The sequence below is a fragment of the Aulonocara stuartgranti genome, assembly GCF_965226115.1.
Source record: "Aulonocara stuartgranti genome assembly, chromosome: 13".
Classification (NCBI taxonomy): Eukaryota; Metazoa; Chordata; class Actinopteri; order Cichliformes; family Cichlidae; genus Aulonocara; species Aulonocara stuartgranti.
The window spans coordinates 13,214,699-13,355,082 of NC_138949.1; the positions used below are offsets into that span (position 1 = coordinate 13,214,699).

Genomic DNA, 140,384 nt, shown 5'->3' on the forward strand with positions numbered 1-140,384 from the left:
ACACTGAGATATTCAAAGCAGTGGCATCAGCAAAGGGTGTACCCTGTAAAAGAGTGGCAAAATGTTACTTGATGACATTGGAAGATGTGAGCAGGCTTCCTCCTGTTGACAGGTATTATTTACACATACGCATAATTATAACTTTTACGTCCTGATAATAATACAAGCTTTGCTCTGTTCCATGTCAGTTCAGGGATCTCAGTCAGCTCTCTTGATGAATCGCACATTGGCTTGGTGAGCCAAACGTGGAAGTTTGGAAAGGACGATGTGGCCGTTGGTCTGATCCGCAACATGATTGCAAACTTCCCCTCCTGCTGCGTGCTGGATGCTGAAGGAAAGCCTGTATCCTGGATTCTGACCTATGCATCAGGCGCTATAGGAATGCTTTACACGCTGCCAGAGCACAGAGGGAAAGGCTATGCCAAAATCCTGGTCAGCAGCTTGGCCAAGAGGAATCATGCACTGGGCTACCCAGTTTACAGCTTCATAGAAGAGGAGAACGCTGTGTCCTACAGGCTCTTTGCAAACCTGGGCTTCACTGAAGATCCCTCTTACAGGGAAGCCTGGTTTAGAGTAAATGAATTTCAAATATTTCAATGAGGGACAGAGTAGAAGTAAAACAAAATTATGCTACACCTTTTTCTGTTAATAAGTTACAGTCACAACGTGAGCAAATTCTGTTAGAAAATAGTTGGAATAAATATAGTAGCTAGATTTATGGGTTAATAGCTCTTTTTTTTGGCCCTCTTATTGCTCTGGAATATGCTTGATTTTTTTTGTCTCTACAGCTTATCTCTTTTCTGCACTGGATCTGAAATGAAGAAGGAAAAAACATGAAATTATTTGCACTACAAATGAGCATAAGAATGTAATTCAGTGCTTAACGTCCAGCATCCAGACACAAACTCAATCTTTTGGTGGCATTTGTGATTTTTGTAACTGTAATTACTTCATATACATATATTGTAAAATTTATATACAATGTGACAAAATGTAGTAAAATGAGAAACTGCTCTTGACTGCTTTACCTTTGTTCTGTGAATTCTTCGAGTCGTAGCAGCCATGTTTTCCAGTACTCCAACATCAGCTCTGAGTTGAGCTGGTGAGCATGGGCAGGAGAGCCATCCTTGTATGCCACAACAATGAGTCCATTTTCAACCTGCAGCAGGAACAGATCAGCAGCACACAGTAATCACAAAGATATATTTTGAACAGTGCAACCTTTGTAAAAAAAAATACAAGCTAATCACATCATTTATCTTAGTAGATCACCTGGTACTTGTAGTTGGCATCACTGTTCAAAGCCCCAGCATAGGCCGCCACTTGAAGAGGGTTATCGTACGTGTTGCTTAGGAACGGTTTGGGTTTATCAGAAGTTTTCCAGTCAATAACACATAGTACACCCCTGCAGGAAAAAGTTTGAATGAGTCAAGTTAAGGAAATTAGTTTAAAAAAAGATAAATAACTCAAGCCTGGTGTGGAAAAGAGGTCTGGAAATCAGTTTTTTCACCTGTAGCGAGCAACGCAATCCACAACTCCCAGGTAGTTCAGTGTTTCATGCTGTACGGTGCTTTCTATAGCTCTCACCGCTCGGATGTCCTCCAGGATGTCAGAGACACTCTGCATGTATCCCTGTACCTCAGGTGGATACTCTGAAGGACTTCTAGCCTTCCATGTTGCATGTGAAGTAAGAACATCCTCCAAGGCTGAATGGAAAAGCTTCCCTTGCCTAAATAAATCTGTTTTTAAGTACAACAAAAAGACAGAGTCACTTTTTCATTTGATCTCACCACATTCACACTAAGATAACTCAAGTCTTTCATATCTTACTTTGGCTGTATGCTTTGAAGCCTTCCTCTCCAAGCTCCGCAATCATTTTCTTCCTCCACCTCTCCAGGTAGAAGAGCTGGTCTGGGGAGAGGGTCTGCTGAAGGATGCGGGTCACGCTTGGTACCAGAGACCTGCCTTGCCCTCTGTTTAACAAAATCCGAGCTGGAGGTCCTGACTCTGGCTCTTCTGTTTCTATAGGTTCTTGACAGTCTAAGAATGGATGAAGGACTTTAGGTACCCTCGTCTTTGCGATTGTAGGAGTCTGGGCTTTGACAACAGGTCCATACATTTGGTCATCTTCCGCTTGGAGGGTCTCCGGAGTTTGAGAACTTACCCTGGTCGACATGACGGACTTCACGAGAGAAGAGTAGCGCTCTGTGTCCACTGAACTGTACGGACTGCGTCTTTTTGACGATCGTAAACAATGATAAGCAGAAAAGTGGCTCACGGGGAGGGAGGTGCTTTGAGGTACAATGATGCCTCTGACGCATAAAACTCGTTTAAAAGTGAACATTCTGGAGACTTTCACACAATTGGCCAACAAGGCGATATCTTATTGGCTAAATTACTACAGGCGACTACAGCGGGCCTGAAGCTTCAAAGTATATTTAAGGATTTTGTATTTATTTTCACCACCGGTGGTACTTGCCCCAACATGTTCTCATGTGACTCCAAACAAATCGGACAGTTTCTGAACGACGCGCCTTTTCGTTACACAATATCCTGTAGCTGGGAAATGGAGTTCCGAGCGGTGCTTTCAACGAATAAACTCACGACCTTATAAACTACGTTACCCATAATGTGCGGTGTAACATCAAAATACATCCGTCGAATTATTTACTCTGCCGCACAGTTGACTGAGCTGTCCTTTTACTTTTTTTGTTCGTTAGTACGCAACTGTCCGTTACTTAAAAAGGTGTGACACTGCTGTTTATAAAAAAAATAAGTTATCACAATGCCCGTGCTTTATGAAAACTTTTTACAGGAGTGTGATGCGATTGAGTAAGCGAAGAGCCAATCGTAGCGTTTGTAAATTCCTACACTGTCCAGTCATATTCATGTGAGGCGGGATTGAATTTGTCGTCACTGGGATGTGGGCGAAAAAACGTTTTGACAGTTCGTTTTGGTAGCTAACTAGCCACCAGAGAGTTCGCTTCCTGCAAATAGTTGTGTTATTCTAGTGATCGTCTTCCTGGCATTCTTTCGATTTGAGTGCCATTATGACATCAATAGATGAAAACAGTAAAGAAAAGGTAGGTTAAACCTTTCGTAGCAATAAAAATTGCATTAATAGTCAGCACCAAGATAGCTAACGTTAACGATTGCTTTCTGGCTAAGTTATTGAGTTCTTTTCGTTCTACATAACGATAGCCTCCGGCTAACGCTAGCCAACAGTTTATTGACGAGACTGTCAGGAACGGTATTTTAAAACTCCTGGTTGGGGTGGGGATTTTGTTTTCTAATAAAATTTGTTGCAGCGAACGCGTCTAAACATGCAACACATTGCGACAGAAAAGTCGCTTAGCCGGTGCTAAATTCTGACTCCCCCACCTCCTCCGCGTAATTCAACGCTTATAATAAAAAGACGGTAATTTTCGGCTAGGCACCAATGTCATGAATGTGGCGCTTCTGCTGTTTTTTGTGTCCAACAAACTGGTGTATTCAGCTGCTGTGCAGCACAAAGCTCAGTGGCATCGCAGTGTGGTCTGTATGTGAAGTTTTTTTTTCTGCTGTTTTGACAGATGCTAATTAAACCTCACAGTAACTTTGACAGATGTAGCTTGTGGTGCTGCTGAATCATACCATTTATGTCAGTCGAGTTAGACTGCTAAAAAATAAATAAAAATAAAAAATACCAAAGTAGCATTAAAACCTCATCACAAGTTGCAACAAAACCTGAGGAAATGCAGGAATTTTAGATGGCTATATCTTATAAACTGTCAGTAAAGTGTAACACGTCGCTTCGTCCAGCAAGACTGTAAATGATGAGATATGTTTACTCTTTATTTACCAAGGGTGTGGGCCTAGTTTTTAAGCTCAAGCAGGACTAGCGCATCTGGAGGCACAGTTCTGTACACTTGTCTTGAATCCCTGTGCATTTTAGATAAAATGTTTAGTTCTTTTTTAAAATTGATAATGTCTATAGATTGAGCTCAGTAGATTTCATAGTTGCTTTCATTCGGTTTGTATCTTAATTCCATGTTGGGTGTTGAATCAGGATGAATGCTTTGGGCTCAGCACTGTATCTGCTTACAATATGCCTCAGAGATGTTTGTATATTGTGAAGTTGCAGCCACTGAGGATTTGTAGAAGTGCTTTAGTGGCAAGTTTTTACTGGTACTGTTGCAGTTGGGAAATATGAAACATGAGCAAATGAGATTGTTTGTGCCCGTTGCATAAAATATTTATATCCAATACAAAGAAATAGTCAGCGAAGTGACCCTAGAGTTATTGAGGTCTGTTGATTACCAAATCGAGCTGAAAGAATGTGTATTGGTAGACACATACGATTCTCTGTGGACACTTCTCGTTTTCCAAATGCAAAATCTCAGTCTTTTGATGAGTATTATTAAGCCATCTTTTAAAAATACAGGATTCAATAAGCTCTGCCTGTCTTATTGTCGAGCTACACAAACCAAACATCAGGGGTAATAAGTCAAAAATGGCAAGAACTGTTGAATATGTCCTAAAAGCAATGTTTAAAAACCAAATGACTTCACACACAAAAGCAATGTGTTTATGTTTTTTGGTCTGTTATTTCTCCTCAGTTGCGCTCTGTGTCTGTGGACCTAAACCATGATGCCTCTCTTCTTATTGACATTCCCGATGCACTCTGTGAAAGAGACAAAGTCAAGTTTACAGTTCATACAAAGGTAAAAAGGAAAAGAATGTTTGTGTCTCAACAGTGAGAAAGAACAACGTTTAAACTTAATCCTAGCCTTTAATCCCTTCTATAATAGTGTTTGCTGATATGTTGTCAGTAATATTTACAAAGTGCTATTAACTGTTTTCCCAGACCACACTGAGCTCTTTCCAGAAGCCGGATTTCTCTGTTCCCAGGCAGCATGAAGATTTCATCTGGTTACATGACACTCTGGTGGAGACGGAGGATTATGCTGGCCTAATAGTGCGTAGAACTATTTACAGAGATGGCTCACACCCAGAGACAGAAGCTGTTGATTTCACAGTTCAACTTAACTTTTAAATCGTTTGCACTCAGAAACCAACAGAAACCATAAACGCAAACTTAAATTCCAAAAGTATAAAATAGACTTTTTTTCTCTTTTTTTGAAGCCTCACAACCATTTAACTATCAGTGAAAATTTATTTGTTTCCTGATTCATTATTCACAGATTCCACCAGCACCCCCGAAGCCTGACTTTGACAGCCCAAGAGACAAGATGCACAAGCTGGGGGAAGGTGAAGCCACTATGACCAAAGAGGAGTACACTAAAATGAAACAGGAGCTGGAGGCGTGAGTGCGACACTCAAATCAAAAAACTGGATTTTTCTTTGTATCCTTTTATCTTCATGGCATGCTAGATTTCTATTAGCAAGCTACGTATGTAAAATATTGTCCACTTCACCAAAAATGTCCATGTAATATATTCTGTTTTGTATTTTTTTAGTGAATACCTGGCCGTCTTTAAGAAAACTGTCCAAGTGCATGAAATCTTCCTGCAGAGACTGTCTTCTCACCCTGTTTTAAGCAAAGACAGAAACTTCCAGATTTTCTTGGAGTATGACCAGGATGTGAGTTCCTCTTAGTGCTGACTTCCTTTCACGGGTTATTCGTTGGAAAGAGAGGAAGTAGAGTTTATGACACATGGTTTGCATCCTGCTGTGATCAGCACACTTATCTGTGTGGTCTGTCAGTAGCAGCAGCCATAGAGTTCAGATAAGTGTTAAATATTCTGTATACAATTTTTAGAAATGTCTATGCAAAGTAATGAAATGTTGGTAGATTCACAAATAATACTAAAGTCTTGGGCTTGAACTATTGATTATTTAAGTAAACATGTAGTTTGTCCCATCAATTAATTGGATAAAAATACTTCTGTCATTATTAATGAGGAATAACAAATAATCAAAAAAGAAATATCACAATATCACTGCTCATTGGTTTTTATTTTAGAAATTGTAATTTTAATAGCACTTAATACAATTGAATTCATAAATAATTTTTTATATTTATGGTAATCTAAGTCTGTAGAATAATGTCATTTAAGCCCTGAAACAAATATTGTCTAGTACACCCCATGCTCCCCCTTAGACACACCCCTGCTTGCTGCAGGTATCGCTGTGATAGAAAGTAGGACAGCTGCCATCAGCCTTCAGCAGCTGCATAATTTAAACATCATGTCACACTAAGCTAACGGTTCACCTGCACACATACACTTTTATTTTAACTTCTGTAGCTTTACTGTAAATAAATCCTGTGTAAAACAAATGGCGGTGAATGGGGGCAGCTACAGAGTTCTCTTTTCTTTACACTGGAGCTTTGTTGAACAAGCAGTTTGATGAGGGACTCCCGCCAGCTTTTTCCTAATAAAGGTTTTAATGGGGAGTGCAGTGGTCGCTAACGATAACAGCTCCGCTTCTGTTCTTCAACGTGTGTAGACGCTCCATGTCAAACTACTTACATGGTACTCAATGAATCATTGCAGCCTTATTTCAGTCCTTATTTTTCAAAGCATCATATATAAAGTTCTCATTAATAAATTACAGAATTATTGATTACTGTGTTCAAATTCTGTCATTTTAGCTCAGTGTGAGGCGAAAAAATGCAAAGGAAATGTTTGGAGGATTCTTTAAAAACATGGTAAAGTCAGCTGATGAAGTCCTTATCTCAGGAGTAAAGGTGAGACTTATGCACAGTCTGCTTGCAGTTAATGTTGGATAGTGTCCCACGTGAAGCATTATAGCCACTTCTTTAATGACTTTTGTGTCTTTCTGTTTCGCCTGCAGGAAGTTGATGACTTTTTTGAGCAGGAAAAAACCTTCTTGCTTGACTATTACAGCAAGATCAAAGATTCCACTGCCAAAGCAGAGAAAATGACCCGTGCACACAAAAGTATGTCATGTTTATCTTAGAGCATTTACTCGGTTTGGATGATTTAATTTATGTGTGCAATTTTCTACATTTTGATATTTCTCTTGTTACAGATATTGCAGATGATTATATTCACATTTCTGCCACTCTGAACAGTCTCGCAGCTGATGATATGACAGCAAATAAGAAGTGAGTGCAACACGTGAAATATGTGTTATTACACAGATGTAGAGCATGGCTCTGTGTGACATTGTAGTGATTTCTTTTCTTTTTTCCTGCAGAAATCTTGAGAAGCTGTCAGACTTGTTTGAGAAGTTTAGAGTAAGTAGAGCTTTAACTAATAACAAGCAGTGACACTTACTCTGCTCTGGTTTAGTTTGAACATAATATTGTCTCTGCAGAAAGTGGAGGGAAGAGTGGCGTCTGACCAGGACCTAAAACTCACAGAGCTGCTGAGATACTACATGAGAGACATCCAAGCTGCTAAGGTGAGACATGTTCATCTTCTGTCTTCACACAGCTTGGACAGATTTATAACCATTGTGCCCAGTCGCTGTATCTCTCACTCTATATACATTTAATGGCCACTTTATAAGGTGCAGCTGTTCAACTGCTCATTAATATTAACAAATAACCATCTTGGCATTTACCGAAAACTGTGCTAAAAAGAGAAAATATCCCACGAGTGGGAATTCCCCCGGTGAATATGGCTTGGTAACCCAGAGAGTTACTCAAACAGTCACTCCTTACAATTAAGATGCGCAGAAGAGCATCTCTGAATGCACAGCACATCAAACCTTAAAGCAAATGGGCAACAGCAGCAGAAAGCTCCAGTGGGTGCCACTCATGTCACCTCAGAACAGGAAATTGAGGCTGCAGTTCACACAGGCTCACCGAATCGGTCAATAGATGACTGGAAAGTAGGCTGGTCTGATGAGTCACAATTTCTGCCGCGACCATCAGATGGTAGGGTCAGAATTTGGTGTAAACTACATAAAGGCAAGGATCCGTCCTGCCTTGAATCAGCGGTTCAGGCTGTTGGTGGTGTAATGGTGCGAGGGATATTTTCTTGGTACTCTTTGGGAACCCATCCTCTGATGGCCACTTTCAGCAGGAGAGCACACCATGTCACTAAGCACAAGTAATCGCAAACTACTTTCCTCAGTATGTGAAAGAGTTGAAAGAAACTATAGATGAGGAATGCACTTCCTGCTTTCTGTGAATTAAACTCAATATTGTCCATGCCTTTTTATAACAGTAACAATTTGAATATTGTAAAATGTTGCATGTTGAAGGGCTTCTTTAGGTCTACTGCCAAACTTTTATTCATCTCGTAAAACTATTTCTAACATGGTTTTTAGGACCTTCTGTACAGACGAGCCCGGGCGTTGGCTGACTACGAGAACTCTAACAAAGCTTTGGATAAGGCCCGACTGAAGAGCAAGGATATTCCCCAGGCGGAGGAACACCAGCGGCAGTGCCTGCAGAAATTTGACAAGCTCTCAGAATCTGGGAAGAAAGGTGTGTGTGTTCATGCGTAACCAATGCAGACTGCCTCTGTACTCGTTTCTTTGTGTCTAAAGTGACATTTTCTTTTTAAACTCCGCAATCTTATCCTGACAGAACTCACCAGTTTCAAGGGCAGACGAGTCGTGGCCTTCAGAAAGAACTTCATAGAGATGGCTGAGCTTGAGATAAAGCACGCCAAGGTGAGCAGCAAAGTAAAGGAAGATGCATATGTACTATCATCTTTTCCCTTCAACGCTCCAAGAGACAAATGGCAAAATTTTAATAAAGACAAATATTTAAGTAAAAAAAAAAAGTTATAAATAGCTTACATGTCATTACAAGCATGTGATACAAAGCTTTGCTCAAGCCCAATGAATGTTCTGTTGCTTTTGTGTCCACAGAACAGCGTGGCTCTATTGCAGGGTTGCATCGAGCTGCTCAAGAGCAACTGATGCGCTGAAGTATTCCTGTGCTGCCATCACAAAGTGACCAGTCAAAGAACGGAAACTGGGCGTCCCCGGGGGAGGGGGCCTTGCATGGACATGAATCTCAGCTCTGTGCCCGCTCTCGCCTGGATCTGATGCCACTTTTAAACCCTGCACAAGATTAAGTGTCTTGTATGCACAGTGTCTTCATGTTTACAGAGTCCCTGTCCTCTGGTCTGTGGTCCAACCTTTTCCATTAATTTAAGGAAGTCTAGCTCAATGTGAATGGCTCCAGAAGAGAATGTGGCGGCCCAACATCAAGGTCTTCCATATTTTTTTGCAGCATCAAATCATTTTGGGGTTTTTTTGTTTTGATTTTTTACCTTAAACACATATTATATTTCTTGCCTTTCGATCATGTTTCTGCCTTCATTTCCTCCACTCTAACCTCTTTCTTTATATATACTTTTACACAACTTTAAAATACTTAGATAATCATTTCCACATAATTGATTGATTTATAATTTATGTGTTTTCTCTTTTGGGGCTTTTATTTTTTGTTAATTAAACAGTTTTACAGAAACAAAACCGATGCCTGGAAAAAAACATCCTCATGCTCTGCATTCCTGGGCTCTGAGATTAGTGAACAGCCAAACCAACCCTCTAGTAAGAAAACTCATGACTCACATAGAAGATAATACAGAAAATCGTAGTGTACGAAAATAGCTGAACTTCTCCTCAGGAATTGGATTGGTTTCCCGCATTCTGGTTTGTAAGACGTGGCCTGAAATCTCACAGTTATCAAAGATGTGGGATGGAGTCAAATAGTAGGCTGTTTGAGCATAGAGCATAGAAAAGTATACATTTATAGTTTTGGTTTCATTTAAAGACACTCATTGTCGCTGCACCTGCCTGTTTACTCCCGCTGTGTCCATTGCTTATTCCTTTTCAGTTTGCGGTTATTTTATCTTTATTTACTTTTTCCGATTTGTTACTGATAGTTTCACGGAGACCTCCTATATTTTCCTGATCCCCTCAACAGTTTGTTTGGAAAAAAATAAAATGGAATAATAATGAAAGATGCACTAAGCTGAAAACTACTTTACAATCACGACCAGGCTTGGTGAAGTGTTAAAAATGCATTATAGTTTTTTAAGAAATTGAATGTATTTCTAATGGATTCCAGCTGTGTGAATTCCTTCACATGATGTTTTTTCATACAGAACATTAGCATTTTATAAAATTCTTATTAAGGCTGTTTAATAAACCCTACTTTCCCAAATTTCATCTTGGTTTTTTGTTTTTATGCCACACATGCAGTCTCTTACTTCGATCCTTACTATTCTCCACTCACGTACCAAGAGCCTGAAGCTCTTCCACTACTACCTCTAGGTGGCACTGTCAGCATTTCTACGGTGTCCTTGAAGTTACACACAGCTGTATGCACGTTTGTGTTAAATCCATCGACCACAGTGGATCCTGCAATTGGACGGTATCGTGTATTAGGTAACCTTTGAGGAAATGCCAGGGGGCTTATGGGAATTACCATGACCAACGTGCTCACTGTGTGACCTACTTTAGCAGTTGCACAAAGCAACGTACAGCTCAGGTAGAACTACCAACATTTTGTGTAACAGGTCAAGGACTTATTGCTAGTATGCAATGCACTCAGTAAATTTTTTTTTTTTTTTAAACCCAAAAAATTTAAAGCCATTATTATGATGAACATCCTAATGGATAATACAGATTCTTTAACGAAGCTTTTGCTGTTGGAGTTGTAGAAAAGCAGAATTGCAATGATAATGCACGTAGAGTCTACTCATACATCCGTGGGGGATCTGTCAATATTAGACAGCCCCAGTCTTTCAGTCACAGTGACCTGTAAGGTTCGCGCTAGTCACTGATTGGTTAAAACAGCTGACTGTAGCCAATGACATTATAACAAATAATCAGTACAAACAAAGGAGCCTGCCAGCTGTGGTAAGAGCAAACAGGATTTAGAAGTGCAGCATCAAAGAGTTAAAGCAAGACCTGCCTTTGGAACAAGATGAGATTAAAAAAAAAAAGGCATAGATGTTAACCGTAGACGTGTGTTTAAGGTTGCCAAAGAAGAGACATTTGCTTATGTGGGGTTAAAGTCCCTTCACCACAGCTACAGAGCTACATGAAACAGAAAAGTATCAGTCCTAAATTTAGTCTATTCATGTTCTCTTTGTGCAGCTCCACTGATCTGATAAGTCACCTCAGAAACAAAACCGTTGGAGAAAAGGACGCACTGTGTGAAATTTGGCTGCGTAAACCGGTGTAAAAAAGATAAATGGTGTTTGCTTCAAAGATAGACTGTAGTTAGATGATTTTGTGAATTTCTGTATCTCCTCCTAGGCAAACTTAGATCATTTACAGGCTGTGATAAGAAATGGGTTTTGTGCATTCTTAGAACTTCTGGATAGATTGTTAGTGATTTGCCAGTAATAATTTATTCAGTACCATCTTTATATTCCACTTTTAATCCTCAGTGGCATGCAAAGCACTATTACATAATCAGGCCCAGGATTTTTTAAGAAAGCACAATAGAGCGCGAGAAAAAAGGGACACTGCTTCAGGTGTACGTTTGTCTGCTGTGTCATATAGTCTTTTTTCACTTTGGTTTTGTTCATGGTTGAGTGAGCCTGTGAAAGCACCTGCCTCATGGCTCAGAGCTCAGCAGTGGTCACCAGAAAATCATCATAAATGCTGATATAAGCCTTACAGTAGGACTCAGAGCCATGACGCATGAAAACCTCCCCATAAAGAGAATGTACTCTCTGAATGTTTTTTTTTTTTAACCGCACCTGCAGGGCTTATTGACGTAACTGGATCATCTGTGCTTCCTTATTGAAACGGGTTAGGATGCTTCTTCCTGGTCCTGCAAAGATTTCTGAAATTCTTCTCAGCTTCTGAGAGTAAGAAGAGAAAGCAGCACTTCGATTTTGGCCCTCAGCAATATAAATATCTAACATTGCCTCCTTGCCTGCCCCCTGACACAGAAGCACAGGGGACTGGCACATCTTGGGTGTGAAAGTGTGAAGGAATGTCTGGAGGACAGTGCATGTTCGTCCTTCAGTAATGGAATTCCATCATTAACAAAACATCAAAAGGACTCAAAGCAAGGTGCGTGTTATGACCAAACCTTTTCTGGGTTCATCCACCCTGCCCTGCTCAGGGAATCGTTTGCTTTTATGCTCGCATTAGTAACACACCGTCATCTCAAAGTCAAAACAATTGCTGAAGAATGACAAGGACAATCTGCGAGCTTACCTGAACAAACAAGTGCCACCACTTCTCAAACTGCTTTTTAAAGGACTTTGAGAAGTGGTTGTGTCAAGGATTTCGGAAAGGCTTATTATGGGATGTGAAAAGACCCTGATGTGCACTTGTGTATCTGTGTATTGGAAAAATCTGAAACTCTCTTGACACAAAATTGTGAAAGTGTAGAAAAATATAAATGGAAGTGGTGAAAAGCAGAAGTCCTGCTCACAGCAAAAATACTTTGACAAAAGAAGAGGTCAGTAGGTTACACTGTACTTTGCATTAAAGAAAAGATACCTCCCATAGACCTACTCCTTTCAAAGTTGCTGTGGCCTTACAAATAAGAGCACTTTGTTTAAATATGTGGATATTTTGAATACTTCCTTTTGCCAGAACAGGGCAGTCCTCAAAAACGAAAAAAGGCGCTTTTAAGTGTAAAAAAGTGTTTCTTCTCAACTTTACAAAGCATACCCTCCTCCAGAGTGAGCGCAGTTAAAAGACATAGTAACAGGAAACTTACTTACTTACTCTCCGTTTCAAACAAATCGCTTTTGTTTGACTGAAAAACCATCTCACTGTGCGAACTTTTTCCATGACCGCAGTAAACTACAACTCCCAGCAGCCTCATTTCCGTCTTGAGAACATTCCAGCCAATCAGAAACCTTGTGGATTTATGGTAGCTATCTGGGGCATGGGGCCAGCGCGTCTAGCCAGCTCAAAGTGCCACGACTTCACAGCAGACCGAGGATTCTCCAGCGGAGTCAGGAGGAGAGCACTGGAAAAAAAGACAAGTTAGCCAGATAGCTGGAAATATAGGTAGCTTTGCTCAAAAGCCACTTCATCTATAACTCGACCTCAGTATATTCCCTTTGAAGCGAGCAGACGTAGCGTTATCAGCGCCGGGGTAAGCGTGGGATTCTTGGAATTTTTTTATTCATTGAACCATCTTTAGCTAGCTTGGAAAGCTGTTAACTGTTAGCCCCTAAGAAAACTACTGCCATAGAAACAGACCAGACGGAAGTTATTTAAAATGATTTTAGACCTTTTTCTCGCTAACTGTTTAGTCTGCATTTTTATTACAGCTTGTGTTGTCCATTTTTGTTGCGTAAGCGACGCTTATTGTGCAGGACGTTAGCCAATTTCATTGATTCATAGTGTTAGCTGCAGTGCTAGCTGGTAAGTATTGATTAAAACCATATAAAATTTAAAATAAATAAATAAATGAAATACTTGGAGCATTTGCACATCACTGTGCTTTAATGCGCGGCACGAGAAATAGGGTGCTCATAACGGTTTGTAAACTTTGAATAATCCCTTTCACTTGTGGTTTTGGGATAATTTTAGGATTAGCTTGAATAAACTATCTTTGAAGTTATTGAAGTCGATGTGTGTGTATTAGATTATGGGGAACAAGTAAGCTGTTATTATATACATCTTTTTAAAACCTTCACGACTTATTCAATTTCACGCCTTTTATCTGAAGACAGTTTAAATATCTTCAGTACACCCTCTATGAGAACCACTATAGCCATGAATTAAAGTCAGATATCTTAGGCTCTGTCTGAGGGATGTGTTTTTCGTAACAAAGGTGCACTTCTATATAACAGTTGGGGCCGAGTTGGCTTTCTTTCAGTCCTCTTCTTCAGTTCAGCCTGAGTAAAGATGCGCTGGTGTGTGACATCACAGATAGGAGGCAGGGCCGTACCTTCCCCTTTGAGTCTAGCTTATAGACCCTGCAATGAACAGGGACTCTGGACTCTTATTCTGCACTTTTCCTTTCCGTGTCACGTTGCTTTGTTTTAAAACAATAAACCTCTACATGTGTTGGCTTCTTGTGTTTATGCATTTTCTGTTAAGATAACATATCTGTTCCAGATATAAATGATAATTCTGCTAGAATAAATCAAGGTGTTTTAGTGACCCGCAAAAAACAGTCAGCCAACATTTCACCCTGCAGGTGAAATGTTCTGGTCTGTGAGAAGAACTTTTAAGAGCCTTGAAGAAAAAGCTGAATACTCTTGAAGGCATTTACTTTAACCACAAGTCAGCTTATGGAAATCTCTGCATTTTCTGTGTGTATTACATTGGTTTGTAACCATTTTTGATATGATCGATCAATTTTTTGAGCATCTGTTTCAAAAAAGTTTTTGATTTTGCTTCAGAAGATATCGTGCCCAAAAGTATGGACCTGTTCTGTTATAAAAATGCAGTAATCAAAATGATAATTCTAATGTTAAAAAAGTGAATGGCTTTAAATGACACTTTGTCTGAGGTTATCGCTCTTGCATTCAGTGTTAAACTGACTGTATGAGATGCAAATAAATGTGAGAAAAACGCATTCAACCCGAAAGTAAGCAACTATTTGGTTTCAGAGTTCAAGATTTATTGTTCTGCTTTCTGTGGCCACAAGTTATTGGACTTGACAGTGACACCTTGAGGCCGTTTGATGTAAAAGCTAGGATTGTTTCTCCTAAGAGCATTAATGGTAATTCTGTCTGATCAGTTGCTTTGCTAAAGCAGCTAATGTTACTTACATTTTTTTTCTTTGGTAATATTACAATTTTGTCTGAGTATGAATGACAAAGTGAATCCCCCCCCCCCCCCCCCCCCTTTTATTTTTATTTTCCAGGTTTACTAAAATTTAGCCATGGATATCTATGACCCCCAGACCCTTGGGATTATGGTTTTTGGTGGATTCATGGTGATCTCTGCTGTTGGGATTGCCCTCGTCTCCACCTTCTCCATGAAGGAGACCTCTTATGAAGAGGCCCTGGCTAAACAGCGCAGAGAACTGGGTAAGACACAGTCTGTTCGCACTGAGAAAAAGAAAAAGGACAAAGTGTCTGAGAAGAAGAACCGTGGAAAGAAGAAAGATGAAAAGCCCAATGGGAAGATCCCAGAGCAGGAGAAAGCTGAAGACGTTTCTGAAGGCGATGCCGACACTGACGCTGACATAGTCAGTGAGGGTGTAACTGCGCCAACTGTAGCTCCTTCTGTTTCTGTGCCTGTCTCCACTTTTGAAGTTGCAGCAGAGATGCAGCCCAAGTCTGCTGCTGAACCAAACCCAGCTCCTGAGCCCTCACCTGCACCTTCACCTAAAGAGAAGAAGAAGAAGCAGAAAGTGGCAAAGGTTGAGCCAGCTTCAACCCAGTCATCTGTAGTTGTGTCTGAACCGATCAAGTCCTCTGCAGCTTCTGCCGTAACCCAGGCTCCAGTCTCTGCCCCAACGAAGGTAACTGCTCCATCCTCTGCACCTGCTTCAGCCAAGGCCGCTCCTCCACCTGCTTCAGCCAAGTCTACTCCTCCACCTGCTTCAGCCAAGGCCGCTCCTCCACCTGCTTCAGCCAAGGCCGCTCCTTCACCTGCTTCAACCAAGTCCGCTCCTCCACCTGCTTCAACGAAGTCTGCTCCTGCTCCAACTTCTACAACAGCCAAGTCCTCTTCAACCAAATCTTCCACTTCTGCTGCTCCTGCATCAGCTAAGCCTGCCCCTGTCACATCCAAATCTGCTCCAGCACCAACCAAGTCTGTACCAGCTCCATCTAAAACTGCTCCGGTGCTGGAGGCTGTCACTAAAGATGTCCCAGTGATGGCTGTGCCCCCGGTGGGATCCCAGCAGGCTCCCTCTGTTGCAGCAAAAGCACAAGAACCCAAGAAAAAGGCATCAAAGAAGAAGACTGAGCCTGGTAAGCATTTATATTTTAGAGATCTCTGATTACTGTGTACTAGATGTTGCAAAATGTAGTATTATTAATCTTATTTTAATATTTATATAGTTTAATTTTAAAGTTATTAAAGAAAGAGGAATGGCTCCGAAACAGGCAGTCTACACACGGTAGATGACAATGCACATAGCTCTACAGAAACCGCAGCTTTAGTTTCAGATATGACCACAGTGCTGCACTGGCTGCTTTTTATTATGCTAATATGTCCCTTCATTTCCCTCACATATGTCTTTCTGGCATCTTTTACCTCTTCCAAAGAGATGTGAGGGAGAGATGAATGGGAATCCTTGGTTCCAGTGCTGGTGATTTTCTGTGTGTGCATACAGAATACTTTTTAGGATGCACGTGTTTCCTTGCTCTAAGCTCCTCTCGAAGCCTCCTCCCTGCTCTTTTTGAGGCACATTTAAGGGACTGGTCCATCTCCAGTGGTGGAGGAGGAATGAGTTCACATCAGTGTAAAACAGAAGATCTAATGTTGTACATGTTCCAAAATGAGAAGTACTCACTGTCTTTACTTCCTTGGTAACCCTTCATATGTTTTAGATATCGACACTTTTTTCTGGGAAGCTGGTTGTTTGCTCTTTGATTAACTCTACAAGCAGCTATTCTTTAATGTAAACAAGACATTGTTTGCTCAACGCAAAGGCCTGCTATTATGCTATGCAGCTATCTGCTGTTACTGTTACAGTTTCTATAATAGAGCTTCTCATTTAAATCAATGGAAATGGCAGGAACTACATTAGCCATAACACTGGTTGTTGTAGTGAGAGTTTAATGTTTAAGAGTTGGCTTGCATACACATACTTACAATCTAAGTCAGGAATAACTTGTCAGTACTGATGAACTTGAGCTGTGGACTTGTGGAAATAGTGCCAATGGCAGTGGTGGGTAACGTCTGGCACTCAGCTCTGGAGGGCAGAGAGCACACCAGCTTGTCCAAACACTGTTGCTCTGTTTTGTTAACTTACAAAGCCTCTCAGTGCTGCTGACAATGAGAAGAGAGGTGGGGTCGGCTTTCTCACTTGCCTGAGGCTTGTCTCCGCCTGGTGCCACAATGCCCCATTATTTTGCCATCTGAAAATGCCCAGGGCCCCAGACCCAAAGGACATGTTGTAGCATTGTCCTTTTCCTAAGGCGGTGTGAGAGAATTCAGTCACCTTTGTCTAGACCACCTTATTTTAGATATTAATTAATTCTGAGTTTATTTAATTCTTCTGCATTATTCTGTGTTTGCCTTTGCAGTTGCAGCAGTGGATTCTGCCGATGCTCCGCTGTACCTGCCTTATAAGGCCCTGGTATCAACCATCAGCAGCATGGTGTTCAGTGAGGGAGAGGCACACAGGCTCATCGAGATTCTGTCTGAGAAAGTTGGCATCATCCAGGACACCTGGCACAAGGTATGGAACAGCAGAGTCAGTGAAGGAAAAGCCTCACAAAAGAACATAGTTCACTGAATACATTTGAGAGTTGAAGAAAGATTCATTCTTTTGCATCTCTCTGTGTGTTTGTTTGTGTGTTTAGGCCACTCAGAAAGGAGACCCAGTGGCCATGCTGAAGAAGCAGCTGGACGAGCGAGAGAAACAGCTGGCAGCAGAGCAAGAGGATGCTTCTGCAGTAAAGAATCGTCTTCGAGAGCTCACCAAGGTCAGACATAGAAGAGTCTCAAAAACAGCAGGTCTGCCCAGTGAGACTATTATTACTCATAATATGGACGAGAATCATAGCTGCATTTAAATCCTTATTATAACTAAGCCTGAAAGTGTGGTTTGGCATTGTGGCAGCAGATAAAGAAACTAAATTAAAAGGACTAATATCCTGTTGCCATGACTGTGCACTGACAGCTGCACTAGTCTTCTTTTGTCCTGAGGGTGGCACTATTGGGAAGCTAACTTTATCAGGTTACAATAGAGAAAAAAATCTTTAAGATGCAGGGGCAGTAGTTTCACTTTGATTTGGTAGCCACTGCTCTGTTTTACACCGTATTATGATATATTTTTTAAAAACCTGATTGGTAGGTGCTAAGTGAGAGGTAAAGCCAATAATATGTTCCAAAATTTATAATCCTCTCCTCTCTCGTGAGATTGATGGACAGTTGGTGAGATTTCATTCTTAAGTGACTTGTTGTAACACAATGAACGTGAATCCTTTCTCTGATTGTGCCGTCCATTTATCAGGAGTTGTCTGCTGAGAAGGCCAAGGTGGCCAGCGTAGAGACGAGGCTGAGTTCTCAGCTGAGTAAGAGAGAGCAAGAAATGGTTGCTCTGCAGGCTCGCATGCAGGCCAGCTACCAGGACCACGTAGCCCAAACGCAGAGACTCAATGCAAAGGTCAGTTTAATACACATTACATTGAATTTAAAAATCAAACAGGTATATTTGTGTTTGCGTTGTATTATTTTATGGTTCTCTGAGTAATCTGACTCCTGTTAGAAAGGAAGATTTAGTTTACTCTTGAAACACATTAAACATTACTCTTGTGAAAGAGCAGTAGCACCAGGCTTAATGGTTTCTTTAGCAACATTAAAAAAAATCTTAAAAATGACTGCAGATCCTAAGCCTTCAGGACCAGCTGGAAAAAGGCCCCAATGCCCAACTTGCTCGCCTACAGCAGGAGAACTCCATCCTGCGTGATGCGCTCAACCAGGCTACGAGTCAAGCCGAGAGCAAGTGAGTTTTTACCAAACGCTGACACGGTAACTGGACTAGTATGGGGCATTAAGAGATTTTTACCTCTTTATAAATACATTAAGTTTTAACTTCAGTACAGTGTGTACTGATTCAGATTCTTTTTATAACAGGTCTGAAGGTTGACTCAGGCTTGAAAGGCATGTGTCTTTACTCTTGAGCTGATGTCTGTCTCCCCTCTGCCCTCAGACAAAATGCAGAGCTGGCCAAGCTGCGACAGGAATGTGCAAAGTTAACCAAGGAACTCGGAGAGAAGACGGAGAGTGTGCTTGCAGATGAGAACATAAGGAAAGGGCTGGAGGCCAAGGTCTCTGCTGCTGAGAAGGAGCTCTCACAGTTTCAGGTTGGCTGCATTATCTTTATTATCACTACATAAGACCTGATTTTTTTTTTTCCCTGTCTGTTTTGCTATGGGACCACATTTATTCTAGCTTTTTTTATATAATCTTGTTTCTGCAGCGAGTTGGTGTCTGAGCATCTACAAAATGCAAGCCTAGGCCTTTCCCCACCAATCTCTAGACTCTCTAATGTTAAGGGACGTCTAATTGCCTTGTAATCATAGAGCCTAGGGCCGAGAATGGAATGCAGCTGTAACAATGACGGGGGCTGTAGGTGCCAGCTGGAATGCGTTCATGTCCGAGCATCGCTCCTCCCCAGCCTGTTGTAATCGGCCATAAAAACGTGACACCATTTCCAGTTTTCAGGCAGGAAGTACAACAGTGTGTTTTGGTCTGTTAATTTCCTTGTTTTATGCACTATCAGCCCACACAGTCCCACTCATGGAATGCTGCTGCTCTGAGCTATTACTGGTAATGTGGAACAAGTGAGTCAGCACTTCTCACAAGTCAAGTGTGCCTTTTGTTTAATCATTTACTTACTGCCCTCCCAGCAGTCTAAAGTCTTTGTACATATTATGCAACAAATCACGCTCACATGATGAAAGTTATATTTTTTTGGACTGTGACTATCAACAACATGGAGACAAAGGAAATTCTGTCATTTCCAAATCAAATCTCCTCCTGTGATGCTCGTAGAAAGAACTGCTTAGCTTAGAAATAAGATGTCTGTTTAATGTAATTGTTAATATTTTTTCTTTTTGTGACATTTTCTGTTGGCTCTTTCTTTTTGTGGAACTTTTAAGGATGCATATGACTCAATGCTGTCAGTTACAAGAAAAGTTTTAGTGATACTTTGCTGCCCTCTGCTGTTTGTAACAACTTAATTTCTTCTTCAGACCAGCCACGCAGAGAAAGAACAGGCATTGCAGAGGAAATTGGAGGAGGTGTGTGAGGAACTCAGAACAACACAGAGTAGAAATGGCAGCCTGCAGGCAACTTTGGACAAGGCCCAACAGGACAGTGGCACACTCTCAGGTCAGTGAGCAAAGGCTATCATATTTAAGTGTTGGCATTTTTTTATGTCAGTAGTTTAAATAGAAAAATTAATCTTAGACAAGTCTTAGTCAAAGTATTTAAAGCTAAAGATTAACTTGCAAGTTTTTATTTCTACAGAGTTTCAAGTACGTGTTAAGAAGTTGGAGGCTGAGCTCAAGGAGCGTTCTGCTCAGGTGGATGCCTTCACTGTCCAGCTGGAGGAGACAAAGAAAGAGAAAAGACAGCTTGAACAGCAGGTGGCGTCAATCAACTCCCTGTTGGAGGCCAGTCAGAATAAAAAGGAGGAGGATAACAAACAGGTAAAAGTATTTTAAGTTTGACCTCTATGAAAGAGATGACTAATACGTAACCACACCTAAAATTGCTGACTAGTATGTAGTCACACCTAAAGATGTTTGTTATTTTTACATTTTCCAGGTGAACTCTGAAGATGTGGAACGTCTAAAGATCAGGTAGGTGTTTACTCTTCCTCTCTCATAAATCAATATCACATCCAATGCTGGTTTATTCACTTTCTAAATATCACGCCCTTATGTACAGCTTGCAAGAGAGAGAGAGCCAGTTAAATGTGCTTCACGAGGAACTGAAGCAACTGCAGATAAAGAAGGAAGCTGCTGTAAGCACTGCATGCATTTGACATTTAATTTGTTACCAAAAAGTATCACTTCTCAGTTTCTCAGGATAAATATAGATCGCAAAAAATGGGCTAATGGCAAATAATGTTCCCTTTCAATAGGAGAACACTATTGCTGAGCTTGAGCAAAGAAATAAGAGGTAAGGTGCTTTATAATTATCTTGGGCTAATAGAAAGTGCAGGTTGGTTTTGTTATGATTTATACCTCTGTGTAAATTGTGTAACCTTTTAGTGAAGATGCCAGTCAGGTCACAGCACTTCAGGATGAACTCAAAAACCTCAAAGAAGAAATGGTGACACTGAAGAACACACAAGTAAGCGTTCCTGTCGATGTGCATGATTCTGCTTTTAGAGCTGCCCAGAAAGGAAAAAAATTGATTTGCATGTTGTTCCTGTTTCAGCAGTCAGATGGCTCTGCAGAGCTTGCACTACTACAGAACAGGTAATGCACTTAAATGTTGCTGTTCTGCCTTAACAGGCAAATCGTACACACAGGTTAATAAGTCTGCCACATCAGCCTCGCATAAAATTAGGTCAGTTATTTACATCTGTTTTGTCTTTTGTTTGCTTTAATAGTTTGACTGAAAAGGATGCTCTGGTCACGTCATTACAAGATGAACTGAGGGTAGCAAAAGAGAAGGTTGCCACTCACGCGGTAAGTCTTTTCACCTGCTGGTGGCTTATCAGCGGAAACCAGTTTGCTGCCAGTCACCTTACTGATAATGTCGTTCACTGCTTAAACAGAACACTGCGGCAGAACTGGCAGCTTTTCAAAATGAAACCAAAGAAGCTCTCCAGACACTTTTCCCACAGATACCTGTAGAGACAGAGCAGGTAAGAAAGGGGGATTTCACTGGGAGAGTTGCTGAATGAGCTTTTTATTCCAAAACAGGTGATAATGTGCCTGTGACTCATTTATGCCTACTTTTTCTCCTCTTAGTTAAACTGGTTAAAAGTGTTTACACAGAACGCTCAGGGAGCTCTGAGCCAGGAGTCTCAGTCAAACACAGCACATTCAGTAAGCCACTTTACACTGTTTCCACATACTGGTTTAAAGTAACCTGGCAGAAGAGGTTGTGAATGTTTGTGGTTTGTTATAGGAGTTGCTTGAGAAACTGAAGGAGGGGGAGGAAAGCCATGGTTCCCTGCAGGCTGAATGTGAACAGTACAGGACAGTACTGGCTGAAACTGTACGTTTCTAAAATCCAGTGGTGAATTACGGATTACAAAGTTGATATGGTCCATCTATAGATCTCTCCATTTTCTCCTTTAGGAAGGAATGCTGAAACATCTTCAGAAGAGTGTGGAGGAGGAAGAGCTCGTATGGAAATCCAAGATGGCTAACTCAGAGGAACAGCTGAAAGAGGTGACTAATAATACCTACTAAAAATTTTATCTTTATCTTGACTTTAAAAACAATGTCACTTTCAGGGGTTTTCAAAACTAATTTACGGTATCTTGTTACATTGCCAGGCTTTGCAGAAAGTCAGTAAGCTGGAAGCAGAAAACCAAAGTATAGAACAGGTGAGGATTTCTCCACTCTATTTAAATCACCTCCTGGGGGTAAGTTGGCATGTTTTAAGTTGTCTTTTTTTTTTCTCTACAGTTGAAGGAGCAGATGATGCTTCTGGAAGCCCAGCTGGAAAAGCAGACAGACAGTCATCTAATCTCAGAGGAGATGGAGCAGGTACACAAGCAGCTAAGATCTTTAGCAGGCTTACTAGAATTGTATTATATTTATATTAAATGACAGAAACTTGTATATTACTGGCATAGTTTCACCTTTATTCTTGCATTCAGGCTATACACCTGGTTTCTTGACTAGTTAAAAAACAACTTCCATGCATTTATTAAAGTGCAAATGTAACACACTGATGTAGAAGTCTCAAAAACGTACAAAAGCTTCCTTTATCAAATATGATACACAAGAGTTAAGGGGTTAAGCTGGAGAATATCTAATAATAAATTTGCTGAGTTATCTGTTCATATTTAAAATGATGTGTTCATTTACATATTTTGTTCCACTTAAAACAACAACACTAACATTGGCTCCTGCCTGTGCTCTGCTCTGCGTTCAGCTGAAGCTGCAGCTGTCGGAGTGTCAGAGCCAGCTGGATTTGGCCCGGAAGGAGGCCAAGGCACACAAGGAGGAGCTCGCACAGGTGACTACACCGCCGTGACTCACTTTCCCATCGTCTAGCCAATAATATGTAAAGCATTCTTATGAAAGTGTACTTGAGTTGAGAGGAGGGAATTTTCGTTAAGGAATCCATGCGACTCATGACTTCACATGCAGAACCAGCTCAGTAAGCTGTCACTGACTTATGAGTGCCAAGCGAGAGATTCATGGATGGAGGTTACGTAAACAGTGACGAGCGGCGGCTTCCTTTTTCAGGTCAGAGAGCAGCTGAGCGAGATCACGCTGCGGGCCCAGCAAGAACAGAATGGCCCGGCTGAGGCTCAACCCACTCAGGTCAGGGTGCAAATGTCACCCTTCACTTCCTGTTAGAGAGTACTGGACAGTGACATGAACGGCTTAAATAAATCTCCTTTGTTTTTTGTTTTTTTTAACATTTCCTTCACAATTGGGTTTGGTTCCATTTAATAGGACATCGAATTAAATTTGCAAGGATCCAGATGTGTGTTGTCATGTGAATTAGAAACACATTTGGTCATTTCCTTCTCCTAAATGACGGATCTTCCATGAAAAACAAGTCCTGATGACTCCGATATAGTAGGGCTGTAATTCCGGTCCGTCCAGTACTCCTCCAGCAGGGCAGCTGTTTATGCTAACCACTGCTTGCACTAACAGAGTGAGCCTAACTCTTAACTGCTGCTGATTCTCCACTTGCATGCTCACCTCTGTTTTGTTTCCTGATATTTGTTTATATGTTTAAAAGCCCAGAAACCTCGTGTTTGATTTTAGTCTTTCACCTAGAAACAGCGAGAGAAAGTACTAACTCGGTCCACAGGTTGAGCAGCTTTTGATTTATGTATGTTGGTGTGTGCACAGTGCTGGCAATTTAACAAAAGAATGTTTGTTTACGCATCACTGTGCTGCTTATTAGTGTGTGTGTGTGTATGTGTGTATTTATAGTGTGCCTCTGTCTGCCGCCAGGTCCAGAACGAGTTGAGCCAGACGGCAGAGAAGCTGCACGGGGAGGCGACCCACAGGCAGCAGCTCTCAGAAGAGTATGAGAAGGTATCAGCTACAGTCTGTGCAGTATTTATGTTCTTCTTACACCTTTACGTTTCTCTTAAGTTTGCAGTGGATAACAGAGATGTGTGCTGTCAACTTTCAGGCCCAAAAAACTGTAGCAGAACTTCAGGCTCAACTGGATCTTTTAAAGGATTCCTCAGAGTCGCCACAATCCGACACTGAAGACGTAGCTCAGCTGAAGGTGCGCAATGGCTACAATAGCGTTTTGTTAGAAAATAGCAACCACTGTTTGTTTGTTTTGTTTAAATTAAACAAAGTGCGACCGTGGTTCAAGGCATTGGGAAGCTCATCCTGTAACCGGAAGATTGCCGGTTCGATCTCCAGCTCTGTCTGTCTTGGTCTACCGCCTACTGGTGATGGCGCGATATAGCAGCCTCGCTTCTGTCAGCCTGCCCCAGGGCAGCTGTGGCTACAACTGTAGCTTGCCTCCACCAGTGTGTGAATGTGAGAGTGAATGAATAGTGGAATCGTAAAGTGCTTTGAGGGTCTCAAAAGCGCTATATAAATGCAATCTATTATTATTATTATTATTATTATTATTATTATTATAAAAACTACTGATATGGTTGAAACTGTGCATAAACATACAGATATAGCGAGCATAGTGTGAGCATATTACATGAATAGGGTTGTAGTATTTCATAGGTGAGTGTGTGGCAGGGTTACAGTATAGGATGGATGAGTGCTGGTCTATTATAAATCTTTAACCCTGCAAAGTATGTCAGGATGACAGTGGCCCTGCTTCTAACAAAAGAAACTTGATTGTCATGCAGTCTACACACCAAACAGTGCAGAATGAAAATACATCACCTGGCTCAGAATAGTGCAGCAAAAGAGAGTATAAAGAGGTCATGAGTCAAGTCACTTGACTTGATATAGAACATGGAATGAATAAGCAAGAACAAGATGTGCAAATATGTATAATATATAATAAAAAAAGAATACATCTGTTTATAAAAACATGTAAAGCTCTTTCAAAGTGTTTTTTTTTTTTACCTTAGTTCATTGGTGTCACGTTTGCTCCTGGTTGTTTGAACAGGAGCGCTTGGCGAAGGAGAAGAAACTGTCCAAAGACCTGGGCCAGGCAGCCACTAAGCTCCAGCAGCTTCTTAAAGCTACTCGGGAGCAGCTGACCAAAGAGCGGGAGACGGTGAGAACACTACAGGAGCACCTGGAGAACAAGGTGAGTAAATGCACTCCCAGTGTGTACGCTCATAACCTTTTGTTCTTACATATCTTCATGCTACCATTTCTCATATTTCTTTTCAAGGGAGAATACGTGGAACTGAAGGAAGGAACGTCTGTGTGAGAGGAAGTTCACTGCAGACACTACAAAACTGCCAAATATGCCTTATAATTACCATAGTTATGCATTCCAAAAATTTCTTTTCTTGTACTGTAGTTGATTGCATTTATTGCAGCTGTAGGAATCAAGTATTTGATATTTTTAAAAACATTTCAAACTAAGATTAGAGGAGATAATCCTGCTGCAATCTTTATTAAAACCCACATTCCCTCAACAACTCTGGCTATGTCAGAAGTTATTTATCCCCCTGCCTTCTATTTCTGACATTCCCCCATAGTTCAGTGTTAAAAGGGAAACCGAATGTACGTCAAACGTGCATCAACCTGTGCAATTACTTTGTATGTCTTTTCTATGTGGTTGAATGATGGGAACATAATGTGGTTCATCAGTGCAGGGCCTGCTTTTCCTCTGTAGCTGGTTGCCATTAACACACATTGAATCTGAATTTGTATGAATGAATAAACTACAGTGTTGGCACTCTGTAATGGTGTTCAGTGCGTGTGTGTTGTTGCTGCAATGCAGTCAATGTTGGCAGGAAGCGAAGCATAATGGCACATTTTTAGTTCCGGTGTGATTAAAAACCACACATCTTCAGTCATGTGTCCTGCACAGTACATTTACCTTAAGGCATTCAATAGTTTTTATTTATGTTGCACCGATTCTCACAACAGTAGTCCCTGGCATTGCACTACTGTAAAGGACCTTATGGTTTTATAGAGGAAAACTCCAATTCTTTGTTTTTCCTCTAATTATCTTTAAGGAAAGATTGGTAAGAAAGAAGAATGTGATAAGTTTTGACATTTGGCTTAGGACCACTACACTCTAAATCATTGTGTCAGGCTTAAAAGCTGTTTGCCAAACCATTGCTATGTGGAGAAAGGCTACTGCTATCTACCAGGAAGTCCTGTTAGACAGCAACATGCTCCGTGTACATTTGTCATACAACTGAATGCAGATGTGAAATCCAGCCATAGTGCTCAGACTAAAGACACCTTTAAGGGGGGAAAAAGGTGCCACTGTATTTTCTTAAAGCTTTAATTTCAATAAAACTGTTAGAATTCCCCCAAGAGTGTTTGGCTGTTTCCTTTATGACCACTTCAAGGACTTTACGGAGAGTAGAGTCTCTGAAAAAGAGACTAATTTCATTTTTAGTTCAAGTAAAGTGAGAAAGCTCAAAGTGCGACTTCTTTATAAATAAAAAAGAAAAATATAAATCTAAATGTAGTCAAAGCCTCACTAATTGCGCTTTCAATAAGAGATGTCAAAGTTCCGAGGACTGTTAAACTACTCAACTGCCGTAAATCACTTAGAGGAAAAGAAAAAAAAGGCGTCGCTGCCGCGCGACTTTTTCTAAATCGCCGTGCGTCATTAGTTCCCTGAAAGCAAAACAGCCAATCACGAACCGACCAGAGCGCCCCTCTTGTTCATCCAGTGTCGTATCAAACCCCGCCAAATTCTAGTGCGATGGTTTCTTTTAGCCTCAATACTCGAAGAGCCACCTGCCTGTGTTTCAGGTCCACTGTGGTGCATGCATTTTTTGGTAAGTAGACAGGGAGGGGAACAGGCGGTGCTCCCACACGGCTTTAAAAACTGCTTCCTGTTTTCACAAATCAAGTGCCGGAACTGGATTATATTTTGTAATCGAGATCCCCGAAAGTCTCATGACGTTCAGAAACATTCACATGTTTCTGTGGGAAATCTCGACAATTTAAAGTCGAAGACGACTCATTTTTGAATTACGAGGACGTGACATAATATGCAAGGAGCAGTTCTTCGGGATGTGATGCTACAACTAGTAATCAGCAAATAATATCGCTCGGTTTGCTATACATCCAGGCTCCAGCTCTCTTGATTATACATTTTAAGTTACTCCCACCTCTTAAAAGCACCCACTTTTCTACCTGTAATATTTATAAGTCATATCCTGAACACTGAAATATGATAGTTGATACCAAATCATAATTGCACCGGTAAATCAAAACAAGAGGCAAAGAAGATCACACAAACATTGCATTGAGTTTATTTGACAACACATCAACAGTGCAGCAATTCCAGTGATTTGTTTTTCCCTGTACTATAACTCTAGGTGTCCGTCAAAGAAACACCCCTAGGAATATTTCTGTCAAACTTAAATCCCAGCCATTTTGGCACTACAGTAGGTTGTTAATGTTGTTTTACAGCACACGTTTGCTTTCTTGTTGTGGAGAAATATTAAAAAAGGAAGACAAGTGGCATATACTGACAAATGCAGGGATTCATGAAGTTTGTATTTACACAGGGGGAAAAAGGAGAAATTTCAAGGTACCAAGAGTCCCAAAAAAAAAAAAAAAAAAAAAAAAAAAAAAATCCCCCCTACAAAACCAAAAATGAGTAAAATACCATCTGAACAAGGTTGATTTCACAGTCCGACTGTGTGCCCAGATCGTTTTGTGTCCCTGTGTTAACACTATTAAAATCCCATTCAGAGCCCAAGCCTCCCCCCTACTTTAAGCTTTGTCAACCATCTCCCAACCCCACCCCCAAAAATCACCTTTGACGTACCATTTCAAATCTGTTTAATTGACCTCATTCTGAAACAAGGAAACAAAGCAAAAAATATATATTTTTCATTCATTTATTTATTCCTTATTGCTTAATTCAGTGATCTCACACAGCGTGGCCCTCAAGCTTGACTACACCTTTTCCCATTCTTTCTGCAAAACTTTCCCTGGTTCCATAATCTGAAAGGTCATTCATCTCCAGCATGTGTTTGACTCCTGTTAGAAAAGATAAATAAAACAAAAAGGGAAAGACCAGCTTGTGTTAACAATATCATAGAATTTCAAAGTAAATACACGTAAATAAGAACGTGGCATGTTAAAACATTTTCTAAAAAATTAAAACAAAACACAAAAAACCAACACAAACCTGTTTGGATCTTCTTCAGGGAATCTTTGGAGCTAGCGTATTTCATTTTTTCTTTGATTGGTGCCGTATCAGGAGCCCTAATGAAGAGAAGCCATTATCCGTGTGTCCAAAACAGACTGCTTAAACATTTTTCCTATTCGTGCAAACGTCTCCTTGGAACGACAGACTCTCAAAAGCATCAGAATCCAGACATCATGCTTAGTTCTTTTATTACTTCCTGCAGATCAGTTGGGTGCAGGCAAAAAAAATAAAAAATAAAAAAATAAAAAGAAATAAATAACATGTAAAAGTGGAGGGAACACTCAGCAGAAATTTGAGGACTTACCACATCACAGCGACCAGTTCTTCTTTTCTACTTGATTCCTTTGTTTCAAAGTGGCAGTCATACATCAAGTAGCGACAGACTTTAGAATCCAGGAGGCTGATGAAGAACTTGAAGACATCGTCCTTGTCTGCCAGGTCTTTCTGACGGTAGATTTTATCGACGACGATGGCGCCCTCGCTGTCATCGATTTTGAATATCACCAATCTTACGCGTTCATTCTGGTCAGCATCATTTTTCACTACTTTCATTTCATTGATGAGGTCCTTAACGGCGTCAGTGACTTTAACTCCAGATGCCTGGTAAAAAGACAAGATATTATAAAAAGGAAAAAACACCTCCCACACACACACACACCTGCTCCTACTACAGACATGTAGATTTGTGACACGCCTCTCATTTAAACAATGGGATTTATAAAGTTAAGCATTGGGAGTAATTGTATTAAATACCAAGATGCAAAATGAGCACTTTAAAATAAATTGGGCTTTGGGTCGTACATCTGCAGATATTCTCAACTTCGACAGTTTGTTCCGAGAGAAAAAGCAGAAATGAAAGATGAAGAAACAGGAAGCTCTTCAAAAAGAGTTCAGCTTTGGCGAGACGTGCTGTTCAGGCAATTAAAATGTGCAAACATTTAACCAACTTTCTTTAAGCAGCAATGTGCCAAAGGGTGTTGCTATTCTTTCCCCAGTTTAAGGCCTTGAATCTGTCACATTCCAGTCATTGTGGAACAAGTTAGCACAAGAAACACCGCCCCAAGGGATTCTCTCTCAACAAGTTTGAAGCACGAACGGAGCTTCCTCCATTTTGGAGGCAAAGCCACACCATGAATGAACAAACCTTCTGCACCAAGAGCAAGCCATCTTCTTATTTCCTTCCACTCCACAGTAATCACATGTAAGCCTTACACCGTTGCTCTACCGACAACCAATTTCACACAGTTTTCACTTTTTTCCTCCTTTTTCCCTCCAAATTTGGTTTTAAAAGGAGGCTTAAAGCTGTCATCACTTCTAAGGCTGCATTGTTTAGCAGAGCGCACAAATCACACAAGAGTGGCAGCTCAAGCAAAAAAAAAAAAAAAAAAAAAATCCTAGCATAATTCTTTGTGAGAGGTACTCACCATTTTGCTTCTGATGTGTGACGGAAACAGGCAGCAGAGAAAAATGGCAGCAGCAGTTAAAAAGCTGAGGGGTCATAAGGAAGGAGAGCAGGTTGACTCATAGAGGAGGAGCCCTGTTGAATTGAGCACACCTCCAGAAGGCGGCCCAGCCCTCCGTTCCCAGGTGTGACACAGTTTCATCTGCAACCTCAGCATTTGCATTTAATCACAATTATAATTTGAAGCTTAAATCACAAAAAAGGTGTGCGTGTGCTTAAGTGCCTCACACAACGTGAGTGTTTTTTGTTTTCTTTGTTACTTTTACTTCTATGCGCTTTAGTCTTGTTAAGCTTGATATCTTTTATCTTTCTCAGGTGAGGCTCCCAGGTGTTATAGACGGGAGCGGCACATGACGTCCATATATGGAGAACAACCGCGTCTACACTTTTTAAGCCATCTGCAGCTCAGATGGATTTCTATGGCCTTATATGGTAATAGGTAGGATGAGCAAAGAGATGTGTCAAAAGAACTTATTTAGCTACCTGTGGAAACCAGACTGTTTCTGCACAGTGAGCTGTGAGATACACAAATGACTGTTTCAGGCCAAAACCACACTTATATCTGCATGCATATTTGCAACTCGTGAGGGCCGGTTTAGAAGAGCATGTTAGTGTAAATGTTGAGTTGCCGGCTTCGTTTCTTAAAGGTTTTTTTTTTGTGTGTGACTCGGTGATGACTCAGTTTTGTTTTTATAGCTCAGAAAAGTTGCACCGCTGCTCTTAAAGTCATAGCACCACAAGCCCTGTGTTTCTCTCTGTCGCATTGACCTACATGTAAAAGAAGTGTAATCATATGCACATGACATACAAGTGTAAAAGGAAGGAGGGGCCTGACTGGCCCCTACGAGGCCTGCGCCATGACTCTTTGAGCAAGTAATGTGCTAAAACGACAGGTCCAGGCTACAGGGTGTACTTCACTGAGTATCTCTCTACTTTTCTTTGCCCTACTGCCTTACATGCCCACTGCAATTCAGAGACAAATGTAATGTTCACATTTATTTTTTATTTTTTATACTTTTTTTTTTTAGATTAGGATAAGTAGTATTCTTGATCTAGATAGGACAATTGATTCCAGGGGGAAGTTCAAGTACACAAGCTCCTCTCCAGAGCGAGGTATTTAAGATTAATTTAGATTACAATGAATAAATTCATCCCAGTAGTGTTTAATCACAAATAACAGGACAAAATCCAAATGAGATTCATGCAAATTTGAAAAGGCTTCCAGTCCTGTCAGAATAACTTTACTGAAAGTTTTTGTTTTTGTGTACTTTAAAATCATACCCGTGCCAGAAGAAAACTGAGTCTCCAATCAATACATTCAGTAACTCATGTAGTAAATCATACTTTCTCTGTCAGCATCTTATCGTATCAGTAGATAACTTTTTCATTCTTTTCTTTTCTAATCCTTTTTAGATAAAGGGCACGGTGCTTTTGTCAGGCCTGTCCTTTTAATGGCACCTCAGACACTATTTTTAAATGCAGATACTCTGCTTCAGCAGCACAGTGGCCTCTCTTCCTCTCTGTGGATTCGTGGTTTACAGAGTCAAGAGTCCCGCCCCACATCCGGACTAACGTCTGTTCCAAAAAGCCAGGGTGTGCAATAAGTACAACGCCTAACATCAGAATTTGTGTCTCGAACAAGACTTATATTTATCCCACAGTTGGGAAGCTGTTTAGCAAAAGGTGTGATCGAACTGAGCACAGAAAACTCTTTCATCAGTGTTCCTGAGATTTTTCTTTTGGTTTTAATTTTTTTGCAAGGCCTGTCTGCCAGAGCTGAAGGCAGCCAGCAGCAGCCACTCTCAAAGTTTTAAAAGAGGAAATACAACCCTGAACCACACAGGGCAGGAAATGGCTGCTGCATAGCTCTCTGTGAGTTGAATATTTCATGCTGCTGCAAGCATATTTGGAGTTTTGCCACAACCCACGTCAGAACAGCCGGTAACCAAATCTGTGAGAACTGTGACATCTGCTGGTAAATCATGGGTACTAACATGGTTGACACTGCTGGGCTTTTCTGTTGTATGTATGGCATTTGTCAGTATCCTCTTCTTCTTTCGGCCGTTCCCTTTAGGGGTCACCACACTCGATCATCTGCCTGTTTTTCACTCTATCCTTAGCATTACATTTTATCACACCAACCTTCTGCATGTCCTCCTTCACTATATCTATGAATCTTCTCTGTGTTCTTCATCTTGTTCCTTCGGCCTGGCAGCTCCATCCTCAACCTCCACGGTCCAAATGTAGTCGAGTGGTTAAAATGTAATTTAATAATTGAGATATATAGGTTTTCTCTTGGGATGTTAGAGTGCCCGTAAACATTTTCTCTCATCATGTTCTTTTGAATCTGTTTTTGGTTTTTAAAAATGGTTTTAATTTGGGGTTTGTTAGGCACATTTACTTGATGTTACAAACCTCCGCCATGAGGTGGCAGAATTGCCAAGAACAGTAGTTTCTACGAGGGTTGGGTTTCAATAATCGATTTTCCAATTCAAATCGATTTTACAACCACCAAACAGCTAAAACAGCAAATCAGAGCAGGTAAACTGATTCCACACAAAGACGTGAACACAAAGCGCGGACCCAATGCATCAGAATCTGCGAGATGTCGGCTTTCTCTCCCAACGACACGGACAGAGTTCCTAGTAAATGTGCTTGGAATGTGTTGAGACTTTGTTGTGTCAATAAAAAAAGTTATAAAGCAACATTTTAATGAGATGGTTTATATGTTTGTAGTTGTTATTAGTGATCGGCACCTGCAGGTGCTAGAGACCGCCATGTCCTTACATGTGTAGAAAGACATAGTCTGCAATCTCCAGTGTGTCGCGTGATCGCGTGGTTTTGGTTTGGCATTAGTTTGATTATGTGTGTAGCCACAGGCATATTTTTTCATTGGATGTTTTGTGTTTTTTGTTTTCGTATCTTATCTGTATGCCATTAAATCACTTCAAGAACTCCTGCTATTGTGTCCTGTGTGGCAACTAGTTTCCCAGGCTACACACGCTATACTCTCCACGGCACATGTCCAAAACATCTCAGCCTTTCTCTCCAAACCGCTCAACTGAAGCTGTCCTTGAGATATACTCAGTTCCAGTCTTGTCCATCCTGATCGCTAGCTCTGCCACCTCTGGCTAGGCCTCTGGTCTTTTTGTCACTGCCACGGTCTCCAAACCATACTTGTAACCCAGAGATTTATTTTGTGTGCACTGACCTCGTAATTTGTGATTTTGCTCAAGTTTAATTCTAGCACCCATGGTTGTAACGGTGCTGAAAGTAAGCAAAAGTGTAACAGGTCCACTTTATATGAAAATCTATAAGTGTTATTATTTACAACATATTGAAGAACATATGATATATACAGTGACTATACAGCTCTAAAGCTGCAGTCGCAGTTGTCTGGGCCTTATTTGATGCATGTATGCAGGCCCACTGCACGGTGCGGTTTAGAATTACATTTCCAAATTTTTACATTTGTTTTTCAGGAGAGTTTGTTTTCATCTGGGTGGATTTGGTTTGATCTCTAAACAGTAATTCCACACTTGCATGGTCAAAAACCATTGTTCTTCTGACCTTGGTTTAAGTTTCTAGTCTATTCAAGTGTGCTGTACTGTTGCTGTCGGGTGTGGTCAGCACTTTTCCAAGGTGAATCCAATTTCTTTTTTTTGCAGATGAGAATGGTTTTACTTTGCGTAACGACTTTGTGAATGCTGAAAAGGAATTGGCATCAAAACCAAACTGTCAAAGTAAACGGAAAGAATGTCATATAGACCTGAGACATAATTTCCAGGCAAAAGTAACAGTGAAAGAATGATTTACATCAAAAATGAATTTGCCTAATTCTGATCAACAAAAAGCAAAAGTGTGAAATTGAAAAGTTATTTCAAGCATATTCCTCGAAACATCACATTTATTTCATGCTAGTTTTTAAAGGACAAAAAGTGGAAAAAGAAACAACTGACTGTTGTTGTTGTTTTTACCCGAATAAAGATTCTTTGAGCAAATGCACTGTGCTATGTTTGCAGATTTAAAATCTTCAGATTCTCACACAAAGTTTCCATCAACTAATTGAGTTGCATGAAACACAAACAAACAAATGTGTAGATATATATATATGACTTTTTAGCACAAGCTTGAATTCTTCAGCTGAGGTCCTCTACAACATTTATGCACTGTGGATTAAAAAACAAAAACAGGCACAAGTTACTATCTATCCATCCATTCACTTCAGTTCAGTTGAGTTTAATTCAGTTTTATTTATATGGCATCAAATTACAACGATGGTTGGTATTTTATTTTGCAGTGTAGAGACTCATGATTAAATCTGTAGCAGATGAGTTCTTACTTCTGAAAAATTCACCTCTATTTGACCTGTCCCATCCTTGTCCAAAGTTTTAAAGGAGTCTGTTGAAGTTAAGTGAACATTGAAATATTTTGTCTCATGTCAGTGAGACAAAAATATGATCATGAGGACAGAAACTCCCTGAAGAGAGACTCCAAGCGAACCAGGCAGCACAGGAAGTTGTCAAAGTCAATGGTGGGATTTGCTTCAGTGTAGTGGCCACAATTATGTAATTCAGAGGTTTTTTGATTGTAAAACCTGAGGAAAAAAACAAAGGCAAAACATACCTGACTGCTTCAGTCTTTACTCTTTCAGACCTTTCCAATCTCTGAAAGCCTCTTAAATGTTAGGGCAACGGTAGAGAAACAAAAAGGGTGAAATCTTGCACTTCTCGACAGCATTTCGCATCTCAGAGGAGCTCGTGCAGCCACTTTGTTCTGCATCTCTCTTGTTGTGAGAGAGTGTCATATGTGCAGTTCACCTGTCACCACACCCTTTATTTTGCATGCCAGAAAACTTGTTCCAGCTCAGCAGTTTCAGTCACAGACCACCTTCTGAATTTTGCTGAGTAATTTAAACATTTGACTTGTAACAAAAAAGAGTGCAGATGCCATAGTTTCTTAGTTTGTTTTATTTTTTATTTTTAACATGTTTTTATAGCTTGACAGAAGTTGTAAGAAATGAAAAGCAAAATACCCACCAAGACTACCAAGTTTTTCCCTACTGAACAGAAATATTTGCAGAAAAACCAACTAACATGGCATGTTATACATGTCAGTCATAGTATAGCCCAAAGGGACTTTAGCATTTGGAATATACTGTGTGAAAAGTAAATCAGAAATAAAGGAACTCTCTGTTGATCAGCTGATCTTTCTCTGTGCTCACATCTGAAAGGGGTCCTTGTTGTGTCGCTGTCAGGGCTAGTAGATTGCCAGGCACAGCCACTGCAATAAAAAACAACATTATGCAGCTAGCGGCCCGAATGAGAAGTGCTGAAAAACCAGCAGCCTTTGTTATATTCCTACACACCTGCTGCATGTTCAGCTCAATCTTGCCCGAGTCATCCCTTTCCAGGGTCTTAAACACTTCTGGTAAAGCAGCAAAGACAAAAATAAATTTCAGACAGCGATAAAACATGTAGAAGTGATGTTGCTGTGTTTAGTGACACTTACTAAAGAGCATTTCCAGTTTAAAGAGACAGCCTACAAAGCTGTCAAAGTGTATGGCATACTGAGCATCAGCGTAACGATTCACAACAGCTCTCAGCACAGCACTGTTGATCTGGAACCCTGGGAAACAAAAACATTTCCATCTTATCTACGGTGACCATATTTTGATTTCCAAAAAAGAGGACACTTGGCCCAGTCATGAAGAACTTTAATAATACTGTTTGCTTAAAGAAAAATTTTAAAAACATATTTAAACGATGCCTTCTGTGTGCTGTTAATGAATGGTGAAATAAAAAATGTCATATAGGCATTTACAAGTCAACAAGTGCAAAAAAATAACTTAAAAACCTCTGGAATTAAATAATGGTACAGAAATAAGGCCTTATCTGTATAAGAAAAATTACCAGTATTGGGTCGGGACAAGGGAAATTTCTTTTGCAGTTCGTCTGAAAAGCTGCACTTGCGCTTTGGCATCTTTTAAACTTTTAAAGAGGCGCACTCTGTCCCGTCTGTGAGGCAGAACAACCACTCACAAAGCAGCAGCTCGTCGATGACGTCACACATATGGGTCCTCTGTAGGCCCATAGAAAAACCGGGACATTTTCATTAATCTCAAAAATCCACTCGGATGCCCCGGACAGAACTTTAAAAGTGGACATATCCAGGGAACCGTAATCTTATCTCCATATATTTGAGGAAGATCTGATGCTGGGGAAGTACAGTGTTGAAAAGATTTCATATATACGTAAACTCTACAATAGCTTAGGAGTCGTGTTACACAGCCTCAGCCATGCATGTTTAGTTCCTGTGGAACAGTACACCTGAATAGTACATACAAGGCGGCAGTCCCCTAACTGGCTAATATAGTTCTATCACTTCTTTTCCATGTCACACAAATTAAAACACAGATAAACATTAATATGCACACACATGCTTTTGTCTGTTTGTGTAAGTCTCAGTAGTCAAATACAATATAATCCCAGAAAAATCAACTTTTGAAATGTGAATTTCTTGGTTTTTCACAAGCGTATCAGACCTGGCAGTTTCTAATATGTATATCATCCTATAGCCACAATGCCACAAGGAGTGACAGTGTAGTCACACCCTAAAGCATTCTCTTTATGCTCTTTTTGACTGTTGGGACCATTAAATAAGACTTGAATCCACAAACTTCTGTAAGGTCAGACTTAATGCAGTCAAAAGGTGATGCACCTGTTGGCCACTAAAATGAATCTATGTTCATAAGTGTTAATTATTAATTATTAAACATCATGCCATTGTCAAAAGAAACCCAAGAACAGATGAGAAACAAAGTAATTGACATCTATCAGTCTGGAAAGGGTGTCAAAGCCACTGCTAAGGCTTTGGGACTCCAGTGAACCACAGTGAGAGCCATTATTCACAAATGAAGAAGACTTGGAACAGCGGTGACATTTCCCAGGAGTGACCACGGACTCATCCAGGAGGTCACAAAAGCACCCAGAACAACAAAACTACAGGTGTGACTTGTCTCAGTTAAGGTCAGCCTTCATGATCCAACAATAAGAAAGAGACTGTGCAAAAATAGCATCGATGAGAGAGTACCAAGGAGAAAACCACTGCCGACCAAAAAGAGCACAAAGGCTCGTTTCACTTTTGCCAAAAACATCTTGATGATCCCCGAGACTTTAGGAAAACATTCTGTGGACTGACGGGACAAAAGCGGGACTTTTTGGATGGTTAAAGTTACCTGCTTTACTGGCAGCATCTCTCATCTCATGGGAGCTCATGGTACCAGATTTGTCTGTGTCATGACTCTTGAAGATCTCCTGTATGAGCCAAGAAGCCATGCCTTGCGTTAACATATACACAGATGTGTTCAAGGATAAGCAGCATGGATTTGAAACTATTTAAATCTCACCAAGTATTTTTGGATTTTCTTCCAAATCAACTGGAATTCCATCAGTCCCAACTTCCCACTTTCATCTTTCTGGACAATGTCAAGGTTACTATGAAGCTCACCATCAGTTATTTATGTACTTTAACTTCCAGATTATACGATTACTTAAACCTAAAAAAAATTGCAGTCGACTCCTTAATAGGATACATCCAGCAGACTGACCATAAGGCGACCTGTCTCAAGGCTGAATCCATCAGTTTTAATGTCAGACCCTGCAGGAAAATGACAACATATTTCTCACTCCAACTATTAATTCATAAAAAAAAAAGAGTGCTTTAAACTTTTGTTGTACTCACGCTGAGAAACTGCATTGTTTAAAATTTTGATCAGTTCAAAGGCGGACACCTCCGTGTTCTGTTTGAAAAGTGGCAGTCATTAACTTCAGAGCCAAATAACAGTAATAAAAGGTTCTTATGTCCCTCAACATACATTTCCAGCCAGCTGCTTGAAGAGTTGCTTCAATTGAGGATCTACATCCTTTTCAGATACCTTGTCCTGTGAGAGAAAAACAGAGAAGATAAAAACAACGAACTGATCAATTTGGACCATGAATGTTAAGCATTTAAGTTTCAGGATGGCATATATGCTTCAGTTTCAGATGTAACGAAGAAAGAAAAGTAAGTCTCAAAAAAGCAGTTTTATTTTATGCACGAACAGCTGTCAGGTGTCACATTATTACCTCCTTTATCTTAGCATCAATTTTCTGCTCCAGTCGTCTGAGGAAAGAGAAACACACCTTTAGCACAGTCTTTCTGATTAAAAAGCTTACTTTTTTAGCTTTAGCTTTGCTTTTCAACTTCAGTGGCAGTAGAAAGTAAAGTGCTGAAATCTGAGGAATTATTCTGCTTGTCACATTACAGATACCTGGTTGCAGCCTCTTTTTCTGTGAACACCCTGAGAATGAAGCTGCCGTTCTTGTGGGGATGGAAGGTTGAGGGAATTATGGCATATTCTCCCGGTGGGAGATTGAAGCGGCCACACACTTCCCGTGTGTTGATGAAATTGGGGCTCATGGCTACATGTTTCTGACGCAGCAGGACGTCAGGCCCAAGGCGGACATTTTTGCAACCTTTGTACTGAACAGATACAGAAAGTCAGGCTCCTCTCAATGCAATCAGTCGAGCTATGTTTGTGATTCTTGTGATTTCCACTTTCTTTTTCAAATTTCAGCTTAAAAAAGAAGGAAAGAGTTAAAGGAAAGTAGACATACAAACCTCATCTGGAACCTGCAAGAAAGGAAACAAATATATCTTAGAAAATTTGTCAGCTGTCAAAAAAAGTATGTGATTTTATGAGCAATATGAAATGAAGCTAAGGTACCTTATAAATGGCAAAACCGATTGTCTCGAGGTTGGGGTCAACCTTCATCAGCCGTCGTCCATCCTTTTGCATCAACCCCACCAGAAAGGTGCATCCGTGCTTCCCATCCAAAGGATTATCATCCACATCCTCTAGACGCAACAGGAACTGAGGATTGGATGGGAATGTGGCTGGACAGCAAGTCAAAATAATAATAATTTTTATAATCTGGACCATGAAAGGAGTTCTTATTCAGACATACAAGGTTTTTGATTTCATTCTAACCTGTGTGATTCCGGCAGCCGCCAGCAGTGGAGCCGACCCTCCACATCCCTTCAAACTGGCAGTAGTTCCAGTGACCCACATCATCACTAGTGAGTGTATCTGGGGTCAAATTACAGATCTCCAGCTTGGAGAAATTCCTGATGAAGTCTGAGTAGGACATCCTGAGAAGAACAATTTCTCCTTAAGATAATATTCGGATCATTTTTTAAAGCATGTGTCTTAATGTTAAAGGTACTTTTTGTCCAAAACCTCTGCACGATTTAAGGAAACCACAAGGTGGCAGCATTTTATCGGAAAGTAGTTGACCAGCTTGAACAGGATTACAGTTTTAAAATATTTTTCTTTCTATGTTGTTGTTCAAAGTGGTATTACATACAGTCCAGCTTTAACTCAACTTGAGATGATGTCTTTTGCAACATAATACCTGGATGGTTTGTCATTCTTTTGATCGTTTTGGCTTGTTTTAGAAACTTTTACACGATTCTTCAATGAAGGCTTTTTTAAAGCAGTTTTGATCATAAAGAGCTTTTTGATATTATTCTATTATCATAAAATTGTAATTTTCAGTCAGTATAATGTAGAAGCATGTAGAATTACCAGAACTCTCCATCTTCAGCCACATTGTTTAACTTCAACTTCTCATCTTCAGTGACATGGCTCCATTCACTGGATCTAATTTTGATATTAGGAAGAATCCTAGTATTAATAAATAGTAGCTAATGATCCATCCATCCATCCAACCAAGCATCCATCCATGCCACTTATCCAGCTCTAACTTATTCCTGGTGCACAGAGGTGTTCCCAGGCCAACTGAGAGATATAATATCTCAAGGTTGCCTTGTGTCTGCCAGAAACATCTCACCTAAGAAGCATCTAGGTGGGATCCAAATCACATGTCCCGAACCACCGCCACTGACTTCCATCAATGTAGAGAACCAGTGGCTATATTCTGAGCTCCTCACACAACCTTTATATGTACAAAATATAAATATTCACCCATCACTCCAAGGGCCTGTCCATTCCACCTCACCCCACGGGTTCCTGATGCGAACCAACTGCACTTGTTGCCCTTTAAAATTAGCCTTGAAGAATAAAGCACATTTAATAGGAATCCAATGTAGTGCACGCTTTTTTTTTTGTTTTCTTTTTTAATTTGAATACCAGTTCACAGTCTATATAATCCGCGTACCTCCTCTGCACCGGTGAGAGAGTATGCATGTCCTTTTACAAGCTTTAGAGATGTAACTGCCTCTGACTCATAGGCACTGGTGATCTGAAAACAGCGAAATTTAAATCCAGTGTGATAATGTCTATCAGACTGATGTCATGCTTATGTGCAAACTGTAATGCAAATCATGATGCAAATAAGACTTACATCAATAGAGCAACCCATCAGTGAACCCAGGCTCAGGGCCCTCTGAATAATGTGAAAGAGATTTGCTGGAGCCTCTTTTAGGTTGTATGTTTCTGCAATTCCTCCGGTGAAATCCTCAAAACCCTCAATAGTGTTTCCTCCTGTCAAAGCCTCGTAGCTGCCATACACCCTGTCAGGCACAAAGGAACATGGGTAGTGTAAATGTATATGTGTACACATACACGCCATTATGATGAAGCAAAAAAATATATGAAGAGCTATCCATACTTAGCGTAGGCCTTCTCCAGCAGTGCGCTCCAAAACTCTGAGCCCTCCGCTGAGTGAACAAACAGCAGCTTTCCATCTTTGGTGGGCAAACGATCATCAACCACCACATCCACCCACTCACCAAACTGCCAGAACTGATAGAAAACATTGATAAGTGTGAGTGCTTTTTTATTAATGAACAAGATTTTGAGATCAAGTTTGTTGAACTGTTAACTTAGCACTGTTACCCGAGCTTCTGGTCGGTTCTTAGTGACAGGTTATACATGATCTGGTGAACGGACAGGTTCTTAAAACACTTTCCTAGTCTGTTTGCACACCCAAAGCACCCTAAACCTCTGAAAACATTAAATACACACTCGTCTTGTAAAAGTGCAAGGAGACTTTTTTCCTCGGGGGTGATTATTCTATCATCTAACTAGGCAGATAATAAGTAACTTCTCTAAATGCTTTCTCATACATTTTTACTGTATATGTGTGTATGTGTGTGTGTGTGGGGGGGGGGGTGTTAGCAAGCGCATCACCTGGACATGCCCTCAGGTTGTCAACACTGTCAACATTGTGACACGTAGTAAGCGCTGGGGCCTGTTAAAACTTATCCAAACACTAGTGCTGTGTGATATTGCAAAATTTGGTGCCGATCTGATAGCAAGTAAATACGGAGCCAGTATTTTTGATACTTTCAAATTAAAAAGGGAACTGTAGTGGTGATCTGCGTGCTGAGAGTTATGAGATGAATCATCATTAGTTTTCAAATTCTGAAGACATTTTAAGGACCACTAAATCTTTGTGATTTATACTAGTTAATTTTACAAATAGTAATCCACAAAACACAAACAATTTTTTTAGACACTGAATGTAAATGTGCTTGTTTCACAAGGTCTTTGGCTCAACCTCTGTTGTTTAAATAGGCTATAAATAACATATACAGTCAGCACAAAAAGGTTCAGACATGTTTAATAGTGTATGTCTAAGGTATATTTTTTTCATAGCCAAAAGTAAATCATAATTTATTTGACACCATACAGTTGGCTATAAACTGAACTAAGAGGATATAAACAGTATTGATCCTAGTATCAATCTGATACCAATACCAGCATTTGTATCGATGCAGTCACATCTGGACTGATCTTCCCTTCAGTAGTTGGCAGAGGTGGGAATAAGCACTTTGGTCAAAAAAGTTAACTGAAGTGCTTTGAATGACAGTACAAATCTGTTTGAACTGCCACAAGGTACCGCAGAGTGTAATCTAATTAGTATTATATGTATGTCACTTCTTACCAAAAGTGTAATTTTATTTAGAATTTATTAACAAAACCAGATAAGAAAATTAGCAAGTGGAGCAAAAGTTTCCTGACCTGAAAGTGAAATATCCCAGCATAACCTTCAGTAAAGCTTTGGTCAGGAGGCACCACACGAGCCAGAATGTCCTGGTTCAAAGTCAGAGAAGCTATGGCAGCTAAGAGCCAGCAGTCACCTGCACGGTAAGGACAGATATATGACTACATGCCCTGAGGTCATGGGCAGCATGTGCTGGTCTCAACAGCGTAGCAGCTTTGCAACCAACAAACAACCATTGCAGAATATGTGGGTGCTACTCACAAATGTCTAAAAAACACAGCTCACCTCATTATTGAGCTGTCATCACTTACCCAGAGTTCCCTGCCGAATGTCCGTCCTTGTAGCACCGTCATCAATGAACTGAGGGTTGGAACAAAGCTCCTGCAATGAAAGCAAAACATCCTTCAGTAATGGGAAGTACAGTATAATTAGATTAATGAATAAAATAATGAAAATCTTGTAAATATGATATGTTTGTGTTAAAAATGATTGTTTGCTTTGTTGGCCTCTTACCGTTGGCCTCTTCCAAACGATGCCCTTAGTCTTTGATGAGTATGGTCCCAGCTGGTTGTAGCCCAGTGATTTAGGCTCAGGAGGAAAGCGATCGTCCTGAAACAGGTGGCCGGTCTCCAGACACTGCTGCCGCAGAGCCTCATAATCTTGCTTGTAGAATTTCACTGCCTGTGCGTTGGTGCCAATGCCCAATTCCCTGTCTTGCTGACGGGCCAGTCGACTTGCTGTAGATGTCATCGTCACAAGAATCCGGTCGCAGTAAATGTCCTTCTTTGTCCTTTCTTTCAGGCTTCACTGATGAACAAATCTTTCGCCAGGTGAACACAATCCGAAGTACCTTTGTGTCAGCCTTCTTTATAGCTCTCTCAGGTTCTTGGAACACGGGGTCAGGTGACAAATAGGGTGGGGCTGCTAGGACAGGTGAGGCAAACAGCAGCCAACAGCAGCTCTAAGCAAATCTGCACTAATATGGCAGTGACCACAACTGAAAGACAAATACGGACTACACCCAAGAGACATTCTTATCCTACATTTTAATCTCATCTGTATGTATGGTGGAGATAGGTATGCCTCCCACTTTAAATTTGGACTTTTACACATTCTGTAATAATCTATAGAAGTACCATAACCCAAAAAATAGAGATGTTTTCTCTCCAAGCGTGATTACATGTGGTAACTATAGTTAAGAGTTGTGAAAGGGACTCTTAAAAACATATAGAATGAAGCAACCATCAAACTGAGCTTGAAAACAACTGGGATCTAAATGACACTGCAACACTAAGCCTGGTTGATGCACAGATCCAATTGCGTGTAAACATATACTCTTATTCATCACATCCTCCATGCAGAGCACAGCAAAGTTAAGCTTCAGTCAAACACTTCCTGAAGTCAGTTTGATCAGGAGTTACACTGACTGCAAGCTGTTGGCACGAGTTGTTGTTGTTGTTTTTTTCTCTTTTAACAGAACATGATTCATGTGCGAAAGGCAGGAAAACAGACACCTGAATACATACGACTTCTTTTAAGAGACGATTTCCATCTTAAATCTTATCCAACACTGGAGCAAAAGCAGCTCATGAACGTTGCATCATAAACCCCTAACCGCTGTGTTTACACTGTCTTGTTTATAAACATAACATGGAAAATGAGCGTCAAAAACAAGCATAGCCTTCAGACATAATAATTCATTATTATTTACCACAGGGTGGGACTGCACTGAGCTCCCTGTTGCAGCTACTTTGAACCAAAAGTTTTGCATGAGAGACAAAAACAGGAAGAAGGCACAATACAGATTTCCAGGGGCGGACTCAAAAACAGGACATTAATCACATGATGTCTGTTACCTTTGACAAACAGACTTCACCTGCTGTCTTTGTGTCAGCAAAATGTAATGTTGATCTTACTGCAACATTGCTTTACCAGAACACAACAAACCAACACTCTTACAGCTAAATAAATCGAATCCATCTATAAGTACAACAGTTCTTGTGTGTTTATGACATGTTGTTTTAGTTCTCTGCAAAGGCCTCGGCCGATTCACAGACTTGAACTGCAATATTAGCTTTTTTGGCCACTTGGAGGCACTGTGATAGTCGCGTATTTTTAACTTCTGTTAAAAACAGGCCAGTTCAAATACCTGAACCTGAACAAAGGATGAGATCATATTTACACCAGCTATATTTGTACCTTAATCTTTGTAGTCATTTATAACACTTTATCTCCCTGGTAATAATTATTTGGTGTTATCAAGCTTATGATTAACCTTTATAGCGATGATATTAAACTCTCACAAATGTAGTTTTGCTTTCGGTCCTATAAACACCTTTTGAATATAAACACGAGAACTGAAGACAGAATCATTTATGATTGCATTTACACATTGTTTGTATTTCGGTGTTTCTTTAGCTCGCACTTAAAGAGTGCGGTTCAGCTATTATTGGGTATTTAATATTTGGTTACTATTTGGTTAATATTTGGTTACTATTTGGTTAATATTTGGTTACCTTTTTCAGAAAAGCATGATTGTTATCAGTGCTTATCTTAACCCAAGATAAGCACTGATGTAATGATCAAAATAAACTCTTCATTGTTAGAAAGACAACCTGAAGTCAGTGCAGGGCAGAGGGTTATGTACTGTAAGCATATGAGACAATGTGCCCTAAAAAATGACAACTACAGAAACTGACTAAAGAGACTTGAGAGCTCTGACTTGACTGCAGTTCATTTATCATGCTTCTCCTGCGCTGGCACTGCGTTTAGGATAATTGCCATACGAAGTCACTGTTAATCAGATGCTTTCCAGATGGTATTCCATGGTGGATCAAAATCTGATGGCACTTTTTGTGTTCATAATCTCCAACATTACTGGCAGAAAAATATCCGAAAACAATGACAGAGCCGCAGATGGCTGCAGAGGCTCTCTGTTGCAACCTCTCCTGAACCTTGTCTGTACATGTCAATCAAAAGTTGAACCAGAAACTCCAAATTTTGGATTCATCACTCCATTCTTAATGGTTTTTAGTCCGGTTCTTGTGTAATTTGTCATATCTCAGCCTCTGTCTCCGTTTCCTTTCTTTTTTCTTGACAGGAAAAACTTAATTTTCTGATAAAACTTCAGAAAACAGATGGTTTAACTGAAGGGCCAGATGAATCCTGCCTCAGGTCTTTGATTAACCTTTTCCTATTTCTTAAAGAGATGACTTTCAGATACTGTTCTTCTCCCAAGGATAGTTTTTAGGCCTGCCACTTCTACTTTTGCCCTCAGGTTGTCAGGACCCACCTCACACTGTGCCAATATACCAGGTTTTAGGCTAATAGCTCAAAATAGTCAGGTACAATAATCAAGAAGATTTCTATTTAGGCCTAAATTTGACGGTGTTATACAGTATTACAGAATAATGTTGCAGTCAGTTGTAATTTCAGCCTTTCATATTTTCATAGCGTGATATTGACCAATGTAAGTGTTTTGTTCATGGTTAACTGCCATCTTTAGCGCCTCCAGCGGCAGTGTGTGGTGGGTGTGAGCGGTGGCCCCTCCTCCTGTAGGGGCGTGGGCGGTGCAGCAGTGTGGACGGTGCAGAGGGGTTGGACCTTGGCCTGGACCTGCGATCCAACGGAACCAGTGTCTCCACCAGATTTATACAGTTTACTACTGTATCCAGTTCATTTGCAAGGAGCTGGAAATTAGCGTGAAAGCGGCGGTGAGTGTCGTTTTGTGCGTTTTATTTCTTTGTTATTTGGAGAGCTTGAAGTTAACGGTGCCTTGTGAAGTGCAGGCCACAGTGCGGTTTGTTTGATTTGATTTAATGCATGCTTTATCTCTCGCAAGAGTCAAGACAAATAACAGCCGTCTAATTCTGAGATCACAGATTTAATTCAGCTGCGTTATCCAGGGTTAAATGAGAGTGTGAATGTGCTCTGCTGTTACCAGAAATCTTTAAAGCGGGTGCGCGTAAAGACAGGCCTGCAGCACACTTCTGAACAGGTGCTCTAAACCATTTGTGTAATGACATAATGTCACTTTTAAGTCTGGGGCCTGTGAAATCACAAATGAACTGAAGGAGCAAACGTGCATTACTCAGACACTAATACTGCTCCTCTGTTTTTTGTTTTTATTTTTTTATTGACAGACTGTTGTTTTTTGTTAGGGTGCTGCTGAAGTCCTATTGATTACTTTATTTGGAGGAAATAAAAAGATCCTTGTGATCAGCAGTCTTTGAAAGAGCAGAGAGGAATTCCCGCAGCTCAATGGGGAGTGGGGCCTCAGAGCGGGGGCACGATGGCCCTTTAAACAATGTTCCTGTCTGCGGGTTGTTTTTACCAAAAGCATAGCCTGTTTTTGCACACCAGCTCATTCTCCAACCTAACCATTTTTCTCACGAATGTCCTGGCCCCCTCACCACTGCAGCTCCAGCCCAGTTTACCCTTCCAACTTTCAGCGCCCAGATTATTTACCTAACTTGGCTCATTTGGATTCCTTTTGAGGCAAGTAGAGAGCCAAAGGATCTAGTCAGCACTGATTCATGAGGTACCAAATTCAAGTCTAAGGGAAGTTTACGTCTTTTGAACTCATGATTTCCTTGCATAGGTTTTTTTCTTTTCCTTGAAGATTTGAATATAGCCTGGAAAATAAGACACCCCCTCCCCCCCAATCAATTTTAAACTCTGCATTTACCTTGTATTGTGTATCTGATTTAAGAAAAAAAAAAAGCAGCTTATGTGAATGACCTTTCTCTCTGTTTTTGTCTGATTCCCCCTCTCAGCTTGCAAATACAGACAAGGTATCACATTTCTTCTTTTGCTGCTCTGGGTTCAGGGTGGTGATTCTTATAACACAGTTACCCATAGTCACTATTCTTTGTTAATGCCATCACTTATCATTTGGTTTTCATGATAATACAAAATGAACTTGGAGCTAAACTAAGAATGAAAAAACTGAGTTATGACAGGTTTTACCAGGGAAACTCGCAGGATTTGCTTTCTGTGGGGCCGTAACCTGGAATGAGGAAATACTGAGGTCATAAATCTGGTCACTTTGCACCTCACTACACTCAGAAAAACAATTCTTAAACATTTTGAAAAATTTTGAAAAAATGCATTTTATTAAGTGAAGGAATTGTTATTTTTTTGCATATGAAATGTAAAAAAAAATCTGAAATGCCTATTTTTTTAAGTTGTTTACATTACCTATAAGGGACAATAATACTAATAATAAATGACTTGACAGACCTCAGTGTTCTCAGAGCCTACAGCCTTCACTTTTATGCTAGATGCAAGCTAACATCATAATGCTGAATTTCTGTGTCACAAAGGGTTCCCAGCTAGCTGAATGCAGGTTTTGATTGCTGTATTATAACTCTTAGACATGAGTGTGTCACAGATTAGCTTGCTGCTATTTATAGATGACACCGTGCATACCCAACCACCAACTCTGTATTTTTATCTTGCACCAGCATGTATTCAGTTGGAGGGATATCTGCAAGCATATATGCCAACAGGCTCCGGGCGGAAGGGATGGGTTCCAAGGACCAAGCTGTGCACTTTGCGGGCCAGGATTACGAGGCACTGAAGCAGGAATGTCTGGAGTCAGGCTGCCTGTTTGAAGACCCCTATTTCCCTGCCGAGCCTCCATCTCTGGGCTTTAAGGAACTTGCCCCCTATTCCTCTAAAACAAAGGATGTGGAGTGGATGAGGCCCACGGTGAGCTAACCGAGAGGATGCACAGGCACCGTAGTCTGTAGTCTTATATGAGAGTCTGAAATTAAAAAATAACATTTATTTTGCAGACATTTATATAAAGACAATTAAAAGTTTATTGCTTTTGGCCCATCTCATATGATATTTCACAACTTGTGTGCTGTTTTGTCTGTCGCTGGACATGACTGGACCTGCCAGCAAACATATCGATGGCAGTTTCTCATTTCATGTCTGCCAGCTCAGACAGAATAAGACAAGTAGAGACAGGGACTTCTCTGACCACAGCAGCTGTTGGCATGTAACATTCTCTGACCGCTCCCTCCCCGGGACATTTGTTTACAGTGCAGGAAGTTGGCACATAAATGATATGATGCGTCAAACATTATAGTCATGATAACGAGAAAACACACCCTCTTTTCTAAGGTTTTACATATCAGGACATAAACATTATCTAGTCCTCTCCAGTTCTTGGAATTAAATAAATACATCCTCACATGAACAGCAACACGCAATGCGTTACACAATGTTATTCTTCAGTAAAGATGACGCCGTTACGGAGAAACAGTGTTTGAAAAACTAAGCACTGCCCATGATTCATTAGCTTGTAGTGCCACCTTTAGGAGCAATAACATTTTGCTTTCTTTATGACTTTATTAGTTTCATATCACTGAGGAGGAATTTTGTCCCACTTTCCTTTATGGCAGTGCTTCAGTTCATTGCTGGTATTTGTTTATGCACAGCTTTTTAAGGACCGACCACAGCATTTTAGTCAGGTTGAGGTCTGGACGTTTGCTGCTGTGCTTGGGATCATTGTCCTGTTGCTGGATCGAGTTTGGGCCAGGCATTAACAGTCAGACAGATAGCTTCATGTCCCGCAGCTCCAAAACAAACCCAAATCATCACTCCTCCACCACCGTGCTTGACAGTTGCTACAAAGTGTTTGTGCCGATATGCTGTGTTTGGGTTTGTGCATCAAGACCAAACATCTCCCCTTTGGTCTCATCTGTCCAAAGAATATTGTTTCAAAGTTTTGTGATTTGTTCAAATGCAACTTTGCAATTTTAAGCCATGCTGACACGTCCTTTGTTTTGTTTTTTCGGAGAAGAGACTTTCCTCTGGCCACCCTTCCAAATAAGCCACACTTTTTCAGTCTTTTGCCAATTGTGCTGTTATGAACGTTAACATTTTACATGCTAACTGAGGTCAGTAGAGTTTGTAGCTCTTGGGGTTTTTTGTTTTTGCAGTTTAACTTGCATGATTTGACATTGGGGTGAATTTGGCGAGATTTCCTCTCCTGGGAAGATTGGTGACTGCCTTGAATGTTTGCCACTTGAGAGTAATATTTCTCACTGTTGAATGATGCCCTACATTTCATTTGGAAATGGCCTTCTAACACTTCCCAGATTGACAAACAGCACCTGTATCTTTCTTGCTTAGCATTATCTTTAACACACTTGCTTCAGTGAAGCAGTAAGGGTTTTCCACAGTCAACTTCTGTGTTGTTCTCAGACATGCTAAAGGCTGTATTGTTTTTATTATGTCCCAATACATAAAAACCTCAGAATTTAAAGAGGGTGTGCTTTCTTTATACAATGACTGTAGATTAAAAAATGTTCAAATCTTTGACTGTTTGATTTTTGATTTCCAAAAATATTTCTCAGAACAACTTATTTTCTTTTTTTCTCCATAGGAACTAACACAAGACCCTCAGTTCATCGTTGGTGGTGCAACCAGAACAGACATCTGTCAGGGAGCACTGGGTGAGTCATTAATGCTGAATCTGCCATGAAAACCAGGACGCCACAGATGGATGGAGGTTCCTAAAGCTTTTTTTTTTTTTTTTTAAATTGCAGGTGACTGCTGGCTCTTAGCAGCCATTGCTTCTCTCACGCTGAATGAGAAGCTTCTTCATCGGGTTGTCCCACACGGTCAGTCCTTCCAAGACGACTATGCAGGAATCTTCCACTTTCAGGTAATTTCACATCATCTTCTACAAACTCTCTTTGCAAGCACTTCATTTGGATGGAGTTCTTGATTATTGCTCTGTGTTGCAGTTCTGGCAGTTTGGCGACTGGGTAGATGTCGTGATTGATGACAGGTTGCCAGTAAAGGATGGGGAGCTAATGTTTGTCCATTCAGCTGAGGGTAATGAATTCTGGAGTGCACTCCTGGAGAAAGCTTATGCTAAGTAGGTGTCTGCCCGCTACATCGCTTAGCATTTAACAGCAAGCCATAATCTGAAGAGCTGTTGTGTACGGCAATCAATGTGAAGTGTGTTCTTGATGTGCTATCAGGCTGAATGGCTCCTATGAGGCTTTGTCTGGAGGGAGCACCACTGAAGGGTTTGAGGACTTCACTGGTGGTGTGTCTGAGATGTATGAGCTCCGCCGAGCTCCAAGAGATCTCTACAGGATAATTGGCAAAGCGCTGGAGAGAGGCTCCCTGCTGGGCTGCTCCATCGATGTAAGTGCTGAACACATTTTATTAAAAGCACCCCTGTTTCTTTCCATGCTAAAAGGCTCATACTGAGATGCACTAATCATGTTTTATATAAATACAGATCACCAGTGCCTTTGACATGGAGGCTGTTACATTCAAGAAGCTTGTGAAAGGCCACGCCTACTCAGTCACTGGGCTGAAGGAGGTCTGTTTGCTGTTGTTTGCTGGATTGGGCATCGTTTTTAGTCTCTGCCTGACCGTGAAAGTTGTGGTTTTAATTTTTCTGTCATTCTGCTGTTATGTAGGTTAATTTCCATGGCAACACCGAACGCCTCATCCGAATACGTAACCCTTGGGGCCAGGTGGAGTGGACTGGTGCATGGAGTGACAAGTGAGTGTGTTCAAATATGAGTAATATTAATAATGATAATAATCTTGATTTCTTAGTTCTTTGTATATTTATTACACTTACATGTTTTGGATCAAACACTTTGTTGTATTAGACAAAGATAATCTGAGAAAATACAAAATCCAGTTTTAAATTATGATTTCATTTATGGAAACTGAAACTTTGTCATTCAAACTTACCTGACCTTGTGTAAAAAGGTAATTGCCCCTTAAACTGTAACTGGTTGTGCTGACCTTGGCAGCAATAATTACAATCAGGCCTTTGGGATAACTGGCAATGAGTCTTTCACATTACTGCGAAGGATTTTGGCCCACTCTACTTTGCATGACTGCTTTAATTCAGGCATGTTGGAGTGTTTTTGCGCATAAACACCCTGTTTAAGGTCATGCCAAAGCATCTCACTCTGATTCAAAGTCCAGACATTGAATAGGCCACTCCACTTTGTTTTCTGTTAGCCATTCAGAGGTGTTTCAGATTGCTGTCCTGGTGCATAATCCAAGTATGCTTGATTTTTAGAGCATGAACTGATGGCCACACATTCTCAGTTAGAGCAGAATTCATGGTTCTATCATTTACAGCGAGTCTATTTGGTCTCTCGATTCAGCAGGTTTGGCAGCAAACAGGCCGGTGTGTGGCTAATGAAATTGAACTCAGCTTTCCAAAAAAAGTGGATAATCACAATTAATTCACGATTTAACAAGGAGGGCAATTTTTCACAAAGGACCAGGCAGCATTTTTTCTTTTAATGGACGAAATCATGATTTGAAAATGGCATTTTGTTTTAACTTAGTTTGATCTGAAACATGTAAGCATGACAGATATTTAAAAGAAATAACAAATCAGGAAGGGTCAAATACAGTGCACCATCTTCACTAATTGTTCTCGCCTGCTTTTCTTGTCATTTGTAGTTCTCCTGAATGGGATCAGATCGACCCTTCTGAACGAGAAGACTTGCATCTGCAGATGGAAGATGGCGAGTTTTGGTACTAGATGATTTTAAAGAAACAGACAGATATTTTTGCCTGGATGAGAATATTGTGTCTTTGTCTTAACAATAAGCTACAACAAGGCTTTTAGCAAAAACTCAGCATAAACAATCAAAGTTTAAGAGTAAACACTAAACTGACTCTGACCATAGATAGAAAATCTTTGCCTTTAAATCCATTTTGTAAAGATATAAATGTGATTTTATTCCATCCAAAAACAACTTAAAAGCAGTGACTTGCTGCTGGAGTGTTATCTTGTAAAAAAAACCCAGCTGGTTTGTTTGTACAGCTGTAATTACGAGTATAATGTGCTGTTAATTATTTCCTTCTGATCTATTATAGTGCTAGGCTTACTGTTTCCCAGCTTCAGGTTTATCATTAACACACAGATATGAGAGTGCTGCAAATTTGATCATCAAACTCTTATAGTGAGTGAAAAAGCACAGTGTTGAACTAGCTGTTTAAGGAAAGCTACAACTACATCTTCCAGGATGTCCTTCAGTGATTTCATCAGGCAGTTTTCTCGACTAGAGATCTGCAACTTGACTCCAGATGCTCTGAGTGACGACAGCCTGAGCCACTGGAACACCATCAAGTTCTACGGCACGTGGAGGAGAGGGAGCACCGCTGCAGGAACCATCCCAGTGAGTCCTAACTGTGTATACCCCACAAACATGACTTTTACAATCAAGTGTACACAGTTTCCGCAGGTGAGTGACTGTTGGACCATGAAGCAGGCTAACATAAATGTCCCGTCTGTGCAGACACGTTTTGGATCAACCCTCAGTATAAGATCACGCTGCTGGAGGAGGACGACGACCCAGAGGACGATGAGGTGGCGTGCAGTTTTTTAGTAGCCCTCATGCAGAAAGACCGGCGCAGATATCGACGTCAAGGTCAAGACATGCACACCATTGGCTTTGCTCTGTATGAGGTGCGAACAGAGAAAATCTGTATTGTCCCTTTGCCTTGTTTGTATGTTTAAAAGGATCCTCATGCTCATTCCTTAAACTCTTTCCCCTGTTTTTGCAGATTCCAGAAGAGGTAAGCAGAGCATCACTTTACTACTTTTTAAAAAAAATTCATTACCATTACTCTTAGTGTAATGTGAACCATGTGTGTCTGTGATTACAGTAAATGGAGCTAAAAGCCTGCATATGTATTTGAACCAGTGTTCTGCTTGCTGCTGCCTTTAGTACAGAGGCTGCCAAAATGTCCATTTGAAGAAGAATTTCTTTTTGAGCCATTCCTCCTGTGCTCGCTCGGAAACCTTCATCAACCTCCGGGAGGTGAGCACACGGCTCCGTCTGCCTCCAGGAGAGTACCTCATCGTTCCCTCCACCTTTGAGGCCGGTAAAGAGGCCGACTTTGTCCTAAGGGTGTTCACTGAGAAGCAGTCAGAGACCGAGTATGTTTACGCTTGTATTTTGTTATTTATTTTCACCCATTACAATGTGTGGAAAAGGAGGCCTTGTACCAATAGAGTTTGTCTGTTGCAGAGAGCTGGATGATGAAGTCTCTGCCGATTTGGGAGAGGATGTACGTATACATCAGTTGGAAATTTTAAATTATTACACGTATTGCAAGAATGCTAAGGCTTTTTGATTTTACACCCTGTACCTACCATGGTTTGCTTTCCTACAGGAAGAAATAACTGAAGATGACATTGATGACTCTTTTAAGGCCATGTTTGCTCAACTTGCAGGAGAGGTAGGTTTTGAAAAAATCTCTCTTACTGCTTAGCATCTTTTCACCTACATACTACTTTTATATAATTATCTGATAAAACACCATATGTAGTGGTAATAGTTGCGTTTGCAGTATTCATGATAGGAACAAAGCCAGTAAAGTTGCTCTTAGTTGCAAAGTTTAGTTGTCCTTCATTGTTTTGCAGGACATGGAGATTTCTATTCATGAGCTGAGGACTATTCTAAACAGAGTCGTCGCCCGGCGTGAGTGTTCTCTTTATTTTGGGTGCAATTCACATATTACTAATACATCTCCCATTACTGTATTAGATTCCACTGTAGTGCCCATTCCCTTTAACTGTGTGTCTTTTTTTAGCCAGATGGTTTGAAGAAGGTCTTTTTTTTTTTTTTTTTTTGTCATTTCAGACAAAGACCTGAAGACCGATGGCTTCAGTATGGAGTCTTGTAGGACCATGGTGAACCTGATGGATGTATCCTCTGGTGTTATCACACCTAAATCTTACAAAACTGACTATTTTAGGCATTAAATTGTGCCTTTAGCATGTGATTTGTTTGGCCCCTTGACAAAATGTTTCCTAGAAAGATGGTAGTGCTCGTTTAGGACTTGTGGAGTTTCAGATCCTCTGGAACAAGATCCGAAAGTGGCTGGTAAGAGCGATTAAAACAGGAACGTTATACTTAGATTGTCTGTATTTCTATTTATGTTACCGTCTCCTTCTCTCAGGTCGTTTTCAGACAATTCGACCTCGACAAGTCAGGGGCCATGAGCTCATATGAGATGCGAATTGCTGTGGAAGCAGCAGGTATAATTTTTCATATCAAAGCATCATATTGACACAGCTACACACTGGCTTGCCTGCTTGTTAAACCAAGTATAGGTTAACAGCCAATCACATGGCGTCTCTGAGGTTTACAGAGAATGGTCAGAAACAGAAAAAAATATCCAGTGAGCAGAAGTTCTTTGACCAAAATCTCTGATGAATTGTTTCAAGCATTTTGACTCTGTGCTATTAAGAACTAAAGCAACTCTGAAGGCAAAAGCAGATCCAACCTGGCAGTAGCAAGGCATACCTAATTATGCTATAAAGTAGTCTGCAGAGGGACGTAACACTGACCACTAAGTGAATACTAACCCGTTTTAAACTCTATGTAGGTTTCAAGCTGAATAATCGACTCCACCAGATTCTGGTGGCCCGGTATGCAGAGAATGAGATGATTGACTTTGACAGCTTCATATGCTGCTTGGTTAAGCTTGAAGCCATGTTTAGTAAGTAATGTTGACAGACACATTAGAAATAAAAGCAGCATAGTGGCACCATATTTCATTATTAATGCAGTGGCAATAAATGATGAAAACTTTGAATTAATAGGGTCTTTCCGAAAATTTGACGAGGCAGGATCAGGAGAGGCAGAGATGACCCTGACAGAGGTGAGTGCTGTTTTAAAAAGAAAATGTATCCAGTATCCTTTTGTCAAACTTTTCTGTTTGTCTAACTTTGTTACCTTGCTAGTGGCTTTATCTGACCATGTGTGGTTGAAGAGAACCTTCTGTTAAGGTGTATCGAGTAAGGGCACAGTGCCTGCAGACTGCCGTGAAGCTGGAGCTATGAAGACCCTTTCGCCCTAGAAACCTTCAGATCCTTTTACACATCCCACCTCAGCTTAAATAAAAGTTGCAAAATAGCTGTGTAACAGAAAACCAAAGTCCAGCAAAGCCAACGTGGTGCATCCTGGACATATTTTAGGATCTATGCAAAGCTACAGCATGTAGCCGTCACCATATGATATAAATGTGTCATCTTTATTTACAGAGCATGGCCATGTGCATGTAGAAAATCACTAGCTGCAATGTTTACTGCGAGTTGGTTTTACATGTTTTAATTTTGATGTCACTCTCTGCTGACAATTTCACTCTTTGAAGTCTGTCTGAGAATCTGTTTCTGTGCTATTTCTAAAAGTGCTTTAGTTTCTCAGTAATTGTGCATTCATTTGTTTAAATCTTGTTTTAGTTTGTGTTGAGTCAGCAGTTTCACTCTTACACCTGTAGGTGTCACTACGGAGCCAATCTGATGTCAGTGACAAACTTGAAACATTTAATATGTACTGAGTTGAACCTGTTTAACATGACGTTGATGAATTGAAGCCACTCACCTCTTAGGTTTTTTGTTTGTTTTTTTACTAAATTGCACTTGCATTATAGTTGAAGCTGCTTGAGAAGTTGCCTCACATTAAAAATGTATCCGTTCACTTTTAGTGACCTTTACAGGAATCACATGATACTGATGATTGCCTTATACACACAGAAAAAAAAAATCATGGTACGAACAACCAGTAAAATGTGCCAGTCATGTGTTACGAATGTATTTCGTGCCGTCAATAAATATTCAAAGGCTCATGATATTTTTCCATTGTTTCCACAACACAAGTTTGCCCCACATTCTCTTTGGCTACTGGACAAGAAGTGTCTATGCTTTAAAGGTAAAGCCTGTATTTATTGTAAGCTTTGGGATGCTTCTGTAAAAAAGACATGTTTATAAAGATTTGACCTAATTGCAGTACCAAGTTAAAAACCAAAAACAATTGCAATAACATCTGTTCGTTTAAAGTTTATTGAAGACAACTTGAGCACAAAATGTTCACATATTTGACACAGTTAGACAAATGAATTAGCAATTGCCAATACTTTAGAGTAATCTCCCTCTAGTTTACGTAGATGTGTGGGTACAGGGACTTTAATCCTTGTTCCTGTGGGGTTCCCATTGTCCTCAATGAGTACAACATTGTTAGAATCAAAGCGTGGAGCCATCCGCTCTCCAGGCATTTTGTGTCCAACGATAAGCGCCTTCTTCTTTTGTCCTTTAATGGCAAGTAACACTCTGTCACCAACTTTTCCTACGCCGTTCTTGGTGTAGACATGGATCACTCTCGGAGGACGGTGATATGGAGTATTTCCAAGAGAACTGTTGTCCACTACACGTACTCTTGTCATTTTTTGAATGGCTGCAGCAACAGCAGATACACTGACAAGACAAAGAGTATATTAGTCCTGTCCAACTTAAGGAGTTAAGTTCATTACTCATTACCAAGCATCACTGACCATGACAGTCACTTAGATCTCTCAGTCAGCAGGTATGCAAGTAATCCACTTTTCTACTAAAATATAAAGCTAAATATCATGTGATATTGTAAATTGAACAAGTTGCCTCTTATACTGCTCCATAAGCACTTAATAAAGAAATGATTCAGGGCTGGCTCATGGGGGTAATTTAGGACACAAACTGCACTGGATAACTGAATTAGAAAATTCAATTGTATAATAGGACATTGAGGCTGAGGGGCACGCCACTGCTGTAAAATGAAAGTGTTCAGCCTGTCCTATGAGACCAGCTCTTGCATATATTTCAGGAAAACTGTTTACATGTGACTTTAGAAGAATAGGGAAAAATACTCACACATGGAAGGACCTTCCCTTCAAATAATAAAAAACAAAAAACAAACAAACCTCACATCCTTTTTTCCCGCATGTCTGAAAATAATCAGCTCATAAAACCCAGCACTACAGCTTGACTACTAATGACTTTGGACATTCACTATTCAAAAGTTTATTCGGGTTTCCATCCACGTCTTAAACTTAGATTTACAGTAAATGCAGTTTAAATATATAAGAGTTTAAAAACAGCACTGCGGTGTCACATACGCACATTACGCAATATATTTAAAGCTGCAATAAAAATGCTACGTTTTCTGGTCAACTGGATTATTTTTGCTGAATTGGTTTCTTTAGATGGTCTAACAATGGACACAATACAACATTTCTAAGAATTTTACCTGAAATTCCTCTGACAATTTAGGGACGCCGTCTCCATGAGTAGCCCAGAAAGGGATCTTGAGAGCCAGGGAAGAGCCATAATTACAGCAAATACTATGTCCGCTGAAAAGAGAAATAGTGTGTAGTTAGCAGCTAGTAAGCTAAAGGCATTAGCTAACAATCACATGGAAGCCAGACTAAAGCTTATAACAGAGCCGAACACTTCTTGCTTTATAGTCTTTGCAACAAATACTATATCACATATAATAATTATAGAAAGAAGCTTTAAGTTTAAAACAAATGTCTCGCTAATCGTTACCTATATTTTAATTACGCCCCATGCCAATGTCAAAAGTATCGCGTCATCAGCAGGCGACCACCAACCGACCTTGCAGATATATGCGTTATCATGTTGTTGTTAAATAATTCTTATTGCACTTAAGAAAATATGTTTTTATTTATTTAGTTTTATACGTATTACTGCGAACCATTTCATTTCCGTACAGACAGTCCTCACAAAAAGGAAAAGGTTAAACACAAAAACGGAGCTTGTTTGTCATTTGATTTACGTCATAGAGAGGCGCCAGCGGAATTGTAGAAATAAAACAGAATAGAAGCTACACGGTGAAGCGCTCCCTTATGGAGACTATGCCTATGTGATCTACTTCTGCATAAGACACGCTCCAACCCGGGCTGCCTCCAGTGTAACTGGTTGGGTTAGCGATAGTTGTTTAACCGGCTCACAGACGGTGATAGTAACTTTTGTCTTAGTACTGACACTTCGACAAACTACTTCCAGCTGGCTGTTGGTGGGCACACAGTCACTGGGTCGAAATCAGTCGACGGTCTTTAAATGCTGGACACTCTCCACCTGTTATTTGCTACGTTACGGGGCTACGTTAGCTGAATTGATTGCTAGCTCACCTTAGCAATTTGTTAAAGTTTCTGTCCCTTCTGCGTAGCATATCAAGGTAAGTTGATTTTCTTATCAGTAAACTTATACCAGCAGTTCGCAGAAATAAAAAATAAAAATATTACTTTGTCGTTTACAGTATCGAAAGCCCATCGTAAGCTCCTGTCAAACAATAAAAGGGTAAACATGCAGTTACTATTAGCGTCAGGCTAACTAGCCTCAGCTGTATTGAGAGCTGGTTGTTTACACAGTTCATGGAAGTTATGAAACAAAAATTAACCTCGTTGATAGTTATTATTTTGTTAAAAAATGTGCTTTAAGGTTGGTTTTATTTCAGTTGCCCTTCTCGCACTACACGCCCAAGACCAAGCCAGTTTCTTAATGATCTTTTTTTTCTTTTTTCCACGATCTGGTGGATCAATGGAGACATGCCAGAGTGTTCGTCATAAAAGCTTTTAAGAATATTTGGAGTTCCTTATAATTTCATGGCTACGCAGAGACTGCTTGTGCTTGGAGGCGTTGGACAATGAAGCTTTAATTTGCAGTCGTGACATTAAGCTGCGTGTTCAAAGGCAGTAGTTTGACAAGGGTTTAGCTAATCAATAGAAGATCAATAATTCCGAACATTACTCGGATGTCCATCAAGGTGGTTTTAATCGCTTTGTCTTGGGATTTGCATCATAGTAAAAAGCTAAAATCTACTGGCTCTTCTGACTTTGGCTTCTTCACGAACTGATGGCTGGTGGTAGCTTGGATATAAAACTAAATGCTATACTTGTGCGTAGCCTATACAGGGAAAGCACAGGCTGCTACCAGGCGTATTGTTTGCTCATAATGTGGTGCAATAGCATGAATAAGCATAAATGGGGAAAACCTTTGAAAAAGTATACCTCTGACATGTTGCCACTGATACCGTTTTCATATAAGCTGCAAAACAAAGGGCCCTTCCATTTTTCTTCTCCTTCTTAAATGCCTTATTTTAACTGCTTTGTGAAATACAAGCCTTTCTTTGGCCAGGCCTTGCTTCCATAAATATGAAAAATATACGTAAAAGCACCTTTCAGTCTGAATGCAAATGGATGCCTTAAATTTCATCCAGCTGCCCAGTCTTGAATTAATAATGACACTGAAATGGATAACCTTCCCTTTGCATTAAACCTCATTACAACCACTACAACTTTAAAAACAGATTTTCTGTCCTATCAGTGAATTCAGTAGATTGGAACATGTGCCTCCTTTCATTTTTATTTAAATTGGAATTAAATTACAGTAGCTGGATTACTTTTACAGGCATAATGCATTTCATTGGATTTATGTAACTCTTAAGGCTCGGTTGTACTGTGTAGTAGTCTTCTATAATATAGCATCAGCTGCAATTTGTTGTCTAGTTTTATTAGGATAGCAAATTATCTTTGTTATTGAATTTATGCATTTTCACTGTAACTTAATGCTTGAAGACATTATGAAATCAGCCTGACATTGTCAAAATCTGTGATAATCAAAGCTGAGCCTTTGTGTGTTTGTCAATGATTTACTGGCTAACAATTCAAATAGATGCAATTCTGCATTATCAGCCATCAACGTTATTGGAAAGCTCTTGTGAAGTCTGATAATTGTCTTAATGCAGAGCACAAATTCATTAAAATGTAAAGGAGGTTTTTTGATCACAAAGAGGAAAAAGTATCAGTGGATTCAAAAGTAGAGTTTGAATAAATGAGCAGTTGTGGAAATGCTGTCTCTGCCAGGTTCCCTTGGCAGTTTTCTTACAGGGTGTGCACGGATTCTTTGTTTTTCCAGTTTCACATTGCTGATAAGTTTATCACGCAGTGTTTGAAAGCTGATGGCAGAAAGTCAGTTGGAATGACATGCATAAGAAGTACTTGTTCACTGGTTGTATACATTGAGTGCTGCTGTTATGCGCGCCAGGAAATAATTTACAAGGTGACTGCTTTGAACCAACACTCGTAAAAAAATACAAATGAAATAACAGTTTTTGTTTTTTCAAGTCACATGTCATAGCAACTTATTGTGAGTTGACCAAAACCAGTTCAGCTTCCTGCAAGCACCTCATGTGTGTCCACCATGTGTTATATTTCACTATATTTAGCTGGCAAAGTAAGCCAGTGTTACTTGACAGCTGCAAATCTGCGACCTAACCCAGTGTTTTAAAGCACAGGTAGGGAAAAAAAAGCCTGTTCAAATATTTGACTTAGGATGGTTAAAGAAGAAATGACTTGCATGCGGTAATGGCATAAATATGTGTGCTGTTGCTAATTATACATGTAAAATATGAGAGTTTTGCAACATTGTGCATTAAGATGAATGTGGCCTTTAAAAAAAAAAAAAAGGGTGTGCGTATGTGTCTGTATTAAGGCATCAAATTGAATTAGGAAGTCTGTTTGTCTGTTTTCATTTCATTTGTTGCAGTAGAGATTTTCCTGTGATTATTGCTGACTAATTAAATGGCTATAGTATCTGAGAAATTGAAACAAAGAATTTTTTTCTTTCTTTTAAGCTGCGACAAATGGTCTAGAGTGAATTTTCTTCGAGCTTCAGATGGAAAAGCTTTGACTATCCTCCCATTACATTCACCCTCCTCATATTTGTAGTTGGAGGAAGCAAGCCAGACTGATGGTACCATGACAACTAGCGTCAGGTGGAAAGGTTGTACAATATTTATGCAACGCTGAGTCATGCTATGATCACACAGTGATGGCGCTGTTCAAATTTTAAGTAATTCAAATGCTCTTTGGATTTGATGTTAGTTGCAATCCAAAAGCAAGAAAAATCAGCCCTTGATGAAAATTTCATTGGTTTATTGGTTAAGGAAATATTGCAAATTAAAGTTCCTTATTGTGTATTCCAAGTATAATTCGTTTTTAGTTTTTTTTACTAACAAAAATTAAACAAACCTCCAGGTTTTGGATTAAGTTTGAGGTTGTATATCATCTTCATTATAGTTTATTTATCTGTCATTCTTTCAGTCAATGTCTTCTGCTTAAATTATATCAATGTTAAATGTTTGGCTTGGAAGGACCATGTAGTGGTGACACATTGTTTGCTTATTTGACTGAAATCTATACATTATATTAATAAAACTGGTTAAAACATTATTACAATGGAGCTGATTTGCTTTGGGTCTAACAAATTGTGCCAAAAATGACTCCATGCAGGAAAAACGGAACTCTTATTATTGATTGGTGTCGCAAGTTTTGGTCTAAAAAGGCAATTTTAGGCTTCTGTTTTCTTTGAATCATTCATATGAGTAACAAATTTGAAGGAAATGTCTGCAGTAGAGCTGTCAAACAAAATATCCCTGTGAGGCAGAGCAAAAAAACCGCATATGTCTGTAAACAACACAGGATGGTCTGGAAAGAGTGCTCTATACAGATAAGTTAAAATGCTGCCCTTTGGCCACAGTTGCCAAAGGTATATTTAGAGAGAATAGGAAGCAGTACTGTACTTGTTAATCATAGGGATGGAAATTTTCTGTTTTTGCAGATGAAAATACTGTGTCATTAGGGAAGATACTGACATTAAAAGGAAGGCTGCACTCTAAAATGTATTAGTAGTTCACCCATGAACCATCAAACATAAACTGGGCCCTCACAGTGCCCAATATTTGAACTTCACTTCATGGGATATCTGAGCATAGATCCTAAACAGAATAGATGGGCTAGGTTATGACTTGAAGTGATTTGCAAGGATGAGTAAGTGCACATTCCTAATGCAGATTGTAAAATGGCTTGGGTTACTAAGTAACATGTTGGGTTTGAAACAATTGCGCCAGTTATAGTTTTGTTTTTGTTTGGGGTTTTTTGGATTTCATGAAATAAAAAGTAACCTTGCATTATCATTGTAAGAAATGTCCACACTGTATGTTCTCTACAGAACACAAGCACTTTATTACTGATGCTACTGATCCTTTGAACTTTCAAACACAAGTTTCACTGTGCTAATGTGAAGAAGCTGCTGGTCGATGTACACAGACTCTATTCCTAAGCTGGTGTTAGCTAATGTTACACACTGTTTACAGTAAAGGGAAGGTGGAAAATAAAGATTAAGACGATGACCTCATGGAATACATGTGAGCGCCACATCCTTTCTCCATATCAATCACAACTGTTATAGCCAAAAATCTGTTACAATGCGTTCAGACATTAAAATCCATTTAAAAGCAATTAATACACATAAAATGCTTGATGTTTGATGATCATTTGTCGATAAGTTAATATTTCTTTTTACTTTTGACGTCTCTAGAGGCAATGTAGAAATGCACTTCAAATATGTATATCGGCGTAATCATCAGTCTTTTTTTGCTTGATAAGAAACGTAATGCAATGAAATTCCAGTGTGTAGTCAATGCATTTTTAACAAGAAATACTAAATGGAAGGGAAGTTATGTTTACAGACACCTCAGTGTGATGTGAATGCAGATAATTGGGTAAGAAAGCAGGTTTAAGGAGACAAGATGACGGTAGCGACCAAAATATTGTGTGTGTGGGGGAGGCAGGCAGGCGTGAACCCCTAGTAACACCATTAAAACATTTTTTTTTTTTAACCCCAAAATACCTTTTTAGTATAGTAGAATCAAAAATAAGCATAAAAAGAAAATTCTTTATTGCAGTTTTACTGTATTGTTAAAAAACAACAACTTTCTACTTCAAAGCTTTTTTTAAAAACTGTCAACTTTTTGCATTTTCCAACAATATTTGATTCAACCCACAACTGGATGAGTTCAGATTATTTTAAACTACATTACATAACAAAATACATTCGGTACTTGGTTAAACTGTCAGATGTGTAAATCTATACAGTTGTGGGATTTGTATATTATGGTGGATGACATCACTCTAGAATCCAATTAATACTTGATTTGTTAGGCTTACTATCACAAATAATATATAATATAATGTGTGTATCAGGTCTTACAGTATGTTCTTCTTGATATACTTAAGTTGCTGGTGTCTGCTTTTGCAGTGGTTCAGTGTTGCTGAATGTACCGTGGGCATGTGCGTTGTGTCCTCATTGGGTTGAGACCGGTCCAGTTGAACTCTGTGGTCTCTATCGGCGTATTGTTCAGCTCCGGCTACGTCCCTCTTGAGTGAAGTCACAGCATTCCAGGGAGCGGATAAATGACTTAGTGTTATGGCAGATGAGCAGCATTGTGGTTGCTGCTGATAATAGTGGGTAGAAGGGCACAAGTATAGCAGTCCAACTATGAAAACACCCTCTCCAGCTCTTCTCAGAACAGCTTTTTGGTTAGTATGTGTGAAATAACCAGTCTTCTAAATGTGTTGCCCTGTTTAATTAGGTTTAAAAATGATGTTTTGTGTCCTCCCTGCCAGCCAGAATGCTGTAATACTTTTACATTTATATGACGACTCTGTAGCATGGTGGGTCCAGAGCTTCTATATGTTAAAGTCTCAGAGGGTAAAAGCACTGAATGGATGGCTAGTGTTTTATTAGGATGGCCCTAATATTTGATACAGTAGTAGTAATTTACTTTTATTTCTAGACAAATGTTATCCTTTTTCTGGGTCAGCAAATATTTACCTTAAGTAGTCTGAAGTAATCCATCATTTTTCTGTGTGCTAGAGAGGAAAATTAAGCTAAACTTAAACTCACTTTGAAATGTTTGTAGTAAAATCCTTTTTGGGATTTGAAATACTTCTCCCATAATTCATTATAACGCTCAGACTTTTAAACATGTCAGTATCTTTTCATCATTATCCTTTAAGTAGATTTTTAAGTCAGCTGTTTGTTTCCTTCTGAAATGGATTAGAGAAATTTTGCTACTGGTAGGCTTATCCCAGTAGGCCAGATCTTTTAAGCCTGACTGGACTCATGTTAATGACGTAAACGCTGACTTTGATGTTGTCTAGAAACAATTCTCTCGTGCGATTACAGTGTTGGTCTCTTTACTGTTGCTGGAATGAAAAGGAAATGTCTGCTAGCTGACTGCCAAGATGCGCAGAGTATAATTTGTGCTTACCACAGTTGTTTCCCATGAATTCAGTACAAAGTTAAATATGTGTCATTAACACCAAAAGTGTCTGTAAAGAGGGAACAGAAAGTGTACTATGTTTTAAAAGCAGGATTTCAGTTGTTGTGCGGTCAGAAGTTGCCTCTCCAACATGTGATTATTGACATGACGGAAACACCAGCTGGTCATTAAAATGGGAAATAAAATGACATTATCTTGTGTGACAGGGCCTTTCTGGTTGTCCCCCTTCCATTTCTGATCATTTACTGGGTATGCAGACACTGATGTCGTCTTCTGAAAGTAGCTGACATAGACGGACGGCGTGACCGATGATTTCAGTGTATGTAGTTGTGTAAAAAATAAATAAATTAAAATTAATCTTTCTTTTTACAGGTTCTTGTCATGCTGCAGTGATGTACAAGGTACTGATTTTAATACTAACCTTCTGGGGGGTGACAGTGAACTGCATTGGAACATCGCCGGCACCATCCCGCAATAAATCTACGGAAATGTGTTACTCTGCTCGAATTAGGAGTACTGTACTCCAGGGTTTGCCCTTTGGTGGGGTGCCTACTGTCCTTGCCCTTGACTTTATGTGCTTCTTGGTGAGTACTTCTGTCACTCATATGGACCATAACATTACTATTTATGAGCACCTTTTTACGTAAGGCATAATGCTATCCTCATCATCACATGTGGGCTCTTTAATATTGTGTATTGTGTTGTCATTACAATTCTAAGAACTGAAATAAAAATAGTTCCAGGAAAGTGTTTTTAAACTATAAATAGCCCGAAGCACTTATGCAACTTTAGTTCAGTAGGTCCCTGTAATGTAAATAAAGGTACTGAAGGTGTTGACCTGCTCTTTCTCTTGTGCTTTTAGGGTCTGCTGTTTGTGTTCTCTATCTTGAGAAAAGTGGCATGGGACTATGGGCGCCTCGCTCTAGTGACTGATGCCGAAAGGTAATAAGAACACACTGGTCTGCTAGACTGGACCAGTCTAGCAACAAAGCTGTTAACCTCATTTTATCGTACATTTAATGGATTAACATGATTGGTAATGGTTATTCATATCTCTGGATGACGTAACCAGGTATTACGATGGTCTTCTAAAAATATGTATTTAATAGGGGTGCAACGATATTCGTATTGATATTGAACCGTTCGATACAGTGCTTTCGGTTCGGTACGCATATGTATCGAACAATACAACATTTGTAATTTATTTTATCAATTTTCCTTCTGACGATGCTGTCTGTGTTGCGCGCTCAGTGAATCTGTGTTCGACTACTCCGCCTAGGCTGCACTGTCCAGCGCAGATCCACTGAGCGCTCAACACAGACAGCATAGTCAGAAGGAAGAGCGCAGGGCAAGCTAGCGAGACAGAAGTTAAGCTCTCCTTGCAACAGGCAAATTGAACCTCATTCAGATCTGGCGTTTGGAATTATTTTGGTTTTCATGTGAGTATGACCCTGAAGGTAAGCGAGTCATGGACTAAAGTAAAACAGTATGTTGGATGTGCCATGCAATGCTCAATTACATTGGTGGGAACTAGTGTGTTAGCGCAGTTAGCTCGTGAACGTGTTGGCCGTCTAGCCCCATGCACGGAGCGATCGGCGGTAGCTCGTTAACGGAGATTTGCCGTGTTGTGGCGTTAAGGTTATTTCAACGAGATTAACCTGAAAGCACTAGTGGGAACACAACGAATATGACTGCACATTTACGCCGACATCATCCTAGTGCAAAGACAAAAACAACAAGCATGCTACTAACTTTAGCCGAGTCATTTAGACAGCATGATTCTCCTTATGCTGCTGAGAATATAGCCCAGAAGAAGCGGATAGTATAGCTTTTATTTTGGAAAGAGACATTTCTCTGTAATAAACTCTCTTTTCCAAAGATGAGTGATTCCTCAATCAGATACAGGGCTTGCAATATCGCTAGCCCGACATCCTGGGGCTAGCGATTTTTTTTCAGTCGGGCTACCAAAATCTATCTCTGCCCTGCCCGTCGGGCTATTGTAGGAAAAATATATGTCAATGCTTTTGCATTCTTTCAGAAATGTAGCTGGGTAATTATGTCATTGGCATCGGTGAGCCACTGTCAATATGTGACATATTGAAGTCGCGTTTGAATTTGCGCTTGTTTTTTTGCTTTCACTTTGCAATCGTGCGAACTGTGTATAGAGAGCGACAGCACTGATCTGTGAGTGATGATAATTTGTGCACCAATTCCTCTGACATCGTCTTATTAATCGTTAGCTTACTATGCAAACATGACAAGTGAAATCTCCCGCAGCAAGCTTAAACATGTGAGAGGTTGATCGCGCAGAGAATCGCTGAGCTTATGTGAGTGCGTGTGTAAAAGCATTTCAGTTCTGCTGAGCCAAATAAGACAGGTCAGGGCGAAGAAGTGACAGCCAAAGAAAAGCTTACCACAAAACGGAGAAGTTATGACAAATCAGACTATAAGGCAAAAAGAAAGTGCAGCTTTATGGTTTCATGGACAAAAGAATTTCTGTGGCTGCAATATGATGAGCTAAATAACCAGGGCTGCACATAAGTGGTCCGCAGGTGCGCATTCGCTGTCAAAATAAAAAACACGCACAAGGGTTAGGGTTAAATTTAAAAACTGTACTTTTGAGTTAAAATATATATTTATAATTTTAATAAATGACAAATTAAAAATGCATGAACATTTTTTTTGTATCGAAAAAATATCGAACCGTGACACCAAAGTATCGAACCGAACCGAACCGTGAATTTTGTGTATCGTTGCACCCCTAGTATTTAATGTAGTTGATAATGGAAAACATTCATGTATTCACATTCATGTTTTTCAGAGCTGAAAAACATATTCATTACCTTTTGGTGGATAAAACAGACTGAAAACATTGTTCACAGGGTTGAACTTTGAGTTGTTACCACGTTCTCTAAACTACAGATTTTTAAATTATTAACCTACTCATTGTGTTACACTTATTTAACTACAAAATTATTTATACTGGTATGGTTATGCTATATTTTATGCACCAAATATTTATACTAAATTAGGTGTAACTTTACAAATGGCAAACAGCAAGCCTGATTTTTCTGCTGGGGTTTGGACCAAAGTTTCATGCAAGGCTTGTTTGTTAGCGTAGGTGTGAGCAGCTTAGGACTTTACCAGACTTTGGTTATCCATGTACACAGTTGGATTGTAATGTTGCCTTTTTTTAAATGGTGAAATCATGACTATGTGTGTTTGTGGGCACGGATTAACTGGATAATTTGCAAGAGATTTGACTCTGCTGTGTATCCAGCTTTCTTTATCTGCGGTTTATTTACCTTTAGACATTTGGCCCAGCTCCGAGTGTAATACTGTGTCTGGCTCACTCTATCAGTGTAAAGATATATAACTACACATTCAATTCATGAAATGTGGTTCTATAAGGAAAAAATAGTAAAATTTCAACAGCATGTCTGTTTAAAAAAGATTTATATAGACAGAAACTTTATTGTCACATAATTGTGTATCTTAATCCCTTTGGTTTATCGTGAATAAAGGGAGGTCTCTATCAATAGGAAAAGCTGCAAAACCTTTGAAAATGGAGATAAAAGTCCAAAACCTTTTGCCATCTTTCACATTTCCAGCCTTCCATTGGGCCGTGTCAATTCTAGCACCTGGATCTTATGTTTGACACACCTGCTCCGCAGGATTGCTGATTTGATTTTTACATTTTACAACTTTTCAAACTAGTTTTCAAGCTTTTTTTTTTATTTTTATTTTTTAAAACTAATTTTAATCATAATAAAATAACCTAATAGATTAGGCCTGAAAACAGAGAATTGATTTGTTTGTAAAAATATTAATTATATCATTTAGCCCTACAAGGGTCGTAATTTAAGTCCTGCCATCGTTTCCTTTTGGATGTTTTTTGACCCCGAAGAGGAGGCTAATTCCTCTGACAGAAGCAGACATCGTGAAGATTTTTAGCCCAGACAGGAAGTCAGTTTCAGCACTTTTTCCTTGAAAAGCACCCTTTCAGTCTGCCATGTGATGGTTTGTACTTCAATACATAGTTTATCCACTTTGACATTATAAGGAAAAAGCCTGAAATTGACAAAGAAGCAAAAAATAATTAAACTATTGGTACTTTATGTACCCCTAGTTCATCAACATTAATGTCCACATCTAAGCCCGGAAGACTGTAGTTCATGCTATTGTATGATGATGTATTATTGCCAGATAAATTAGGATGCTTAACTAGAAAAGTTTTGGAAGCAGCCAAATAGATGCCTATTAACAAAGAATGATTTTAGGGCTACACCATAAAATTAAATGGATCGGATTAAGAGACTGAATTCAGACCTCTTTGACTGTGAACTCTGGGAACTACATGACACAGTGCTCCATTACCCATGTCCCCCCTGCTGTGTTTGTGTGATGTTGCAGCTAGACTATTTTTGCAGCTGCATGTGAGCAGAGGATGAGGTTGCAGCATGGTGGGAGGATGGGAGGGGGGTGGCAGCATGGAACACTTTTGTAACAGACAGGAAATGTAGTTTGTTGTCCCACGACACTGTGCTGACTTCAGATCATTGTCTTTTTTTCATGTTTTGAAAAGAGGCTGTTACCTCTCCAGGAAAGTTGGACAATCAAAAACGGGGATTACATATGATGAATGTTTTGTTACAGCTGCAAAAACAAAGTGGTTACTACATCCCAGGGCCCTATTTCAGGAAGCCGGTTTAGTGCAAACTCTGAGTAAGTATACCCTGAGTTAACGAAAACTCTGGGTTTTCGGTTTCACAAAGCGAGTTTAGATTAATTCTGAGTGAGTTACTATGACGACACTCCGTGAAGCTAACCTGCCCCCTAGCAGGTTTACTTCAACTAACCCTGACTTTCTCCGCCTCTTTGTCAGAAACCTGACTGTAGGAAGTGTCAGACATGGCATGCCCCTTCCTTGAAGAGCCAGTAGATGTTGAAGCCCAAATTCTCCGCAGAGCTCTCCGGAGAGTGATTAGAGCGCGTTCGGACATTTTATCATTTCCTGATGATTTTCTGTGTGAACGTTACAGTTTTTCAGCACAATCTATAATTTATTTGAATAACATCTTCAGGCCTAATATTGCTCATGTGACACATCGCGGACATCCTCTCAGTTCTGTACATATTATTTGTATTGCACTTCGGTTTTTTGCAAACGGGAGCTTTCTGTATAATATTGGTGACGCTGAGCACGTTTCCAAGGCTACCGTCTGTCGGGCAGTCAGGAATGTTACAGTTGCACTGAAACGTCTCCTGTACTCGTCTGTGGTGTTCCCCGGTCATAGACCCACAAGATTTATCAAAGAGGGATTCCACAAAATTGCAGGTATCAGGATGAACGAAACTTAATTCATGATGTGGTGATACTTGGACTACTACTTAAATTTTACATTTATTTTCACGGTTCCCAGGCGTGATTGGCTGTATAGATGGCACTCACATTCCAATCATTGCTCCTTCAGTAAATGAAGGAGACTATGTGAACAGGAAGTCTTTCCACAGCATTAATGTGCAGGTACATAGTTCCCTGTAGCATTTCAAACTAACAAATTATTTCATTATAGTAATGGATGCTAATTTGTGTTCTCTGCACTGTGAAGATCATATGTGATGCTGCCAACATTATCACAAATATGGAAGCCAACTCCTCAGCCTCTGTGAGTGGTGGTGGTGGAGGACCTCCACCTGTTTTTCGGGCCTCCGCTCTTTTTTCTGTTGGCTATAACGGGCCACATTTGAGCATACAGAGTAAGCAAATATGTACTTGTAATGTGCTCAGATAATTTCAATAAGTGCTTACAGAAAGAAAATTAATGTAGCCTCTAACTGCAATTGATTTACATCGGACAAACAGACCGAGCACTATGGCTCATAATACAATTACACCTTACCTGTTTGGACTATATTTTTATATTTCATTTTTACTTGCTGCCAGGAACGTTTGGGGCCTGTTGGGTTGCACCTGCGCTCACATCACATCACAAAATAAAATGTATGAAATAAAAAATAAAATAAAAAATAATAAAATAACGTGTTAAATGGGTGGAAATCCCTAGATCAATGTTTGAATTAACACTCACGCATTGACTCTGTTGGCTATGTTTTGCCATGCATGCTCCCTTTCTTTTGCAGCTGAGGCTGTGTTACTTTTTTTCCCGCAAAATTTGCATGTTATCGGCATATACTGCCATCAGAATTTCGGCCTCAAGCGCTGTAAAATACATTGACCGCGCCTTCTTTCCCTCCGTCTCCATGGTGACTCGCTTAATCTGTGCTCCACTAATCAGGGCTTTATGTATCCTCGTGCGCGCGTTTAACTTGGGGTTAAAGCAACTCCGCGTTGATTGAACTACTTGTTATCAGCCTTTCTGAAACCGAATATTCCGAGTTGGACAGTTCGGGGTTACTCAACCCTGAGTATCGTTTTTCACTCTGAGTTTTCTAAACCGGCTTCCTGAAACAGGGCCCAGGTCCTGAACACGTGTGTATGGCTGGATAATGTATCCTAGTGTGAACAGAAACCTTCATTGGTATGTTTGTGGTGTAATATGCCTACCCAGATTTTCTCTAAACCAGTTCCCTTGTTTTTTTCCCCAACAGAGTGATTTCCTCTTAACTAAACTGAATGGCTTTGATTTACTTTTTTTTTTCTTTTTTATTATAGAAGAAAAAGGGATACATTTTACAGTCGTCTGGAAGAACAGGAATTGTATGTTATCTCTCATTATCATTGAGTTTTTCTTCTTTCCTTTTGACATTCTGTAGACCGTCTTACTCATAATTACTCTCTGCTCAGGGTACACTGGTTTCTTCGTGTTTTTCCTCTTTCTTTTTTTTTTTTTTTTTTAAAACTCTTGATGGTTTGGCATTTTCCTTCTTCAGGCATTTCCTAGCACCAGGCTCCGACTCATTCTCCTCTCTTTGTCGCTCTCATGCTTTTGCCGTTGGGTGTCCCTGTCCTCTCTCACTGTCCTAATCGGATCTTTGTCTGCTAATCTGTGTATTGACCTCTTTATGAAGCACGGGCTTCTTCTGTGTGAGCACACCGCATGAGCAAGACACACAGGATGCTTGCGGGGAAAGGTAATACTTCCCTGATCTGTGGTTATTCATAGACAGGCCCTAACATGGAGCACCTACAGTGTAACCTGTGTACTAGACCTGGCATGTGCAAGAGGACTGATTTTTCCAGCGTCAGGCTCCTTACTCATTCCATCAGATTTCTTAGAATCCCGGGTGACGTCATCTTTTACAGTAGTATTGAACTCTAAGTAAAATAATAATTCCAGCAGAGTCTGAGTTCTCTTCATAATGATATATGTAAAATCAATTGCCATTTCCTCTCAGGGGCATGCATTAAATTCGTATAAAGTAAATAGATTTAGCAAGGACAACCTATGGCTCTGCTGGAAGAACTCCCCAAGTCTGTCTCTGGATTGTTGCTTTGTTTCTGTTTCTTCCTCTGTGAATGGTTTCTGCCGTGTCATTTTTATTGCACCATTTATTCTGACAGCAACGGTGCAAATAACCTGTAGCGCTTAGCTCCTAACACTGCATGAGATGTGGCTGCAGAGATTGTTTCTGAGGTTTACTGGTTTACCACCTTAAATCTGCTGTGAACCACACACAGCATTACCTTGGGTCAATCTCTTCAGATCATTTCACAGCGTGTTTGCTTTGTGTCATTACCTTTGCCATACTGAAGGTTTATCCTTTGTCCTGAAAGCTAGAGCTAATATCCTTGTATGGTATATGGTGATGTTGGGTAGTTGTGTAATGTCATGCAAATGCTGTGTGTTGTCTTTTTCATATAGCATGGTTTCTCCTACTACATCTGACATGCATGAACGCTATGAGCGCCTCACATCAGTCTCTAGCTCGGTGGATTTTGATCATAGAGACACAGTAAGTGTGCTATTGCTGCTGCATAATCTTGATGATAATAATAGTAACAATAATAAAACAAGAAAACTGGTACAACATTGTGAAATATGTGCTGTTCTTCTTTAGGGGTTCTGCGATTGGTTAACTTCTATATTCCGGATCAAGTGAGTCAGCCTGTTTTAAAGTCTATTTTATATAAAAGGTTGCAATTTTCTTTGTTCTGAATAATGATCAAGGTGTCCCCTGTTTTCTTTCTAAAGGGAAGACGAGATAAGGGAAAAGTGCGGTGACGATGCAGTGTATTACTTGTCCTTTCAGCGCCACATCATTGGCTTGTTAGTAGTGGTGGGCGTGCTCTCTGTTGGCATCATCTTGCCAGTGAACTTTTCTGGAAATCTGCTAGGTGAATAAGAGTAACATTTAAGAGGCTACATTTTATTTTAAATATTTACGATAGTTTTTCTCTAAATGTTTGACCAGTTTGCTGCTTTTGTTTATTTTATTTCTTTTCCTTTGGTTTTTGGTATTTTATCTTTATTCTGATTTGGGGTTCTTGTTGGGGTTTTTTTTTTTGTTGGGGGGCGGGGTTGACCTTTTGACAACCTTCTCTGCTGCATAGATCTGCGCAGTTCTGTGACTGTTTTAGAAAACCTATAATGCACAGAACCAATGCAGTTGTTGGTGTTATATGTTACTGCAGACCAATGTTGTGTGTTACCAGTTATGTTCTTTCACTTGTGCGAGGATAGTCATTTGCTAAACTAACAGGTAATTGGTTACTAGGGTATAAGCACTTTTTAGATTTTTGGAAGGTCAGTAGTCAAACGATTCTTTTTCCTACAAAAAAAAATGATCCTTTTACTTTTCTCCCAATTAAAACCACTTTCCACATTTCCTTGCTGTGTTCTGTGCAGAGGTTGCTTTTCAATCAAGTGATTCTCTTGCTTCGCTTTTTCTTTCCACAGAAAACAATGCCTATAGTTTTGGGCGAACCACTATAGGAAATCTCGGAGCAGAGTGAGTAACGGAGCGTCCCTTTTATACAGCATAAAATGCTATTAAAGAAGTTAATTGGGTCTTCCCTTTGTGCCACTAATCAAATCCTTTTTACATTCTGTTTTTCAAGTAACGCACTACTGTGGCTGCACACCATCTTTGCATTTCTTTACTTGTTACTCACGGTGTACAGCATGAGACGGCACACATCCAAAATGCAATACAAGGAGGATGACCTGGTGGGTGGCACGGTTTCAGAAAACCATGTTTGGATACACGTCAGTCTGTGTGGTGTTAGTGATTGTCGCTTTTTTTTTCATCTCCATGTAGGTTAAACGCACTTTATTCATAAATGGGATCTCCAAATATGCAGAAGAAAAGGAGATAAACCAGCACTTTGAGTAAGGATTTTGCCCCCAGCTCCACGGTTAATTTTAACTATAATGAGACTTTATCTGTGTATATAAATGGTACAGTACTTTGGTGTCATGGCTGCTTTGCAGTAACTCTATTAAGTTAGATGAGAACCATTCCTTTTTCTGTTAAGAGTTGCATCGTCATGGCTTTTAAGGTTAGGATCAGACAATGGCAGGACTGTATGTGTAATTCTCCGTAATAGAAGGCAGATGAGCAGAATTAAGTAAGACACGTGCCACAGTGGTTTAAGATTGAGATTGGGGTGGTTTGGCTCAGATCCTACCTGACCAAACAGTATTAACTGCAATTGTATATGTGTCCCCGGTATTTTGACTTGCAGATGCTATTGTAATATTTGAAAAGTCCCTGTGCTGATATAAGGAATGTGTTATGAATCGTTGTACTTTAAAATGGACTCATTTTGTCTCCTTCTCTGCCCTTGGTTCACAGGAAGGCATATAATTGTCGTGTACTGGAAACTCGTCTCTGTTACGATGTAGCCAATTTGATGTATCTTAGCACTGAAAGGTAACAATGTTTTAACCAAATATGTGTTTGCGTGTTTGAAGATCTTCAGTAATCCTAATTGCTGATGCGTTAATTTCAGGAAAAAGACAGAACGCAGTAAGAAATTCTTTATTGACCTGAAGACACAGGGGAAGATTACCATGGTCAACCCAAAGCCCTGTGGACACCTGTGCTGTTGTATCGTTAAAGGGTGTGAACAGGTGAGTATAACTTTACCTTAAAACAGTGCATTCTAATACTGGTGTAGCTTATGTCGAAACATAATGTATGAAGTGTGGACTCTGTAGTGAGATCAGTTGAATAGGTATGGGTATGAACTGAATCTTTTTGATCAGGTTAAAAGTTCATGGTTTTTCCACTGCTCCTTCATGAAGCTATGGGACTGTGTAACCCCTTAACACACTAAATGGCTTTTACTGGTTAAATGCAACAGTTTCACATTGGTAAATGGTAAATGGCCTGTATTTGTATAGCGCTTTACTAGTCCCTAAGGACCCCAAAGCGCTTGACACATTCAGTCATCCACCCATTCACACAGTAATCCCAGTGTATCCCAGTAAACCATTAAAAAATATCACTTTTTTTTTTTTTTTTTTTGTCTTTCATAGGAAGAGGCAGTGAGCTTCTATACCCGTTTGGAGGCAAGCTTAAAAGAACAATGCAGGAAGGAGAGGGAGAAGATCAACTCGAAACCTTTAGGAATGGCTTTTGTCACCTTCGAGGATGAAGGCACAGCTGCAATGTACGTACGCTTACCCTCATGGGAAAATAAATGTATATGTGTCTGCTGCATTGTTTTTGAACTGACAAGCTCTTTGGCTCATTACCCAACGATCTCTGTTCCCAGAATTTTAAAGGACTTCAATGCCTGCAAGTGTCATGGCTGTCAGTGCCGTCGTGAGCCCAGAAGCTCTATATTCAGCGGCAAACTGCATACACAAAAATGGACCGTCGCCTATGCCCCTGATCCACAAAATGTTTACTGGTAAGAACACATTTAAGTAACAAGTGCTGCTGCTGTTCGTAACTGTTTATTCATAACGCTCTTAACTGATTAATTTGATTCAGTACCATTACTTACCCATATAAGGCGACGGGATGTGGGGAAGTAATAATAAGGTTTCTGGGTGAAATAGAAGTCACAAAGACAGGGTGGGTGGAAGGGAACTAAAACTGAGGTTTTATTTTATCAGCCGTTCTACTCTAAGAAAATCAGCCAAGGCACATCTGCTACTAAGCAACTGTGGCTTGCTTAGTGGGGTGAGATCTACACAACACCCCCACACAGCAAAACCACAGTAGGGCTGCTTGGGATGTAATGAGTCCATTTTTCAAAAAAAATACTACCTCACTCCAGATGAGCTATTGTTTTTTAAGCTGCAGTATCAGTTTACCAGCCAGCTGTGTCCGTAACTGCAGGTCATCAGACTGTGTCAGTCTAACCGCTGTATAACCTTTATCCCACAGGGATCATCTGTCACTGGGAGGATTGAAGTGGTGGCTCCGCTGCTTGTTAATCAACAGTATCCTCTTCATCCTCCTCTTCTTTCTCACCACTCCTGCCATTATCATCTCCACCATGGACAAGTTCAATGTTACCAAACCAGTGGAGTACTTAAATGTGAGCGTCCCAAAATTTGAATGCTTGATTAAATTTTAAGTTATAAGCATATTCATGTTTTTCTCTTAGCATTTGAGTTCAAGGCATAACAAGTCTGCATCCTAATACAGAAGCACATGAATTCACCTGTTTGGTTACATAAACATATCCTCGTCTGTCTGATCTGTTCCTCAGAATCCAATCATCACCCAGTTCTTCCCCACCCTCCTCCTGTGGTCTTTCTCTGCCTTACTTCCTACTGTCGTCTACTACTCTGCCTTCTTCGAAAGGCACTGGACCCGGTACGGTTTAAATTCTCTGCGGTCAACAGTATTTGAGTTATGTAGTCTTTATTTTAAGTTTAAAGTGATTTGGTGTATTGCATAAATTAATGTGTTCACCTTTTTATTTGGTTGTATAGGTCAGGAGAAAACAGGACTACGATGCATAAATGCTACACTTTCTTGATCTTTATGGTCCTGTTGTTGCCCTCTCTTGGACTCACCAGGTAAAGTATGTTTTTATTTTGCGCTGCCCAGCAGTACAAGCATCTGAAATATTTCAGATAATTAATTTCATTTCCTGTTTCTTTGCAGTTTGGATGTTTTCTTCCGGTGGCTTTTTGACAAAAGTTTCTTGCAGGAAGCTAAAATAAGATTTGAGTGAGTAGTGTACGGCACAGTGCTATGCTATTATATATAGAGCAGTATGTGATTTGAATGTATTTAATATTTATATCAGTCCTTTAGCAATACCAAAAACATCTTGAATTAATCTGTAATGAAACTGAATCCTGCAATAATTTTCAAAGCTCATTTTAGTATTTTTGATGATTGCTTCTTTTTTCTTTGCTTTTTAGGTGTGTTTTCCTTCCTGACAATGGAGCCTTCTTTGTAAACTATGTCATAGCATCTGCATTCATCGGTAATGCCATGGACTTGCTGAGGATTCCTGGTTTACTGATGTACATGATCCGCCTCTGTCTGGCTCGCTCTGCAGCTGACAGAAAGAATGTCAAAAGGGTTAGTGAGACCATATGATGGGAATAAGGGCACAGAAGGGTAGATGCACTATGTGCAGTGCTCTTAATGTGAAAAGATATTTACATAAATGTCTTGGGCTTTTGGAGTATTGCTGACATGAGATACTTGACTAGTTAGAAAAATTTTCTCTGACAATTTTCATATTGGATCAAATGTTTGAGTAATATTTTAAATCGCCTGGTGTGATTGCGGTTGTTTCACTGCCACTTTTATGTTTGTACTGTGTGCTGAAATACAATGGTGAAAACTATGTAATCCAACCTTTTTATAACAACTGTCGATTATTACTCAAAGAAAAAAAAAAAAGCCACATTTGGTAGTTAAAATGTTTGTTTTAAGTTGGCTTGTTGTCTCTTTATAGCACCAGGCTTATGAGTTCCAGTTTGGGGCAGCTTATGCCTGGATGATGTGTGTCTTCACTGTGGTTATGACCTACAGCATAACCTGCCCAATCATAGTCCCTTTCGGTGAGTTCTGCTGTTTAATAGCCCCGCTAGCTTGCTCCTGTTTCACTTTAACATGGTTTGCTGATTAAATTACAGCAGGATAAACATGTAGAGGACAGACAGCATGCAGTGATTCAGTTCTTTATACAGTGGCTTATCGGCAGGCCTAATTGGATTAGCTTTACTGATTGGCTTGCCTCTGTTCCCTGTGCAGGGCTGATGTACATGCTGCTAAAACACCTAGCAGACAGATACAACATGTATTATGCGTATCTGCCATCTAAATTGGACAAGAAGATCCATTCTGGAGCTGTAAACCAAGTGGTGGCTGCTCCTATCCTCTGCCTGTTTTGGCTTCTCTTCTTCTCCACTGTTCGCTCGGGTAGGAAGACGACTCCACCTAGAGGCCACTCTGGTCCTTAACACATGCCTGGTGTTATTTATGAAAGACAGATCCCAGTGCAATAAATGTCTCTCCCGGTTCTTTCCTCCAGGGTTTTCAGCCGCAACATCCATGTTTACATTTGTGGTTTTGATCATCACAATCATCATTTGCCTCTGTCACGTCATCTTTGGGTATTTTAAATATTTCAGCGCTCACAACTACAAGGTTGGTAGATGGTCACTTTTTATAGCGTATTGCTGTTTAGAATCATGCTGATTAGCCATTCTAGTGTTTTACTCTAGTCTCATGCTCAACTACTTTCAATGTGTGTTTTCTCTGTCAGATTGAAACAGAGGCTGTGGACGGATCGGAAAATGGAGACTCAGCGTGTCCTTCTGCTGCCAACAAGGCAGCGGTATGTATTCAGTGGTTTATCAATGTCAACATGAACCTCAGAGCATCCTGTTAAAAAGCAGGATGCTCTGCCAAAGCCTTTAGTAGCTGAAGTCAAAAACAAAGGACAAAGATGGGTAACATATAGTTTTAATGCACAATTGTGCTTTTTCAGTGCATGTGGAGCAATGTTAGTTTACAGATGAATTATGGATGGGGTGAGATTGTGAAGAACTTCACTACAGCAGGCTGTACAACCAAAATTATCTAACTTGCTTGATTTTGAAATTGATACTGTAGCTATATCTGTTAGGAGGCTGAAGGGTGGCAGTGGCAGGTGCTAGTATTTTTAATGATGGCAAAACACATCCATATATGAAGACAAGATGCATGCATCAAACAGAATCTGTTAAGAAACCTACCTATCCAAGACCACGATTGCCAAAGAGATATACTCCCGTTGTCCCCTGCATGTCCAAAGACATGCAGTTAGTGGGGTACAGTTAATCAGTAGGCCAGCGTGTTAGCATGGTGGTTAGCACTGTTGCCTCACAGCAAGAAGGCCCTGAGTTCAATTCCACCATCAGGCAAGGGTCTTTTTTTGTTTGCGTGGGTTCTCTCTGGGTACTCTGGCTTCTTCCCACAGTCCAAAGACATGCAGTTAGTGGAGATGGGTTCATTGGAAACACTAAATTGCCAATAGTTGTCTGTGTTAGCCCTGCGACAGACTGACATCCTGTCCAGGGTGTACCCTGCCTCTCACCCTATAGTAGCTGGGATGGGCTCCAGCCCCGCCCACAACCCTGACAAGGTTAAACGGAAGAGACAAAGGGAGTATAATCAGCATGCTTCTTGTTTAACAATACATTTCAGTTAAGGATAAATTAGGAAAAACACACACATATGGTAGAACCTGTAGAACCAAGCCTTAAAAAAACAAAAAACCTTGTAGAGAAACATAAAGATGAGTACCAAACTGTAATACTCTTTTATTTCTGACTGTCCCCTACAGCAAATGTACATTGCTGAGGTACTACAAGAGCCAAATTCAGATGAGACTGGTTCTGGCAGCGGTGAGGACGACGGCCAGGGGTCCTCACAAGACGAGGAAATAATCAGTGTTGACAATGGCTTAAATGAAGCCTTTCAGTCTGGTGAGGACAGCCTAATTGATAATGAAGTGCGGCAATGATTGCACCTGGGAATAGAAAGCCAAGTCACTTTAGGAGCCCACTGAATGAGTGAATTAAATGAGGAACTGAACCAACGGTTCTCCGAAACATCTCATCCTCCTTGGGGGACCTTCCACTAACATAAGCACCCTGCCCTGTCTACTAAGAATTAAACGGACTGTCGCACAAAGACTCTCACATTTCCTTTACTGGGCCTCGCCAGGCCGCATCCTATGTGTACCTACTGGAGAAGGAATCTACTCTGGCATCGAAAGGGTAGCAACATCTTCGTGCTCCTGACGCAACTGAGGCACACCCCAGTCGCTTTCTCTGGACCAATGGAAAGAAGACATTAATGCATAAGGAAATCATTGCCTTGTCTTGTAAGGGGAGTTACCTTGGTATTGCACCCGAATGACAGGACCAGTACGCTCCACTTTCACTAAGGTACTGCAGTATGGCATGCAGCTTCAAAAACGTGGAGAGATTTCTCCCATAATTGCTAACTGCACTAGATGTTTTCAGAAAATAAGAAGATTAGGAGAGATGAGCGCATGAGATGATGGGAGCAGCCTTTATGCCAGATAGTGCTATCAGTCCAGATGAGATGGTCTCACATGATTCTTCCAGTTCCATAGAAGCCTTGAAAAACTGGGGAAAAAAATGCTACTTAACACTCCAGGAAGCTTTGACACTGTACAGCTATTAAAAAAAAAAATCTCTGGATTTGTAAAATAGCCTTTTTTTCGACATGTATTTATTGGTAGGCATGGAGTTTTTAACGCTGTCATGCTTTACACACCCTTTAAGCTGTGGAAGAAGATAATTCATGTCTCAGCACACTACACTGATAATGATCTTAGTTTCTGGGTCTGAACCTTTTGTTGGGACTGCAGTTGGAATGCTGCTACTAATGCTGCCTCCAAATAAAAAGGGGGGAAACCTTTGCACGGTTGCTGCAGAAGGACCAGAGCTGAGAGCCTGTGGAAGGTCTAGCTATGAGGAAGGAGAGAAAGGCCTTTTTGGTTCCCCCTTCCCCGGGTCAGTTTTAGATGATGCTGACTGTGCTTCTGTACGCGTTGTTCTCGTTTCCTTTTTGTTTACGTTTTCCTGTAAGTTGCTTGAAATTAAGATTTAGTTCAGGTGGCTGCCATTTTTCTTCTTTTGTCCTGTCAGGCCCTCTTTAATGTCAATGTTTATGTAGACACTTTATCATGCCGATAGCTTATTTTAAGTTTCTGTAGTCAATGAGGAGAGATTAGGGGTGTAGACTGTTCTTTTTTTTTTTTTTTTTTTTTTTTCTTCGATAACACTAAATAATGGGCAAGATTTAACTATAACAGTTACAGATTATTTTTTTTTGTGTCGTACTTGTCTTTAATAGGAAAGAGGGGATTGTGAAGGAATCGAGTTTGACCCAGAAGTGTCTGTGAGCATATAGACATGCTCTAAAAGACCACATTTGATCAAGAAACGCAGCAACTCTAATCAGAATACTTTAACAACATTGCAACACTACGAGCTACCCTATGAAATATTTAAAAAATGAAGAACATTTATGATAAAAGGCAAAGCACAACTGCTGTCTGTTGACTTAATGATATGGGATCATATTAAAACACGTTTTGTACCAGCTTTTGGAACCATAGACAAAATAAATGTGCGCTAACTGATCTTCCACTTGTATGACTGATGGAGAAGGGCACATCTTGGTGTATTTGTACCACGTATAGGTTCATCATCATGGTACTAACAAGACAATTGTATGACACCGCTGATTCCTGTGCTCTTTGCATCACGATTAGGTGATTTCGTTTGGTTTTTGTTTGTTTGTTTTTTAAATATACCTCTGAGCTGGCTTGAACTGTCTGAATGTGTCAGCACAGGTAACACATCTTTTCCAGTAACTCTAATCTCAGTTCAACTAACATTTCCATGTCTCCACTAAGCACTGGATGTAGTTAAATATATCGTATTTGGTGAGATAAAGGTAGGATACGAGTGGTTCTGTATTTAAGCAACTTTAATGGGACGGTTCTCTCACTAAGCCAGATGTTTTATACTGTATTCAACCTTACTGCTGTCCAGCCCAGTGCTCTTGTATTTAATTTGCTTATAGATCTACGTTTGTTAGTCTCATGGTTTCAGTGATTTCTGTAATGATGGATTTTTCTTTTGTACTATCTTTGTAAGATCTGTATAAACTTAATGCAAATAATGGGGTTGTAATTTTTTTTTAAACAGCAGGTCTCTAACGGAGGTTGTGGGCTTGTTTGTCTCTGCATCTCAAAAAGTGCACAGTCACAATGTTTTGTTTGTTCTGTTTGTGCTTTGCCTTTTTTAGGTTTAGATCATTCTAGATATTGAGAGTAACAATGGCATATCTCAACATTCGACTTACTCGTTTATCATTCTTTCCATTGGTCTGTCTGTACAGACATATTCTGTACTTCCCCTGAGTTCATTCAACAATAAATGTGTTTAATCAGCTTAGTTGATGATAAGAGTTTCTGTTCAATCGTCTAGTGGTAGAGGAATTTAAAGTAATATCTTTCTGATATTATAATTTTATTTTATTCAGTTGCACATGAAAGCTGAATTTGTGTTCAGTTCTATACAATCGGGGTTTTGCTGTTGCAGGTTTATTTGGTCAATTAGCAGCAGCTTCATTAGTTATACCTCACTGGTACTGGGTTGGACCCCCTTTTGCCTTCAGAATTGCTTTAATTCTTCGTAGCACAGATTCGGCAAGGTGCTGGAAACATTACTCAAAGGTTTTGGTCCGTGTTGACGTGATAGTGCTGTTTAAATGGATTAGTTGGTACCAGAGTGTGCCCAAAAAAATACACCACCACCACCTCTGAGCCTTTGATATGAGACGGGATGGGTCCATGCATTCACGTTGTTTGTGCCAAATTCTAACTCTACCATCCAAATGTTTCAGCAGAAATCAAGACTCGCCAGCGGGCAACTTTTTTTTTTCCTTCTTTTATTGTCCAATTTTGGTGAGCCTGTGCAAACTGTAGCCTCAGTTTCCTGTTCTTAGCCGACAGAAGTGACGCCCACTTTGGTCTTGTGCTTGCTGTAACGTGTGGTTATTTTAGCTGCTACTGCTTTCCTGTCAGCTCGAAGCAGCCTGGTCATTCTCCTTTTGAGCTCAGACATCAACAAAACATTTTCATTTAGAGAACTGCTGCTCACTTCTCGTTTTCTGACCATTTTCTGTAAACCCCAGAGATGGTTATTCAGCCATTTCTGAAACACTCAAACTAAAGCACCTTTCTGTCTCAATCTGTTTCTCACTTTTGAACTGTATGGCAGGCCAATACAGAAAATAACATATTAATTAAATGTGTAGTGAATTAATTTAAATTGAAAATGAATAAATATTTAAATAATTAAACATCTGTTCATTTCATTTATAAGAATTATTTCCAATTTCAATGAATAAATGAAATTTAATTCTTTAATTTGTATGTAATTTATTTTGGCACTTGTGGCCCTCTATACATTTTTCTTGTGTTTTACTCTCTTTTGATAGCGTGTTTTAATTGTTGCACAGTGCTTTATTTTAATAGCAATTGACATAAAACTTACAAACTTTACTTACGTACTAAACTATATTAGTGGTATGCAAAAAGGAGTGTATCGACTTCTTATGTAACCTGTCCTGCCAGTGACCTACACTCCCTCTTCTTCCATCAGGAGCCTCGCGTTGTGAAGGAATTCGTCTTTAACACACTCACTGTGCTCTTTATAGTGTCCACTTAGTGTGGTCTGGGAGTACTTTGTTGAGATTGAGATTTTACTCCAAACTGAAAACGGGTGGTGAACAATTGCGCAATCGAAGCCCTAAAAGATGCAATTAACGCCTTTGTTGTCCTACAGTGTAGGATGGGCGCGTAAAACCTCTCCAGAAAATACCTTTTAACCCACCCTGTCAAAACCGGCCTGGGTTATGTTTAACTGGGGCACAGAGGAATGGAGTTTTGCTTCCACTCAGGTTGCAGTTCTCGCTGTCGGACACTTGGTGCTGCTGCTTGGGAAGCAGCTGTGTAGCAAACGAGGGGGGCGGCCACGGCGGTGCGACGTGGAAAGGCAGAACAGCATTCTGGTGTTGTCTGATGGTAGAGATTAAACTCCAGCGACCCAATGAGAACGCACACCGTCCCGGATCTCAGTAGGAGCTAACGCTGAAATGAAAGCAAAGGGGCGAACCGGGTAAATACTTGTGTTAGGAAGAAGTCGTCGCCATGGACGGAGGGCTGATTATTACATTTATATCTGTGGCGATGTTTGTAGGCTCCTTTCTCCTCGGATTCATCCCACTGTTGTTCAGACTGTCTGAGGTAAGTGATTTCCCACAGTCTTTGTTTATAGCGGACTGTCTGGATCTACTTCATCTTGTCTTATTTGTCGTGCCTTCATAATGTGCAAGGCTGTTGTTTTGGAAACTTGCTGAACAACTAGAACTTGTGAGGGGAATCTCAGTCATCTGCTGAAATCACGTGTCTTAACCCTAGAAAAGCCTGCAGTTCGTTTCCATCCTGGGGGCAGGTCTGCTGTGTGGGACAGCGCTGGCCATCACCATCCCAGAGGGAGTGGGTTTGCTGGAAGACTCGTGGAAAGGTGAGCAGGAAAGCTCAAACATGCACATGACAACGAAGCAGAATGGTTGCTGTGCAAGCTTTGTGTTTATGTGGGTGTGCTAACCCACCAAATTTGCATGTGTTTGATTGTAGCCTCCAGATGATTGATGAGGCAGGTGGCAGATGAAAAAGCTGCTCTCTGTAAAAACAACAAAAACAAGCTCATCAAAAGCTCTTTCTGTTCTTCATCTTCCGTCTCCAGCGTCATCCTCTGATGTGTCATCCGGTCTAAATTCCAGTAAAGAAAATGGGACCGTGGCAGAGAGAGGCCCACCTCGGTTCCTCATTGGGGTGGCTTTGACGCTCGGGTTCACCTTCATGTTTGTCGTCGATCAGATAGGAAGCTACCTTTCCACACGCGGCAAGTTATCAGAACTCTCACGCCAGCTTTACATTGCAGAGTGTTGCCTCCACAGATTTGTTAACCACCTCAGCGTGTGCGATGTCTAATTTCAGACCAGACGACTTGTTTGTCCAACAGCGTCCACTTCACAGCCACGTTGGGCCTGGTTATTCACGCTGCAGGTACGTGACACAGCCAAACCTCTCCTCTGCATATTTATTCTCTTGCTTTTGCTTGAGACGCACTGTTTCACTGGCTTCGAGGTCACAGGGGTGGAAAGTTTATAAGGAAACGTTCCTTATGCCCCCGTGTGACTCAGCATGTGATTCTGCAGCACAGCCTGCAGGATCTAACTTTACAGTTATTTAAACGGGGACAACCAAGCTTGACAGCAGTCACAAATCAAACAACAATCATCCATGATGCAGATCTTAAAGACCGGAGACCTATACAAATCCACATAAAAGAAGTAGCTGTACCATAGAGTAATAATCTCTTTGTTTGCTTTTAGCTGATGGATTTGCTCTGGGTGCTGCTGTGGCTACAGGTCAAGTGACAGTACAAGTTGTAGTGTTTTTTGCTGTGATTCTGCACAAGGTGAGAGAACGGCTCATTGAAATGAACAGATGTCTGGGTGACGAGCACGATGCCATTGACCGTCTTTCCCGTCTCCTGTTTAGGCGCCCGCCGCTTTTGGCTTGGTCTCCTTTCTGATGCACGGAGGCCTCGAGAAGAAGTTCATTCAGGGACACTTACTGGCCTTTTCAGCTGCAGCGCCTATAGTTGCTATTGCCACTTACTTCATATTATATGCAGTAAGAAAGCACAATCTGACTGTCGTGTCTGCTTGAAAGGAGATGCATTAAATCCCAGTGACTAGACGGTTGCTGGGTCTGAGTTATTTAACTTGATGTGTGCTGTGTCTGCAGTCTGGAAGCTCATCTGAGAATCAGCTCAGTGCAACGGGAGTGGGAATGCTCTTCTCAGCGGGGACGTTTCTCTATGTGGCCACGGTGCATGTTCTCCCTGAGATCAGCAGCAGCAGGACTGATGAGCTGCCCTTGGACTCCGAGCAGCAGTCTGGAGCCGAAGCCCACCAGCAGAGACACTTGGGGCTCCTGGAGAGCCTCACCCTCATCATCGGTGTGGGGCTTCCGATGTTGCTGGCCCTCGGACTGCACGATGACTAAAAGAAAACATGAGGGCAATTTATTTTAAAAGGGGGTGAAAGGATAACTCTGAGGACCTGTACTGTATGCCACAATGATCAGAGGACAAAATAGGCTTTGACAGAGTCTACCTTGGTCCTCTTATTTCAGTGTAACTTGGATTTGTGTCAGGCTATTGTTTGGGTGTCAAAAAGCTTTCCGGGAGGTGATAAAGAATCGGGTAACTAATATAGTTTCATAGCTGAATTGAGTTTCCATTCAGAGGAAGCAGAAACAGTTCTCATTTGTTGCCACGGTCCGCTGAAGGCATGTTGAGGTATTAAATATCCTGAAAGGTGAATAGATTTACAGGAACAACCAAATAATTCGATACTCTCTCACCTAGAAAATAAGGTCTCTAGGGCGTACACTTTATATTATTATATTTTACGGCTAAGAGTTTGAAAATATGGCCGGATTTTCAGATTATAAATGTGCAATAATACAAACTACAAAGTTTTTTTTATAATGTTGTTTGTCTGAGTTGGTTTATGGTGGGGATCGTGTTGAGTGAGAGGCAGCCTGGACAGGTTACCGTCTGTCTGCTATCACAGAGGCGCGGGCCAACTGTTCGCACTCACAGCTGCAGCTAACGCTAATTTAGAATCATCTCTCTGACTGAGCATTCATGCTTGTGCAGTGTGGAATAAGGCTGGGACAAAACCAGGGACACGCGGAGAACATCCAAACACAGAAAAGGGGCAAAGGTTTGAACCTCTCAATGTGAAGTGATAATAACTGCAGCCAAATGAGAAGACCAACCGGTAAACTGGTCCAGCAACTCTCATGTTAGGTGATACGTTAGACGGAGACGGGTTCCTGGCAGCAGGTGAGGTACGTATCAAGAACTATCAAGCAGATTCTGGAGGTTACAGATGTTTTATTGACTCACTGCCAGTTAGAGCAATTTTTACCTTTACTTTCCTTCTTTCAGCTCCTTTAGTGTGTGCAACATGTGAAATATTGAAACACGTGAAATGTCTTCTGGTTTTATAATGGCTTATTTATTTACTTTATACTTGATTCTTTTTTGTTTTCGTCACACAACGCTGTACATTGCTGCATCGACTGACCTAAAGCTTGTTTACTTATGTTTAACGTGTGGAGCAGAATTCCCCTTTTAACAGCTACACTAAATATCTTGAGATTGAATTTTAATTTCATAGTTTTTGTATTGTAAACCAAAGTTAAGATATTTTACACTTAAATTTGTCCTTTATTCATTAAGCTCTAAACACAGTTCATGTATGAACCCATATGAAAACACATGCACAGGTTAGAGACCAATTAGGTTTGCATCAATGTAACCCATCTGCTCTACAAACCTTTGGAAGTGACCACAGAAGACATGACAAAGGAGTATTAGCCAAAAGGAAGGTTTTTGGGTTTATAAATGACAGGCCACCAAATACCCTGATTCAACCAAGGACTTGGATTTTAACTACTTTAAAAAAAAACTTTGTCTTCAAGAATGCCTTAAATCACTGTCTGTGGTTGATGCTGTCTAGTGTTGCTTATTAAATTTTTGTTTGTCTGATAAATATTGATGACTCCTGTTTCCTCCTACTGGTGGAAAATTCCACTCTGACCCTCGGTGGAAGCTTGCCATTGGTGGAACACCACTAGAATAAAATCCAGTGTTTTTATGAACTCCCTGATCAGGGCTCATTTGCTGGAGTTTTTTTTTTTTTTAAGTTGAACACCATGCCATGAGAATAAAGATTTCTTTACTATTGTCTGAAAAGAGAGTTCCTTGGAGTTCTTTGATGATTTGTCCTACATGTGACCCCAATTTGAATACAGGAAGTGCTCCCGTTTACAGTTCATGTAATTATTAAAAATGTGCCACACATGATCACGCTGCTAATGGTGAAATCAAACATCTGTTATGGCCTAGCATTAAAGTGATACAGCGTTGTTCTGTTTGAATCTTGCACGTAATAAAAATCTTCAAGTGGTATAAAGATTTTATAACACACAGTAGTCAGACTAACAGGAAAACAGGCAACACCGTGGTCTAGCAAACATTAACTCTTGCCTCGTGTCCTCATAGCTCATTCAGAGCATTGCAGTAGGACTGCACTTTGATTCCTTTCCGACCTCTGCAGACTATCCCCTCCCCTCTTATTTGCAGTCTACTAACAGCTAAACGCTCTAGCCATCAATCTTTAAGTGCCGGATGGTTATATTTGTTGTCACTAGTTGAATGTGGGTTGCATATAATGTGTTGCTACACAATCAATCTCATCTCAGGCTTAAGAACTAGCCAGGGGTCAAATATAAATGAATACACTGCTGTGAAGTACTGAACACAAATGGTTGAGGAAACAATGGTGCCTGTAAAGTTTACCCTGACAGGAGGTCACTCAGAGGTCTTGCTGATCTAAGCAGTTAACCTCAACTAAATAAAATGAAATGAAACCGTTTGGAAGTCTTTGAAACTGTATCCCAGCTACTGCACTCTATCAAATAAAAAGTTGACTTTTTGGATTATTAAAATCACCAAATGTTCATGTGTCTGTCATTACAATGGCCAAAAATGATTTTTAAGAACAGCTCTGATATGATGTTCAAGGGCCCTTGCATCTCGGGGACCATTTATAATGAATTTAAATTCATTTACATTCAAAGTGCAGAGAACAGTGATGTGTCTCAGTATTTCTGCAAGTCTCTGGAGCTATTATTTGACTGCAGATCCTTTTCTAAGCAGCTCTGGGTGAGTGTACAGGTGCAAAACAGAGTCTGAATAGAGTTCACAGATTCATGCGGTTTAAAGACGCAGTCAGCTGAGCCTCAAGCGCCATCTGATCAAAGGTCCGGCTGTGCGTCTGCTGCCTCACTCTCTCCCTCATGTGAAAGGAGGCCCGAGCCAGCCTCTGTGCCTCCTCCTGTATCTGCTCTCGCTGCCTTCTCAGCTGCTCCCTCTTCTGCTCCTTTGTGGAAATGCGGCTCTCTCTGACTCTCCTCGCCGCCTCCTCCTCTCTCTGTAGTTCCTCTCTGAGCCTCTGGTGGCAGAGCTGCCTGTGTTTGTTGTTCTGCCGGGTTTTCTGAGCTCTGCGTCTGTGCTGCGCTGAGGCGTGCAGGGCGGCTCTCTCCACGCGTCTCTGGCTCAGCTGGACCAGGATCTGCTTGTGTGTGAGCTGCTGGACGCTCTGCAGCTCGGCCCTCAGCTGCACTCTTTGACTCATCTCCTCCTCCCGGGCAGCCCGCTCCCGAAGCTCTTCGAGTCGTGCCTCTACAGACTTGGCACGCCTTTGGCAGGAGCGCTGCAACTTCTTCTCCAGTGTGCTCCTCCTCTGCGCCTCCTCTTCCTCCCCCTGCAGCTCAACCTGGTGTTTCAGCAAGATGTGTCTCAGCAGCTCTTTATGGTTTTCCTCCTGCAGCCTCTTCCGCTCCTCCTTCTCCTTCAGCATCTTGCTCCTCAGGACCTTCTCCTCCTTCTCCGCTGCCACCTGTCTCTCCCTCTCTCGCTCCCTCTTCCCCGCCTCCTCCTTCTCGGTCAGCAGCTTCTCCTGGTAGCGTTTGCGCTCTTCCGCCTCCTCCTGTGTACCCTCCATCTTTGCCCTGCGGTACACTTCCACCTCCTCTTTTAGCCTTCTCCATCGGTCTTCTTGCAGCAGCACCTCCTGCTTAAGCTGTTCTGCTTTCTCTTTTTCTCGATGCTCCCTCAGCCTCCTGCGGGCCTCCAGCTCCTCGTTCCAGCGTTTCATACTCCGTTTCAGCTTCTTCCTCCTCTTTTTTTCTGCCTGAACTTGCTGGGCCTCCTCCTGCCTGCGGGCCTCCTCTCGCTCCCATTCCTCCTGCTGGCTGAGCTTCAAACGAGCCTGTTCCTCCTCATGCTTCACCAGCATCAGAGCAGCTATCTTCTGGTCTCTCTCCGATACTGTGACACACATCTGCTTTTGGATGCTCTTGGTGAGCCTCTTCAGCTTCTTCTCGGTAGCTGGGGAGTGTATGAGGTCTCCCAGGTTGAAGCTGCACAATGTGCTCCTCTCTGGATCCCTTTTACTAGGAGCAGAGCAGGAGGACCTGCTAACAGCCTTCTCTTCAGAGCAGAGATCTGCATAGGGCATTTCTGTTGAGCGCTCTTCCAGTCTGGTGTCAGGCAACACCTCCAAGCCCGAGGCTTTACTGCTGCATGGCCGCCTGTCCCCGGCCGCCTGGATAATCCTCCGCCGTTCCTGGCCGCACTTTTGTAAAGTCTTCAGCCTCTCCTTTTCATAAGATTCATGCATGACTCTCATTGTCTCAAACGGCGTGTCCTGTTGCTCAGCAATGAAGTCGTTTAGAGATTTAATTAAAAGCTGAACCGGTTTTACACCCAGCCGAGCGCAAGACTCAAGCGAACGAGAGTTCGTTAAGACGTGTCGGTTGCTCTCTGCTCCGGGAGAGTCGAAGTTGTTCAGGTCCAACTTAAGCACAGGGGAGCTGCACCTCAGCTCCTCCATCCTAAAACTAAAAAGCTAAATTAATGGATGCCAGATACGGAGGTCCTGAGGCTCACAGGTGCTACACCGAGCAGCGCTTCCGCACGGTCTGCAGCACAGAGAGGTCAGCAGGGGATTAGCTACTTCCTCGCGGACAAATAACAGTCGGTATTTCATTAACCGTCTTTACCTCAACTGTGAGCAATGACAGGCCGAATAATAAACAAAAAAACCCAACTTTATTTAAGCAGACGGGAACGTGTTAAATAAACGCTTGCAGTCAAGCATGGATTTAAAAAAGGGTCAGTCTGTTGAGGTTTACAGGGATTTATTTATGCACAGCTCACTTAGGATCCCACCAGAGCGTTTCATTCAGGTTTACTTTCCCTGGATCACTGCAACGTCTTGATTTTTATTTTTTTTTTCCAGTCTCACTGTCTGCTTCAGCCAAGCTTTAGCTGCTGCCACAAACTAAAATCACCACCATGTTTATCAAAAGAGAAAGCTTTTAAAATGCTAAACTATATATAACTGGGACTCGGATGCGTGGCTCATGGGCTTTTGAATTTGCTGTTGCTGTTTGCTTTTGATGAGTTTAAATGATTATATATCCCTGCGTCGCTGTATGTATGACAATGCAGTTTATCTGCAAAATAACAAGTAAGGAAAGCTCAAATAATTAGTATGGAGTGAAAAGAACAATTTTTTCAACAAAATACAGCCAAAACTGAAAATAGCATGACCTAGACCTACTTAGATCAAGTAGAAATACATTAGAGCTATTCAAGTTACATGCCTGCTGTTCATGCGCTCATCCAGCAGTGCTGGGTTGGGTAAGATTCGATTTTGAACTTTTTATTGTCTTTATACATGTTGACTTATTTAGTTTTTAATTTTTTATTTGTGAGTTGTAACCTGGACTTTTTGATTTTGAAGAATATAGGAGATTTTTATATTCTGTGGTAAATACACCACAGTTTGAATAAACATCCCAGAAGGCATTTTGGATTGGGTGCTGTCATAAAATACTAATTTCCCCCTGAGCAAAAGGTTATCCTTAACAAGACTCATTCTTTCTAGTTTGCCAGGTAGGTGCCACTTCCTCTTTGTTCTGCGTTCACATACCAAGCTATAAATGTGTGCGCCTGTCTTATTTTATTGAATCTCTAGCAGACTACCCATTGTTATATTATTCACCTGCATTTTGGTTTTTAATAATGACATGTAATGCTGCATTAGCTAAAAGCATTTCATGGACTCTTGTGCATTAAAAAAAAAAAAAGTAAAAACATCCCAATAATTAATTAATTACATATCTTTTAAAAAAAAACACATTTGTATGGGGTAGACTGGGGTTGGTTGTCACACTTTTTACCGTTACATGAAGTTGCAGAAGTTCCCAGGATCTTTTAAAAGACAACCAGTCTATTAGCAGATTTTCCCAACAGATAACCTGAGCAATAGTAAGCAGGTCAGTGTAAATATGTAAGAGAAAACCAAATGATGAACTCCATTTTTAAAACATAAAAAGTCCACTTAAAAACCAGAGAATCTGCAAGGACCTACCCAATCTGCAATCAATACAAGAGAGACTGATGCTTTTCCTTGAAAATTTATTCAAAAAGCAAACAACACAGGCTGGTCGGTATAAAGCGCTAATGCTACCGAGTCATGTGCAAAGTGTTAAGTCCAATCATTGAGACACATATTTTACTACAAGAGCAGTAAATGTAGGTCAGAGTAAAGAGAAACATCACAATCTTAACCATCTCCATTTTTTTAATTTTTAACTCACTTTTTATATAAATAAAATACATTTATTTAAACATGTATCTGTGCAAACTTGTAAGTAATTTCAAACAGAATTTCTATTATTACGTGACCCCACCCAGGGGGCTACAGCCGACACTTTGGGTACTTCAGCTACAATAAAAAAAAGACACAAAGCTGGAGTTATTCTGTGTCTTTACTCTGTCAGCTGCCTCTTCTTCTCTCGTTCTCCCTCTCCTGCTGCTACTTCAATCATGAAACTGATCAATGATCAGCTGATCGGCGTTTCTGCCACAAGTCCCGTCTCTCTTGCTTGTTTATCTCCCGCTTTGCGCCAGAAAGAGGAAACTAGCAGAGGTCGTGTTAAACAGCAGAAGCGCCTTTAAACTTGATAAGCTGTTGTTAGAATTTATTTAATATCACTTTCTAGTATCAGCTGATGTTTGTTGGAGCCACAGCTGTAAAAGCTGCTGGTCATGATATCGGTTTGGTTATCTGGTGAGAGGGAAACATGAAGATGAAACCAGGAGATGTCCTTACTGAATCATCAGCGCTGAACAGATTATTCTCATTTAAAATTTCTAGCTTTCAACAAATAATTATTTGAATCTTACAACCAAAGTTTTCATCCGATGTCAAATTTATAGAAATCCATTATTGTACATAGTAAGTTTTTTTCAGGGTCCCAACATAATTTCTTCAGAAGAAAGTACTGTACATGATGCCAGTATTTTCCCACATTTTCTAGATACTGTACTAGTACTTTGTGTAAAATGCCATCGAAAAGTCAGTTAAGTTTTATTCTTTCTCACCTGTCTTTCTGTCTCCTTTCACTTTTAAAAGGTTGCCATGTTAGAAAAAATATTTTGCCCTGCCATGCTGTTTATTGATGTGGTAAATAAATAGTTTATGAAAATATCACTAAATCTGTCATTTATTATTTTTAATATTCAGTAATGGTCATGTCTCACCTCTAGTCTTCTCTGTCTTAATTTCAGGTTTCCACCATATGTTGTAGATAGTTCAGGAAGTTAACTCAACCAAGCAGTCTTTGGGTTTCGGCTAAGTACTGTTTAGAATACCAGAATAGGGAGGATGGTGTAGGTTTAAGTTTATTAGATTGATACATATGTACCAACAAGACAGTGTACATCACTGTCACAACGACGTTTGTTTTCATTCAAAGGCTTTATGGTTTTTCCTATAATACCTGGTGGGCCGGTCTCTAGTCAAAATGCCCGGGCTGATTTTTTGTCCCAGTCCAGCCCTGCCCATCAGTATTCTTCATTCTGCTGTGCCACATTTTACACACTGACCAAGAAAGGACGTAAGCTCTTCATGGTGACCCCAGAAATTTTAATGTATCACTTTCTAGCATACGGCTGACACTGCTCGACATCTTGCAGTGCAGTATAAGAGTCCCGCCACAAGGAGACACTAAAGGCTTTCAAACCAACAGTTTCTGCTTCCAAAGCGGCGCCAACCGTTAATAGTCGACATTGGTTGCACACAGATGTTTTGCTTTGGCACGAGCTGGAACAATTGAGTTGAATTACACGAGTTATTCATATTCAATAAACCTGTGAAATTTGTGTTGATAAAATATGATTGAAACATGTTTTGGTGAAGTAATTTGAGCTCTTGGAATATTTTAATCCTTCACAATTTTCACACTTTATTCCAACACTATTCAGTGACAAACAAACAAAACACTACATTTTCTGAAATATTTGTGGGGTTTTTCTTGTTTGTTTTTATACTACTTGAAAACTAAAGTGACCCTCCAATGTGATGACAGTGCCAGCAGTGGCCCACAGCTCATTTAACGCTTTCTCCTAATTGACTCATAACAGTCTCTCATATGTATGAACTATGTAGGCTATCTCTATTTTGAAACAATGAGTGGGCAATGACAGCATCTCCTCATTGTGTACTTTACTGACAACAGGACAACAGGGAATACAGAGAAACTGACTGAGGACTTTTTCCAACTGGTGCCAGCAGAACCACTTCCAGATCAACACTCCGAAAACCAAGGAGCAGGTAGTGGACTCCACCTACACCAGTGAACATCCAGAGAATGGGCATTAAGATAGCTGACTCATATAAGTGATCTGACCAATAAACTGATCTGGAGTAACAACAGAGAGTCCATGTACACAAAAGGATAGAGACGAGACGGTTGTATTTGCAACAGAGAAGTCTTTTGGAAGGGAGCAGGGAGAGCTCCTGAAGACCTTCTAGGACTCTTTGGTGGTATTGTCCATGTTTTATAGTGTGGTCTGCTGGGGACAGGAAGAAACTGAAAAGGTTGATCAAGAAAACTAGCTCTGTTCTGGGATGCCCTCTTGACCCAGTGGAGGTAGTTATCTCTGTCAGATAACAGCTCCCACCCCATACAGGTCACTCTGACAACACTAAGCAGTCCCTTCAGTGACAGGCTGCTGCACCCACGGTGTGCAAAGGGGACATTTTGGAGGCCTTTCCCTCTAGCTGTTGTCAAATTGTACACTGCACAACAGCAGTGAATGTACACCACATATGCACACACACTGGGCTCTTTACATATATCAGTGTGCAATACTAAATACCTGCTACTATTAACACCCAAACACTGCACTATGAAATGTTTCATTCTTCTTCTAATAGTAATCTGTATTATTGCATCATATATATGTACATGTATGTATACAGATCAATGATACAGATATATATAGATAGATGGATATAGATATATAGACTTAAATATATAAGTACATATCTATTTCTTAGTCTATATTTCTTCTATTTTTGCATAGCATTATTGATGTCAGGTATGCTGCATGTGTTCATTTGTTCCTGCCTTGTGTACTCTGCTGCAGTAATAATTTGAATTTCCCCAACTCTGGGACTAACAAAGGTTATCTTATCTGAAATGTATCTAAACCCAGCTGATATCTGGCTACATTTTCTGGTGAGCATCCAAATCACACTGGATTGAGGTTTACACACTGTATAATGCCTGATTTCTTGTAAATATTTAACGATGGCCTTGTGAAATATATATTGATAAAATGTTTACCAGGCCACAGTGAACAATGAAAAATAAAATTAAAACAAATAATTGAAAACACTGAAAAACACTCACAAATATATTTTGTAGAGATGACGCATTTGTCTTAACCTGGTTATGCTGTACCATCCAGATGAAGACGTGAGCCAAAGAGCCTTTAAGTTTCATTTAATGAACTTACCTTTTCCTACATATGAGAAATGAGCTGGTGTGAAGTAAATTGGGTTTTGTATATCTGTAGCCTCAGATGAGCATGAAATTTCATTTCTGACTTGACCTGCTTAACAGCAGTCTCAAATATTAAAGTCTTGGTGTTAGGATGTGGAGGATGTGCCAGAAATGTTTGTTAAAACAAATAACTGGACCTTACTTGTTAAGCTCAATGCTCTCACTGTCACATGGAAAAATCTATGTTTTTTTCCCTAATAAATATACATTAATTTTAGGCAGGGCTGGACTGGGACAAAAAATCAGCCCGGGCATTTTGACTAGAGACCGGCCCACCAGGTATTATAGGAAAAACCATAAAGCCTTTGAATGAAAACAAACGTCGTTGTGACAGTGATGTACACTGTCTTGTTGGTACATATGTATCAATCTAATAAACTTAAACCTACACCATCCTCCCTATTCTGGTATTCTAAGCAGTACTTAGCCGAAACCCAAAGACTGCTTGGTTGAGTTAACTTCCTGAACTATCTACAACATATGGTGGAAACCTGAAATTAAGACAGAGAAGACTAGAGGTGAGACATGACCATTACTGAATATTAAAAATAATAAATGACAGATTTAGTGATATTTTCATAAACTATTTATTTACCACATCAATAAACAGCATGGCAGGGCAAAATATTTTTTCTAACATGGCAACCTTTTAAAAGTGAAAGGAGACAGAAAGACAGGTGAGAAAGAATAAAACTTAACTGACTTTTCGATGGCATTTTACACAAAGTACTAGTACAGTATCTAGAAAATGTGGGAAAATACTGGCATCATGTACAGTACTTTCTTCTGAAGAAATTATGTTGGGACCCTGAAAAAAACTTACTATGTACAATAATGGATTTCTATAAATTTGACATCGGATGAAAACTTTGGTTGTAAGATTCGGATAATTATTTGTTGAAAGCTAGAAATTTTAAATGAGAATAAGAAAGAAAAGTATTTCTTTGTGCCCCCTTTCCCTGTTAATGCTCTACCTGGCCCCATGGCAAAACTTTGCTAGACCCGCCCCTGCACAGTTACCAGCTGTCAGCTACATAGAAAAGGTGTAAGTTGTCTCTCAGAAACAGTTCATGGCTTTCCTTCAACCCATTCATGTCACCTAAAAGGTAAACCTGTTTCTCCATCACCTGTTCAGCGCTGATGATTCAGTAAGGACATCTCCTGGTTTCATCTTCATGTTTCCCTCTCACCAGATAACCAAACCGATATCATGGCCAGCAGCTTTTAAAGCTGTGGCTCCAACAAACATCAGCTGTTACTAGAAAGTAATATTAAATAAATTCTAACAACAGCTTATCAAGTTTAAAGGCGCTTCTGCTGTTTAACGCGACCTCCGCTAGTTTCCTCTTTCTGGCGCAAAGCGGGAGATAAACAAGCAAGAGAGACGGGACTTGTGGCAGAAACGCCGATCAGCTGATCATTGATCAGTTTCATGATTGAAGTAGCAGCAGGAGAGGGAGAACGAGAGAAGAAGAGGCAGCTGTGCAGCAAAGACACAGAATAACTCCAGCTTTTTGTCTTTTTTTATTGTAGCTGAAGTACGGGACAAATCGCTTTTATTTTCAGCTCAATACAAAACACATAATATTAACTCTGAATACCAGAGGATTCCGTTTTTTATGGCACGGTTGGCTCTACTAACTAACCATATGAATAAAATAAAGTTCACCAGTAACATCATAGCACCCACCCAACTGTACAGAAACTCCATCATGCTAGCTAGTACACAGTACGAGTTATTGTAACTGACTGTAAAAAGTTAGCACAAGGAAAATAAACTCCACCTAAACTTGGTTTGACCCAGATAGACTGCAGGTCATAACTTCTTACCTGAAGCTCATTTCACCTGACAGTCGGACTGGCGGCCGCCTTGCGTCTCTCCACCTCCAGTCCTTTCCCCCATCCACCTGCTGGCCTCCACCACTTGCTAATTTGACTGAATGTGTGAAAGCTCCACCATAGCCACTACCAAACAACTGAGTTCTTTTTACACGTCTGCCAGCATCTGTCCAATCCGCCACCTTTCACTGTTTACACAGTTAGGAAAAAAAGACGACGACAACAACAACAACAAGAAAACATTGGGCCATTTAAAAGGCAAAATGAGCATCGGCCCACCGGGCAAATGGCCGGTATACCCGATGCCCCACAGACAGACTGAGGCCCCGCCGCTATTTTTGAGTGCAAAAATGTGTGGTCTCCAGCTAATGGAAAAGGCTGATCGCACGATGTGCGCGTAGTGCTCTTTAAATAGAACAATTTGCCCCATTCTCTTCGCCCGTCATGTGGCCACATGTGGCGGGCTAGCAGGCTAGCAACATACAGGCCCGGGTTCGAGCCCTCGGCTCACTTCCCTCTGTATGTTCACCTGCTAGGGGGAGGTCCAGGCGGGCGATCTTGGAGTGAAAATTCCAAGGGATGACCCCTCGTAGCCTGGGCTTCCCCTGACTTTTTTTCTTTGCTTTGCTTTTTTTCATTTACCTGCCAGCAACAAACACACCTCCTTGTTGTCATGGCTACCAACGACCACTCTTCTTGTGCCAACAAGTCATTGCCTGACAAAACATTATTTCCTATGTTTCCCTGCCTTTTTTGCCTTTTTTATTTCTTGTGTTTTAGACAAAAACAAAAGAAAAAGATCTACAGATTCAGGCTTTTCTTTACCTGTGGTAGTCGGGTAGAATGACGTCACTGACACTATTTAATATGAAAACAAACTTTCTCAAACAAAAAACAAAAACAAAAAAGGAGTGGGTCGGTGTGTCATCTTTACCGAGCACCATACATGTTTTGCTTCACATTCAAATTATTATTTTTCCTTTTCAAAAATAATTCAGAGAGAAAAAAAACAGAGAAGTCAAATATATCAAATTTGCACGAATCTTCTAGTGAAGGTGCCTCCTCCTTCTGACCTTAGGGTAACTAATTTCTCAGACAGTGACATGACAGTGCGCTGGGAAGCTGCAGCTGATGATGATGTTTCTTACCTCACTAAGTGGAGGCGACCTGAGACAGGTGGGGAAGAACTATTGGATTGTTGGGGTACATATTATGAAGTAAAAAAAATACAATATCTCAATAAACTGTTGTCCTGTGTCTTAAGGAGTATGAGATATCACTGTCTGCACTCTATGGAGATGGAGCTCAGAGTGAAGCTGTGGCCATACGCTACAGCACCTGTGAGTCACACATTTTCTGATCCTGAACGTTTGTCAAACTCAGGAGGGGAGAGCCTGAAACCATTTACCTAAGTCACATTAGCAGCAGTGTTCAGCCTAAAAAATAGACAAGTTAAAAGTCATGCATCCATATTATTTGTTTATTTATTAAATTATTTTCGAGACACTGTTAGTTGTTAGAAGCCAGTGTTTTAATGACAGGACATATATGACAGTAATGAGACAACCTAAGATATCCAAGATTAGCACAAAAACACAAATAGAATCACAGAAAGCGTGTTTCTCTCCCGTTAGTCTTTAGGCCCAGTTACCTTTTACTTTTCTGTGGTCAGTAGCCCTTCATGTCATATTCTGTCTCTATGTACAATATAGCATTACTAATACAAGAACCTATATGTAAATGAACTTCATTGTGTAATTGATGGCAGTTGTCAAAGTACTAGTCACTTAAAGGTTAAATTTCACATCGAAATTCTCATATTATATTCTATTTGAATGTTTAAAAAGAAAAATATCACAGTATTTATGCTTTCACTGAGCATATACCTGCATCAATGATGAACTCTCAAGGCTGAAAAGTCCTGGCTTTGGTCAGCCACGGTCCACGCACACGTCACCAATCCCTGACTGCTTGATCATAACAGCAATTGGGCTGCTGGGAACATGACGGGCGTTCTTCTTGATGTTAACAAGGTGCTCACCAATCTCCCTGGGAACAAACGAGATTCCTAAGACAGACCGACAAAACAGATGTTAACAACGCTTATTCTTGTGTGTGCATGCAGCCCGTTTCAGTTGCTCCTGCTTCTTTCTCCACGCTTTAACTTTTATTACTTTCCCCCTCTGTCTTTTACTTAAGGGTTAATAAAGTATTTGGATTCTGATGAGTCTCATTGTTTAGCAAACTTCTCACTTATCAGACGGACACTCACCAATGTGAGCGTTACGCAGCATCTTCAGCAGGCAGGGCTCCTCTGGGCCTGAGGGTGTTGTAAGAGGGGCTGTCAGCTGGCTGAGGTCAAGCTCGCCTATGTCCAGTGGAATATCTGCAGCAGAGCCCGCCTTCAGTGAAGTATGTTGGCTGGAAGGCTTTCAGGCCCGTCTTTGCCACTCCAGGGTCAGAGACCTTCACCTTGTTTGGATGACAGCCTGCTCTGATATTCATCTGTGGGCACAAACACCAAAACTCAAGAGACTTTTCAGTGAGAAGAAAAGGCAAACCTTGCATGCCAGAGTGAAAGTGAGAGTGTGTGAGTGCATACTCACCCTGAATGGACTCTCAGGGATGTTAGCGTCTCCCCAGGAGACCATCACAGTGTGCTTCACAGGCTTACGTGGGGTGCAGGTGTATGTGCTGTTGCTATTATCCTTAACCTGGACATCCACAGAATTGACTTCACCATCCTGTGCAGAAGACAAGGGATTATAGTTCAATCAGATTTAACACACTGTATTTTTCGGACCATAAGGCGCACTGTCGATGAACAGGTCTGGTTTCATACATGAGGCGCACTGGACTATAAAACGCATTAAGCGAAACAAAACAGCCAGATAAGTCAAACTTTACTCAACTCTTTCTTCTTGCTTCCTCCACTTCCGTACCATTGATTCATTCATGTTGAAATCTCTCGCAGCTGCTCTATTCTCATGTTCTACTGCGTGACTGACAGCCTTGAGTTTGAAATCCGCTTCGTCAGCATGTCTCTTAACAGGTGGCATTTTGGGGTCATGATCCACACACAATACAGTAATATTATGTTGCAGCACAGTACGTATCACTCCGCCAGGCTCCTGACTACGTAGCCGTAATGCTCCGACAATCCATCAAGCGGTGCGACTTCGTAGCTTACCAAAGTCGTACTAAAACATTTTTTGACAGATTTTTAAGCGCCGTGTATTACATAAAATCGGTTCAAGGTCAATAAGCACAATCAGAATTCATACATAAGGCGCACTGTCGATTTTTGAGAGATAATTAAAGGATTTTAAGTGCGACTCATAGTCCGAAAAATACGGTACATACAATATATTTAACATATTTGTGATCATATACAAAGCCAGATATACCTGGGCTATAATTTTCAGAGGAGCTTTTCCTCCTTGCTTGGCATCAACTGTGAGTTCACTGGGTTTTCCAACAGCCAGACCACTGCTCTGTAGGCCTGGACCGTACGCCTTAACCTAGAGAAAACTATTTTAAACAAACAATTAAAAAAGGAACAAGTCAAAGATCTACTATAGCCAAAAGATCATTTACAGACTATAGCGCTGTGAAAAAATATTTGCCTCCTTTCTGATTTCGTATCTTGTTCCATATTTGTCACACTTACACGTTTCAGATCAATAAATGTTAATATTAGACAAGAATGTCTAATATTAAACGGCAGTTTTCAAGGGGAAAAAGCTATCCAAACATACTTGGTCCTATATGAAAAAGTAATTGCACCGAATTAAATAAATTCTAACAACAGCTTATCAAGTTTAAAGGCGCTTCTGCTGTTTAACACGACCTCTGCTAGTTTCCTCTTTCTGGTGCAAAGCGGGAGATAAACAAGCAAGAGAGACGGGACTTGTGGCAGAAACGCCGATCAGCTGATCATTGATCAGTTTCATGATTGAAGTAGCAGCAGGAGAGGGAGAACGAGAGAAGAAGAGGCAGCTGTGCAGCAAAGACACAGAATAACTCCAGCTTTTTGTCTTTTTTTTATTGTAGCTGAAGTACGGGACAAATCGCTTTTATTTTCAGCTCAATACAAAACGCATAATATTAACTCTGAATACCAGAGGATTCCGTTTTTTATGGCACGGTTGGCTCTACTAACTAACCATATGAATAAAATAAAGTTCACCAGTAACATCATAGCACCCACCCAACTGTACAGAAACTCCATCATGCTAGCTAGTACACAGTACGAGTTATTGTAACTGACTGTAAAAAGTTAGCACAAGGAAAATAAACTCCACCTAAACTTGGTTTGACCCAGATAGACTGCAGGTCATAACTTCTTACCTGAAGCTCATTTCACCTGACAGTCGGACTGGCGGCCGCCTTGCGTCTCTCCACCTCCAGTCCTTTCCCCCATCCACCTGCTGGCCTCCACCACTTGCTAATTTGACTGAATGTGTGAAAGCTCCACCATAGCCACTACCAAACAACTGAGTTCTTTTTACACGTCTGCCAGCATCTGTCCAATCCGCCACCTTTCACTGTTTACACAGTTAGGAAAAAAAGACGACAACAACAACAACAAAACATTGGGCCATTTAAAAGGCAAAATGAGCATCGGCCCACCGGGCAAATGGCCGGTATACCCGATGCCCCACAGACAGACTGAGGCCCCGCCGCTATTTTTGAGTGCAAAAATGTGTGGTCTCCAGCTAATGGAAAAGGCTGATCGCACGATGTGCGCGTAGTGCTCTTTAAATAGAACAATTTGCCCCATTCTCTTCGCCCGTCATGTGGCCACATGTGGCGGGCTAGCAGGCTAGCAACATACAGGCCCGGGTTCGAGCCCTCGGCTCACTTCCCTCTGTATGTTCACCTGCTAGGGGGAGGTCCAGGCGGGCGATCTTGGAGTGAAAATTCCAAGGGATGACCCCTCGTAGCCTGGGCTTCCCCTGACTTTTTTTCTTTGCTTTGCTTTTTTTCATTTACCTGCCAGCAACAAACACACCTCCTTGTTGTCATGGCTACCAACGACCACTCTTCTTGTGCCAACAAGTCATTGCCTGACAAAACATTATTTCCTATGTTTCCCTGCCTTTTTTGCCTTTTTTATTTCTTGTGTTTTAGACAAAAACAAAAGAAAAAGATCTACAGATTCAGGCTTTTCTTTACCTGTGGTAGTCGGGTAGAATGACGTCACTGACACTATTTAATATGAAAACAAACTTTCTCAAACAAAAAACAAAAACAAAAAAGGAGTGGGTCGGTGTGTCATCTTTACCGAGCACCATACATGTTTTGCTTCACATTCAAATTATTATTTTTCCTTTTCAAAAATAATTCAGAGAGAAAAAAAAACAGAGAAGTCAAATATATCAAATTTGCACGAATCTTCTAGTGAAGGTGCCTCCTCCTTCTGACCTTAGGGTAACTAATTTCTCAGACAGTGACATGACAGTGCGCTGGGAAGCTGCAGCTGATGATGATGTTTCTTACCTCACTAAGTGGAGGCGACCTGAGACAGGTGGGGAAGAACTATTGGATTGTTGGGGTACATATTATGAAGTAAAAAAAATACAATATCTCAATAAACTGTTGTCCTGTGTCTTAAGGAGTATGAGATATCACTGTCTGCACTCTATGGAGATGGAGCTCAGAGTGAAGCTGTGGCCATACGCTACAGCACCTGTGAGTCACACATTTTCTGATCCTGAACGTTTGTCAAACTCAGGAGGGGAGAGCCTGAAACCATTTACCTAAGTCACATTAGCAGCAGTGTTCAGCCTAAAAAATAGACAAGTTAAAAGTCATGCATCCATATTATTTGTTTATTTATTAAATTATTTTCGAGACACTGTTAGTTGTTAGAAGCCAGTGTTTTAATGACAGGACATATATGACAGTAATGAGACAACCTAAGATATCCAAGATTAGCACAAAAACACAAATAGAATCACAGAAAGCGTGTTTCTCTCCCGTTAGTCTTTAGGCCCAGTTACCTTTTACTTTTCTGTGGTCAGTAGCCCTTCATGTCATATTCTGTCTCTATGTACAATATAGCATTACTAATACAAGAACCTGTATGTAAATGAACTTCATTGTGTAATTGATGGCAGTTCTCAAAGTACTAGTCACTTAAAGGTTAAATTTCACATCGAAATTCTCATATTATATTCTATTTGAATGTTTAAAAAGAAAAATATCACAGTATTTATGCTTTCACTGAGCATATACCTGCATCAATGATGAACTCTCAAGGCTGAAAAGTCCTGGCTTTGGTCAGCCACGGTCCACGCACACGTCACCAATCCCTGACTGCTTGATCATAACAGCAATTGGGCTGCTGGGAACATGACGGGCGTTCTTCTTGATGTTAACAAGGTGCTCACCAATCTCCCTGGGAACAAACGAGATTCCTAAGACAGACCGACAAAACAGATGTTAACAACGCTTATTCTTGTGTGTGCATGCAGCCCGTTTCAGTTGCTCCTGCTTCTTTCTCCACGCTTTAACTTTTATTACTTTCCCCCTCTGTCTTTTACTTAAGGGTTAATAAAGTATTTGGATTCTGATGAGTCTCATTGTTTAGCAAACTTCTCACTTATCAGACGGACACTCACCAATGTGAGCGTTACGCAGCATCTTCAGCAGGCAGGGCTCCTCTGGGCCTGAGGGTGTTGTAAGAGGGGCTGTCAGCTGGCTGAGGTCAAGCTCGCCTATGTCCAGTGGAATATCTGCAGCAGAGCCCGCCTTCAGTGAAGTATGTTGGCTGGAAGGCTTTCAGGCCCGTCTTTGCCACTCCAGGGTCAGAGACCTTCACCTTGTTTGGATGACAGCCTGCTCTGATATTCATCTGTGGGCACAAACACCAAAACTCAAGAGACTTTTCAGTGAGAAGAAAAGGCAAACCTTGCATGCCAGAGTGAAAGTGAGAGTGTGTGAGTGCATACTCACCCTGAATGGACTCTCAGGGATGTTAACGTCTCCCCAGGAGACCATCACAGTGTGCTTCACAGGCTTACGTGGGGTGCAGGTGTATGTGCTGTTGCTATTATCCTTAACCTGGACATCCACAGAATTGACTTCACCATCCTGTGCAGAAGACAAGGGATTATAGTTCAATCAGATTTAACACACTGTATTTTTCGGACCATAAGGCGCACTGTCGATGAACAGGTCTGGTTTCATACATGAGGCGCACTGGACTATAAAACGCATTAAGCGAAACAAAACAGCCAGATAAGTCAAACTTTACTCAACTCTTTCTTCTTGCTTCCTCCACTTCCGTACCATTGATTCATTCATGTTGAAATCTCTCGCAGCTGCTCTATTCTCATGTTCTACTGCGTGACTGACAGCCTTGAGTTTGAAATCCGCTTCGTCAGCATGTCTCTTAACAGGTGGCATTTTGGGGTCATGATCCACACACAATACAGTAATATTATGTTGCAGCACAGTACGTATCACTCCGCCAGGCTCCTGACTACGTAGCCGTAATGCTCCGACAATCCATCAAGCGGTGCGACTTCGTAGCTTACCAAAGTCGTACTAAAACATTTTTTGACAGATTTTTAAGCGCCGTGTATTACATAAAATCGGTTCAAGGTCAATAAGCACAATCAGAATTCATACATAAGGCGCACTGTCGATTTTTGAGAGATAATTAAAGGATTTTAAGTGCGACTCATAGTCCGAAAAATACGGTACATACAATATATTTAACATATTTGTGATCATATACAAAGCCAGATATACCTGGGCTATAATTTTCAGAGGAGCTTTTCCTCCTTGCTTGGCATCAACTGTGAGTTCACTGGGTTTTCCAACAGCCAGACCACTGCTCTGTAGGCCTGGACCGTACGCCTTAACCTAGAGAAAACTATTTTAAACAAACAATTAAAAAAGGAACAAGTCAAAGATCTACTATAGCCAAAAGATCATTTACAGACTATAGCGCTGTGAAAAAATATTTGCCTCCTTTCTGATTTCGTATCTTGTTCCATATTTGTCACACTTACACGTTTCAGATCAATAAATGTTAATATTAGACAAGAATGTCTAATATTAAACGGCAGTTTTCAAGGGGAAAAAGCTATCCAAACATACTTGGTCCTATATGAAAAAGTAATTGCACCGAATTAAATAAATTCTAACAACAGCTTATCAAGTTTAAAGGCGCTTCTGCTGTTTAACACGACCTCTGCTAGTTTCCTCTTTCTGGTGCAAAGCGGGAGATAAACAAGCAAGAGAGACGGGACTTGTGGCAGAAACGCCGATCAGCTGATCATTGATCAGTTTCATGATTGAAGTAGCAGCAGGAGAGGGAGAACGAGAGAAGAAGAGGCAGCTGTGCAGCAAAGACACAGAATAACTCCAGCTTTTTGTCTTTTTTTTTATTGTAGCTGAAGTACGGGACAAATCGCGTTTATTTTCAGCTCAATACAAAACGCATAATATTAACTCTGAATACCAGAGGATTCCGTTTTTTATGGCACGGTTGGCTCTACTAACTAACCATATGAATAAAATAAAGTTCACCAGTAACATCATAGCACCCACCCAACTGTACAGAAACTCCATCATGCTAGCTAGTACACAGTACGAGTTATTGTAACTGACTGTAAAAAGTTAGCACAAGGAAAATAAACTCCACCTAAACTTGGTCTGACCCAGATAGACTGCAGGTCATAACTTCTTACCTGAAGCTCATTTCACCTGACAGTCGGACTGGCGGCCGCCTTGCGTCTCTCCACCTCCAGTCCTTTCCCCCATCCACCTGCTGGCCTCCACCACTTGCTAATTTGACTGAATGTGTGAAAGCTCCACCATAGCCACTACCAAACAACTGAGTTCTTTTTACACGTCTGCCAGCATCTGTCCAATCCGCCACCTTTCACTGTTTACACAGTTAGGAAAAAAAGACGACGACAACAACAACAACAAGAAAACATTGGGCCATTTAAAAGGCAAAATGAGCATCGGCCCACCGGGCAAATGGCCGGTATACCCGATGCCCCACAGACAGACTGAGGCCCCGCCGCTATTTTTGAGTGCAAAAATGTGTGGTCTCCAGCTAATGGAAAAGGCTGATCGCACGATGTGCGCGTAGTGCTCTTTAAATAGAACAATTTGCCCCATTCTCTTCGCCCGTCATGTGGCCACATGTGGCGGGCTAGCAGGCTAGCAACATACAGGCCCGGGTTCGAGCCCTCGGCTCACTTCCCTCTGTATGTTCACCTGCTAGGGGGAGGTCCAGGCGGGCGATCTTGGAGTGAAAATTCCAAGGGATGACCCCTCGTAGCCTGGGCTTCCCCTCACTTTTTTTCTTTGCTTTGCTTTTTTTCATTTACCTGCCAGCAACAAACACACCTCCTTGTTGTCATGGCTACCAACGACCACTCTTCTTGTGCCAACAAGTCATTGCCTGACAAAACATTATTTCCTATGTTTCCCTGCCTTTTTTGCCTTTTTTATTTCTTGTGTTTTAGACAAAAACAAAAGAAAAAGATCTACAGATTCAGGCTTTTCTTTACCTGTGGTAGTCGGGTAGAATGACGTCACTGACACTATTTAATATGAAAACAAACTTTCTCAAACAAAAAACAAAAACAAAAAAGGAGTGGGTCGGTGTGTCATCTTTACCGAGCACCATACATGTTTTGCTTCACATTCAAATTATTATTTTTCCTTTTCAAAAATAATTCAGAGAGAAAAAAAACAGAGAAGTCAAATATATCAAATTTGCACCAATCTTCTAGTGAAGGTGCCTCCTCCTTCTGACCTTAGGGTAACTAATTTCTCAGACAGTGACATGACAGTGCGCTGGGAAGCTGCAGCTGATGATGATGTTTCTTACCTCACTAAGTGGAGGCGACCTGAGACAGGTGGGGAAGAACTATTGGATTGTTGGGGTACATATTATGAAGTAAAAAAAATACAATATCTCAATAAACTGTTGTCCTGTGTCTTAAGGAGTATGAGATATCACTGTCTGCACTCTATGGAGATGGAGCTCAGAGTGAAGCTGTGGCCATACGCTACAGCACCTGTGAGTCACACATTTTCTGATCCTGAACGTTTGTCAAACTCAGGAGGGGAGAGCCTGAAACCATTTACCTAAGTGACATTAGCAGCAGTGTTCAGCCTAAAAAATAGACAAGTTAAAAGTCATGCATCCATATTATTTGTTTATTTATTAAATTATTTTCGAGACACTGTTAGTTGTTAGAAGCCAGTGTTTTAATGACAGGACATATATGACAGTAATGAGACAACCTAAGATATCCAAGATTAGCACAAAAACACAAATAGAATCACAGAAAGCGTGTTTCTCTCCCGTTAGTCTTTAGGCCCAGTTACCTTTTACTTTTCTGTGGTCAGTAGCCCTTCATGTCATATTCTGTCTCTATGTACAATATAGCATTACTAATACAAGAACCTATATGTAAATGAACTTCATTGTGTAATTGATGGCAGTTCTCAAAGTACTAGTCACTTAAAGGTTAAATTTCACATCGAAATTCTCATATTATATTCTATTTGAATGTTTAAAAAGAAAAATATCACAGTATTTATGCTTTCACTGAGCATATACCTGCATCAATGATGAACTCTCAAGGCTGAAAAGTCCTGGCTTTGGTCAGCCACGGTCCACGCACACGCACACGTCACCAATCCCTGACTGCTTGATCATAACAGCAATTGGGCTGCTGGGAACATGACGGGCGTTCTTCTTGATGTTAACAAGGTGCTCACCAATCTCCCTGGGAACAAACGAGATTCCTAAGACAGACCGACAAAACAGATGTTAACAACGCTTATTCTTGTGTGTGCATGCAGCCCGTTTCAGTTGCTCCTGCTTCTTTCTCCACGCTTTAACTTTTATTACTTTCCCCCTCTGTCTTTTACTTAAGGGTTAATAAAGTATTTGGATTCTGATGAGTCTCATTGTTTAGCAAACTTCTCACTTATCAGACGGACACTCACCAATGTGAGCGTTACGCAGCATCTTCAGCAGGCAGGGCTCCTCTGGGCCTGAGGGTGTTGTAAGAGGGGCTGTCAGCTGGCTGAGGTCAAGCTCGCCTATGTCCAGTGGAATATCTGCAGCAGAGCCCGCCTTCAGTGAAGTATGTTGGCTGGAAGGCTTTCAGGCCCGTCTTTGCCACTCCAGGGTCAGAGACCTTCACCTTGTTTGGATGACAGCCTGCTCTGATATTCATCTGTGGGCACAAACACCAAAACTCAAGAGACTTTTCAGTGAGAAGAAAAGGCAAACCTTGCATGCCAGAGTGAAAGTGAGAGTGTGTGAGTGCATACTCACCCTGAATGGACTCTCAGGGATGTTAGCGTCTCCCCAGGAGACCATCACAGTGTGCTTCACAGGCTTACGTGGGGTGCAGGTGTATGTGCTGTTGCTATTATCCTTAACCTGGACATCCACAGAATTGACTTCACCATCCTGTGCAGAAGACAAGGGATTATAGTTCAATCAGATTTAACACACTGTATTTTTCGGACCATAAGGCGCACTGTCGATGAACAGGTCTGGTTTCATACATGAGGCGCACTGGACTATAAAACGCATTAAGCGAAACAAAACAGCCAGATAAGTCAAACTTTACTCAACTCTTTCTTCTTGCTTCCTCCACTTCCGTACCATTGATTCATTCATGTTGAAATCTCTCGCAGCTGCTCTATTCTCATGTTCTACTGCGTGACTGACAGCCTTGAGTTTGAAATCCGCTTCGTCAGCATGTCTCTTAACAGGTGGCATTTTGGGGTCATGATCCACACACAATACAGTAATATTATGTTGCAGCACAGTACGTATCACTCCGCCAGGCTCCTGACTACGTAGCCGTAATGCTCCGACAATCCATCAAGCGGTGCGACTTCATAGCTTACCAAAGTCGTACTAAAACATTTTTTGACAGATTTTTAAGCGCCGTGTATTACATAAAATCGGTTCAAGGTCAGTAAGCACAACCACAATTCATACATAAGGCGCACTGTCGATTTTTGAGATAATTAAAGGATTTTAAGTGCGACTCATAGTCCGAAAAATACGGTACATACAATATATTTAACATATTTGTGATCATATACAAAGCCAGATATACCTGGGCTATAATTTTCAGAGGAGCTTTTCCTCCTTGCTTGGCATCAACTGTGAGTTCACTGGGTTTTCCAACAGCCAGACCACTGCTCTGTAGGCCTGGACCGTACGCCTTAACCTAGAGAAAACTATTTTAAACAAACAATTAAAAAAGGAACAAGTCAAAGATCTACTATAGCCAAAAGATCATTTACAGACTATAGCGCTGTGAAAAAATATTTGCCTCCTTTCTGATTTCGTATCTTGTTCCATATTTGTCACACTTACACGTTTCAGATCAATAAATGTTAATATTAGACAAGAATGTCTAATATTAAACGGCAGTTTTCAAGGGGAAAAAGCTATCCAAACATACTTGGTCCTATATGAAAAAGTAATTGCACCGAATTAAATAAATTCTAACAACAGCTTATCAAGTTTAAAGGCGCTTCTGCTGTTTAACACGACCTCTGCTAGTTTCCTCTTTCTGGCGCAAAGCGGGAGATAAACAAGCAAGAGAGACGGGACTTGTGGCAGAAACGCCGATCAGCTGATCATTGATCAGTTTCATGATTGAAGTAGCAGCAGGAGAGGGAGAACGAGAGAAGAAGAGGCAGCTGTGCAGCAAAGACACAGAATAACTCCAGCTTTTTGTCTTTTTTTTATTGTAGCTGAAGTACGGGACAAATCGCGTTTATTTTCAGCTCAATACAAAACGCATAATATTAACTCTGAATACCAGAGGATTCCGTTTTTTATGGCACGGTTGGCTCTACTAACTAACCATATGAATAAAATAAAGTTCACCAGTAACATCATAGCACCCACCCAACTGTACAGAAACTCCATCATGCTAGCTAGTACACAGTACGAGTTATTGTAACTGACTGTAAAAAGTTAGCACAAGGAAAATAAACTCCACCTAAACTTGGTTTGACCCAGATAGACTGCAGGTCATAACTTCTTACCTGAAGCTCATTTCACCTGACAGTCGGACTGGCGGCCGCCTTGCGTCTCTCCACCTCCAGTCCTTTCCCCCATCCACCTGCTGGCCTCCACCACTTGCTAATTTGACTGAATGTGTGAAAGCTCCACCATAGCCACTACCAAACAACTGAGTTATTTTTACACGTCTGCCAGCATCTGTCCAATCCGCCACCTTTCACTGTTTACACAGTTAGGAAAAAAAGACAACAACAACAACAACAACAAAACATTGGGCCATTTAAAAGGCAAAATTAGCATCGGCCCACCGGGCAAATGGCCGGTATACCCGATGCCCCACAGACAGACTGAGGCCCCGCCGCTATTTTTGAGTGCAAAAATGTGTGGTCTCCAGCTAATGGAAAAGGCTGATCGCACAATGTGCGCGTAGTGCTCTTTAAATAGAACAATTTGCCCCATTCTCTTCGCCCGTCATGTGGCCACATGTGGCGGGCTAGCAGGCTAGCAACATACAGGCCCGGGTTCGAGCCCTCGGCTCACTTCCCTCTGTATGTTCACCTGCTAGGGGGAGGTCCAGGCGGGCGATCTTGGAGTGAAAATTCCAAGGGATGACCCCTCGTAGCCTGGGCTTCCCCTGACTTTTTTTCTTTGCTTTGCTTTTTTTCATTTACCTGCCAGCAACAAACACACCTCCTTGTTGTCATGGCTACCAACGACCACTCTTCTTGTGCCAACAAGTCATTGCCTGACAAAACATTATTTCCTATGTTTCCCTGCCTTTTTTGCCTTTTTTATTTCTTGTGTTTTAGACAAAAACAAAAGAAAAAGATCTACAGATTCAGGCTTTTCTTTACCTGTGGTAGTCGGGTAGAATGACGTCACTGACACTATTTAATATGAAAACAAACTTTCTCAAACAAAAAACAAAAACAAAAAAGGAGTGGGTCGGTGTGTCATCTTTACCGAGCACCATACATGTTTTGCTTCACATTCAAATTATTATTTTTCCTTTTCAAAAATAATTCAGAGAGAAAAAAAACAGAGAAGTCAAATATATCAAATTTGCACGAATCTTCTAGTGAAGGTGCCTCCTCCTTCTGACCTTAGGGTAACTAATTTCTCAGACAGTGACATGACAGTGCGCTGGGAAGCTGCAGCTGATGATGATGTTTCTTACCTCACTAAGTGGAGGCGACCTGAGACAGGTGGGGAAGAACTATTGGATTGTTGGGGTACATATTATGAAGTAAAAAAAATACAATATCTCAATAAACTGTTGTCCTGTGTCTTAAGGAGTATGAGATATCACTGTCTGCACTCTATGGAGATGGAGCTCAGAGTGAAGCTGTGGCCATACGCTACAGCACCTGTGAGTCACACATTTTCTGATCCTGAACGTTTGTCAAACTCAGGAGGGGAGAGCCTGAAACCATTTACCTAAGTCACATTAGCAGCAGTGTTCAGCCTAAAAAATAGACAAGTTAAAAGTCATGCATCCATATTATTTGTTTATTTATTAAATTATTTTCGAGACACTGTTAGTTGTTAGAAGCCAGTGTTTTAATGACAGGACATATATGACAGTAATGAGACAACCTAAGATATCCAAGATTAGCACAAAAACACAAATAGAATCACAGAAAGCGTGTTTCTCTCCCGTTAGTCTTTAGGCCCAGTTACCTTTTACTTTTCTGTGGTCAGAAGCCCTTCATGTCAAATTCTGTCTCTATGTACAATATAGCATTACTAATACAATAACCTATATGTAAATGAACTTCATTGTGTAATTGATGGCAGTTCTCAAAGTACTAGTCACTTAAAGGTTAAATTTCACATCGAAATTCTCATATTATATTCTATTTGAATGTTTAAAAAGAAAAATATCACAGTATTTATGCTTTCACTGAGCATATACCTGCATCAATGATGAACTCTCAAGGCTGAAAAGTCCTGGCTTTGGTCAGCCACGGTCCACGCACACGCACACGTCACCAATCCCTGACTGCTTGATCATAACAGCAATTGGGCTGCTGGGAACATGACGGGCGTTCTTCTTGATGTTAACAAGGTGCTCACCAATCTCCCTGGGAACAAACGAGATTCCTAAGACAGACAGACAAAACAGATGTTAACAACGCTTATTCTTGTATGTGCATGCAGCCCGTTTCAGTTGCTCCTGCTTCTTTCTCCACGCTTTAACTTTTATTACTTTCCCCCTCTGTCTTTTACTTAAGGGTTAATAAAGTATTTGGATTCTGATGAGTCTCATTGTTTAGCAAACTTCTCACTTATCAGACGGACACTCACCAATGTGAGCGTTACGCAGCATCTTCAGCAGGCAGGGCTCCTCTGGGCCTGAGGGTGTTGTAAGAGGGGCTGTCAGCTGGCTGAGGTCAAGCTCGCCTATGTCCAGTGGAATATCTGCAGCAGAGCCCGCCTTCAGTGAAGTATGTTGGCTGGAAGGCTTTCAGGCCCGTCTTTGCCACTCCAGGGTCAGAGACCTTCACCTTGTTTGGATGACAGCCTGCTCTGATATTCATCTGTGGGCACAAACACCAAAACTCAAGAGACTTTTCAGTGAGAAGAAAAGGCAAACCTTGCATGCCAGAGTGAAAGTGAGAGTGTGTGTGAGTGCATACTCACCCTGAATGGACTCTCAGGGATGTTAGCGTCTCCCCAGGAGACCATCACAGTGTGCTTCACAGGCTTACGTGGGGTGCAGGTGTATGTGCTGTTGCTATTATCCTTAACCTGGACATCCACAGAATTGACTTCACCATCCTGTGCAGAAGACAAGGGATTATAGTTCAATCAGATTTAACACACTGTATTTTTCGGACCATAAGGCGCACTGTCGATGAACAGGTCTGGTTTCATACATGAGGCGCACTGGACTATAAAACGCATTAAGCGAAACAAAACAGCCAGATAAGTCAAACTTTACTCAACTCTTTCTTCTTGCTTCCTCCACTTCCGTACCATTGATTCATTCATGTTGAAATCTCTCGCAGCTGCTCTATTCTCATGTTCTACTGCGTGACTGACAGCCTTGAGTTTGAAATCCGCTTCGTCAGCATGTCTCTTAACAGGTGGCATTTTGGGGTCATGATCCACACACAATACAGTAATATTATGTTGCAGCACAGTACGTATCACTCCGCCAGGCTCCTGACTACGTAGCCGTAATGCTCCGACAATCCATCAAGCGGTGCGACTTCGTAGCTTACCAAAGTCGTACTAAAACATTTTTTGACAGATTTTTAAGCGCCGTGTATTACATAAAATCGGTTCAAGGTCAATAAGCACAACCAGAATTCATACATAAGGCGCACTGTCGATTTTTGAGAGATAATTAAAGGATTTTAAGTGCGACTCATAGTCCGAAAAATACGGTACATACAATATATTTAACATATTTGTGATCATATACAAAGCCAGATATACCTGGGCTATAATTTTCAGAGGAGCTTTTCCTCCTTGCTTGGCATCAACTGTGAGTTCACTGGGTTTTCCAACAGCCAGACCACTGCTCTGTAGGCCTGGACCGTACGCCTTAACCTAGAGAAAACTATTTTAAACAAACAATTAAAAAAGGAACAAGTCAAAGATCTACTATAGCCAAAAGATCATTTACAGACTATAGCGCTGTGAAAAAATATTTGCCTCCTTTCTCATTTCGTATCTTATTCCATATTTGTCACACTTACACGTTTCAGATCAATAAATGTTAATATTAGACAAGAATGTCTAATATTAAACGGCAGTTTTCAAGGGGAAAAAGCTATCCAAACATACTTGGTCCTATATGAAAAAGTAATTGCACCGAATTAAATAAATTCTAACAACAGCTTATCAAGTTTAAAGGCGCTTCTGCTGTTTAACACGACCTCTGCTAGTTTCCTCTTTCTGGCGCAAAGCGGGAGATAAACAAGCAAGAGAGACGGGACTTGTGGCAGAAACGCCGATCAGCTGATCATTGATCAGTTTCATGATTGAAGTAGCAGCAGGAGAGGGAGAACGAGAGAAGAAGAGGCAGCTGTGCAGCAAAGACACAGAATAACTCCAGCTTTTTGTCTTTTTTTTTATTGTAGCTGAAGTACGGGACAAATCGCTTTTATTTTCAGCTCAATACAAAACGCATAATATTAACTCTGAATACCAGAGGATTCCGTTTTTTATGGCACGGTTGGCTCTACTAACTAACCATATGAATAAAATAAAGTTCACCAGTAACATCATAGCACCCACCCAACTGTACAGAAACTCCATCATGCTAGCTAGTACACAGTACGAGTTATTGTAACTGACTGTAAAAAGTTAGCACAAGGAAAATAAACTCCACCTAAACTTGGTTTGACCCAGATAGACTGCAGGTCATAACTTCTTACCTGAAGCTCATTTCACCTGACAGTCGGACTGGCGGCCGCCTTGCGTCTCTCCACCTCCAGTCCTTTCCCCCATCCACCTGCTGGCCTCCACCACTTGCTAATTTGACTGAATGTGTGAAAGCTCCACCATAGCCACTACCAAACAACTGAGTTCTTTTTACACGTCTGCCAGCATCTGTCCAATCCGCCACCTTTCACTGTTTACACAGTTAGGAAAAAAAGACAACAACAAATACAACAACAAAACATTGGGCCATTTAAAAGGCAAAATTAGCATGGGCCCACCGGGCAAATGGCCGGTATACCCGATGCCCCACAGACAGACTGAGGCCCCGCCGCTATTTTTGAGTGCAAAAATGTGTGGTCTCCAGCTAATGGAAAAGGCTGATCGCACGATGTGCGCGTAGTGCTCTTTAAATAGAACAATTTGCCCCATTCTCTTCGCCCGTCATGTGGCCACATGTGGCGGGCTAGCAGGCTAGCAACATACAGGCCCGGGTTCGAGCCCTCGGCTCACTTCCCTCTGTATGTTCACCTGCTAGGGGGAGGTCCAGGCGGGCGATCTTGGAGTGAAAATTCCAAGGGATGACCCCTCGTAGCCTGGGCTTCCCCTGACTTTTTTCTTTGCTTTGCTTTTTTTCATTTACCTGCCAGCAACAAACACACCTCCTTGTTGTCATGGCTACCAACGACCACTCTTCTTGTGCCAACAAGTCATTGCCTGACAAAACATTATTTCCTATGTTTCCCTGCCTTTTTTGCCTTTTTTATTTCTTGTGTTTTAGACAAAAAGAAAAGAAAAAGATCTACAGATTCAGCCTTTTCTTTACCTGTGGTAGTCGGGTAGAATGACGTCACTGACACTATTTAATATGAAAACAAACTTTCTCAAACAAAAAACAAAAACAAAAAAGGAGTGGGTCGGTGTGTCATCTTTACCGAGCACCATACATGTTTTGCTTCACATTCAAATTATTATTTTTCCTTTTCAAAAATAATTCAGAGAGAAAAAAAACAGAGAAGTCAAATATATCAAATTTGCACCAATCTTCTAGTGAAGGTGCCTCCTCCTTCTGACCTTAGGGTAACTAATTTCTCAGACAGTGACATGACAGTGCGCTGGGAAGCTGCAGCTGATGATGATGTTTCTTACCTCACTAAGTGGAGGCGACCTGAGACAGGTGGGGAAGAACTATTGGATTGTTGGGGTACATATTATGAAGTAAAAAAAATACAATATCTCAATAAACTGTTGTCCTGTGTCTTAAGGAGTATGAGATATCACTGTCTGCACTCTATGGAGATGGAGCTCAGAGTGAAGCTGTGGCCATACGCTACAGCACCTGTGAGTCACACATTTTCTGATCCTGAACGTTTGTCAAACTCAGGAGGGGAGAGCCTGAAACCATTTACCTAAGTCACATTAGCAGCAGTGTTCAGCCTAAAAAATAGACAAGTTAAAAGTCATGCATCCATATTATTTGTTTATTTATTAAATTATTTTGGAGACACTGTTAGTTGTTAGAAGCCAGTGTTTTAATGACAGGACATATATGACAGTAATGAGACAACCTAAGATATCCAAGATTAGCACAAAAACACAAATAGAATCACAGAAAGCGTGTTTCTCTCCCGTTAGTCTTTAGGCCCAGTTACCTTTTACTTTTCTGTGGTCAGTAGCCCTTCATGTCATATTCTGTCTCTATGTACAATATAGCATTACTAATACAATAACCTATATGTAAATGAACTTCATTGTGTAATTGATGGCAGTTCTCAAAGTACTAGTCACTTAAAGGTTAAATTTCACATCGAAATTCTCATATTATATTCTATTTGAATGTTTAAAAAGAAAAATATCACAGTATTTATGCTTTCACTGAGCATATACCTGCATCAATGATGAACTCTCAAGGCTGAAAAGTCCTGGCTTTGGTCAGCCACGGTCCACGCACACGCACACGTCACCAATCCCTGACTGCTTGATCATAACAGCAATTGGGCTGCTGGGAACATGACGGGCGTTCTTCTTGATGTTAACAAGGTGCTCACCAATCTCCCTGGGAACAAACGAGATTCCTAAGACAGACCGACAAAACAGATGTTAACAACGCTTATTCTTGTGTGTGCATGCAGCCCGTTTCAGTTGCTCCTGCTTCTTTCTCCACGCTTTAACTTTTATTACTTTCCCCCTCTGTCTTTTACTTAAGGGTTAATAAAGTATTTGGATTCTGATGAGTCTCATTGTTTAGCAAACTTCTCACTTATCAGACGGACACTCACCAATGTGAGCGTTACGCAGCATCTTCAGCAGGCAGGGCTCCTCTGGGCCTGAGGGTGTTGTAAGAGGGGCTGTCAGCTGGCTGAGGTCAAGCTCGCCTATGTCCAGTGGAATATCTGCAGCAGAGCCCGCCTTCAGTGAAGTATGTTGGCTGGAAGGCTTTCAGGCCCGTCTTTGCCACTCCAGGGTCAGAGACCTTCACCTTGTTTGGATGACAGCCTGCTCTGATATTCATCTGTGGGCACAAACACCAAAACTCAAGAGACTTTTCAGTGAGAAGAAAAGGCAAACCTTGCATGCCAGAGTGAAAGTGAGAGTGTGTGAGTGCATACTCACCCTGAATGGACTCTCAGGGATGTTAGCGTCTCCCCAGGAGACCATCACAGTGTGCTTCACAGGCTTACGTGGGGTGCAGGTGTATGTGCTGTTGCTATTATCCTTAACCTGGACATCCACAGAATTGACTTCACCATCCTGTGCAGAAGACAAGGGATTATAGTTCAATCAGATTTAACACACTGTATTTTTCGGACCATAAGGCGCACTGTCGATGAACAGGTCTGGTTTCATACATGAGGCGCACTGGACTATAAAACGCATTAAGCGAAACAAAACAGCCAGATAAGTCAAACTTTACTCAACTCTTTCTTCTTGCTTCCTCCACTTCCGTACCATTGATTCATTCATGTTGAAATCTCTCGCAGCTGCTCTATTCTCATGTTCTACTGCGTGACTGACAGCCTTGAGTTTGAAATCCGCTTCGTCAGCATGTCTCTTAACAGGTGGCATTTTGGGGTCATGATCCACACACAATACAGTAATATTATGTTGCAGCACAGTACGTATCACTCCGCCAGGCTCCTGACTACGTAGCCGTAATGCTCCGACAATCCATCAAGCGGTGCGACTTCGTAGCTTACCAAAGTCGTACTAAAACATTTTTTGACAGATTTTTAAGCGCCGTGTATTACATAAAATCGGTTCAAGGTCAATAAGCACAACCAGAATTCATACATAAGGCGCACTGTCGATTTTTGAGATAATTAAAGGATTTTAAGTGCGACTCATAGTCCGAAAAATACGGTACATACAATATATTTAACATATTTGTGATCATATACAAAGCCAGATATACCTGGGCTATAATTTTCAGAGGAGCTTTTCCTCCTTGCTTGGCATCAACTGTGAGTTCACTGGGTTTTCCAACAGCCAGACCACTGCTCTGTAGGCCTGGACCGTGCGCCTTAACCTAGAGAAAACTATTTTAAACAAACAATTAAAAAAGGAACAAGTCAAAGATCTACTATAGCCAAAAGATCATTTACAGACTATAGCGCTGTGAAAAAATATTTGCCTCCTTTCTCATTTCGTATCTTGTTCCATATTTGTCACACTTACACGTTTCAGATCAATAAATGTTAATATTAGACAAGAATGTCTAATATTAAACGGCAGTTTTCAAGGGGAAAAAGCTATCCAAACATACTTGGTCCTATATGAAAAAGTAATTGCACCGAATTAAATAAATTCTAACAACGGCTTATCAAGTTTAAAGGCGCTTCTGCTGTTTAACACGACCTCTGCTAGTTTCCTGTTTCTGGCGCAAAGCGGGAGATAAACAAGCAAGAGAGACGGGACTTGTGGCAGAAACGCCGATCAGCTGATCATTGATCAGTTTCATGATTGAAGTAGCAGCAGGAGAGGGAGAACGAGAGAAGAAGAGGCAGCTGTGCAGCAAAGACACAGAATAACTCCAGCTTTTTGTCTTTTTTTTATTGTAGCTGAAGTACGGGACAAATCGCTTTTATTTTCAGCTCAATACAAAACGCATAATATTAACTCTGAATACCAGAGGATTCCGTTTTTTATGGCACGGTTGGCTCTACTAACTAACCATATGAATAAAATAAAGTTCACCAGTAACATCATAGCACCCACCCAACTGTACAGAAACTCCATCATGCTAGCTAGTACACAGTACGAGTTATTGTAACTGACTGTAAAAAGTTAGCACAAGGAAAATAAACTCCACCTAAACTTGGTTTGACCCAGATAGACTGCAGGTCATAACTTCTTACCTGAAGCTCATTTCACCTGACAGTCGGACTGGCGGCCGCCTTGCGTCTCTCCACCTCCAGTCCTTTCCCCCATCCACCTGCTGGCCTCCACCACTTGCTAATTTGACTGAATGTGTGAAAGCTCCACCATAGCCACTACCAAACAACTGAGTTATTTTTACACGTCTGCCAGCATCTGTCCAATCCGCCACGTTTCACTGTTTACACAGTTAGGAAAAAAAGACAACAACAACAAAAGATTGGGCCATTTAAAAGGCAAAATGAGCATCGGCCCACCGGGCAAATGGCCGGTATACCCGATGCCCCACAGACAGACTGAGGCCCCGCCGCTATTTTTGAGTGCAAAAATGTGTGGTCTCCAGCTAATGGAAAAGGCTGATCGCACGATGTGCGCGTAGTGCTCTTTAAATAGAACAATTTGCCCCATTCTCTTCGCCCGTCATGTGGCCACATGTGGCGGGCTAGCAGGCTAGCAACATACAGGCCCGGGTTCGAGCCCTCGGCTCACTTCCCTCTGTATGTTCACCTGCTAGGGGGAGGTCCAGGCGGGCGATCTTGGAGTGAAAATTCCAAGGGATGACCCCTCGTAGCCTGGGCTTCCCCTGACTTTTTTCTTTGCTTTGCTTTGCTTTTTTTCATTTACCTGCCAGCAACAAACACACCTCCTTGTTGTCATGGCTACCAACGACCACTCTTCTTGTGCCAACAAGTCATTGCCTGACAAAACATTATTTCCTATGTTTCCCTGCCTTTTTTGCCTTTTTTATTTCTTGTGTTTTAGACAAAAACAAAAGAAAAAGATCTACAGATTCAGGCTTTTCTTTACCTGTGGTAGTCGGGTAGAATGACGTCACTGACACTATTTAATATGAAAACAAACTTTCTCAAACAAAAAACAAAAACAAAAAAGGAGTGGGTCGGTGTGTCATCTTTACCGAGCACCATACATGTTTTGCTTCACATTCAAATTATTATTTTTCCTTTTCAAAAATAATTCAGAGAGAAAAAAAACAGAGAAGTCAAATATATCAAATTTGCACCAATCTTCTAGTGAAGGTGCCTCCTCCTTCTGACCTTAGGGTAACTAATTTCTCAGACAGTGACATGACAGTGCGCTGGGAAGCTGCAGCTGATGATGATGTTTCTTACCTCACTAAGTGGAGGCGACCTGAGACAGGTGGGGAAGAACTATTGGATTGTTGGGGTACATATTATGAAGTAAAAAAAATACAATATCTCAATAAACTGTTGTCCTGTGTCTTAAGGAGTATGAGATATCACTGTCTGCACTCTATGGAGATGGAGCTCAGAGTGAAGCTGTGGCCATACGCTACAGCACCTGTGAGTCACACATTTTCTGATCCTGAACGTTTGTCAAACTCAGGAGGGGAGAGCCTGAAACCATTTACCTAAGTGACATTAGCAGCAGTGTTCAGCCTAAAAAATAGACAAGTTAAAAGTCATGCATCCATATTATTTGTTTATTTATTAAATTATTTTGGAGACACTGTTAGTTGTTAGAAGCCAGTGTTTTAATGACAGGACATATATGACAGTAATGAGACAACCTAAGATATCCAAGATTAGCACAAAAACACAAATAGAATCACAGAAAGCGTGTTTCTCTCCCGTTAGTCTTTAGGCCCAGTTACCTTTTACTTTTCTGTGGTCAGTAGCCCTTCATGTCATATTCTGTCTCTATGTACAATATAGCATTACTAATACAATAACCTATATGTAAATGAACTTCATTGTGTAATTGATGGCAGTTCTCAAAGTACTAGTCACTTAAAGGTTAAATTTCACATCGAAATTCTCATATTATATTCTATTTGAATGTTTAAAAAGAAAAATATCACAGTATTTATGCTTTCACTGAGCATATACCTGCATCAATGATGAACTCTCAAGGCTGAAAAGTCCTGGCTTTGGTCAGCCACGGTCCACGCACACGCACACGTCACCAATCCCTGACTGCTTGATCATAACAGCAATTGGGCTGCTGGGAACATGACGGGCGTTCTTCTTGATGTTAACAAGGTGCTCACCAATCTCCCTGGGAACAAACGAGATTCCTAAGACAGACCGACAAAACAGATGTTAACAACGCTTATTCTTGTGTGTGCATGCAGCCCGTTTCAGTTGCTCCTGCTTCTTTCTCCACGCTTTAACTTTTATTACTTTCCCCCTCTGTCTTTTACTTAAGGGTTAATAAAGTATTTGGATTCTGATGAGTCTCATTGTTTAGCAAACTTCTCACTTATCAGACGGACACTCACCAATGTGAGCGTTACGCAGCATCTTCAGCAGGCAGGGCTCCTCTGGGCCTGAGGGTGTTGTAAGAGGGGCTGTCAGCTGGCTGAGGTCAAGCTCGCCTATGTCCAGTGGAATATCTGCAGCAGAGCCCGCCTTCAGTGAAGTATGTTGGCTGGAAGGCTTTCAGGCCCGTCTTTGCCACTCCAGGGTCAGAGACCTTCACCTTGTTTGGATGACAGCCTGCTCTGATATTCATCTGTGGGCACAAACACCAAAACTCAAGAGACTTTTCAGTGAGAAGAAAAGGCAAACCTTGCATGCCAGAGTGAAAGTGAGAGTGTGTGAGTGCATACTCACCCTGAATGGACTCTCAGGGATGTTAGCGTCTCCCCAGGAGACCATCACAGTGTGCTTCACAGGCTTACGTGGGGTGCAGGTGTATGTGCTGTTGCTATTATCCTTAACCTGGACATCCACAGAATTGACTTCACCATCCTGTGCAGAAGACAAGGGATTATAGTTCAATCAGATTTAACACACTGTATTTTTCGGACCATAAGGCGCACTGTCGATGAACAGGTCTGGTTTCATACATGAGGCGCACTGGACTATAAAACGCATTAAGCGAAACAAAACAGCCAGATAAGTCAAACTTTACTCAACTCTTTCTTCTTGCTTCCTCCACTTCCGTACCATTGATTCATTCATGTTGAAATCTCTCGCAGCTGCTCTATTCTCATGTTCTACTGCGTGACTGACAGCCTTGAGTTTGAAATCCGCTTCGTCAGCATGTCTCTTAACAGGTGGCATTTTGGGGTCATGATCCACACACAATACAGTAATATTATGTTGCAGCACAGTACGTATCACTCCGCCAGGCTCCTGACTACGTAGCCGTAATGCTCCGACAATCCATCAAGCGGTGCGACTTCGTAGCTTACCAAAGTCGTACTAAAACATTTTTTGACAGATTTTTAAGCGCCGTGTATTACATAAAATCGGTTCAAGGTCAATAAGCACAACCAGAATTCATACATAAGGCGCACTGTCGATTTTTGAGATAATTAAAGGATTTTAAGTGCGACTCATAGTCCGAAAAATACGGTACATACAATATATTTAACATATTTGTGATCATATACAAAGCCAGATATACCTGGGCTATAATTTTCAGAGGAGCTTTTCCTCCTTGCTTGGCATCAACTGTGAGTTCACTGGGTTTTCCAACAGCCAGACCACTGCTCTGTAGGCCTGGACCGTGCGCCTTAACCTAGAGAAAACTATTTTAAACAAACAATTAAAAAAGGAACAAGTCAAAGATCTACTATAGCCAAAAGATCATTTACAGACTATAGCGCTGTGAAAAAATATTTGCCTCCTTTCTCATTTCGTATCTTGTTCCATATTTGTCACACTTACACGTTTCAGATCAATAAATGTTAATATTAGACAAGAATGTCTAATATTAAACGGCAGTTTTCAAGGGGAAAAAGCTATCCAAACATACTTGGTCCTATATGAAAAAGTAATTGCACCGAATTAAATAAATTCTAACAACAGCTTATCAAGTTTAAAGGCGCTTCTGCTGTTTAACACGACCTCTGCTAGTTTCCTCTTTCTGGCGCAAAGCGGGAGATAAACAAGCAAGAGAGACGGGACTTGTGGCAGAAACGCCGATCAGCTGATCATTGATCAGTTTCATGATTGAAGTAGCAGCAGGAGAGGGAGAACGAGAGAAGAAGAGGCAGCTGTGCAGCAAAGACACAGAATAACTCCAGCTTTTTGTCTTTTTTTTATTGTAGCTGAAGTACGGGACAAATCGCTTTTATTTTCAGCTCAATACAAAACGCATAATATTAACTCTGAATACCAGAGGATTCCGTTTTTTATGGCACGGTTGGCTCTACTAACTAACCATATGAATAAAATAAAGTTCACCAGTAACATCATAGCACCCACCCAACTGTACAGAAACTCCATCATGCTAGCTAGTACACAGTACGAGTTATTGTAACTGACTGTAAAAAGTTAGCACAAGGAAAATAAACTCCACCTAAACTTGGTTTGACCCAGATAGACTGCAGGTCATAACTTCTTACCTGAAGCTCATTTCACCTGACAGTCGGACTGGCGGCCGCCTTGCGTCTCTCCACCTCCAGTCCTTTCCCCCATCCACCTGCTGGCCTCCACCACTTGCTAATTTGACTGAATGTGTGAAAGCTCCACCATAGCCACTACCAAACAACTGAGTTATTTTTACACGTCTGCCAGCATCTGTCCAATCCGCCACGTTTCACTGTTTACACAGTTAGGAAAAAAAGACAACAACAACAAAAGATTGGGCCATTTAAAAGGCAAAATGAGCATCGGCCCACCGGGCAAATGGCCGGTATACCCGATGCCCCACAGACAGACTGAGGCCCCGCCGCTATTTTTGAGTGCAAAAATGTGTGGTCTCCAGCTAATGGAAAAGGCTGATCGCACGATGTGCGCGTAGTGCTCTTTAAATAGAACAATTTGCCCCATTCTCTTCGCCCGTCATGTGGCCACATGTGGCGGGCTAGCAGGCTAGCAACATACAGGCCCGGGTTCGAGCCCTCGGCTCACTTCCCTCTGTATGTTCACCTGCTAGGGGGAGGTCCAGGCGGGCGATCTTGGAGTGAAAATTCCAAGGGATGACCCCTCGTAGCCTGGGCTTCCCCTGACTTTTTTTCTTTGCTTTGCTTTTTTTCATTTACCTGCCAGCAACAAACACACCTCCTTGTTGTCATGGCTACCAACGACCACTCTTCTTGTGCCAACAAGTCATTGCCTGACAAAACATTATTTCCTATGTTTCCCTGCCTTTTTTGCCTTTTTTATTTCTTGTGTTTTAGACAAAAACAAAAGAAAAAGATCTACAGATTCAGGCTTTTCTTTACCTGTGGTAGTCGGGTAGAATGACGTCACTGACACTATTTCATATGAAAACAAACTTTCTCAAACAAAAAACAAAAACAAAAAAGGAGTGGGTCGGTGTGTCATCTTTACCGAGCACCATACATGTTTTGCTTCACATTCAAATTATTATTTTTCCTTTTCAAAAATAATTCAGAGAGAAAAAAAAACAGAGAAGTCAAATATATCAAATTTGCACGAATCTTCTAGTGAAGGTGCCTCCTCCTTCTGACCTTAGGGTAACTAATTTCTCAGACAGTGACATGACAGTGCGCTGGGAAGCTGCAGCTGATGATGATGTTTCTTACCTCACTAAGTGGAGGCGACCTGAGACAGGTGGGGAAGAACTATTGGATTGTTGGGGTACATATTATGAAGTAAAAAAAATACAATATCTCAATAAACTGTTGTCCTGTGTCTTAAGGAGTATGAGATATCACTGTCTGCACTCTATGGAGATGGAGCTCAGAGTGAAGCTGTGGCCATACGCTACAGCACCTGTGAGTCACACATTTTCTGATCCTGAACGTTTGTCAAACTCAGGAGGGGAGAGCCTGAAACCATTTACCTAAGTCACATTAGCAGCAGTGTTCAGCCTAAAAAATAGACAAGTTAAAAGTCATGCATCCATATTATTTGTTTATTTATTAAATTATTTTGGAGACACTGTTAGTTGTTAGAAGCCAGTGTTTTAATGACAGGACATATATGACAGTAATGAGACAACCTAAGATATCCAAGATTAGCACAAAAACACAAATAGAATCACAGAAAGCGTGTTTCTCTCCCGTTAGTCTTTAGGCCCAGTTACCTTTTACTTTTCTGTGGTCAGTAGCCCTTCATGTCATATTCTGTCTCTATGTACAATATAGCATTACTAATACAATAACCTATATGTAAATGAACTTCATTGTGTAATTGATGGCAGTTGTCAAAGTACTAGTCACTTAAAGGTTAAATTTCACATCGAAATTCTCATATTATATTCTATTTGAATGTTTAAAAAGAAAAATATCACAGTATTTATGCTTTCACTGAGCATATACCTGCATCAATGATAAACTCTCAAGGCTGAAAAGTCCTGGCTTTGGTCAGCCACGGTCCACGCACACGCACACGTCACCAATCCCTGACTGCTTGATCATAACAGCAATTGGGCTGCTGGGAACATGACGGGCGTTCTTCTTGATGTTAACAAGGTGCTCACCAATCTCCCTGGGAACAAACGAGATTCCTAAGACAGACCGACAAAACAGATGTTAACAACGCTTATTCTTGTGTGTGCATGCAGCCCGTTTCAGTTGCTCCTGCTTCTTTCTCCACGCTTTAACTTTTATTACTTTCCCCCTCTGTCTTTTACTTAAGGGTTAATAAAGTATTTGGATTCTGATGAGTCTCATTGTTTAGCAAACTTCTCACTTATCAGACGGACACTCACCAATGTGAGCGTTACGCAGCATCTTCAGCAGGCAGGGCTCCTCTGGGCCTGAGGGTGTTGTAAGAGGGGCTGTCAGCTGGCTGAGGTCAAGCTCGCCTATGTCCAGTGGAATATCTGCAGCAGAGCCCGCCTTCAGTGAAGTATGTTGGCTGGAAGGCTTTCAGGCCCGTCTTTGCCACTCCAGGGTCAGAGACCTTCACCTTGTTTGGATGACAGCCTGCTCTGATATTCATCTGTGGGCACAAACACCAAAACTCAAGAGACTTTTCAGTGAGAAGAAAAGGCAAACCTTGCATGCCAGAGTGAAAGTGAGAGTGTGTGAGTGCATACTCACCCTGAATGGACTCTCAGGGATGTTAGCGTCTCCCCAGGAGACCATCACAGTGTGCTTCACAGGCTTACGTGGGGTGCAGGTGTATGTGCTGTTGCTATTATCCTTAACCTGGACATCCACAGAATTGACTTCACCATCCTGTGCAGAAGACAAGGGATTATAGTTCAATCAGATTTAACACACTGTATTTTTCGGACCATAAGGCGCACTGTCGATGAACAGGTCTGGTTTCATACATGAGGCGCACTGGACTATAAAACGCATTAAGCGAAACAAAACAGCCAGATAAGTCAAACTTTACTCAACTCTTTCTTCTTGCTTCCTCCACTTCCGTACCATTGATTCATTCATGTTGAAATCTCTCGCAGCTGCTCTATTCTCATGTTCTACTGCGTGACTGACAGCCTTGAGTTTGAAATCCGCTTCGTCAGCATGTCTCTTAACAGGTGGCATTTTGGGGTCATGATCCACACACAATACAGTAATATTATGTTGCAGCACAGTACGTATCACTCCGCCAGGCTCCTGACTACGTAGCCGTAATGCTCCGACAATCCATCAAGCGGTGCGACTTCGTAGCTTACCAAAGTCGTACTAAAACATTTTTTGACAGATTTTTAAGCGCCGTGTATTACATAAAATCGGTTCAAGGTCAATAAGCACAACCAGAATTCATACATAAGGCGCACTGTCGATTTTTGAGATAATTAAAGGATTTTAAGTGCGACTCATAGTCCGAAAAATACGGTACATACAATATATTTAACATATTTGTGATCATATACAAAGCCAGATATACCTGGGCTATAATTTTCAGAGGAGCTTTTCCTCCTTGCTTGGCATCAACTGTGAGTTCACTGGGTTTTCCAACAGCCAGACCACTGCTCTGTAGGCCTGGACCGTGCGCCTTAACCTAGAGAAAACTATTTTAAACAAACAATTAAAAAAGGAACAAGTCAAAGATCTACTATAGCCAAAAGATCATTTACAGACTATAGCGCTGTGAAAAAATATTTGCCTCCTTTCTCATTTCGTATCTTGTTCCATATTTGTCACACTTACACGTTTCAGATCAATAAATGTTAATATTAGACAAGAATGTCTAATATTAAACGGCAGTTTTCAAGGGGAAAAAGCTATCCAAACATACTTGGTCCTATATGAAAAAGTAATTGCACCGAATTAAATAAATTCTAACAACGGCTTATCAAGTTTAAAGGCGCTTCTGCTGTTTAACACGACCTCTGCTAGTTTCCTCTTTCTGGCGCAAAGCGGGAGATAAACAAGCAAGAGAGACGGGACTTGTGGCAGAAACGCCGATCAGCTGATCATTGATCAGTTTCATGATTGAAGTAGCAGCAGGAGAGGGAGAACGAGAGAAGAAGAGGCAGCTGTGCAGCAAAGACACAGAATAACTCCAGCTTTTTGTCTTTTTTTTATTGTAGCTGAAGTACGGGACAAATCGCTTTTATTTTCAGCTCAATACAAAACGCATAATATTAACTCTGAATACCAGAGGATTCCGTTTTTTATGGCACGGTTGGCTCTACTAACTAACCATATGAATAAAATAAAGTTCACCAGTAACATCATAGCACCCACCCAACTGTACAGAAACTCCATCATGCTAGCTAGTACACAGTACGAGTTATTGTAACTGACTGTAAAAAGTTAGCACAAGGAAAATAAACTCCACCTAAACTTGGTTTGACCCAGATAGACTGCAGGTCATAACTTCTTACCTGAAGCTCATTTCACCTGACAGTCGGACTGGCGGCCGCCTTGCGTCTCTCCACCTCCAGTCCTTTCCCCCATCCACCTGCTGGCCTCCACCACTTGCTAATTTGACTGAATGTGTGAAAGCTCCACCATAGCCACTACCAAACAACTGAGTTATTTTTACACGTCTGCCAGCATCTGTCCAATCCGCCACGTTTCACTGTTTACACAGTTAGGAAAAAAAGACAACAACAAGAACAAAACATTGGGCCATTTAAAAGGCAAAATGAGCATCGGCCCACCGGGCAAATGGCCGGTATACCCGATGCCCCACAGACAGACTGAGGCCCCGCCGCTATTTTTGAGTGCAAAAATGTGTGGTCTCCAGCTAATGGAAAAGGCTGATCGCACGATGTGCGCGTAGTGCTCTTTAAATAGAACAATTTGCCCCATTCTCTTCGCCCGTCATGTGGCCACATGTGGCGGGCTAGCAGGCTAGCAACATACAGGCCCGGGTTCGAGCCCTCGGCTCACTTCCCTCTGTATGTTCACCTGCTAGGGGGAGGTCCAGGCGGGCGATCTTGGAGTGAAAATTCCAAGGGATGACCCCTCGTAGCCTGGGCTTCCCCTGACTTTTTTTCTTTGCTTTGCTTTTTTTCTTTTACCTGCCAGCAACAAACACACCTCCTTGTTGTCATGGCTACCAACGACCACTCTTCTTGTGCCAACAAGTCATTGCCTGACAAAACATTATTTCCTATGTTTCCCTGCCTTTTTTGCCTTTTTTATTTCTTGTGTTTTAGACAAAAACAAAAGAAAAAGATCTACAGATTCAGGCTTTTCTTTACCTGTGGTAGTCGGGTAGAATGACGTCACTGACACTATTTCATATGAAAACAAACTTTCTCAAACAAAAAACAAAAACAAAAAAGGAGTGGGTCGGTGTGTCATCTTTACCGAGCACCATACATGTTTTGCTTCACATTCAAATTATTATTTTTCCTTTTCAAAAATAATTCAGAGAGAAAAAAAAACAGAGAAGTCAAATATATCAAATTTGCACGAATCTTCTAGTGAAGGTGCCTCCTCCTTCTGACCTTAGGGTAACTAATTTCTCAGACAGTGACATGACAGTGCGCTGGGAAGCTGCAGCTGATGATGATGTTTCTTACCTCACTAAGTGGAGGCGACCTGAGACAGGTGGGGAAGAACTATTGGATTGTTGGGGTACATATTATGAAGTAAAAAAAATACAATATCTCAATAAACTGTTGTCCTGTGTCTTAAGGAGTATGAGATATCACTGTCTGCACTCTATGGAGATGGAGCTCAGAGTGAAGCTGTGGCCATACGCTACAGCACCTGTGAGTCACACATTTTCTGATCCTGAACGTTTGTCAAACTCAGGAGGGGAGAGCCTGAAACCATTTACCTAAGTCACATTAGCAGCAGTGTTCAGCCTAAAAAATAGACAAGTTAAAAGTCATGCATCCATATTATTTGTTTATTTATTAAATTATTTTGGAGACACTGTTAGTTGTTAGAAGCCAGTGTTTTTTTTTTTGTTTTGTTTTTTTTTTGGCCTGTCCCGTTTGGCTCTTTTGCCATCAGAATTGTTGTCTAAAGGCAAAGAAAGATGCCCAACGGATTTACTTTACCAAACTGACCATCCCAGCCTTGCCGTAATGGTCCATTTGATTCACCTTTTATTGTTTATTTTATTTTCACTTACTGAATACGGGACAGACTTGACTGGGGGAAAGAAGGGGAGAAAGAAAGAGGGAAAGAGAAACAGCTGACAACCTGACATATAGACACAGACATACAGGCACACACAGATACAAACATCCATTCCCACCCTCATGCTCTCATATGCACTTACTCCACACTCAACCAACGTGGAGACAGACATAAAGAGACGTTGTACACACGATCACACTCCCCAAGCGTACTCTACAAACCGGGTCTAGGTGCCCCCGCCCCTGGAGGGGGGAACTGCACCCAGACCCAGGTGGTGTTTCCCTTTTCCCTGCGGTGGGGGGAGGCAGACCGCCCCGACTCCGCAGCAGCAGGAAGGCTCCACACTCCAGACCGCAGTCGGACGGCCAACTCCTCCTCCTAGTCCTAGCCCCCCTGCTCCAGCAGGTCGCAGAGAACGGGGGTGAGAGAAGACTCCGAACCTCCCTCCACCCGCTCATTGTAATGTTGATGCATGTGTGTTCTAAGGTGCATTTAAAACCCAGGAGGGCTTGGAGCTACCTGCCAGAGAACAGCAGGTAAGCGCATGGTCCCTCCTGCTAGCCCTCAATGTCTACGTGTATTTAAAATTGAGAGGTGGGCAACGATGCCAGGGGTGGGGTGTACACCCTGATGGTACTTTGGACTCCGTGTATCGTGCCCACCCCCAAGATCCTATATGTATGTGTAATGAGAGTGTGAGTAATGTGAATGTCTAAGTTGTGGGATAAAATTGAGGCAGAGGCAGCCAGAAGGGGACGGGGGGGGGGGGGGGGGGGGTAGCCTCCTCTGCACCCTGGTGACATACCCCTACTCCAAGGCCCTGCATGTGTGGGTGGTTGTGGTGGAGCGGGAAGAGGGAGGCAGCTGGAGATGGGGAGGGAAAGAAGGGAGGGGCAAGTGACCCCTCCCTGGGGCCAGCTCCCCCGCTGACCCCAGTAGGCACCCCCATACTCCGCGACCCGCCAGGGAAAGGGGGCCCAGGCCCATCCAGACCGGGCCCAGTGCAGCAGCGCCGCCCGGCCCCACAGAGCCCGGGACAGTCCACCCAACCCCACCACAGAGAAAACTGCACCCACCCCACCATCCACTCATCTTCCAGACTACATAAGACAATAAACACCCAGGCTGAGATCTTCCTCCACCTCTCCTGTATCTCCCCCTCCTGCAGAGGCAGCTCCTGAGGAGAAGAAAGCTCCTGCAAGATGTGACAATCTCCCCCACCAGTTGAAGAGCCCCCCAGGTGGCTCGACGCACCGGCGGCACCCTGCTCCAGGGCTGGGCCCCCATGCACCCACCCGCCCACAACCCCGGCAACACACCAACCAGGACCCAAGCCCCCGAGGCCCGGTCCGTGTCCCAGCCCAGAGACAGAGCGCCCCCAGAACCTCACGCCCATCCCGGACCCACCCAGGGGCAGCCAGGCTACCAGGTCAGTAACCCACGTCCGTCAGCACAGACCCTCCCCTAGCCCAGCTGCACGCAGCCGCGAGGAAACAGTCACCGGAGAGCCAACAGAGCCCCTAACCGGACATGACCGCTACCCCGGGTTGAGCCCCCCAAGGAAGATGCCTCCGGGGAACCCCCCGACGCCCTAAGCCTGTCCCTACCCCCACACCAATCACAACAGTGAAGGCGGGACCAAACTATGACCCCCCACCCCCACTAGGTGATGGAGCTGATCAAAGGAGCCCAGAGCAATTGATCTGATGTGGTGGCAGAGGCTGTATCAAGACTAATGTAATCTAATAGATAATTTCTATATTGGTTAGAATTAAGATTATTTTTATTTTTCCAGTTCATGAGGACTGTTTTCTTGGCTATGCATAGGGCAGTGAAAACCATATGGGCGATATTCTTTTCTGAAGTGACATTATCTAAGCTGCCCAACAAACACACTAAGGGGGAAGTTGGAATGTTACATTTCAGACACTTCGATAAGTCTTCACATATCTCGCGCCAAAACTTCTGAACTGGTGGACAGAACCAAAGAGCGTGGATATAATTGTCCGGTGAATTGGTTTGGCAGTGTGAGCAGTTGTTGGTAGACGTAAAGCCCATCTTGAACATCCGATGACCTGTATAGTGCACTCTATGTAATATTTTGTATTGAATTAATTGAAGACTGGGATTTCTAATTAGATGAAAGGTTTTTAAGCAAATCTGAGACCAGAAGTTTAGGTCTAAGTTAACTGATAAATCCGCTTCCCATTTTGCAATAGGAAGTGATATTGATTCATCTGTTTTAGAAAGCATTCTGTATATTTTGGATAGTAATTTGGGGGGTTTAAGAGTAAGAAATTGAACCACACTTGGTGGTGTTTGTAGTTCAACTTGACCCGGTTTAAATTTCTTTTTTACTATGGATTTAATTTGTTGATATTCTAAAAATCTTTTCTTGTTGATCCCATATTGTGTAACTAGTCCGTCAAATGAAATAAATTCTGTTCCTTCTAGTATATGTTCTAAATATTTGATTCCTTTATCACTCCAACCTGAAAAGTTTATCATATTATTGTTTTGTAATATGTCAGGGTTGTTCCAGATAGGTGTACGTTTGCATGGGATTAATGAAGACGCCGTCAATTTTAGAAACTCCCACCATGCTGTCAGAGAAGAGCTGATGTTGATGCTTTTAAAGCATTCATGTCGTTGGATGTTTGAGCTGATAAATGGTAGGTCTGAGATCTCTAGATTATTGCAGAGTGCTTGTTCTACATCTAGCCAAGGTTCATCTAAGAGGGTGTGTTTTAGCCATCCTGAGATAAACTGAAGCCTGTTGGCTAAGAAGTAGTGCTGAAAGTTAGGCAGTTCTAGTCCTCCTTTATCCTTGGTCTTTTGTAGTGTTTTTAAGCTTATACGTGGGGGTTTATTTTTCCAAAGGAATTTGGACATACATGAATCTAGAGATCTGAACCAATCTTGTGGCGGTTTAGTTGGGATCATTGAGAATAAATAATTTATTTTTGGTAAGACCATCATTTTTATAGCGGCAACCCTTCCCATGAGTGATATGGGTAGACATTTCCATCTAGCCAGATCATCTTCTACCTTCTTTAAAAGTGGGATATGGTTTAATTTAGTTAGATCTGCAAGCTTGGGAGAAACATTAATACCTAAATATTTTATATTTCCCGATTGCAGTGGTGTAGAAGAGGAATTATGGAAGGAGCAATTAATCGGTAGGACTGTAGATTTTGACCAGTTAATTGAGTAATCTGATATTCTTGCAAAAGAGTTTATCAATTCAATCACCCCAGAGATATTGGTTTGTGAATTTTGGAGAAAGAGTAACACATCATCCGCATAAAGGCTGATTTTATGTTCCACGTTCTTGCATTTTATGCCCTTAATTACTGAATTCTGTCTAATTGCTGCTGCTAGTGGTTCAATAAAAATTGCAAATAGTGAAGGGGAGAGTGGGCATCCCTGCCTGGTGCCCCTCAAGAGACAGAAGCTGGAGGATGTCTGGTCATTTGTTCTAACACAAGCTGTTGGGGAATTATATAATATTTTTAACCAGTTTATGAAAGAGGATCCAAAACCAAATTTGTGTAAAGTTGCAAATAGAAATTTCCAGTTAACTCTGTCAAATGCTTTTTCTGCGTCTAAAGAGAATATTGTAGTTTCTAGGTTTTTACTGTATGAGTAGTCTATCAAATTAAGTAATCTACGTGTATTTGTTGATGAGTGCCTACCTTTTATGAAACCAGTTTGGTCAGGATGAATTAAGAGGGGGGTTATTTTCTCCAGTCTCTTTGAGAGAGCTTTGCAGATTATTTTAAGGTCTACATTTATAAGGGATATTGGACGATAGCTTGAGGGATATACAGGGTCTTTGCCTGGTTTTAGCAGGAGATTAATGTTTGCAGAATTCATATTTGATGGAAGTCTGCCCTTTTCTTTAATTTCCAACAACGTTCTGTAGAAAACTGGTGCTAGAATCGACCAGAATTCTTTGTAGAATTCTGCCGGAAAGCCATCTGGACCTGGAGCCTTATTATTGTGCATACTTATCAGGGCTTCCTGGAGTTCACCTGGTGTCAGTGGTGAATCCAGTGCCATTGCTTGAGTGTCCAATAATTTTGGAAGAGTTATGTTGTCCAAAAACTGATCAATTTCTTTTTTAGATGGGTTTATTTGTGGTGAATACAACGTTTTATAGAAATCCCTGAAAATGTTGTTTATTTGTATCGGTTCATATAATGTGTTCCCAGATGAATCTTGAACAGCACATATAGTTGTTTTTTCTTTATTTATTTTTAGCTGGTTTGCTAGAAATTGACCGGATTTATTACCATGTTCATAATTTTGTAGGCATAGTCTTTGTACTAAGAATTTTGTTTTTTTTATCAATTATCTCATTTAATTCTAGTTTTGTTTTGCGTATTTTGTTCAATGTTTCCTGATCTTGGTGGGACGCGTAGGCTTCTTCTAGTGATTTGATGTTTTTTTCTAATTCCTGAATATTTTTGTTTTCTTTTTTCTTTTTATGTGATGAGAAAGAAATTATTTTACCTCTCATCACAGCTTTCCCTGCTTCCCATAGAACAGAAGCTGATGTTTCGGGAGTGTCATTATAGTTCAAATATGAAGTCCACTCTTTTTTAAAATATTTAATAAAGTCTTCATCTTTAAGTAGTGATATATTAAATCTCCAGTTTTTTCTTGGCGTAGTATTATTCTTGTGCATTAGTGTTAAAGATACAGGACCATGATCGCTGACAGCTATAGGGTGAATCTCAGTGTCTGAAATGTCGTTCAGCAGTGAGCTGCTGACCAAAAAATAATCCAGACGAGAGTAGGAGTGATGGACATGTGAGAAAAAAGTATATTCCTTACTGGTGGGGTGAAGGGAGCGCCATGCATCGCAAAGACCAAAGTCGCTCATATACTGTTTGATTATATTTGTGGACTGCCAATTACGCTGAGTTCCCGCTGTATTGAGCCTATCCATGTCTTCATTTAGTCCAAGGTTGAGGTCACCTCCAAGAACAAGTGTGCCATCTAAGTGTTCAGAGAGTGCACTGAAAAAACCGTGAAAGAATGAGGGATCATCAACATTTGGACCATATACACTTGCAATACATAGCTTTTTATCACGTATAGATAGTTTAATGATTAAGAATCTGCCCTCTGGATCTATAACTGTATCGAGTACTGTGAAATTAATATTTTTATGTATTAAAATTGCTGCTCCCCTTTGTCTAGAATTATAACAAGCTGAGAACACATTAGGAAACTCAGGTGTTTTAAGTTCATTCGAACCTCTAAGAGGTCTGTGGGTCTCTTGTAATAGGACAACATCTGCCTGTAGTTTTTTGAGTTGGTTAAATATTTTTAACCTCTTTTCTCTGGAGCCAGCTCCATTTATATTCCTTTTTTTTTTTTTTATATTTATATTCATTTATATTCCATGTAATGAACCTCAGTGTACCCATAGATGTTTGTGTATAACTAGGGATGTATGCTGTGTGCGTCGCTTAGACAGGTGGAGAGAATACGTCACTTGTTCATAAATAAAGAGAAGGAGAGAGAGAAAAAATGTGTGGCGAGATGCTCCCTGAGTCTGACTTTGTGTATGCATAGTTACTAATATGAGTAGGCTTGGCTTAAGTGTGTGTGTATCTTATATGACTGTGTGCGCTGTCTGACTGATGTAAATGTGCTGCCGTTGAGCGCATGGTGCGTATGTGTCGAAATAAAGGATGTTTGTGGATGAGTGTCGAAGCAGGTGATCGAGGCAGTGAAAGGAATAAAGAAAGAAACCAAGGACAGGGGTGAGCAGCATAAAACCAAGAGGGGGAAAAGAGAGGGGGAAAAAAAAAACAAAAAACGAGAAGAAAAAAAAAACAGAAAAAAAACGTAAACATTCCAATTAAATCACTGACGGAGAGTGACGGTGTTAATTCTGCTATGAAATCACACTTTAAGATGTGATTTGATACTGGTAAGTTAAACAGATGTTAATGCAAGTTAGTGTGAGTGGATAGGGAAATGGTGTAGCTGATTCTTATCTGGTGTGAGGTTAATACAGCTACGGAGTGATGTTGGGGTCGCGGTGGAGCTGTCCGTCCACGTACAGCCGGTCCACAGCGATGACAGCGCGGGAGCCCTTCTGGATGAAGCCGCGTCGGATTGGGAAGAGGACCCTGCGTCGTTCCAAGATCTCTTTAGGGAACTGGTCGTTCACGCTGAAGTCCGTTCCTTTTAATTCCCTGCCGCGGCTTTTCACATGTTGCTTTTGTTTGAAGTGGCCGAATTTGGCCACGATAGGACGTGGTCTCCCGGCCGTAGCCCGAATGGGGCCGAGGCGATGTACCCGATCGAAGACGATGTTCTTCACAGTGTCCTCCGGCAGCTTCAGGTGGGTTTTGATGAAGCTTTTTACCGTGGTCTCCGCGTCCTCTCCAGCGGCTTCTGGAATACCAGAAAATACCAGATTATCACGCATGCTACGAGCTTGTAGATCGATAACTGTTTCTTTTATTTTTTTATTTTCTCTATTGAGCTGGGTAACATTATCTCTGAGACATTTCACCGACTCCCTTAGCGTGGCATTTTCAGCAGCAAGCGTTTCCACCTGCTGCTGGCTGTACTCCAGGGATTCTCGCAAGCATTTAAATTCTCGGTGAAGAATCTCCACCAAGGACAGCCTTGCGTCGAAACTGGACAATCGCCGTCCGACTGCGGTCTGGGGTGTGGGGCCTCCCTGCTGCTGCGGAGTCGGGGTGGTCTGCCTCTCCCCACCGCAGGGAAAAGGGTAACACCACCTGGGTCTGGGTGCAATTCCCCCCTCCAGGGGCAAGGGTACCTAGACCCGGTTTGTAGAGTACGCTTGGGGAGTGTGATTGTGTGTACAGCGTCTCTTTATGTCTGTCTCCACGTTGGTTGAGTGTGGAGTGAGTGCATATGAGAGCATGAGGGTGGGAATGGATGTTTGTGTCTGTGTGTGCCTGTATGTCTGTGTCTATATGTCAGGTTGGGTATCAGACGCCACCTCTCTGGGGACACCTCAGGCCCTCCAAGGTTTGGAGGCCTATCTCCACCCACCACCACTTCCCCTGCCGGTGGCGGACTCCCTCAGGTGTCGGTGTGTTGGTGGTTCTTTGTGTCTGGGGGTGGGCGTCCGGGTACACACCGGCTCACTCCTTGGCGGCCGCTTGTCGGGGCCTGGGGCTCGCTCGGGCCCCTTTGGAGGTGGGGTGCCCCCGGCCTCTCGGCCTAGGGCTCGGTCACTCAGGCGCAGCTGGGGGCCGGCGGAGCTCACGGGCGCGTCACTGCAACTCCCCCTGACTTCTGCTCCGCGGCTGCTGGGCGAGCCCTCATCTGGGACTCTCCTCAGCTCTTACTGGGACAGTGGCGCGGCTGCCCCTCTGTTGGTCTTCCATGGTCTCTTGTGTTCTGGGGCCCTCTGGATGTCTGGAGTTTTGATCTCCTCCATACCCGCTTCACACCCTGGAGGACGGGGCTGTGGCCCCCCCACACTCCCTAGCAGATCATTACATGGAGAAACCTTTGGAATGCAAGCATGCTGATCCACACAGGTATGCACATATGGATATTCACAGACGTGGACTAAAGCTTTCTTGGCTGCTGCCTCAAAGCACACTGTGCGCTGTCTATCTTGCGTGCTGCACAATATCGTTTATTACTTAGTAAATACTGATATCTATGACTAGCTAGTTTATTGTGATGGTGCTTTGTTTTCTCTATTATTATGTTGCTCTTTGTTGTTTGCTGTCTCCTCTGTTTGTTTTTGTTTGTTTGTTTGTTTGTTTTTTTTCTCCATACAGGTGACCCAGGAGTTTTGTTTTTTTTTTTTTTTTGTCTCTCTTCCCCCCCCTTCTCACCGTCTCTTCTCCCCTTTGGTTTTCTTTCTTTCTCTCCCCCTCTCTCTCTCATTCATTCCCCCTGTCCTATTTATTAAAAAAAAAAAAAAAAAAAACAAAATGACAAAGGATGAACTGAAGCTCTGCCATCACGTAATGTCGCATACTGCTGTTTCTGATGTCATTTAAAAAAAAAAAAAAAAAAAGAAACTGGACAATCGCTTGTCGATTGACTCCAATATGTCAGCAATATCTTTGCCGGCTGGCGATGTTGAGCCGGGGGAATCTGCCGGGCGTTGTCTTTTCGACGACGGCGTCTCAGCTTTGGCCGGGGAAGCTGCACACGGGGTCTTCTTCATCACGAGATCCTGAAAGCACTGATCGATGTAATCTTGGAGAGTCTCTAAACTCTCCTCGTTGTTCTCCAGGGTGTTGGAGATTATTTAGACAAATAGTGTTAGTTATAAGACAATTGATAAGTGTATTTGGTAATGCTGAAGCTTAAATGAATTTGTTCAAATCTAAACTACCATTTGCTTTAATTTTCCGCCAAAATCTCCGGCGTCTGACGTCAGTTACAACATGAGTCGCTTACCTTGTCAGTCACTTCCGTCACTTACTCACCTGCCCGTCACTTACTCCTCACCTGCCCGACCAGCCTCAGGGTTTCTGATGAGACTGGCGTCAGCATAGTGATCAGCTGGGTACCTCCCAATGCTCATGTCCTCCAGTATCACATGTCCTACATGGCTTTAACTGGAGCTGATAGCCAGGATCACACTGTGAGTGGGTCGTAGTCATTACATCTTCACCTCCTCTGGCCTTCAGCCGGCTGTCATGTGTCAGAATTCCAGAAATTCCAAAACTTTAAATGAGTTCTGACTGTGTTGGGATGATAGTGTTGTTTGTTGTCTGCAGGTGCTGGTCCCTGGTGGAGAGAAGCAGGTGATGCTGGAGTCATTGCAGCCAGATACACGTTACAGCATGCTGGTCACTGCTGAGTACCACAACAGAGAAGGAGGCAGCGGTTCAGCTCAGGACAAAACTGGTGAGTCAAACAAGGAAAGATGCCAAGACAGCTCAAGTGCAACTTCCAGTTAAGACCGACAGGCTTACATGCAAAAAGTGCAAATGTCCCATTACTTTACCCTAACAGGAGGACATGCATACTTGAAGGTTTCCACATATAGAAACATCAAGGTTTTTGGGCGGTATTGTTTCTACAGCACTACACGTACAGTCATTTTGGTCCAGAGACACAGATTCCTTTCACTGCATAATGATGGGCTCTCTGAACAATGAGACAGCAGCCAGTACCGGTACAATGACAGTACTGCTCTTGATACTTGGTTGGAAGTTTAAAAATTACTGGGTGCACTGTGTCTGCGTTTATTGTCCATGCTAGTGTGCAGACGACATTCTTTGGCTTTGTGTTTTTTGTTTGTTTTCTGTCTTTTTTCTGTCTCTCTAGACACTTTGTGGGTAAGCAGTGCGAGTGTGGTCAGGTCAGACCACTCCAGTATCTGTGTGTCATGGAGACCAGTATCTGCCGTTGATGGATATCCTATTGTAATCCAGGATGTAAAAGGTATTCTGTAATCACGTTTACAGTGATGTGAAAAGGTGTTTGCCCCCTTCCTGATTTCCTAGTGTTTTGCATATTTATCACACTTACATGTTTCAGATCATCAAACTCATTTTAATATTAGACACAGATAAGACAAGTTAATACAAAATGCAGTTTTTAAATGATGATTTCATAGATTAGGGAGAAAGATTATCCAAACCTCCCTGGTCCTGTGTAAAAACAAATTGCCCCTCTTGTTAAATCAAGGGTTAACTGTGATTAACCAATTTTGGAAACCTCAGTTCAGTGTTACTAAACACACTCAGGCCTGATTAATTGCAGACTTGTGAATCAAGAAATCCGTTAAATAGAACCTGTGTGACAAAGTGAAACAGGCTAAAAGACCTCAAAAAGCAACACATCGTGCCATCCTCCTGGTCCTCAGTGTTAATGCCCACTTAACTGGGTCCTTCAGTGGAAAGGCTCAAGCAGATGAAGGCTAATATAACAAGATGAGACTGACAAATATTCTATTTGAATGTTTAAAAAGAAAAATATCACAGTATTTATGCTTTCACTGAGCATATACCTGCATCAATGATGAACTCTCAAGGCTGAAAAGTCCTGGCTTTGGTCAGCCACGGTCCACGCACACGCACACGTCACCAATCCCTGACTGCTTGATCATAACAGCAATTGGGCTGCTGGGAACATGACGGGCGTTCTTCTTGATGTTAACAAGGTGCTCACCAATCTCCCTGGGAACAAACGAGATTCCTAAGACAGACCGACAAAACAGATGTTAACAACGCTTATTCTTGTGTGTGCATGCAGCCCGTTTCAGTTGCTCCTGCTTCTTTCTCCACGCTTTAACTTTTATTACTTTCCCCCTCTGTCTTTTACTTAAGGGTTAATAAAGTATTTGGATTCTGATGAGTCTCATTGTTTAGCAAACTTCTCACTTATCAGACGGACACTCACCAATGTGAGCGTTACGCAGCATCTTCAGCAGGCAGGGCTCCTCTGGGCCTGAGGGTGTTGTAAGAGGGGCTGTCAGCTGGCTGAGGTCAAGCTCGCCTATGTCCAGTGGAATATCTGCAGCAGAGCCCGCCTTCAGTGAAGTATGTTGGCTGGAAGGCTTTCAGGCCCGTCTTTGCCACTCCAGGGTCAGAGACCTTCACCTTGTTTGGATGACAGCCTGCTCTGATATTCATCTGTGGGCACAAACACCAAAACTCAAGAGACTTTTCAGTGAGAAGAAAAGGCAAACCTTGCATGCCAGAGTGAAAGTGAGAGTGTGTGAGTGCATACTCACCCTGAATGGACTCTCAGGGATGTTAGCGTCTCCCCAGGAGACCATCACAGTGTGCTTCACAGGCTTACGTGGGGTGCAGGTGTATGTGCTGTTGCTATTATCCTTAACCTGGACATCCACAGAATTGACTTCACCATCCTGTGCAGAAGACAAGGGATTATAGTTCAATCAGATTTAACACACTGTATTTTTCGGACCATAAGGCGCACTGTCGATGAACAGGTCTGGTTTCATACATGAGGCGCACTGGACTATAAAACGCATTAAGCGAAACAAAACAGCCAGATAAGTCAAACTTTACTCAACTCTTTCTTCTTGCTTCCTCCACTTCCGTACCATTGATTCATTCATGTTGAAATCTCTCGCAGCTGCTCTATTCTCATGTTCTACTGCGTGACTGACAGCCTTGAGTTTGAAATCCGCTTCGTCAGCATGTCTCTTAACAGGTGGCATTTTGGGGTCATGATCCACACACAATACAGTAATATTATGTTGCAGCACAGTACGTATCACTCCGCCAGGCTCCTGACTACGTAGCCGTAATGCTCCGACAATCCATCAAGCGGTGCGACTTCGTAGCTTACCAAAGTCGTACTAAAACATTTTTTGACAGATTTTTAAGCGCCGTGTATTACATAAAATCGGTTCAAGGTCAATAAGCACAACCAGAATTCATACATAAGGCGCACTGTCGATTTTTGAGAGATAATTAAAGGATTTTAAGTGCGACTCATAGTCCGAAAAATACGGTACATACAATATATTTAACATATTTGTGATCATATACAAAGCCAGATATACCTGGGCTATAATTTTCAGAGGAGCTTTTCCTCCTTGCTTGGCATCAACTGTGAGTTCACTGGGTTTTCCAACAGCCAGACCACTGCTCTGTAGGCCTGGACCGTACGCCTTAACCTAGAGAAAACTATTTTAAACAAACAATTAAAAAAGGAACAAGTCAAAGATCTACTATAGCCAAAAGATCATTTACAGACTATAGCGCTGTGAAAAAATATTTGCCTCCTTTCTCATTTCGTATCTTATTCCATATTTGTCACACTTACACGTTTCAGATCAATAAATGTTAATATTAGACAAGAATGTCTAATATTAAACGGCAGTTTTCAAGGGGAAAAAGCTATCCAAACATACTTGGTCCTATATGAAAAAGTAATTGCACTGAATTAAATAAATTCTAACAACAGCTTATCAAGTTTAAAGGCGCTTCTGCTGTTTAACACGACCTCTGCTAGTTTCCTCTTTCTGGCGCAAAGCGGGAGATAAACAAGCAAGAGAGACGGGACTTGTGGCAGAAACGCCGATCAGCTGATCATTGATCAGTTTCATGATTGAAGTAGCAGCAGGAGAGGGAGAACGAGAGAAGAAGAGGCAGCTGTGCAGCAAAGACACAGAATAACTCCAGCTTTTTGTCTTTTTTTTATTGTAGCTGAAGTACGGGACAAATCGCTTTTATTTTCAGCTCAATACAAAACGCATAATATTAACTCTGAATACCAGAGGATTCCGTTTTTTATGGCACGGTTGGCTCTACTAACTAACCATATGAATAAAATAAAGTTCACCAGTAACATCATAGCACCCACCCAACTGTACAG

At 41.2% G+C, this 140,384-nt stretch overlaps 10 protein-coding genes and 1 pseudogene across 17 annotated transcripts in view; 6 read left to right on the forward strand and 5 right to left on the reverse strand.

Moving 5' to 3' along the window:
* Positions 1-1,025, forward strand: part of LOC309720378 (glycine N-acyltransferase-like) — a 2,063-nt gene extending 1,038 nt beyond the window's left edge. For both annotated transcript variants that reach the window (XM_082557253.1, XM_082557254.1), the window contains exons 4-5: positions 1-112; positions 189-1,025. The exon at positions 1-112 is cut by the window's left edge and continues 15 nt beyond it. In XM_082557253.1, the coding sequence (XP_082413379.1) occupies positions 1-112; positions 189-600 (524 nt within the window). In that variant the 3' untranslated portion in view covers positions 601-1,025. The remainder of the gene's footprint in view (positions 113-188) is intronic.
* Positions 699-2,540, reverse strand: LOC309720377 (mitochondrial genome maintenance exonuclease 1-like). The gene is made up of 5 exons (XM_082557252.1): positions 1,831-2,540; positions 1,511-1,739; positions 1,273-1,405; positions 1,029-1,159; positions 699-811 (listed from the first exon to the last, which is right to left on the reverse strand). The coding sequence occupies exons 1-5, from the start codon at positions 2,342-2,344 to the stop codon at positions 790-792; spliced, it is 1,029 nt and encodes a 342-aa protein (XP_082413378.1). The 5' UTR covers positions 2,345-2,540; the 3' UTR covers positions 699-789.
* A 74-nt stretch (positions 2,541-2,614) lies between these two features.
* Positions 2,615-10,104, forward strand: LOC309720376 (sorting nexin-5-like). Of its 2 annotated transcripts, none has more exons than XM_082557250.1 (13): positions 2,615-2,746; positions 4,599-4,703; positions 4,847-4,957; positions 5,184-5,305; positions 5,460-5,583; positions 6,596-6,691; positions 6,799-6,904; positions 6,997-7,072; positions 7,165-7,204; positions 7,285-7,371; positions 8,245-8,404; positions 8,507-8,592; positions 8,794-10,104. In XM_082557250.1, the coding sequence occupies exons 1-13, from the start codon at positions 2,630-2,632 to the stop codon at positions 8,842-8,844; spliced, it is 1,281 nt and encodes a 426-aa protein (XP_082413376.1). In that variant the 5' UTR covers positions 2,615-2,629; the 3' UTR covers positions 8,845-10,104. The 2 variants fall into 2 exon arrangements, with proteins under 2 accessions (XP_082413376.1, XP_082413377.1); XM_082557251.1 differs by lacking the exon at positions 2,615-2,746 and adding an exon at positions 2,759-3,083.
* A 2,674-nt stretch (positions 10,105-12,778) lies between these two features.
* LOC309720448 (ribosome-binding protein 1-like) lies at positions 12,779-25,553 on the forward strand. 3 transcript variants are annotated; one of them, XM_082557401.1, is made up of 27 exons: positions 12,779-13,009; positions 14,735-15,791; positions 17,073-17,227; positions 17,352-17,474; positions 18,005-18,157; positions 18,378-18,496; positions 18,704-18,857; positions 19,749-19,887; positions 20,026-20,207; positions 20,326-20,360; positions 20,449-20,524; positions 20,645-20,682; positions 20,775-20,856; positions 20,944-20,984; positions 21,119-21,197; positions 21,287-21,376; positions 21,483-21,560; positions 21,643-21,732; positions 21,816-21,908; positions 22,016-22,066; positions 22,149-22,229; positions 22,621-22,704; positions 22,938-23,015; positions 23,661-23,744; positions 23,845-23,943; positions 24,802-24,945; positions 25,033-25,553. In XM_082557401.1, the coding sequence occupies exons 2-27, from the start codon at positions 14,753-14,755 to the stop codon at positions 25,069-25,071; spliced, it is 3,426 nt and encodes a 1,141-aa protein (XP_082413527.1). In that variant the 5' UTR covers positions 12,779-13,009; positions 14,735-14,752; the 3' UTR covers positions 25,072-25,553. The 3 variants fall into 3 exon arrangements, with proteins under 3 accessions (XP_082413527.1, XP_082413528.1, XP_082413529.1); XM_082557402.1 differs by having other exon boundaries at positions 20,947-20,984; XM_082557403.1 differs by lacking the exon at positions 22,938-23,015.
* Positions 25,554-27,072: 1,519 nt separating this feature from the next.
* LOC309720944 (cofilin-2-like) lies at positions 27,073-29,522 on the reverse strand. The gene is made up of 4 exons (XM_082558191.1): positions 29,421-29,522; positions 28,301-28,596; positions 27,976-28,052; positions 27,073-27,824 (listed from the first exon to the last, which is right to left on the reverse strand). The coding sequence occupies exons 1-4, from the start codon at positions 29,421-29,423 to the stop codon at positions 27,715-27,717; spliced, it is 486 nt and encodes a 161-aa protein (XP_082414317.1). The 5' UTR covers positions 29,424-29,522; the 3' UTR covers positions 27,073-27,714.
* A 4,896-nt stretch (positions 29,523-34,418) lies between these two features.
* LOC309720052 (calpain-2 catalytic subunit-like) lies at positions 34,419-43,244 on the reverse strand. The gene is made up of 21 exons (XM_082556603.1): positions 41,983-43,244; positions 41,781-41,850; positions 41,487-41,605; positions 40,132-40,265; positions 39,865-40,033; positions 39,679-39,762; positions 39,486-39,571; positions 39,087-39,161; positions 38,490-38,650; positions 38,226-38,395; positions 38,120-38,131; positions 37,770-37,981; positions 37,585-37,621; positions 37,335-37,400; positions 37,202-37,259; positions 37,053-37,117; positions 36,867-36,935; positions 36,696-36,774; positions 34,970-35,086; positions 34,827-34,885; positions 34,419-34,741 (listed from the first exon to the last, which is right to left on the reverse strand). The coding sequence occupies exons 1-21, from the start codon at positions 42,217-42,219 to the stop codon at positions 34,718-34,720; spliced, it is 2,103 nt and encodes a 700-aa protein (XP_082412729.1). The 5' UTR covers positions 42,220-43,244; the 3' UTR covers positions 34,419-34,717.
* Positions 43,245-45,013: 1,769 nt separating this feature from the next.
* LOC309720668 (calpain-1 catalytic subunit-like) lies at positions 45,014-55,114 on the forward strand (annotated as a pseudogene). Its single transcript, XR_014280728.1, has 21 exons — positions 45,014-45,182; positions 46,935-47,181; positions 48,869-48,938; positions 49,032-49,150; positions 49,233-49,366; positions 49,473-49,641; positions 49,739-49,822; positions 49,923-50,008; positions 50,935-51,009; positions 51,503-51,656; positions 51,777-51,965; positions 52,216-52,420; positions 52,512-52,551; positions 52,657-52,722; positions 52,907-52,964; positions 53,127-53,191; positions 53,301-53,369; positions 53,446-53,524; positions 53,875-53,988; positions 54,092-54,150; positions 54,233-55,114. The product of XR_014280728.1 is annotated as a calpain-1 catalytic subunit-like (transcript).
* A 198-nt stretch (positions 55,115-55,312) lies between these two features.
* On the reverse strand, positions 55,313-57,022 carry LOC309720665 (large ribosomal subunit protein uL14m-like). The gene is made up of 3 exons (XM_082557779.1): positions 56,849-57,022; positions 56,550-56,652; positions 55,313-55,741 (listed from the first exon to the last, which is right to left on the reverse strand). The coding sequence occupies exons 2-3, from the start codon at positions 56,627-56,629 to the stop codon at positions 55,375-55,377; spliced, it is 447 nt and encodes a 148-aa protein (XP_082413905.1). The 5' UTR covers positions 56,630-56,652; positions 56,849-57,022; the 3' UTR covers positions 55,313-55,374.
* A 106-nt stretch (positions 57,023-57,128) lies between these two features.
* On the forward strand, positions 57,129-80,818 carry LOC309720662 (CSC1-like protein 2). Of its 3 annotated transcripts, none has more exons than XM_082557772.1 (24): positions 57,129-57,500; positions 63,822-64,033; positions 64,312-64,391; positions 70,126-70,170; positions 71,276-71,366; positions 71,472-71,509; positions 71,606-71,748; positions 72,311-72,362; positions 72,472-72,580; positions 72,672-72,742; positions 73,209-73,286; positions 73,366-73,486; positions 73,895-74,028; positions 74,134-74,271; positions 74,754-74,907; positions 75,082-75,188; positions 75,308-75,394; positions 75,483-75,548; positions 75,746-75,908; positions 76,291-76,396; positions 76,590-76,757; positions 76,870-76,985; positions 77,104-77,175; positions 78,166-80,818. In XM_082557772.1, the coding sequence occupies exons 2-24, from the start codon at positions 63,842-63,844 to the stop codon at positions 78,343-78,345; spliced, it is 2,511 nt and encodes an 836-aa protein (XP_082413898.1). In that variant the 5' UTR covers positions 57,129-57,500; positions 63,822-63,841; the 3' UTR covers positions 78,346-80,818. The 3 variants fall into 3 exon arrangements, with proteins under 3 accessions (XP_082413898.1, XP_082413897.1, XP_082413899.1); XM_082557771.1 differs by lacking the exon at positions 70,126-70,170 and adding an exon at positions 70,482-70,544; XM_082557773.1 differs by lacking the exon at positions 70,126-70,170.
* Positions 80,819-81,865: 1,047 nt separating this feature from the next.
* On the forward strand, positions 81,866-86,626 carry LOC309720822 (zinc transporter ZIP9-like). The gene is made up of 7 exons (XM_082557999.1): positions 81,866-82,674; positions 82,849-82,954; positions 83,177-83,335; positions 83,431-83,499; positions 83,829-83,914; positions 83,998-84,132; positions 84,247-86,626. Exons 1-7 carry the CDS (start codon positions 82,579-82,581, stop codon positions 84,505-84,507), a joined length of 912 nt encoding a protein of 303 aa, XP_082414125.1. The 5' UTR covers positions 81,866-82,578; the 3' UTR covers positions 84,508-86,626.
* A 4-nt stretch (positions 86,627-86,630) lies between these two features.
* LOC309720821 (uncharacterized protein) lies at positions 86,631-89,089 on the reverse strand. The gene has a single exon (XM_082557998.1). It carries the CDS (start codon positions 88,971-88,973, stop codon positions 87,279-87,281), a length of 1,695 nt encoding a protein of 564 aa, XP_082414124.1. The 5' UTR covers positions 88,974-89,089; the 3' UTR covers positions 86,631-87,278.
* Between the last annotated feature and the right edge of the window lie 51,295 nt (positions 89,090-140,384).

Bases quoted from the DNA above. Each gene is read 5' to 3' on its own strand.
- LOC309720821 (XM_082557998.1), bottom strand. From the start codon at position 88,973: ATGGAGGAGCTGAGGTGCAGCTCCCCTGTGCTTAAGTTGGACCTGAAC.
- LOC309720665 (XM_082557779.1), bottom strand. From the start codon at position 56,629: ATGGCTCTTCCCTGGCTCTCAAGATCCCTTTCTGGGCTACTCATGGAG. The intron at 55,742-56,549 runs GTAAAATTCTTA...TTGTCTTGTCAG, and splicing joins AATTGTCAGAGGAATTTCAG to TGTATCTGCTGTTGCTGCAG.
- LOC309720448 (XM_082557401.1), top strand. From the start codon at position 14,753: ATGGATATCTATGACCCCCAGACCCTTGGGATTATGGTTTTTGGTGGA. The intron at 22,067-22,148 runs GTGAGGATTTCT...TTTTCTCTACAG, and splicing joins AAAACCAAAGTATAGAACAG to TTGAAGGAGCAGATGATGCT. The intron at 23,745-23,844 runs GTATCAGCTACA...GTCAACTTTCAG, and splicing joins TCTCAGAAGAGTATGAGAAG to GCCCAAAAAACTGTAGCAGA.
- LOC309720662 (XM_082557771.1), top strand. From the start codon at position 63,842: ATGTACAAGGTACTGATTTTAATACTAACCTTCTGGGGGGTGACAGTG. The intron at 74,029-74,133 runs GTACGTACGCTT...CTCTGTTCCCAG, and splicing joins GATGAAGGCACAGCTGCAAT to AATTTTAAAGGACTTCAATG. The intron at 75,909-76,290 runs GTTAGTGAGACC...GTCTCTTTATAG, and splicing joins ACAGAAAGAATGTCAAAAGG to CACCAGGCTTATGAGTTCCA.
- LOC309720944 (XM_082558191.1), bottom strand. The intron at 28,053-28,300 runs GTAAGTCCTCAA...TCTCTTCATTAG, and splicing joins GAACTGGTCGCTGTGATGTG to GGCTCCTGATACGGCACCAA. The intron at 27,825-27,975 runs GTTTGTGTTGGT...CTTTTCTAACAG, and splicing joins CCTGAAGAAGATCCAAACAG to GAGTCAAACACATGCTGGAG.
- LOC309720377 (XM_082557252.1), bottom strand. From the start codon at position 2,344: ATGTTCACTTTTAAACGAGTTTTATGCGTCAGAGGCATCATTGTACCT. The intron at 1,160-1,272 runs GTGATCTACTAA...TTCCTGCTGCAG, and splicing joins ATGCCAACTACAAGTACCAG to GTTGAAAATGGACTCATTGT. The intron at 812-1,028 runs GTAAAGCAGTCA...TCTTCATTTCAG, and splicing joins GAAGAATTCACAGAACAAAG to ATCCAGTGCAGAAAAGAGAT.
- LOC309720376 (XM_082557250.1), top strand. From the start codon at position 2,630: ATGTGCGGTGTAACATCAAAATACATCCGTCGAATTATTTACTCTGCC. The intron at 4,958-5,183 runs GTGCGTAGAACT...CATTATTCACAG, and splicing joins AGGATTATGCTGGCCTAATA to ATTCCACCAGCACCCCCGAA. The intron at 7,372-8,244 runs GTGAGACATGTT...CATGGTTTTTAG, and splicing joins GAGACATCCAAGCTGCTAAG to GACCTTCTGTACAGACGAGC.
- LOC309720822 (XM_082557999.1), top strand. From the start codon at position 82,579: ATGGACGGAGGGCTGATTATTACATTTATATCTGTGGCGATGTTTGTA. The intron at 82,955-83,176 runs GTGAGCAGGAAA...TTCCGTCTCCAG, and splicing joins GCTGGAAGACTCGTGGAAAG to CGTCATCCTCTGATGTGTCA. The intron at 83,500-83,828 runs GTACGTGACACA...GTTTGCTTTTAG, and splicing joins CCTGGTTATTCACGCTGCAG to CTGATGGATTTGCTCTGGGT.
- LOC309720052 (XM_082556603.1), bottom strand. From the start codon at position 42,219: ATGACATCTACAGCAAGTCGACTGGCCCGTCAGCAAGACAGGGAATTG. The intron at 41,851-41,982 runs GTAAGAGGCCAA...CTTTCATTGCAG, and splicing joins TCGTTTGGAAGAGGCCAACG to GAGCTTTGTTCCAACCCTCA. The intron at 38,396-38,489 runs GTTAGAATGAAA...CTTGCTGTCCAG, and splicing joins CGGCTGCCGGAATCACACAG to CCACATTCCCATCCAATCCT.